This window comes from Microcebus murinus, chromosome 6 (genome assembly GCF_040939455.1).
Source record: "Microcebus murinus isolate Inina chromosome 6, M.murinus_Inina_mat1.0, whole genome shotgun sequence".
In the NCBI taxonomy this organism is placed as follows: Eukaryota; Metazoa; Chordata; class Mammalia; order Primates; family Cheirogaleidae; genus Microcebus; species Microcebus murinus.
This window is the reverse complement of record NC_134109.1, coordinates 10134209-10252098: the sequence shown is the minus strand read 5'-3', so window position 1 is coordinate 10252098 and position 117890 is coordinate 10134209. Positions and strand designations below refer to the sequence as shown.

The window sequence follows — 117890 nt, the reverse complement described above, 5'->3', positions numbered from 1 at the left end:
AGCTAAGGGGCTGTGTCCTGCCCGGTGTGGATGGGGGGCAGTGACCTCTGGGCATTCTCGGTACCATGGGCCCGAGTACCTGTAAGCAGGAAGAGGGAGGGAGATCCCTAAAGGGCAGCTCAGACTTAACCTGCTCAGACTCCACTCCTGATCTTCCTCCCAAGCTGCCTCCTCCCTTTCCTCCACCTCGGCCAGCAGTGTCGCTGTCCTTCCAGATGCTCAGGCCCCAACCTTGGAGCCTTTCTCTGCCCTTTCTCACACACCCCGCACCCACCCCATTTGCAAATCCAGAGGGTCTACTTTCAACATGCGTGTAGAATTTGAACACTGCTCCCCACCTCTGCTGCTCCCACCCGGGCCCTTCCCATTGTCATCTCTTTCCTGCGTCGTGGGAATGGACTTCCTGTGCCTGCCCTTGCTCCCCGGAGCCTATTCTCATCATGTCAGCCAGAGCTCGCCTGCTCAAGTGTAAGCTGACATGTGCTCAGGACCTTCCAGTGGATCCAGCTCACTCTCGTTAAAGGCCAAACTCTGTACACGTCCTGCAAGGCCCTACCTGACCTGCCCCCTTTTCCCCTGCAGACCCCCCTCCTCCCTGTCTCCCCTCCCTCACCTGGTTTGCCAAACCAGGCTCTTCGATGTCCCTTGACACCACCAGCCATGATCCGACCTCAGTGCCTTTGCACCGCCTGCTCCCTTTGCTCAGGAAAACTCTTGCCTCCCAACACTCAAAGGATTTGTCTCTGCAGCTCTTTCAGGTCGTTAGTCAAATGTCTCCCCCTCAAAGAGGCCTTTCCTGACTACTAACATTGTGGCACCTCCCTGTGCACCCCGAATCTGACCTTCCTTCCCTGCCCTTTCTTATAGCACTTACTAGGATGTACCTGACATACATATATTTCACCATCTTGTTTGTCTGCCTCTCCCCGCTAGAATGTGAGTTCTAGGAGGATAAGGGCTTTGTTTTGGTTCCTACTATATTCTGGGCAAGAACAGTGCCTGGCACCAAGGAGGTGTGCGGATAAGTATTTGTTGCCCACTTTTTATTTGCTCTCCCTCTGTCCCTACCTCACTCGTGCTGCCCCGGGTTGCACCCCCTGCACCCCCGAGTGATGCATCATTATGGAAGCTGTGACTCGGGCCCTGTTTTCTGGGGAGCTCGGGCTACTAGAGTAACTTACCGTGGGTCACACAGCTAGTAAAAGACAGATTTGGGATTCAGACCCGGGCAGTCTAACTCCAGAGCGTTTCAGCTACTGTTCTTGTCACTAGTGCTTCTTGGAGCTTTGCATGCAAAGGCTCAAGGCAAATTAATGCAGTGAAAAAAGGACACATTTCCTACAATCTCTACACCCGTACAGCCAACTGGCTTCATTTTGACCTGGCAAAAGCATTATTTGCTGGGACTATTTGTTGGAATGATAGTGTAATTTCTGGTTGGCAAAAGCATGAACACACATGGAAATAAATATTATCAATGAAACGGTCAGTTCAAGGAATTTATATTCAAAAATTTTCTCAAGAATACATATAATTTTACAAGATCATTCATCATAGCACCAAGCCCAATATTCCTTAATAGAAAACAGTCAAATAACAAATACTCCAGTTAATTTCCCACAGGTATAAATTATGCAAAGCCATTTATATCTTCATTTACAATAATCAATAAATAAGAGTGAACATTCATACAATTTTTTATAAAGATCCCTTTTGTACAAAGCTATAGCTGTGTAAATACTAAATAGACAAAATAATCCTTGTACTACAAAATAACATTTCACTCTGCTTCCTCAATAGTTCTCTTAGAGCTCTCAGTAAAAATTTTCAGAGTCAATTAAGTCCTGCCATGACATTAAGAAAACATTAAATCTGCTAAATATATCACAGACTCCCCCAAAAATAAAGCATCTATCACCATCCAATACAATATGCTCTGAACAAAATCCTTTCTCCAGGTTTCATAATCTGTCTCGGGGAGCACAACAGAGAACAACCATTTTCCATTGTTACTGTTGTCTTTGGCCCACAGCATCTGCACCAATGAAAGCGATGCAGGCAGCAATTTCAAGGGCAAAATGCAGTGTTCCTTTCACCACACTCTCCTTCCCTGGGTACCACTCCCACCCCAGGGACATTCTACACAAACATGCTAAGCCTTTGGCTTAAAGGATCCTTTTTGGAATGCAAACAGCTCTGATTACGAGAGGAATTCATTGCCTATTTATTCTGAGTCACTGCCAGGGGAAGGGGCAAGAGATGGGAGGGTGGGAAGGTCCAGCTGTTCACAGCTATTTGTTCCTGCAACTGAACTTCTGAGTTTGAAAAACTTCCTCGGGGAAACCGCCTCAGATGCTGACTTAATTTAAGGAGACCAGCTTAGTTCTGGGAGCCCCAGGCGGCAGATTTCCCAGGTTTTACTCCACACTTTCATCCCAAACCTTTAGCAGTCGAGACTACTTTCTGTTTTACCAAACTCTTCCCAGAGGCACCTTTCTTAGATGCCAAAGCCAGGATGTACTGCTGTAAGCTTTGGAATTTACTTATCTACAGAGGTACATTCATTTTAAAGCAAATAGGTCACTTACTGAGATAAACAAATAAAAACCTAACTTGGTAACTTTTGGGTTTTTAAACCTAGAAAGGACTTTTTGAAAGGGGTCTTCCGACTTCCAACCCAGAGATGTAAATGGATTATTCACAGTGTCTGCAGGTGAGCTGGGATGTGGCTTCCTGGTACCCAGACCAGCACAGGCACTACCAGAGTTTCCTTTAAACAAGTGTCTCAATCCTTGCATGACACGTAGGAATACAGGCATATTGTCTATGTCCTTTCTCACAGCTTGGTCTTGCAGAGAATGTGCCCCTGTTGACTTTTGGTGAGACTAAAAGAAGTGGTAGCTGTTGCAAACAGAATACACCTATCCGATGTATTTTGTTTTTTTGTAACAATGCAAAAATCACAACTTTTAAACTTAAAACAAAGGAAAACTAATAACCCCTATCTCAGAGACCAATCAATTATGACTTCATCCAAGTAATTCATGGTCTCCACCCTTGCTGTGTTCAGGCCTTCTCTACTCTGCTTTTTGAAAGACAAAGCCCAATTTCCTACTCTGGAAGTATGTGTTGGAAGTGAAGAGGGGAACAGCTGGAGGCAGGATGTATAGTTAATTGAAGTCACCAAAGAACTGTCTTTGATGTTTGACACTGAGATTTTACTGCTAAAGGCCCTTTAGTGGCAGTCATAGGCTACCACCTGAATTTGGGACTTCCTCAGTCATTTCCACGTGAGTAAGAAGGAGAGATTTAAGCAATTTTAATATGGGGTTGAGAGTCAAAGTGTGCAGAAACTCAGGGAGATAGGAGAAGCCTGCAAAGTAGGAGATTGCAAAGTGACTCATAAACTTCACTACTTTCCCAACTCTGATGGTTTCTACCCACAACTTACCAACTAGGCCAAAGTCACCAAGAATCAGAACCATACTAGTGCGTAACATTATTTTCCAAGCAGTGAGGTTCAGAGTGCAAATCAATCTTTGAAAATGTGTCCTGTGTCCCCAGGCCTGCTATTTACACAGCTCTCTGCTATGACCTTATTTTCTGTCTTGTGCTTTAGTTTCCTCTCTGAAATAAATACCTCCCACGACTTTTGTAAAGGTCACATGAGTTAATGAGTATATGATGGCTTAGGCTTCCTCTTGCAAAAGGCATGTGAGTTAGATTTGAGACAGGGCAGCTGGGAAGAGGGTGGTGGACTGGAGAGAGGTTAGAAGCAGCAACGGCAAACCAGATGTTAGGAAAGGAAGTACGGTCAGTGCTTGGAGAGGAGGGAAACTGAGATCAAGGGGCCACTGGGCATTCTGCGACTTCACAACAGATGTGCAAGGAAGGAAATGTTCATTCAACCAATAAGTGCTGAGTGTCTACCTGCTCAGAGAAGTTCACATGCCAAGATCACCCAGGTAATCTGGTGGCAGAGCTGGGACTACAACCTAGATCTGCCTGACTCTTTTCCTATCCCACCATACCTTCCAGAGAAGAAGGAAAGGAGTAATTAAGAAACAACAACAAGAATTCAGAATGAAAGAGCCCCCTGCCAGATGAAGCTGGACTTGACACCTGAGTGTCAGGAATTTAAAGAAGTTAGCAGTGGGCTCGACGCTGTAGATTGTTGTGCAGAGAGAGGCACGTGCATATTTAAAAAATAGCACAAAATACTGGTTGTCTTTTTCCCGTAGACAAGAATGTTTTCTGGCATGTTGCTGCTACAGCTCTGGCTGGGAGGAACTGCCTGCCTGATGTGTTTTCATCAAGGTTTTCAGAATAAGTTCTAAACACAAGTCAGTCAGTCTTCCCGGCATTGCGGGGTTTGGCTATTCCAGAACGGTCAGCTCAGGAACTTTGATCACTTCTGCACACTGTCGGAGAACCAGGAGCTTGGGGTTGCCAGGCCTTTAGCCCCTCTACCTGACTAAGCTCACCTCAAGCCCTGTCTTATGAATGACAGTGGAGAAACGACAAGGCTTGAAGGTCACTGTTGTACTCTTAACATCAGAGAAGGGCTGATGCTCACGTGGAGGCGGCAGACACAGGATGGAAGTGGAAGGTTCGGCGTGCAACCCGTGTACTGGGCTCACTTCCAGGAGCTGCGGACTGCTGCTCTTTAAGGAAACGCCTGGAGAGGCAGAGGCAAGAAGATCTGCCGAGCTCAATGCCCGGCAAAGGGCCTCTTGTGTCTCATTTCTGGCCTTGCCACATTGGCTCACCGTTAAGGGAAAATCTCTGCAGTAATTTTCAGCAAAGAAGGAGGGTAACACCCGTGCTAGCTCTCAGCCTTCTACCACCCAACCCAGGTCCTGGACCTTGTCATTGGAGCAGCCCCCTCACCAGCTGGATGGGCCAGAAGAACGACCTGCGTTGCGGTGGCAGCTCCAGATGGTCGCTGCAGGCCCGAGACATTACATCTCCCCCAAACACGGTGCCAGCAGAGATTATGCAACGTCGGGGAAGGAGCCTTGCAGAGCTTTGTGTGCGCTTGTTTCCCGGCAAGCCCATCCCCGAGAAGATCCTGAAATGCCACGTTGGCTGGAAAACCCAGTGCAGCCCCTGTCTGGGACTCCAGAGAGGGGTGCAGGCGGGTCACTCAGCGGACATCCCCGATGCATGCGTCTCCGAGTAGAAAGGAGGGAGGCCACGTCTCAAAACTCCAGGGGCCTCTGGAGCGCGTCCGGGGAGTTAAGAGAACTGAGCTCAGGCGAAGGAGCTCATGCCTGACGACTGCCCTCCAGCGACATGAGCACAGGAAAAGGACCTTACCAGAGCAGCCGCGATTAACTGCGGCCTTCAGTACGACGCATCTCTACTTGTTGGCTCTGATGGGGAGATTCGCTCCACGGCAGATAGGCTGAGTCCTTGGCGGGAGGAGGGCGGGAGGTGAACTTCAGGGGTGGAGGCCGTTGCATAGAAAACTTGATGGGGAATGGACATGGCCATCCCGAGGTCACTAACTAGCACTGTAACTAGTCGCTGCCCCTTTCGACTCTTCAGACCCTCACGCGGTCCCTGAGGCTAACAGTCTGTGACTCATGGAGACGGTCTAGGCAGGCAGCCCCCAGCGCCTCTGCCTTCTCCACGGCCCCCCACAAAGAGCGGGCGAGCGCGGCATGGGGAGGGGGCTGGGGGACTGTGCTGGACCCCAGAGACAGGGAGGCACGTGGCCTTGTGGTTGTCCATGAGACAGCAAGCGTGTGCTTCTGGGTAAGCAGCCCTGGGGGGCACACATCTCCCCCCAGAGACCAGGTCTAACCAGGAAGCCCCCAACAGCCCTGGAGTCGCCAGCCACGGTAAGACGGGAACTCCTATGGGGAAAGCTGGGCCACGTTCCGAACACCAACCAACAGGGCACCCACCCTGTTAGCTCACTGGCAATCGCCTCTGCTGACGACTTGTTTCCTAAATGAAGTGAGGTGGCAAAGAAAACCTAGAAACCACACAACCACACAGAAGGGATCTTGCGGGAGGCAGAACTGAGACCGTTTACTGAGGAGAGGGAGAAAAAGGGAGGATGAGGAACTACGTAATCATGGCACTCAAGCAGAGCGTACGCATGCTCTTTGACCTTCTCCTGCACTTGGCACTTCCTACGAAGGCACTAGGCGGCCCCCAGCCCAACAGGATGGACGTGGCTATGCCCCAGCTGGACGCAGGGCAGGTTCTCCAACAAGTCAACAGAGAGCAGGCCAGCTAGGCAGCCAGTGGGAAAACTCAAGTAGGACTTACGGATCAATATGGTATATTGAACACATGGGCTCATGTCTTCCCTCATGAAACCCTGTGAAAATCAGAGCTAAGGAATGAAAGTTGTACAACCATGAAGACAAAGGGATGGAGGGGAGGTAACAGTAGGCAAGAGCTGCCAGTCTGTCTATGGTAGGGGCAGAACTGATGGAGAAAGGAGCAGGCAGGGGAATCATGAAACCACCTGTCTGCGGGGGGTGTGGATGGCCGGTCAGCAGAGACAAGTAGGGCATCCAGGAAAGGCTTGAGGACTGGGGAAGGTGGGCGAGGCACCTGGCTGAAGACCAGGGCATCTTGTTGGCTCTCAGGTCCCCTGTTCCTCCCATGCAGCTGGCTGAACATTCTGCTCCTACTCCATGGAGAAATTAAAGAACCTCCAGCTAGGGGACAGCAGGTACAGCACAGGCAGGAGCAATTTAATGAGAGTGTAGACACCCACTGGTGATGAGACTGCCTGCTCAGTGGTCAGAACTCGGGCACTCAGGTGTATACCAGGGTCTCTGGGTATGGCAAAGAGGCACCTGGCGGTGGGGGCATTTGGCAGTTGAAACCCAGCCTTTGCTCTGTTCCTCAAGCCTTGGTCTAGCTCAGGGCTGCGTCTGCCCAGGGGAAGGGCAAAAGGTGTCCTCTGCCAGGCAAGCCACGTGCTCAGGGGTGGCTTCTGCCCAGAGGGGTCACCTTTTCCGAAATTGCACCAGGGTGGTGCGTAGGCTGGTAGCAGCCCTGTGTATGTCCCTTTCCCAAGTGGGAAAGTAGAGGAAGTAGCTCTCAAGAAACAAAATGAGCCCCAGAGAAAAGACCTGCAAATATCGATATGTAAGGTTCTCCAGTGATGATTGCAGAGGCCCACCTGGTGACCCAAGAGAAGAGCCCAGCAGTTGGCACGCATCCCTCTTAAACACAGACAGATCCACAGAATCCCCAGGTATTTGAGGAAAACGTGTAACATGAAAGACGGAGACTGAGATCAAGCAAGAAAAAGGGAACTTAGAGAGAGCGGACACAATGCAGGGAGCGGAAAAACACTTCCCCTCAAAACACTCTCATTAACATCCGCAGAGAGAGAGATCTTCACCCATGACTCAAGAACAGGACACTGTGAAACAAAAATAATAGAACAAAGACAAAAGGTTTTGTTAATTTGGAAATTAAAAATTCAATAAAATGTTCATAGTGGGAAGATAAAACTGAATAATTCTTCTTAAAAGCGGATCAATCACATACAGAGATGAGAAATAGAAAAGATAAAACTATTAGAGGATCCAGCATTGGAACAATGGGTGATCCAGAAAGAAAGAATGTGAATAATTACAAAAAAATTTAACAAATTTCCCACGAGGGCCCAGAGCACAAGTATAACATCAAAGATATGATACCATCGTGACAGTTTAGAACACTAAGAATAAAGAGACATTAAATGTTTCCAGGGAGGAGGGAAAAACCCAAGCCACACATACAGGTATGAGAGTCAGAGTGGCATCAGAAACATCAACCACCATGCTGGGGTTGGGAGCTAGGGCGGCAGAGGAAGGTATTATTTTCTTGCAATTCTATACTCAGCCACACTTGGGTAAGGGCAGAATAAAGACGGTTTAAGTTATATAAAAATCTCAAAACTTTCTCAGGAAGTTACTAAAAAAATGTGTCACATCAAAAAAAACCCCAAACAAACAAAAACTCTTAAAAGCAACAACAACAAAAAACAGAGATGGGAGAGAGAAAGAATAACAAGTCAAGGGGGAAATCTTGGTAAGAAAGAACATGTAACTATAGTACACTACTTGGCTCAGCCATAAACAGCCCTTACATGCCCCAGGTAATGGCAACACTAAATAAAGATGTACCAAATAATGTGATCTAACTATACTAGAAAACAAAGCAAGGTACAGGTAAGAGCAAAACCCTCATCTACTGTAACAACAAGCCAGTAGATGCTTCTAAATGAATTAAAAAATAAAGTATCAGCATGTTATATACAAATGCAAAGGTAAATATCAGGAAAAAAAAGCTAAAAGAGTTGAAAATGGCTACTTTTAGGGACCAAGACTTAGGGGACTGCTAGTTCTTTTTAAAAGTCTTATAGAATTTTTTAATTAAAATTTTTAACTTTAATTAAAGACAATTACTAGCAATAGGGTAGTTTGTTCTGCAGACTTCTATATCCACCTTCTTCCACATAAGCCCATACTCATGTAAGATTTTTCCTTTAAAAAAAATCCAGTTTACTGCCAACTTGAACCAAATGACTTTTAGGCATCTTGCCAGTAGATGCTTTAAACAATATTACAAGTTGTAATAGGTGAGAAAAGAAGCCTGCAGAGATTTTTCTGAACAAGGTCTAGACCCGTAAAATGAAATGATTCACATTTGGGTCAGCTCTTCCCTGGCCCTTTAAGCATCTAATTTAGCAGAGGACTGCATGGTGCCCAGGGTTATAAACTATCACACACATAGTCTTTATTATCTGTACCTTTGAGCTTTCAATGATGCCAGGGAGCTCATTAATTAGCTCATTTTCCATGGGGTTCTCGTTCTTCCAGATGGAATCTCTCCAAGCTCCCAACAGCTTTCAGCTTGGAAGGCTGAAATTCTCTCGGGAAGGAGAGACAGACTATAATCAGAATGGTTTAGGGGCCAGATCTTGGCTGTCATCGACTCCAATGTGCCATGCAAATTCTTTTGGCCATGCTGGAATTCTGTAAACTTGAAACCCACTGCTTGAAATGAGCAAGTCCTTGGCTTGCTACGGAAGAAACGTGATTCCTGGGGTAAGAATGATGCTGGTATGTCAAATGACGAGCTGTTACCGTGGTCAACGGTATTCCAGAAGGAATAGTGGATGAGCCTGAAGGTGAATAAAACTTCCTCATGGGGAAAATATGAGAACAAAACAAAGGTCGAGGCCGGGCGCGGTGGCTCACGCCTGTAATCCTAGCTCTCAGGGAGGCCGAGGCGGGCGGATTGCTCGAGGTCAGGAGTTCGAAACCAGCCTGAGCAAGAGCGAGACCCCGTCTCTACTATAAATAGAAAGAAATTAATTGGCCAACTAATATATATAGAAAAAATTAGCCGGGCATGGTGGCGCATGCCTGTAGTCCCAGACACTTGGGAGGCTGAGGCAGAAGGATTGCTTGAGCCCAGGAGTTTGAGGTTGCTGTGAGCTAGGCTGATGCCACGGCACTCACTCTAGCCTGGGCAACAAAGTGAGACTCTGTCTCAAAAAAAAAAAAAAAAAAAAAAAAACAAAGGTCGACAGTTGGCCTAAAAATTTTGGCTTTGTTTGAACGAGGACATTTTATCTTTTTTAAAAGACATTTGCGCGCATGCCCAGTGGAAGTTTCCTACAAGAGGTGACGGCTCTGGACTGGGCATCAGGTAGTCTCTGACTATTCCTGGTTGGCTGTGTGACCTCCGTCAATCCACTCTGCCTCTCTGGGCTCAGCTAGACAAGATGCTCTCTGAGGCCCCTTCCTGCTAACAGTTTACGATTTTATAAGGGTTGCCTGGTACATGCTTTCTGAGGGGGACAGGGGAGAAGGAACCGATACAGTCTCCACAGACCTGGTCTTGGCAGGAAGAAGGGAGCAGAGGGCTGAGGGAGGTGGAAGGGAGGAGAACTGCCCTTCTCTGTCTGCTCTCAAAAAAGCACCTGCTCTGCTCTATCCCGGGTGCCTTCCAGAAAGCCTTTTCTAGAAACCCATTTGGACTGACCACAGGAGATGCCTGTCGCAGGTGCCCACAAAGGCTTTCTCAGGCGGGAACTTGCTGCTTTTTGTCACCAGCTCCAACATCAGTGGGGTTTTATCCCAGCCCAGCCGCTCCTCCTCGAGGCTTTTTGGCCTTGACGATGTGCACAGATGCCTCACTGAAGTCAGAGGGCAAAGGGCAAAGTTGGTGGCGGAGGCAGGGCGGGGGGGGGGGGGGTGTCTCAGGGCTCGCCCTGAGTCTGCCTGAGCTCTGCTCTTGCTGTGTTCACTGGTCTGGCCCTTCCCAGTCCCTTTCCTGAACAGGAGGGAGGGCTGCATCAGTGGAAAAGGTTTGAAAACCACAGCTCTACCTCAATCCAATCGATGCACAAGTGAATTAAAAATGCACCCCCCCAAAAAAAAACAAAACAAAACAAAAAACAACTAGAGTGCAAAAGATTGTGCTGTGGCTGACAGCACAGCCTTCACCTTTTCCCCCGGATTCTGCCACTCCCCATAGGTGCCTGCCCAGAGCTGGCAGCTTCCCGGCGCTCGGATTTCTCCCGACAAATGCTGCCAATGGCCAGACTGCGACAGGTGCATGGCCCCAGCACCTTCACTCGCTCACTGGCTCCTGGGCGCTTTCCTTCCCAGCGGGGGCTCAGCCTGGGGCGCCCACCCTCTTTCTCATCAGGCAGACCTTCATCTGAGAGGTAAGTAACTCGGGTTCATCCAGGACCTTAAAAACCTGCACGCGGGATGGGCTAAGTAAGACCCAGGTTTTGGCTAGACATTAGAAACGATGCTTCCTATCTGACCAAGCAAGGCACGCAAGGACGAAACCCCACCTAAGGACCTGGCTGCACACCTGAGTTTCGAGTACACAGCCAAAGAGAAAAGCATGCTCAGGCCGTACAGAAGAGAAAGGAAACACGGACAAAACCACAGCCACAGCGGGGAGAGGGGTCTAAGTTTCCTCGGAGGTCCTCAACTGTCTGCAGAGGAGAGCACCCTGCCCGGAACCAAAAATAAAATGAAGTAAAAAGAACCCCGCCCCCGGTCAGGGTCCCGTCTTGTTTATTGTGCAGACACGCGCATCAGAGCCTGTTGACGTCGAGCTGTGGGAAGAGCAGCAGGCAGTACACCAGGAGCCACAGGAAGAGGATAAAGTACATCATGTCCGGCTGCTGCACTAACTGTGTCAGCGAGTCGCTCCGTGGGCTGTGGCTCTCCTGCAGTGTGGCTTCTCCGGAGTTGTTGGCCTTCCTACAGAAGGAAGACGGAGGAAAGGCAGTTACGAGCGGGTCCCCGGGAGAGCGGACCCCGCCCGGTGCTACCCGCGCCCCGATTCTCCACGCTCACTGCCCGCCTGGAGAACTGCCGGCTTCCCAGTGGGGCGTCCAGGGAGGCCCCGCACCGTGTGCGCTGGCCCGGGCAGAGGGTCGGGCCATCGGGTGGCCCACGGAGCCTTCACACGCACAGCTCATCCCCACGACACTAGGCCGGAGGCGCTGTCAGCCCCATTCCGCAGATGGGAATACTGAGACTCGTAGGGCGAGTGACCTGCCCAAGGCCACACGAGTACTCTGGGCTAGGGCCAGCACCTGAGCCAGGTCTCCCGGGACACCTTCCTTGACACTACAGTGCCCTCAGAGAGTTCACCGTGACACAGGGTTAGACACCGACAGCCCGCTGCCATTTGCTAGGGATGGAGGGGCTTCATCTAAAGGCCGGAGCACGCCCTGGTAACAGGGAAGTTCGAAACAGCCATCGGAAATGAATACACAAAGACCCTGCCCCCAGTTTTGGTTTGGGCTTTGGAATATTACCTTTAAAATAATTGCTAGATTCGATTTTTTGTCAGATTTATCCTTTCTGCTTTTATTTGATAGGAGGTCATGTTAAAATGACATTTCTCCTTTGCCTGGGGGACAACAGGAAGCCCAGAGGGAGGTGGGGGACCAGGGAGGGGCCTCCCTCCAGGCTGCACGTAGAGGGGACCGTAAGCCTCTTAGGGTGCTTTCAGGGCGTGGGACGAGATTACCAGGAGCTGAACTAGCCCCTGACACAAGGAGTGAGGGGTGGGGCGGATTACACCTGTGCCGCCACCTACAAACTGATTCATATCCTGTAACGGTGGAGGACAGAATCTCTTTTTAAGACTGTCTGCAGAAAAAATTTAAGCTACATTTTTTTATTACAAAGTGTAATAAACACTCAATGTAGAAAACATGGAAAACACGCCTGCATTTCTCAATTTGGCAGGTTCTATTTTCACCATCTCTATCTCATAAGAGCAAAAAGTATTATTTTCTTAGGAGAAATAATGCCTGGTTGAAAACTTGAATTACTATTTCCATTTTATGGCAGGGGAGGGAAGCTTGTCTTGCCTCTTTTCTAGGAGCCAGAGGGGTGGAGTTATAAGGACCACACTCCTGGGCAACATTCAGACTGAGGCTTCCAATTCCAGTAATCTAAACCTTTCTAAGCCAACTCAAATCCATGGCAAAAAAGTAAAAAATAAAACCAGAAAAACAAAAACTAAAAATTAAATGAAGTGATTCTCTCAGAACTATAAGAGTTTCAGAAATTTGTCTGGTGTCCTATGTTCTAAATGGGCAGTTTTATAGCAGTTCAGCTACATTAGATTAGGCCAGCTAATTTTCCAACGGTAAGAAATACTTTCATAGACATCCTGGCATGTTTGCATTCCCTCTTCATGTCTGCTCTGATGCCATAAAACTGTAAAATCAGCTCAGTGAGCTTCTGAGTATTGTACCTGCAGTGGCGACACAGAACGAACACAGTTGTCAGGTGCGACAGCACGATAGGACACACAGCATTGCAAGATCACCACCTCTTTTCCTGCCCGGCTCTAGCTTTGATAACCCATCTCATGCCACTGCGTCATTTAAATGCAGCTACAGGCTCTTTTTTTTTTTTTCTCTCACTGCATGCTTAGTATACTTAAAGTTGAATCAGCTGCAGACTCTTAACCCGGTCCCAGACCCATCTTTAAATGGACTCATTTTCTGAGCTGCGGCCCCTAACCCCTGTCAATATTAATTAATATCTACTTTTCCCTCCCACTCATGTTAAATTTACATTCATTTTCTCTGCAACAGGTATTTTCTTGCGTTATCCCAAGTTATTCTTATGGTTATCGACAAAGCACCACTGGACAGTCTCACCGCCCCCATAAGGTAGGCTGCCTGATCGTAAAAACAAATTTCTTTTTTCTCCTCCAAATCCCACCAAAACTTGAAGTAGAGTCAAGCAACCAACCTGGTTAATATTCGGTTTCTTCTGTCATCCAGATCTGCTGTGTTCCTCAATTGAACATAGCTACAATGATCCTACAGTGAAATTTATAAACAAAACCCCGCAACCCCAATTAGTAAAGATGAAATCTCTGAAACAGAAAATAAAATGATTTTAAATACACAAAGCCGAGCACGCCATGCTTTTCTCAGTATCGTCAACATCTAGCTCTAAAATCAAACCACTAAGCAATACACATTCCTCTGCTCCCTCCCCCCAGCGCTGTGAACGGGAGAGGCTGCCCCTACCTATAAGTGCCCTGAATCGGGCGTGCTGCACACCACGGGGCCGTCGGGTCCCCACACGTGGGGGGGCTGGGCACTGGGAGCGTGAAACGGACCCTCTACTCGTGTTGTGCCTCTGTCTCTGGGTGACAGCTCTGGGGCTGGGTGCAGGGGCCAAGGGGGGAGGGGTGTCTTGGATGCATTTTTACAACAAAGAGGCCTTTGGGCTTTAAAATCATCACTTTATTCACATCCCTTATTGCCCAAACCGGGCATCCGATTGGACTGTGCTTAACGACAAGGTTTCAATTTGTCTGTCTTCTATCCAAAAGTATAGTTGTTGCACGCCAGTGATTTCAAAGCTCTGGGCTGGGGAGGAGGAAGGACGGAAAGGAACTGATTAGCGGGGGGGCCGTACGGAAAAAGAAGAAATTCAAATACTAACCGATTCCAAAGACCTATTAGTATGTCGTCGAATGTAAATACTGGAGTCGCTGTGACTAGTCCTGAAAAACAAACACACGTTTTGAGTTGGTACCACCTAGAGCTCCCTGTGGCTCAGTTGTCAGGTCATCCCCCATCCCGAGCCTTCACATGTGGATTTAGGCAAGTGATGACTTCAGACTCGGGGACGGAAATGAGAAATTTTATCCCATATGCCCACTTTGGTCGGAGAGCGCTTATATTAAACTAGTAGGATGGCTATTAGGGACACACACTGGGCCCTCGTCTGTAAGAAAAAACAAAGTCAGGGTTTCAAATAGAAAGCAAGCCACATACTCTTATAAATCATATGGTTTGGGGCAGGAAAGGACCTCTTTTCCCAAGCATCCCAAGGGCTTGGGACTTGCCGGAAGTCCTCTGCAAGTTAGGCAGACCTGAGCCTGGGGCTGGTATCTGGACTCCCTTTCCAGTGCTCCTTCCTGTGTGCGTTGCTACACTATGTTTATCTAGGTCTCAGGTGTACCAACTCTTTTACTTTCATGCACGAGAAGGCCAATTTTCCACCTGTATCCTGAGGCTGCTGTGGAATGTGCCCCTGCCTTTGAGCAGAGCTGGCTTGCCCAGGGCTGAGGCAACAGAGGCCTGGGCTGTCATCCTGGCTCCCGGATGGTGAGCTGGCCATGCTGGCCTGGCACTTACATCTCTCATCAGTCTTCCTCATCTGCAAAACGGGTCATCATTACCACCCCACCTGCTTCATGGAGCGGGTGGGGATCATCGTGGACTGGAGGGGAAAGGGTTTGGCCCCGTTTTGCTGCTTGCTCAACAGGGGAACCAGGTGTTGGGGGTTGACACACCTGGCACAGAGACAGCCACCTCCGTTTCCTCAAGGCAGGAAAAAGGCACTTAACCCGAGAGTTTGTTCCCGGGGAATTCACCATTGGCAGCCTCAGCATTCCTGCCCACTGTTGTCCTGAAAAACCTCACCGAGCTCTTCCCTTGCACTGGGTGCATTTCCAGCTAATAGTTATACTGAGCACCTACTATGTGCTGGGGGCTGAGCCAGGCTTAGGGAGCCGTCAGTCCTTGTCCTCAGTCCAAAAACTGGGCTAATTTTCCCTGGATGGCATCACAGCACAGAAATAAAGCAAAATGCACCTACAAAGACAAGAGACCCTGCTGCCTGGAACCCAGAGTGGTGTCCCCTGAGAGTTGGCCCAGACACTGCAGTACCTGGAGATGCAGAGGCATTCTTTCCCCACATGTCTGTCATGTTTTCTAATACAAAAGCACATCCCCATTAGAAGGGAAGCCTCATCCTTCCCCTTCCCCCCCTTTTTTTGCAGCACGCTTTCCTTCAGGTGGCCGTTGTGTTGGACTACCATCAATATGACACTTGCAGTGGGTTTGAATCCCGAACTCATTCTTTCAGCAAACATTCATCCAGAGCCTACTGTGCGCCAGGAACTGGGCCAGGAGCACACTCACCCATTTATTCGTCTACCCAGAGAATTTTTACTGAATGCCAACTGCGAGCCCGGGGCTGTGCAAAGTGCTGGGCTGAGACGGGAACTCTACATACATGGTCTCTGCCTGGCTGGCCCGCTGGCCAGGGCTGGCGGAGAAGGCAGATATGGTAAGTGCATTCTTACACAAGTGATTATAGAAATTATAATTTTGATAAGTGAAGAAAAAGAGTGGGGGCTACAAGAACATATAAAGGAGGATCAAAAGTAGGAGGAATCCAAGAAGGCTGCCTGGAGGAAGTGGCAGTAGAGCTGAGACCCGAAGGCTGAGAAGGAACAAGCCAGGGGGACAGGCAGGGGACAGCATCCAGGCATAGGGCAAGTCTTCAGGTTTGAAGGAGCTTGGGGTGGGGGTGGGACGTGGGGCATTCAAGGAACCCAACTGTGGCCACAAGCCTGGTGCAGGGCAGGTGGAGGTGAGGCTGGGCAGATGGAGGCCGCAGGGGTCCTGCAGGCTCTGGGACAACAGGCCTTTCTGCAGGGACCCATGAGAAGCCACACAGGGCAGCCAGATTGAGGAGTGGCCAGAAAACACCCTGCTCTTGGAAGGACAAGTGCCCAGAGCTCAGTCCCATTCGGTAACCCTGGGCCAGGTGTTGACTTCTCTGCAGCTCAGTGTCCTGGGGGTACAAGGTGGGGGTGGCACCTCCTCCGCTGGAGCGAGCAGGGGAAAGGGCCTGGCACACGGAGGGGCTCAGGGTGCTCACTCCTGCACACACTGAGCACACCTCAACGCCACCTGCTAGGCGCCAGCTGTTTGCTCAGGCTGTTTCTTTCACCTGCATGCCTTCCTGCTCCCTCTCCCCAGACTAGACCCCAGCTCAACCTCAGTTCAAATGACATCTCAGCCCAGGCCACCCCGACTCTACCTGCCTCCGAGATCCAAATCGTGAGATCCGCCCTTGCCTGGCCCCTCTCATGTCCCGCCCCCCAGTGCTGGCAGAATGCGTGCTACCATCTCATGCGCCTGGCTCTGTCTGGTGGGCTTCTCCCCGTCGAGACTGAACCTCAATAACCTTCCGCTGCAGCCCGCACTGCTCGCCCCACTTTGGGTGACGAGGGACATGAAAAGAACGTGCACCTCGGCGTCATTTCCTCTGCCGGGAGGTCTTGTTTGGGAAAGCTAAGATGCGGCCCCAGCCTTCCGCGTCTGCCACAACCAGGCACAATCCCAACTAACTGTGTGTGGGGCGACCCTGAGAATGAACAAGGACATGTGTGCCATGTGCCCGAACACAGCAAGGCCTTGGTAGATGGTGACCATGGTGGTGATGACGGCAGTGCGGACAGACCAGGGTCTTCTGACATTCAGCAGTTACCCATTTTCCCCGGGACAAATCTGGCTCATCTGGTGGCCTTGGGCTGACACAGCAGATGTGTGGCATAAGCTTCCTGTGGGTCAGCGGAAGCTCCTCGTCCTCTCTGCTCCCTCCCTTGCCCAAGATAAACCAGCCATTCTTACTCCCTTGGAACCGAACTTGTGGGAGAAGCCACATCATTACTGTGAACGTCCAGCTTCCGTGTGCCAGAGACTAAAGGTCTCCGTGCATGTGCTCCGAGTCGGGAAGAAGCTTCTCGATGCTGCAGTCTGGTCTCCGTGCGGCCCAGCACGCAGCTGCCCGGCGCCATGGGGCAGCCGGCAGAGGCTCCACGTCTGCTCCTGTCACTCCCAAACCTACCTACGGCTCAGCCACCGGCTGCTCCCCGCTCGTTCCCTCCCAAAGGCACGCAGAATGAGGAGGGGCGTCACGTCGTTCCAGTTTTGCTCCTTATGAGCAGGTAACAGTGAGGGCGTGGTGGGGGAGCCCAGGTGCACAGAATGAGGATTTTGTAGGAGTCTGTATTTCCCCTGCCGTCGAATCCCGCCCCTGCACCCATCACATCAGAAATAGAAAACGGGACGAGTTCAGAGAGAAACTCTCTGGGGTGAAAAGATACCTGGAAGGGATTCTGTGGTCGCTAGTGTCTTCTTCTAGGTCATCTGAGGATCGAACAGTCCCCGGTGCTATAAATAATGAACTTTCTACGTGGTCCACATGTTTCCTTTTTTCCTTTTTTTTGCTGCTGATTGATTTTTCCGTCACCCTTTCTTCTACAGGGTTTGCTATGTTTTCCGAGTTTGGGGGTTCCTGGGCCTGGAAGACAGAACAACCCAAAACAAGTCAGCACTTCAGGCTGCGATGCAGAGCACGTGACACCACCGGGCAGTGCTCCGCGCGGGCCCAGCTGGGGTCTGTATCTTTCACGAATCCTCTTCATGGATCCCTCCCAGTGTGGACCCCCACCCCAACTCCTGCTCCCTGTGCAGAGTTCAAAAGCTGCTACAAACTGCTCGAGTAAAAACAATATAAGATTGGGTTTCAAATCCTGGCTGAGTCGGCTATCTGACCTTGAGCAACTGACATCATCTCTTTGAGCCTCAGCTTCCTTGTCTGTCAAATGGGTACAATAATTATCTAGCGTTTATTTGGTAAGAAAGCTTCTTTGACTACTGTCTGCACCAGGCACCCTGAAACCCATCAACAGAAGGTGGGAGTCCCAGAAGCCACCTCTCACTCACTCCTTTAGGGCTGGAAGAACCTGTTCAACAGGTGTCAGAACAAGAGGATCAGAGTGGCCAGGCCAGTGTGTCCCAGGAGACAAAGGTCTGTGCAGGAATGAAAACCACTCTGGGCAATCGGAAGCAGCAGTGCTCCTCCCCTCCCCAGTGTGCCAGTGCACCTCACATTCTCCACACGTCCCCAAACAGTCCTGCAGTAAACCCCTGTCCCCTGCACCGGCAGGCCCTGGCAGGCCTTGTGCTGGTCTCCAGGGTCCAGAGATTAATACACACATGCCTGCTCTCTCCTGGGACGGAACAAAACCCGTGGAAACCGGATAAACACTCCAAGAGAGAGTTGTCCAAAACATGGTCAGCTCTAGGTGAGGGAGCAACGGTTCTGCTGGGGGAAAGCTAGGAAGGCTCCTGGGAGGAGGTGCCGGCAGCACTGGGCTTTGAAGGGTGACTAGCTGCTTGCCAAGCGGCAGGAGGGGAAGGGGGTACCAGATGCTGGGACCAGCCCAACACACCCCGAGGCAGTGGAGAGCTGGGGGTCTGGGAGCCAGGGAGGGGCCTGGAGTGGCAGGAGGCGAGGAAAGGGAGGGAGACCGAGAGGGGTGGGCAGCCAGGCTGGAGGGGGACGTGCCTTGAAAGTTGTGCTGAGAAGTCTGGACTTTAGACTGGAGACAGGAGCTGGGAAGTGGTGGGATGAGCTTTGTGTTTTAGAGGCATCCCAGCTGTGGAGGGGCGGAGCTGGGGAGGGATGGGAGATAAGGGAAGGGGCAATGGGAAGGGCCGGGGGTCCAGCCAAGGCGATCTGTAAAGCCCGTCACTTTCCCGCCACAGCTTCTGCATGTAGGGACCGTCCTGCCCCGGTTCCAGACCCCCTGCCCAAGCACACGCAGCCTTCCTGGATCTGGGTGACAGTCTCCCTCTGCTGAACCCCCAAGTCCCTTGCTGGGCCCCTGTGATGCCTGATGCCACATTCGCTCACAGTGTACAGGTCCTGGGGGACTGGGTGTCTCCAGCAGCAAACACTGACGGCAGGACTTTGCTTCCTGCTGCGTCTTCTTGGCACTGCTAGACGCGCTGCTCACGCCAGACTGACTGCGCAGGTGCACCTGCTCTGAGGGGCCGGGCCCAGGCCCCTCCCCTCCTGGGTGCCCTGCCTGCACTGCGTCCCTCAGGGCACGGCCGGAGTGGTTTGGGATCCACCTCCTGGACTGCCAGTGCTGCGGTGGGGAGCTCTTATTAACACGGCCTGAGACCAAGGCCCCGGCACCCGCTCAGCTCCGGGCCAGATGAAGTGGGAACACAAGTGGCAGATAAGTGCGTGCCTCTCCTCATCCTGTTTACACAACCCATGTCAAACCACAGACACCAAAGATTAGCGCCCAGCAGGCAAAAGGCCTTTAAAACCGAGGCTGGTGTCCAACAGGAGCGCTCCCTCTGTCCCTGCCCGGCTGCTGCAGGAGACGGGGGCTGCAATTCACTAAGTGCATGCTAGACGTTAGCTACGGGTATGATTTTTTTTTTTGAGACAGAGTCTCACTTTGTTGTCCGGGCTAGAGTGAGTGCCGTGGCGTCAGCCTAGCTCACAGCAACCTCAAACTCCTGGGCTCAAGCAATCCTCCTGCCTCAGCCTCCCAAGTAGCTGGGACTAGAGGCATGCGCCACCATGCCCGGCTAATTTTTTCTATATATATTAGTTGGCCAATTAATTTCTTTCTATTTATAGTAGAGACGAGGTCTCACTCTTGCTCAGGCTGGTTTCGAACTCCTGACCTTGAGCAATCTGCCCGCCTCGGCCTCCCAGAGTGCTAGGATTACAGGCGTGAGCCACCGCGCCTGGCCGGGTATGATTTTTAAAATCATTACTGCTCCGACTCTGCCGGACCCTCTGACGACGTGATCCCACTGGATCCTCACGGCAGCCCCGTGAGCAGGGCCGGGACCGGCGCCAGTGAGGCGCCAGCCCTGCACTCCCCCGAGCCTCACTGCGGGTGCCTTCTTGAATTTGGGGCCCTGAGATGCCTCTGAGGGAAGCCTCCTCATCCCTATTTTCCAGAGCAGGGAGCTTCAGAGAAGTGCCAAGTCCCGCGGGCAGGGCCCGGCACTCCCAGCCCCCGCAGCGGAGTACCTGGTAGCTGTCCACGGGGTCACGCTCTTCGGCCTCCCTTTGCTGGTGGTCCTCGAGGGGGGGCGGGGCGGCGGGCTCCAAGGCCGGCGTGGCACCCTCGCCACCACTGTCGAGATGCAGCTCCTGATCGCTGGCACCGGGGGTGCCCTTGCCCAGCACTGGGGACCTATAGCCGCTGTGGGAGCCATCGCCCCCCTCCTCCCGGGAGTCCAGCTCACGCAAATAGCCCTCTGGCTCCTCCAGGTCCATTTCCTCGTTCTTCAAGTCCTCTGAGCCTTCCGCGTAAGCCTCCAGAACTGCAGCCAGGGGCACCTCGTAGTGCGGGTAGTAGAAGAGCTCGTGGGGAATGACAGAGACCTTCGAGAGGGGCGGGGAGGGATTGAAATCCAGGCCCTCCTCGCTGTGGCTCCCCAGGGTCTCCAGGCTGACGCTGCTGCTGGGGGGGTTGGAGGGCAGCTCCTCGCCTATGCTCTGGAGGCCCACGGCCTCCCCCTCCTCCTCCCCTCCACCCCGGCGCCCGGTGGACTTCCTCTTGGCCTTTTCACACGCCTTTGGCTTTATATCCGCCGGCATCTCTTCCAGGGCCAACGAGTGGCCTAGAACGTTCCGTTCAGGGCCCCGAGGAGGCTCCTGCTGCTCGGACTTGGCTTGGGGCTCAGGCGAATCTTTCCTTTTGTGGGCGGACTTGGTTCTCTTTTTCCCTAGTTTTTCAGCATTGGCCTCGAAAACCTCGCCCTCGGCAGGTTTTTTCTCATGGGGCGAAGGAACCTCCTTGAAAGCCTGGCTGGTGGAAGCAAAATCTATTAGGTCGCTGTTAAACTTTGAGGCTCTTAATGGAATGCACTCGAAATAGTCTTCTCGGTCCATGTCCTCGACGGTCTGCAGCTTCACTTTGATCTCCATGGAGTCGGCCATGACGGTGTTTTCCTCAAGGGCTGCGAGGGAATGACGTTCTTCGCCGGGGCTAGCTGCGCTCTCTGGGGCGCCGTTACAGGAAGAACTCGGGGAAGACTGAGAATCGTCGCTCTCGCCATCTGCCAAGGAGGTGTCGCCGCCGGGGAGCTGGCCAGAGGGGAATTCCAGGGTCTCTGCGGATTCCTGTTTCGGCTCCTTTTCTTCAAGAACTTCGACTGCCAAGCTGGGTCCCCCCTGCTTCAGCACCTCCTGTGCCGCCCTGGGGCTCCCCTCGAATCGGAAGTCTTGGCTGTAGAAGGGGTCCCTGCTGCAGGAAGCCTCCCTGCAGGTGTCAGCCTCAAAGTGGACAGTTTTCTTGATTGGCAAAGAGTTGAACCTCCGGCCTTCCTTTCTGGATGCTAAAATGGAAGATTCTGGAGATGGCTCATTGACGCTGCTGCTCTTATTCCCTATGCCCCCCTGGAGGACCTGGTTGATGATCTCGTGCATGAACTCGGCGGAGCTGTCTGACGGCGCGTGGCTGGAAACACCGTCCAGGCAGAATTCCTTCATGCTCTCGGGCTTGTCACAGACGAACACTTTGGAGGGTGGCGGGTGGCTGGTTTCGTGGTTAACGGTGTAGGCACGCTCCCCGTTTTCAGTCAGAACAAAGACTTTGCCCTCTTGTTCAGAGGGGGTTTCTTTGATACGGACAAAGGTGGATTCAATAGGAATTTCTTTATCTGAATCCAGAAAATCTTCCTGAGAAAAACAAAACAAAACAGGACAACATAAGAGTGTTTAAGTATAACCTATATCTACCTCTCAAAACACACACAAAAAAGATGGGAAAAAGCCCTTCAAAATTAATGCAAAGCGTTCTGATTAAGGTGTAAATGGTCACGAAAGACTGTCACTCCTGCTGAAATGTGAAAACAATAAATAAAAACGTAAAAATATCAAATACTCTGGTTTTTAAAAGCTGTGGATGCAAAGATGTGTCAGTGAATGAAAGTCTAGAGAAGGACGAGCCTTCATACACGAGCGGATTTCAGCTGCTTCATCCCTGAGGATCGCTGCCCAGCCGGGGCGTCCACTGGTACAAGGGCCAATCCCCTGATGTGAGGCAAGACCGGCCAATCTCTATCCATTGTGTGGGCTGGCGTGAGAGACTAAACGCGGAAGGGCTCCAAACATGAGACCAATTCTCCACGTGTACTAATCATCTCACGCAGGGACTTTTGCTGTGTAAGAGGCAGCTAGGGGTAGGGCTGAGAGAATGATCTTGGTGGCATTGCAGTGCTTGGTTCTCAATGCAGTGACAGAGTTGACCTCATCCTCAAAACGTTTGAAAGCAGAGAGCTGAAATGGAATAAAACTGCAACATAGTTCCTATCAACTCCTGATATGATCAAAGTGAGCAGCTCCTCATCTTAGGTGCCTGTCTGGGAAAGGGCTATATTCTCCGAGGGGGGAAAAATCTACTTTAATCCCTACTGTTCTTTCATACACCAGGTCTGGCAAAAAATAAAAAAAATTTCAAGACACGAAGAAGCAAGAGAAGAAAATCCATAATCGAGAGAAGCAATAGTCACTAGAAGTAGACCCACATACGACCCGGGGTTAGCACTAGCAAACACTCTATTTAATCTACACTACAGGAAATACAAAGGTAGTTCTTCAGGCTGAATGGAAATGATCACAGAGGGAAGCCTGGATCTGAAGGAGGGAATGAAAATGATAATTATATGATCAATATAAAAGGCTATTTAAAAGTTTTTATAAAAAGCCTATTGAATGTTTAAAGCAAAAATACTAACAGAGTATTGGGGATTAAAACATACGTAGAAGTAAATGACAATAACACCAAAAGGAATGGAGAGGAGGTGTGTAGAATTATACTGTTGCATATATAAAAATACATAAAATATGCATTGTACTTAAAAGTGGTAGTATTAATTCAAGGTAGGTTGAAGTATATTAAAGATGAGTATTACAATTCCTAGAACAGCTACTAAAAAGATAAAACAAGGAGATGTGGATACAAAGCCAATAAAGGAGATAAACAGACACACACACACACAAACCTTGAATAATCCAAACAAAGTTTTGAAAGAAAGGCAAAGGAACTTAGAACAGATTAGACTAATGGAAAACGATCAAGATGGTAGCTTAAACCCATAGAAATGGATGAGAAACACGCTAATTAAATATCAGAGATTGTCAGAATGAGTAAGAAACATGACTCAACTGTATACTGTTTACAAGAGACATACTTTAAATATAAGCACACACACACTGAAAGAAAAAAAGATCGGAAAAAAATGTGTCATGCAAACATTAATCATAACAAAGCTGCTATGGCCATATTCAGACAAAGTACACTTCAAGACAAAGGGAAATTTCATAAAAAATAATACAATAAAGTCATTAAGAAGATATAACAGTCCTAAATATCTATGCACCTAATAGCATAGCATCAACATATATAAAGCAAAAACTGACAGAACTAAGAGGAGGAGAAATAAATAAATCCATAATCATAGTTGGCGATTTTTTAACATCTCTCTCCCGCACTAATTGATAGAAAAGCAGAAAAAAAAATCAGTATGTGTACAGAATATTAGAACAGCATATTAACATACTAATAGCATATTAAAGGATGCCAATTCTTTAACTGCATAAGATACTTTCTTTTCAAGTGCACATAGCACATTTACCAAAAGAAGCCATATGTTGGGCTATGAAGCTGGGTGCAACGTCAGGGCACAGCAAATGTTTACTGAAATGAACTAATTCAGCTGAATTATTAACAACAGTTCACTGGAAGTCTGGATAAGCTGAGGAGTCTCATGAGTATTCCCCTGGGGTTGTACATGGATTGTTTTGCAGTGATGCACGGTGTTCTGCAAACCTAGATGAAGAATTCTTTCTCCAGATATTGTTTCTTACGCAACCTCTATTTTTCCAGCCCCAGTCTCTGACTCTAGCACTGGGGAGAGACCCAAGTGTCAGATGTGTGGAGTCCTGGCTGTGGCCTTGACTCACAAATATTTTAAGTTTGAGTTGATTTCAAACTTAATCTGTTTCAAACTCAAGCGGATTAAGAGCTCAGAGCTAATAAAAGCCCTGATGGCTACTACTTTGGAATTGAGTAAGGGGCCAGGAAAAATGAACTGCAAAATAATAACAATCGCCACTGGGTTTTTTGGCTTAAACCAGCACAAATTTATTATCTTACAGTTCTGGAGGCCAGAAGTCTGAAATAGGTCTCAATGGGCTAAAATTGAGGCCTGAGTTCCTTTCTATCTTATTTTACTTTTTAATTTGCTAATAAAAAGTGTATATATTTATGAGATACAATGTGATGTTTTGATACATGTACACATTATGCAATGATCAAATCAGAGTAATTAGCCTATGCATCACCTCAAATGTTTGCCATTTCTTTGTGGTGAGAACATTTAACATCTTTTCTTTTAGCTATTTTGAAATGCACAGCACAGTATTATTAAATGTAGCCACCTTGCTGAGCAACAAAAACACCAGAATGTACTCCTCCTATCTAACTGCAACTTTGTACCTATTGACCAAATTGCCACTATTTGCTGAGCATGGGTTGTTGTGCCAGGTGCAGTACTTTACATATCTGCTTATTCTTTGTACAACCCTGAAATGTGGGTCATATTTCCATTTTACAGATGAATCTGATACAGATGAGATTTAGAGAGGTCAAAGAGCCAGCCCAAGGTTACACAGCCCCAAGTGGCAAAACGGGCGTTCCTGCCCAGGAACTCCTCCTTACAAAGTGCCCTGGGGATTGTTCCAGGGTGCAGGGACAGATGGAAAACACCCACAGGTCAGGGCCAGAATAAAAGCCGCAGCATGGAGGGGCCCGTCTGGCTCTTCTGCACAAAATAAGGCCCCAGTTTCAGCTGTATGTCATAAGGGACCCAATCGTGTAAACTTTGGAACCACAGAGCCCTGGGGCCAAACCCCAGCTCTGTATTCGGTAGCTGTGTGGGCCTAGAGAGGTCTTTAGGCCTCTTTGCGCATCCTCGTCCTCACCTGTAAAAAGGGGATAATGAAACTGAGCCGTGTCAGGGACGGCAGGCAGCCCAGAGATACACAGGCATGGCTGTCCCCCTTCGTGCAAGCACTCTTCAACTCTTTGTGCTTATTTTTTGTCCTGTCTAGTACTTATAAGCCCCTGAAATTATGGTTTTGCTGACTTGTTTGCTGCTACCCCTTTTAGAAAAAAGCTACACAAAGTCAGAGACCTCATCCATCTGGTTTCGTGCTGAGTACCCTGAGCCAGCAGTAGGTGTTCAATACATTAATAATGGACCCAAGAAAAGGCTGCTGCTGTTGTCATTAATATTGTCATCTCAGAGCTGTGCGTGGGTTGGGTGGGAGTTCCATAGAGCTATGACAACTTCTAAAATGTCTGATTCTGCTCTCAAAAAATCTCTCGCCAAGTATAATCTGGGATGCTGAAAATAAAAAGGTGGTCTTTTGAATGATCATTTGTCTTTTGTAATTTTTAACACTGATAACATCTGGTAGACTGTTGACCTGTTCCATCTGACATCTAAAAAGATAGGTAGCCAATCCACATCATAAGTGGGCATCTTTTATAATCTGTATGGGAAGAGGTTTGTGAGAAGGGTAACTTCCTATCCTGCTTTTAAATTTAACATATATTATGTATACAGTTGTCCCCCATTATCCAGAGTTTCACTTTCCAGGGTTTTGGTTACCCTCAGTCAGCTGTGGACTGAAATATTAAATGAAAAATTCCAGAAATAAGCAATTCATTAAGTTTTAAAGTGCATGCCATTCTGAGTAGCGTGGTAAAATCTCTCACCGCCCTGCTCCCATTTTGCCTGGGATGTGACTCATCCCTTTGCCCTGCATATCTAAGCTGTCTTCACCACCCACCTGTTAGTCACCTAGTAGCTGTCTCGATCATCAGATCGACTGTTGGGGTATCACAGTGCTTGTGCTCAAGTCGCCCTTACTTTACTCAGTAATGGCCCGGAAGAGCAAAAGTAGTGATGTCGGCATCCCGTTATAATTGTTTTATTTTATTACTAGTTATTGCTGTTAATCTCGTACTGTGCCAAATTTCTAAATTAAACTTTATCATAAGTATGTATGTATAGGGAAAAAAATGGTATATATAGGGTTCAGCAGGAGGTTTCAGGTATCCACTGGGGGTCTTAGGACATATCCCCCATGGATAAGGGGGACGCCTACTGTAATTCCGAAACTAACACGTGCTCAAGGGATTTGAGATCAACTTTGAATATTATTGCTAATTACACAGAACAACACAGCCCAAGTTCCGTCCCAGCTTTCGATGATGGCCAATGAATGGAAATGTATGGTTTCTGAATTAAAGGTAAGAAAAACAAACATACGGTTTCCAACTCCGGAAAACGCTCTAGAAACTGTGCCACATAGGTCACGATAGACTGCTCATCCGGTGTGTCCACCATGATGTCTGTTAAGAGAGACGCAGGCATTAGCAGGAGACACGGACAGGAAATATTTCAGTAGGATTACGGAATGCTTGATGGTGAAGGACCCCAGTGATCATTGAGGGTTTTTCTCTTTATTTTCTACTTTAGGAAATTTAGGCTCAGAGAGGGTAAATCATTTGACTGAAATCTCCCGGCTGCCTGATGAACAAGGAGCTGGGATATAGAATCCAGGGCCCTTTTCCCCCCAAATTCTGTCCATTCTTCCCTGCTAGGTTAGTCCCTTCCACTGTGAGCCACCTGCTCACTGCGGGGTCCGTGGGCAAGTGTAGTGAACCAGGCAGCCTATACGTGGTACATGGAGCCCTAGGTCAGCCTAACCCACGTGGACAGCAGTTTGACAGAAACAGCCAAACACCTTTAAAAGGCGTGTTCTCCCTACTCTGTCATTCTGCTGCTCAAACCTGGTCCTTAAGGGAATAATCTGAGATGCATGTTGAGCTATATTCAGTAAGATGTTCACTGCAATGAGATATATAAAAGTGAGTATTTCTGGCCGGGCGCTGTGGCTCACGCCTGTAATCCTAGCTCTTGGGAGGCCGAGGCGGGCGGATTGCTCAAGGTCAGGAGTTCAAAACCAGCCTGAGCAAGAGCGAGACCCCGTCTCTACTATAAATAGAAAGAAATTAATTGGCCAACTGATATATATATATAAAATTAGCCGGGCATGGTGGCGCATGCCTGTAGTCCCAGCTACCCGGGAGGCTGAGGCAGAAGGATCACTTGAGCCCAGGAGTTTGAGGTTGCTGTGAGCTAGGACGCCACGGCACTCACTCTAGCCTGGGCAACAAAGCGAGACTCTGTCTCAAAAAAAAAAAAAAAAAAAAAAAAAAAAGTGAGTATTTCTGAAACAACCTCAATGTCCACCAGTAGTGGAAGAGCTAAGTAAATTTTAGCATGCCCACTACATTGACTATTTTGCACGCAATAAAAATACATAATGAAGACATTATAGCAAAATGCAAAATACATCATATTATAATGTTAAGTAAAAAAGATATAAAATTAAATATATACTGAATGATACCAATTATGTAAAAATATTATAATTAGATGCATAAACATTGGAAAAATATTATATGATCTAAATGGTACAAATATATAGGAGACATAAACATTTCTTCATTAGATTTTTCTGTATTTTCTAAATTTTCTATATGCAACGGCAGGTGGTACATTTGTAATCAAAATTATCAGAAAGAAAGAAAGAGAGCGAGAACCACTGCTACCTTCTGGCTCCAGGAGCCTGGGGATGTTCAGGGCATCGTGTGCAATGCTGAAAGCCTTCTCTAGATTTTCTCGCGTGGAATCTTCCAAGGCCTGTTTCATGTCCACCAGGCTGGGGTCGATGGCCTTGATCACAGCCAGGAAAGCCAGCCCACTCCTCCAGCTGCCCGCAAAGTCCTGCACCGCCACGCCATACCTGGAGGCAGACAGCGGGGCGGCAGCCACAACGCAGGTTAGCAAACATAAAGGACCAATCTTACACAGCACTCATTTTGTCAGTGATACTGAAAACACAGAAAACAAGGGTACCCTATGCAATGAAAACACAGCCAGAAAGACTCAAGTTTGCAGCTCAGAGGCCCGCTGTATGCTTCTAGTGCGGTGGCCGGGCAAGTCACAGCCGTCTCCGAGCCTCAGACTCCCAGGTGTAAAACAAGGATCATGGCACAGTGAGCTCGCCGGGGCGTTGTAGGGAAAAAGTAGGTTGGGCCCCGCGAGAATGGCCGTGTCCTGTGGCTAGCCTAACGTGCAATGCTGGTAGCCCCCTAAAGCCACTCACTAAGTGACAGCTACTACTATCATTACTAATATAAAAAAAATCATTTTAAAAGTGAGGGACAAAACAGGAGATAATGCTGCCAGGCACTAATTTCCTTTAGAATCCATCCCCTGAGACAACACTGATCTCTCAACTGTGGTCACTGAACTCTTTAAAAAAAAAACCCAAACGCCTTTTTATTTAGAAATCATTTAAGACTCACGAGAAGTTGCAAACACAGTACAGAGAATCGCTGTCTACCCTTCTCCCAGCTTCCCCCAATGATTGCATGTTACGTTACTAGAGTATATTATCCAAACCAGGACACTGACATTTGTCCAAGACAATTATCAATTAAGCTATACAGACTGTATTTGAATCTTACCAGTTTTCACATGCACTCATGTTCACAGCGGAGGTGTATAGATTCATGTAACCACTACTATAACTGAGATATAGAACTATCCCATCACCCTAAGACACCTCCTCTCCTTTATACAGTCACACACACCCCCAACCCTAACCCCTGGCAATGAACTCTCTTTCAACCGATTTATTTTTAAACAACAGTTAATGGTTGTTTGCATTTGTCAACTCTAATCCACCATGCTCAACCCCTCAATCAAAACTCCAAAATTCTTTTCCATCTTTTATTTCCAGACACCAGGGAGAGGGGAATCCAAACTTGTGGAGTGCTTATTATGGGCTGGCACTGCGCAAGGAGCTTTCACAGGTTTTATTTCATTTCGTCCTAACTATTCTGGGAGGCAGTGAATGAGTGATAAATTACCATTCTGCAGATGAGGCTTAGAGAAGCACGTGACTCAGCAGGGTCTCAACTGGTCTGCACGTCGCATAGCCAGGGCAGCCCGAGTTGGTGTCGTTTCCACCACACTGGCCTGGGCACCCTGCCCACCGCCCACCGCCCAGGGCTGTCGGCCCGTTGTAGGTAAAAAGGCTTGATACAAAACCGCTGACATCCCCTGCTGCTGGTGTGAGTCAAGCCGGGGCTGGAATTTGCTCCAGTTCACCTGTCTTGCTTTTGGAAGGTCAAACCTTGAGTATGTTACTGCCTTAATTATTATTATTGTTGTTGTTGTTGTTAAAGTAGGTACAGACTCTGGAAAATACCCTGAAGCTTAATAATAAATATGTGCACGTTGTTAGAATCCAAGAGACATGCCCTTTTGGGGAGTCAACATGAGAAAGCCCCTTTGATTTGTATTCAAATCTTCTCATCAGCTTTCTGCGAAGTATATTTTTGTGTGTATTGTCCAAAAACTGAAAAACGCAGTGTTCCCTGTTCTGACAGTCCATATGAAGTGACAGGCACATACATAACTGGCTTCTTAATACATATTAATTCCCTTTCTCTTCGCCCCCCGCCCCAGCCCGCCCTGGAAAGCTGCACTCTTCCGTCTGCCTGAAAACAGCGCATTAAACAAGGTGGCGGGCGGAGGGCCGCGGCTTACTTGCGCGTCTTCCTCTGCACCCACGCCAGCAGGGTCTTGATGGCCTTCCTCTGGTCTTTCACTGATATCGCCGCACTCCTCTCGGTGGTGGGTGTGGGTGGGAATGAGGAGTCTGAGTCTGTGCCCCCTGAGCCGGGGGACAGGCTGGAAGACGGAGAGTTTCTGCTGAGGTTGCCCGTGAGCTCTTTAATCTGGAAGGGAAAATGGCATTTCAGAGCCCAGTGATGAGTGGCCCTCCCAGCACGTGGACCTGGGCTGGAGGGATCAGCTAACACAGAATAGGTTCTCCAGGTGGAGAAACCCCATTCTGATGGCTGTGGCTGGCAGTCACACAATGACACCCTACGGGGAACATCGTCTCGGGGGGGTCTCTCTCGCCCTGGCCAGCCACTGCACACAGGGTCTGGCTGATCTAACTCTGCCTGCCCCTCTCCTCCCATGGCCAACCCCTTCCAGAATGCATCATGCTCTTTCCGGCCACATGGCCTCTGCTCAGCCCGGTCCTGCCGCCTGGCTGTCCTTTCCCTTCATCTTTGAACTCCTATCATAGGGATGTTGGTGGGAAATGCAGAACCCCAGGCCCTAGCCTAGGCATACCTATAGAATCAGAATCTGCATTTCAATACCATCCTCAGACAGCATGCATGCACAGTCAGTTTGAGAAGAACTGGTGTAGTGGGCTCCTACTCATCCTTCAAAACCCAGCTCTGGTGTCACTTCCTCCAGGAAGTTTTCCTCACTCCCCTGCCCCAGCTCATAGCTAGATTGTGGTCTGCACCACAGAGTTCTACCATATGGGGTTGACACATCTGTGATCCTTGAGGGTCATGAGGGCAGGGCCTTGTATGGCCAGCACCTGGCCCCTCAGAGAAACTCAACAGACATTTATTAATATGAAATGAATGAAGCACTAGGGTGGATTTGAGGTCTTGACTTTTAATACATTTTCAGGATGTTTCGAGAATCTTTCAAGGAGTTTAATAACAGACATCAGTAATGGAAGCCTGTGTATGACACTGTCCAGCTGACAAAGGGCTTTCACACGAGCCTTCTCCTGACGTTCACCACATACTATGATCACTGCTCCCACTTCGCAGATGTGCAAAGCGAGGCTCAGGGAGACAGCCTTCGTGTGTTTAAGTTCAAGGCTCACCCGGAAGGGGATCTGTTGTCTCCCCACCTTGTTTGTGCTTGTGCCTCTCCAAGATGCACACGTTCGGACAAAAGCAGGAGCAAATCTGCCCCACGTGGACCCTTTTTACTCTTGGGAGGGCAGGCAAATAACGAACCAGGGTTTTCTATTTCGTAGGAAGTTTCAGAACATATCAGCTCACCCCTCCTAGTCAGCGAAATCGTGCTTGAGCACAATTTAAAACGCCACCTTCTTATCCAAGCACAGACCCAGTCCTTCCTCCGTAAAATCTGCATTTGCAAACACAGGCGGCAAAGTTGCAACCTTTCCAAAATTGCAAACTTTGCAAAGTTGCAAAGGAGAGAACCATCAGGTCTCTCACCTGCCACATGCTCCTCTTCCTAGGGTATCTTTTTTTGAAATTTACATTTTTTTCCTCTGCTTATTTTCATTAGATTCCCATTGGTCAAGCCCACCTAGGGCAGCTTTAGTCAAGCCTCTTTCATCGTCTCTAACAAAGCACTCGAGTCATTTTAGGAAAGTAACTCCACCAAGGTCAACTTTCGGTCGGTCCGAAGTGTTTCCCCAGTTCTTGTGACACTTTAGAACAAAGTAAATATTTGACCCTGCAAATCCTAAGAGGATGGATATTATTTTCTAGAAAACCAAGCTCACACCACTTTTAAGAATCACAGGGACTGAAACATTTGAGCAACCAGCTTTCCTCTGGAGCTTTTCCAGTGACTAGAAAAGACGGAATCTGCCAGAAACTGTCTCCCTGCCCCCCTTGATCTGGCCCTGCTCTGCTCTGCCAGTGTCCAGCAGACTCGAGACGGTTACTGTGTGCTACAGAAAGGAAATCAGTTTACCTGGAAGAAGAGAATTATGTTCCATATCAGCCCAAGAACCAGAGAGGGGTTGCCGTCCGCTATTTCTGCTGCATCGATGCTAACCAGTTTTACCTGGAGGGAAGCAATTCAGGAGCTTAACGGGGGGCTGTCCAGGGAGGTTGACACATGGTATTTTTCTGGTGCTGTCATGAGCCTCTTTTTCTTGCTTATCCTGCTACGTTCAGGGACACTCAGCATGCAAAAGTACATTTAATGAACAGGTACGTAGTGCTTGTCCTGTGCACACACGATCCCAAACCCCTGCAAGTATTCATGCAGTTCACCCTCACAACCACCCCATAATGTAGGTACTTCTATCATCCCTATAGTTCAGGTAAGGTTATAGTTCAAGTTGTAGTTCAACTATAAGTTGAACTAACAGAACTTGAACTAAAAGAACTTGAACTAAAAGAATGAACTAAAAACTTGAACTAAAAAACTTGAACTAAAAGAATGTCTGAAAGCTTCTTAGCTGTGTGGCCCTGGGCATGTTATTTAACCTCTAAGTTCAAGTTTCAGAGAGGTTAAATAACATGCCCAGGGCCACACAGCTAAGAAGCTTTCAGACATTCTTTTCCAAGGAGAGACGGCGAAGGCCCAATCGGTCTGCCTGCTACACTACCACCACCAAAGCTGGCTTTAGCACGTCCTTGGGATAAACAGAGGACCAGAGGCGTCAGTCACAGACTGGGGGTGGTAAGTCTGCTGCTAATTAGCAGCAGTGTGCCAGGTAAGGCTTATACCCAGGGTTTCTGCACCATTACAAAATGTCCTGCTAATTGGTTAAAATGTGCCTCGTGTAGAAACCCTTAGGGAATTACCTATATATTGAACTATGTTCTGACTGCAGAATGACTCTCTTGGAAAATCCCTGAGGCCAAGTTGGCCCCTGGACCAGCAGCAGCAGCATCCCATGGGCGCTAGTTAGACTCGCACTTTCTCCCTAGACCTACGGAACCAGGACCTCTGGGGGTGGGGCCCGGCAATCTGCATTTTAACAAGCACCCAGGGTCATTCTGATGCACACTCCGGTTTGGGGATCACTGCTCTGGGTCATCATTTCATTCCGCAAACAAAATCTAAGTACCAGGGCTTAGACCAGGGCTCTGCAAACCCCTCCAGAGATGGCCAGAGAGTAAATATTTAAGCCTTTGCGGTCCACGTCAGAATAAAATCTCACATTTTCTTCTTCTTCCTTAAGAACCATTAAAAATTTAAAAATCGTTCTTCAGGGGAAGAGAGGAGGAACAAAGTAAGTCAAGATATACTTTCAAATCCACACTGCAACATTCTGCCTGGGAGACTTGGGAAAGAAAACCGGAGGACAGCATCTCACGCCAACGCTTTTCTTTCCCCTGCACTTCTTTCCTCCCTCCCTTGCCCTCATGGCTCTTCAAACTGTTTGACATCAGTCTCTGATCCCCTCAATTTGTCATGGGTTCCTGACAACACCCATGGGTCAGGCCTGGGCTCACCTAATCGAGGGAGACTTCTGGGTTTCCTGGCTCAAGTCTGCTTCGCCGGCTGATGCCAGGAATTTAATTCAAGCAGCACAAGCTCATCACCGGCAGGTTGGAGGCCAGGAAGGGAGCTGTCAATACTGGGAATGACACCGCTGACCAAGTTCAGGTCCAGTACCCCATCCACATTCATCACGAGCACACATCCCCAGTGCCGAGTCGCTTGCGAGCCTTGGCCTGCTTATCTGGCGGAGCGCTGCCTCTGACAGCCCCCGCATGCGTGTGGTTTGCCGAGCACATTCCAGGCCAGGGGAATCCAAGCCTTAGTCGGCTTGAGCGTCCTGGCCTTTGCTCCCACCTGGAGGAAGCCCGCATGGCAGGTGGCAGCTGAGGCCCTCTGAGCTGAGGTTCCAAAGTGAGAGGCAGACGGACTGCCTTGCAGGGGGCCACAGACATAAAGGGGCACCATCCCGGGACGGGGAAGGGGAGGGCTGGGCAGGGAGCAGGTGGCTCCTGGCAAGTCCACTTGGAGAATACAGCACTCTCCTAGCCGAGGGAAGGTGGAGACTGCGGGTGGTGGTCCAAGGCCTCAAGGAGCAGATATTCCCAAAGACCTTGCCTTGGGTGCCCAGCCTCTATTTTGTTTTTTTTTTTTTGGGGGGGGGTGAACAGACAAGTTAAGAGGCCAGTCAAGAGCGCTTCAGGAACAATGTCTTCCTCTTCTCCCTCCTAACTCAAATGACTGCTGGAAGTAAACTTACAACCCACCTGGATAATTCTGACTAATGCAGTAGCAGAGCGCTGCCTACATTTTACCAGACTCACCAGCGTGGGCAACCGAGGGAGGAAGGGAGGTCCGCAAGGTGCAAGGAAGAGCTAACGCATCCCGGGCAGCTGTCTGAAGGCCCCACATTATCACAGAAGCCACGCCCCTTTGCCAGTCGGGGCACACCGCTAAGAGCCACACGCGATGCTCTCTCCTGGGGGCAGGTGGGCGTCAGGCACAACTGCAGTCAATCGGGTGGGTAACGCAGCAAGAGCTCGGGCCACCGCTCTGTGCCAGTGTGTGGCCAACCTCTATCGGGACAGGCCATTCATTCCTCAACGGCTCTCCGAGATAGGTTTTGTTTTTATCCCCTCTATTTTACCAATGTGGAAACTGAGGCCAAAGAGTTTAGGTGGCCTCAGTTCCCGGAAGTGGGGGAGGAAGGCAGGATTGAGGCAGCTGTGCTCTGGGACCGGCGTGTTAGGGCAGGGCTGTCGGTTTAACTGACTACAGTCAGGGAGCCTTTTCATGGACAGGGGACGGGCTTCCCTTTTAAACAGCTTTTCTGAGACGTAGCTCGCATCCCACCCTATTCGCCCACTGAAAGTGTGCATTCCCAGGTACGTGCAAGCGTCACTTCCGTCAGTTTTAGAACATCTCCACCCTCTCTAAAAGAAACCCTGTACCTTTTAGCTGTCACCCCTCATTCCTCATCTCCCCCAGTCCTACACAGCCCCCACCCTACAGTCTGTCCCTAGAGACCTCCCTGTCCTGGACACCGCACATGAACGGAATCAGATGATTCACTGTCCTTTGTGTCTGCCTTCTTTCACTTACATGCTATGCTGTCAAGCTTCATCCGTGTTGTGGCATGCACCAGGGCTTCACTTTTTTTTTTTAAGCCTGGATAATATTGCATTGTATGGAGAGACCACATTTGATGATCCAATTGTCCATGGATGGCCACGTAGGTTGTTTCTGCCTTGTGGCTACTGTGAACAGTGCTGCTCTCAACCGCGATGCAACTGTTGGCCACCACCATCCCAGCCTCCCCGCCCCCACGCCTGGGATCCAGGCTCGTCAGCCACACGGTCCTGGTCCAGGTCCTTGAATCTTGATGTGTGCCACTGAGATGATGACAAAATAGCGAGAGCTCCTTCCCCAGGCAGTGGTGGGGCTGCAGCGGCAGTGGGGGCAGGGCAGTGGGGCTGTGCCCACGCCGTCACTCCATAGGGACTCTGCGTGGTCCTCCGCCCAGCATCCCTGCCCTCTGTCCCCAGTCTTTTAAGGCACCCTGTGAGCTCCTCAGTACCTTTTCAACAAACTGCTTTTCTGCTTAGATCAGCCAAGCCCGGCTTCTGCCACTTACCATGAAGAACCCCAGACGAATCACGCTTTATGATAAAGTTTTACTGTACGTGCCTACATGTCAGGCAAGCTGAGGGGTATTTTTTGTTTTTGTTTTTTTTTAAAGTTAGACTAATAGGTGAAACCTAACACAAGGGGAGCTTTGGGACGTCATCCGTCTTGGGCTACCTCTTCCCATTCATGAAGGGTGTGAAGCAAGCTCCAGACACACAAATAGATCACTTAGTTCTAGGAAGTTACATCAATGAAGGGAGAATTTTGTCACTTTTTTCCCCCCTGGCTCATTTAGCCCTCTTTCCCCTTAGCTTCTCCCATATTCTAAGCCCCAAGAGAAAGTTTTACACTCTGACATGCTCACCATCCTCTTAGTCAAGGGAATGAACAAAACAATGTCCATTAAATTCTAAAGATCTGACAGCCACGGCCCTGTCCGTGGCTGAACATCCGTCAGAGTTTTAATCCTGATGGATTCGAGGTGGGCAAGGAGTCAGGGACCATATTCCCAACTGATGGCTTATCTAAGCGATTTCTGCTAGACTTGAGTTCAATTTGACTATTTTAGCAGAGTCCCCTTCATGTTTCTCTTAGCCACCAGCCCTTAACTTCAAAATATGTCCTTTTCGTAACAGAACAAGTTCGTGTTAACAAGACGTGCTTCAAACACTTACGTTGCTATCTTCCAAAAACTTAAGTGCTTTCGCTATGTTGTTCAACCGAAAAATACGATGCGAGGAGGATTTGTATTCGTGCAGCTGTAAAATAAAACAGAACAGAGCAGCAAGTCAAGCCAGCGCAAGGGCGCCGGCGGGTGTGCTGTCCTTCTTCTTTACCTTTTCCATGTTAATTTCAAGAAAAAGTTAGGGGCTCAGGGCTAAAGCCCACCTGGCCCGCATCCAGACTCCTGCAGGTGCGTCTCAGGACCTGCGGTTGGGACGTCAGAGGGCCCTCAAAGTCAGCCTGATTGACAGAGCTTGGGGAACCGAAGTAGGTTAACAAGGGACAAATCTGTCAAATTTCTCTCTCTGACCCAGCTCCGGGCTTGTTGGACTCCTCCCTTCTCCAGAGACCTCAGTGACACGCTCCTCCTCGCTGACTGATGCTTGGTTAGGGCGGCGAGCCCTGGATGTCAGCATCACCGCTCAGATGCTAAATCACCCGGCAAAGTCCCTCCCCAGTGGCAGCAGATGTTTCTGCTTTCTGGCCAAGAGTTTTGAGGACAGTTATCCCAGGTCACAAGAGACAGAGAAAGAGAGACAGACAGAGGGGGGGTAGGTCTGCAGAAGCTAAAGCTCTCTGACAACGTGAGCTCTGCATACCAGGAGTGCCACCAGGGCAAACGTATCCCCAATGGAAGCTCATCAGTGCTCCGGGTGGGGGTGGGGGTGGGGGTTACAGGACAAAGCAAACCAGTGGGTTGCTTCCACCAGGTGTGAACTGCCAGTAGGAAAGTGGAGGCCTATTCCCCACCTGGCTCCAGAATCAAAGACGCCCAACAGAGACCCCCCCCCAAGGACATGGAAGCTGGTGACTGGTGTGCTGGCAACAAAATGGGGAGCCTGTGTTGCCGGGAGCACGGGACAAGGGACCAGAATATACTTTTTCGGGAAGCCTTTTGCTGGCTCATTGCAAGACTTGCTAAGAAACCAAATACTATTCTTGCTGCAATGAGTCCGTCCTTCATCAGAATTCATCACACAACTCTGCTCAGCCCCTCTGAGCGCAGCTAACAGGCCTCTCCCATCTTGCTGTCGGGAAAGCAAAGGTGGGGAGGGTTTAAGAGGTCTCATAAGAGTCCAGCTACAATCGCATCCGAGAACAGAAGCAGGGGCTCTTGACTTTGGACCTACAGTTAAAAACAGATCTGGAGAGCTCTGTGGGCTGAGTTATGATTTTATAGAGCTGTGACCCCATCACCACACCTTTGTGTTGGGCACGATAGTGGGTCACCAAGGCCACATCAAATGCTTGACTCTAGAAGAGGGATTCTCAACCTTGACCCTATGGCGCTGTGGACTGGATCGGCCTGTCCCTGCAGGGGACATCTGACAATGTATGGAACATTTTCAGTCGTCACATCGGGGGTGCTACTGGCATTTATTGGTTAGGTACTAAACATCCTGCAATGCACAGGACAGCTCTCCACGGTGAAGAACTATCTGACCCAAAATGTCACCAGTGCCAAGGCTGAGAAACCCTGCTCTATGTCGAGACGAGAAAAGGACCAATCTGCACATAGTAGACATACAACAAAGAGAGGTTCGCTAACATCCAAAGTGCCACGAATGTCTAGATAAGCTGGTTTAATTCAAGTTCAGTCACACTGAACGCATTGACTGCCACACTGGAAAAATTTTTTTTTCTTTGGGGCCACTGTGTTTTATTACCGAAATAGAATAAAAACTTCAAAAACAAAACGATCTTTTCTAATTTAATGAAAAATTTGTTATTTTTTATTGTTTTCTGTACGTACGTTACATGCAACTTGAAAAATAATTCAATAGTTCATGGGCTCCCAAAGTGAAGAGACGTGAGTTACATATGCTTCATGAGTCAGCAGGCTCAAAACTAGCGTGAGTTAAATACAACTCACAGGGCAGTTAATGTGTTAAAAGAATGTTCTAGAATCCTAGTTTTGAGCCTTGGGGTGTATAAAGGAATTTGGTTGGTAAGAGGCCTTTCTCTTTAATTTTTCCAATTCTTGGCCATCATTCTAGTTAATATAATGGCTGGTGGGCTAAATTTTAATCGTCTAGTTCTAAGCTTAAGTCTTAATGACTCACAGAAAACACTTGGCATTTATTTATTTACTAAAATATATTTGCTTTAAAAAAAAAATGATACCACTTAATTACACAAGACTATATGACTCTTAGTCACTAGTAAAGGAATGTTACCCTTCAAAGTTTCTTGTTATAGGATTTATGTGTGCCCAGGTGTGTGTACATACACATATCTGTATTGAAAAGAAACCTTCAGCAGTTGTTTTCCTTTGCGTTTTACTTCTTTCTGACCCTTCTGTGACATACGTACCAGATTCCGCCCAGACAGGACTTCTAACAAAGCCATTAGGATTTTGCCATCTTGTATATCAACAAATAAATCTTTAACTTCTAGAGGTGGGTTGCACTACAGGAGAGAAGGGAAGAAAGTAGCCAATTAGTGATTGGTATAATCCACAAAACCATTTCAGAGATGCAGGTTTCAGCACAGGAGGAAAATTCCAAACATCCAGCTCTGTCTACAGGTGGAAAAGCCCATTCCAGGTGGTAGCAGGCTCATCCCCCTGGAATGATGCAGTGCATGGCCACTTGGCAAGACAGCTGTGGAGAAGATTTAGCAACAAGCGGTTGATGGAATAAGTGACCACTGAGGACACTTTTAACCTAAGGTCTTAGATCCCAAGATGAGATCACATCCATATTTCTGCGTAAGGGTAGAAAGAAATGGCATGTCGTGACTATAGCCTTCTACAGAACAAAGAAATTCTATAATGGTTTGCATGAAATTACCTAGTGTAAGCCCTTCACTTCATATTTGGGGAAACTGAGGCTCAAAGAGGCCAGGTGATGGTCCCAGCATTTGGTCAAGTTATCTGGTTAGCTGGTGCCCTGTTTCTTGCACCAGACCACATTGGCTGAACACGAGCGTACCCCAGATCTGTTCCGTGCTGTCAAGACTCTGGGGCCAGTCACTGTCTAGGCTTCAGTCCGATGTCGGCAGGGTTCCCTCATCCCAGCACTGCTCCCGTCCCCAAATGTGCACCCTCCTTCCCTGATAGTTACTCCAAGTCTGGAGGAGGTGGGAGCCTCAGCAGAGGAAGCCAGAAAGGTGGCTGGTGTGTGCGACTTGGCTGGGAGGTCGGCGGGTGCATGGACACACAGCTGGCCTGCCAAATGGCTGGATGGTTGGGTGAAGGGGGGATCCTTCCTCACCCCTACATTTGTAGGGTTATTAGGAACTGAAAGGCTGGGAGGTCTATTTATACATACATGTATATGTTTACATGAATTTATATGCTTAGGTACAAAATTAACACAAGCTCATTATAACAAATCAAACTAATTAAAGTTGTGCTCCCCAAAAAGCTGCATGCTACCTCCTCTATTCCTCCGCAAAATTCAGGCTTCCTGGGATAAACCAACATTACCTCACTGTGCACCTTTCATAGGATCCAATAAAAGGCAAAGGGCTTAGACACACCTGAGTTCAAATCCAAGTTCAGCCCTCAACAGGAACGTGGCCTTGGCCCAGTTTCTTAACCTCCCTGGGCCTGAACGTCCTTGTCGGCAAGATCAGGTTAGGCAGGAGAGGGCTGGGCTAGAATGAAATGAGATCCCGCAGGTAAAGCGCCTGGAGCGGCACCAGCCTTCCTGGGTCAGTCCCTCCGGCTGACTGTTAAGTGGCTGCCTTCCTGAAGAGGCTTGGGACGTCCTCTTTAGTGAAGCATTCCATTGGGGTGGGGGGCGGGGTATACCCCAGGGCTCTAAGCGGAAGGGAGATGTCCTCAGCCGGTTGCCCCTCTGTAGTGAACGGCTCTTGAATCACCCTGCTTCTACTATTTCCTAAGTTCCCTGGGCCACTAAACAGCCCCAAGTCACCCAGTCCCTCTCTCAGGAGGAAAAGGCAAGTCTCCAAACAGGATCTGGAGTGTGGGAGGCGACCTGAGTTAGAAAGAGCCAGAAGCCACCTGGGTTTCTCTCTCTGCACCTAGACTGGGAGGGCTCTGCTGGCCAGGTGAGCCAACACTTGTGTGGTTCCATGTGGCATCCACCAAGAGCTTGGCCAGGCGTGGCCTGGAGTCTGGGGGGCGGCTGGGTGGGTGAGATGCGCCATTGCAGGGATTTGCAAACTATGTTTCCCGGAACCCTAGGCTTCAGGGCAGCCTATGGGGTGGACAGTGGGGTTGAGGAGGAGGCTGATCCCACTGCACCCCCTTTAATCAGAGGCTCAGCTCTCACTTGCCTGTACAGTCATCCCTTGGATTTCAAAATCTGTGGATGCTCAAGGCCCTGATATAAAATGGCACAGCATTTGTATTAATATATAACCGACATACAACCTTCCATATACTTCCAGTCATCTCTAGATTACTTATAACACTGAACTCAATGTAAATAGTTGTTATACTATATTATTTAGGGAATCCGGACAAGAAAAAAGTCTGCCCATGTTCAGCACAGGCACAATTTTGGTCCTGAATATTTTCAATCCACAGTTGGTTGAATCCACGGATGCAGAAGCCACCGGCGTGAAGGGATGAGTACATTTAGGGTTCCAGGTGATGCTTTGCCCAAAGAAAGGATTCTGCTGACTAAACAGGCTTCATGGTAACTCCTCTGAACACAGCGTGGTTAGGAGAAACTTACTGCACAAGAATCCCGGGGAGCAGGGTCCAGAAGCCTGCATTCTTTTTTGTTTTTGTTTTTGAGACAGAGACTCACTCTGTTGCCTGGGCTAGAGTGAGTGCCGTGGCATCAGCCTAGCTCACAGCAACCTCAAACTCCTGGGCTCAAGCCATCCTACTGCCTCAGCCTCCCGAGTAGCTGAGATTACAGGCATGCGCCACCATGCCCGGCTAATTTTTTCTATATATATTAGCTGGCCAATTAATTTCTTTCTATTTATAGTAGAGACGGGGTCTCACTCTGGCTCAGGCTGGTTTCGAACTCCTGACCTCAAGCAATCTACCCGCCTCGGCCTCCCAGAGTGCTAGGATTACAGGTGTGAGCCACCACACCCGGCCCAGAAACTTGCATTCTTAACCAGCTCCCATGCCAGCAAGAATCCCCAGTCTACCTTTTGGCACTGGGGGCGGTGGCAAGGTTAGAGCAGTTCGTCTGGGTGCTCCCTCTGCTCCTGGGTACGAGGGACGGCTGGGCATTCTTGGAGGACACGAGACTAACGGGGTGAGGCGCCCCTGGGGCCAGTGTGGCAGCGGCAGCTGCACCCAGCCAGGAAAACCTTGGAAACACAATGGATCTGCAGCCCAGCCACCCTTTCTTTTCCTTTGGGAAAGCCTCTTTCCCGTGGCAGCCTTGGAGGGTCTGTGTTTTATTTTTTATTAGAGAAGGTGGCATTTCCTTGCCCTTTATGTGAGTCCCCTTCTCCCCCGTTAGTCAAAATACAGGGCGGTTCCAGCCACAGGTGCATAGAAGAGGGCTTCGCTTCAAGGGCAACAGTGGCTTTGAAGCAACAGGCCAACTATTTTCTTTGCAAACTGCCGCAGCAGCTCCTCGGGAACATTCCACGCTGAGCATGACAGCATCGGGTTACCCAGGCTCTTAACGGAAATGTTATTCCTGTTAATGCGAGGCAGAAAACGCGAGACCCGAACAAAATACCCCCTGACAAACGGACTCACAGAATTTCCAGTTACCATTCCCGATCGTGGCCAAGCCTGCCTTCGGAGTTAAACCTGAAGAATAATTTCCATTGACAGTTCCTGCAAGGGCCGCGGCTGCAGCGGCGAGCAGGGGCCTGGCCCGGCTCCATCCTGCGAGATGGCAGGAGGAGAACCTGAACCCGCGCCAGCAAAAACACGCCTCGGGCCCCAAACACTCCGTGGGCTTCATGAGATCGGTATGGCCGAATAAACAGCACCCCCAGGGCTTTCTTCATGATCTAACTCCTTCGGTAAATTAAGGATTTTTTTTCCAGAAGCCAGAGACTCAGTAAATATTTCTGACAGCCTTCAAATTGCAGTTAAGCCCAATTCACCAAGGAGTTCCTGGGTTTCCTTTACATGAAAGGTTGTTCTTGAAAGTCTCAAGGTTGGAAACACGGCTGTTAATTTTGCCCTGTTTATTAGGCATCGGTTTCAGGTGCTACCTGATTTATCTTCGGAGTGGGCGCTGCCCACCTGCCCCGGGAAACGGGCAGGAGATCGTCGGCCAGGGAGAAAATCCCGGATACGATAAAAGCTAACAGAGGCTCATTTTGGTGGGGGTGAGTGAGTACGTGGGTATTTGTTACTTGACCCTCTGTACTCTTCTGTATTTTTTTTTTTAATTAAAAAAAGAAAGAAAGAAATACTCCATGGCTATACTCTGGCCCCCAGCAGGAATTTCCAGCTACCCTGACACACATCGGGCATTAATTTTAGAGTTCAGTGATCTCAGGTTTGGGTACCAGTTTTCCTTTTTTTTTTTTTCTTTTTGTTCCCCAAAATAACACTTCACTTTATAAGCATTGCCAAAAACGTACCAACAGTCAAAACAACTGGCAAATGATTTATAGCACTTCATCCACCATACACAGTCTTTCACCCGTAGAATTCAGGATGCTCCGGGGCCAAGTGGTGGCACCGTGTCGCCCGGGCCGTATGCAGGCAGCAGAGGTGTGGGTGGTCGGGGCCCGCTCAGGAAACAGTCTAGGCCTAAAGGTAAACTATGTGAATTAGGATGGCGGTCATGAGCTCCACTTCCTAAAAGTCGTATTTATTTTTCTCTGCTTTCTAATCATTTCAATGATTTCCTCCTATAACCTTCCTTTTTTGTGAGCCATAAGGGCAGTCAATAGTAACTTTTGTACCTTTTTAAGAGGACAGAAGAAAATGCACATACCTAACCCACAAAAGTGGGGTGCTACCAGCTTGGAAAGGAAATGAGTCTGCTTGCTGGGTATGGTTGGAGAACCAGACGGAGGTGCTTAGGGAGAACAAAGTGAAGTGAGTCAAATAAATCAACTTTCTGAAAAAGAGCAAAATCATCTCTCCTCTCCCGGACGTGGGCAATTTAGGGTGCTCACAGTCTTGGGGGCCAACCTAGTGTGTGAGGAGGACTGCGATTCTGCTCCCTCCTCTCCCCCAGAGCCGTCCGTCCTCCCAGATCACAGCTTCTCCTCTGCGGCTCTTCCATTTTTCTCTTTCACGGGGCTGGGGGAGCTGGTCCGGCTGCGGTCGAGGGACGGAGCGTGCGTGAGAAGCTCGCAGACAAAACAAAACGCAAACCCGCAACAGCCCGGCCAGAGAATGCAAGAGAAAAAGAAACGGGGAAGAGGAGGGCCGCTAAGTCAAACACACAGGAGAAGCCACGGACAGTTCAGGGAAGCCGGGTAAGGTCTCCACGCCCCTGTTTCCTCCTTCTGACCGGAGGCGGGTAATGGGTCGCCGTGGGGATCGAAGGAGACCCGGCGTGGGCGTGGCACCAGCCAGACGCCTGATGCAGAGTGAAGTTCGTCACAGGGGTGGGTACTGTGACTCATGCGCGGCAACACCAGGTGAGTAACAAGGGACTGTGGCTGTGTGAAAGGACATCCAGAGTTCCTGCGTGAATCAATCCAGAGACCTACACATGGCCCTTAACGGGGCCGCATACTGGAAGTCAACCTACCTGCGCGTGTTTGGGGCCCCAGGACCACCCCCCCTGCCTACGGAAGTGTTGGGCTATTCAGCACAGAACGTCTTCCAATATTTGCCCATGGATTCCTGCTTAAAGACAGAAGCTCCTTCCTTCCCCCACTAGACTGATAATCCCCCGAAGGCAGAATGGGTGTCTTCCTCACCTCCTTGTGCCCAACACCCAGCTGGGTACCTGGCAGCGAGTGGCCCTCATAAATGTTTGCATGATGAACGACATCCACAAGAACAGAGCCCGGTTTCCCTCACCACTCTACGGACCCGCAACTTGGCTATGGACGCATCCATCGCCTAACGACCGCCCAAGTGCCCACTCACCTTTCCTAGGTGTAGATTTATCCACCGAGTGAAGGTCCTCTTCTGCACATTTTCCCTCTCAACTGAAAACAAAGGGCAGCCGTTAGCCAGGAGGAAAGAAACCCGTGCAAAATGCCCTCTCCCCTTCCCGGGGGAGACTCTGTGTGGGTGGATTCTAGGTGGGTGGAAGACCAGAGCCCTTCCCCTCCCCGCACGGGGGCTGACAAGGCCTTACGCAGGCCCAGCGCCCACGCCCCCAGCCCGGCTCCTGAGCGACTGTGTAAACCCACCAGTTCAGACACACGGAACACAGACGCGCTGCTCTGCACAACCTAGGCGGACACTCAGACCCCTGTCTCTCCAGGTTGAGCAGCACTGGTGAGAACGTGCAAGGAACCCCCAAGGCGGTGATGGGCCTGCACAGCCGCCTAGTGCGGTGGGGGTCTGAGGAGCTGGGCTAGAGGAGAGACAGGGTCGGGTTGGTAATTAGGAATGGGGATGGGAGGTCCAGAACGTGCCAGCGTGTGCAGGAGAGAACTGGACAGCCCTGGGTCAGGCTCTGAGCACTGTCGTCTCCTGACTTTGGTGTCTGGTCCTGTCCCCCTCCCTGTCTCACCTGCACAGCAAGGACCCTCGGGCTGCTGTAAGGACACCTGGGATCCTGCATCTCAGATCAACACAGTCCCCGGCACGATGGTTGCTCTTCCCACCCAACCCCTTTGTAGCTGTTCTTTTCAGAGCCTGGGAGGACTTTCTGGCCTCCAGCAAGACAGAGTTCTGCAGGCACCCGCTGCCCAGCCTCAGTGAGCTGGAAGGACATAAACCGGGAACCAATCCCTTCTCCCAGGGCAGAGCACCCCCCCACAGGCCTCTTGGGGAAGATCTTTCACTGCCAAGGGTTGCTGCCATCCCCCAAGCACTAATGGCAGCCCGGATACTTTGCTTTCATTGATCTTGAAACCTTACAACATCCCCTGCAAAGCAGAAACTATTATTTGACAGATGAACCAAATGGGGCTCAGAGAGTTACAGCGACTTGCTCAGGCCATGGGCCGGAGAGAGGCAGAGAGGGGAGTCCCCCTTGGCCCCCCCCGCCCTGGGCCTGTCCACCCCACATCAGCCGGCACCCCGGAAGTTGAGGGGCTGGGTGTGATGCCAGCTCCTCCAGTCAGGGCAAAGGTGTCTGCAACAGTAATACCAGTGGGATTTTTAAAAGCCTACCGAGCACTGGCTGCGTGGCCGGGGCAGACCTAGGCCCTTTGCACACATTAACTAGTTTAATCCTTACAAAACCTGCCGAGCCACGTACGGTTCTAACCTTCGGGGTTAGAACTGAGGTTCAGGGAGATGTCACGACTCACCCAGGGTCACACAATAGGGGAGGCAAATGTTTCTTACAGCTGGAGGGGCAGACAGTTAACAAGCAGCCGAGTTGGGACTCTGTGCTTTTTCCACTCCCTCCCGAGCTCTGTGGCCTTAGCTGTCTTGGGGTCCTCGAGGACCCCAAAGGTGCTTCCAAGGTGGGTCCCAGGTGTCTGGCCCGGGGGCACAGGGACACGGCAGTCTCCCCAGCCTCCAGCTGCCCCGCCTCTCAGGAAGCTTCCCTGAAATGTCTGAGCCAGGCGACTCCTAAATTGCTAAGTTCTGGATTTCAGCATATGGGAAGAACATATCACATATGCCTAAAACCATTTCATATTTCTTTAGCAATAAGAAAATGAGAGCCAATTCATCTCCTGGGGGAGAAGAAAGGCTACGGTTTTCTGTTAATGACGACGGTACTTTCTTCCTCTCGGCCTCATTATTGGGTAGATAGTGGCACCCATAAATCACATTTTAATATTGCGCCTTTCAATCTTTTTAATTGAAGAGGCAGCAGACAGTGATTATGCACATAACCGCTTTCCTCTCGTCTTCCTCCTTTTCTGTAAGGGAAGGTCACTGGCAGGGAGGCATAAGAATGAAAGATTTAATTCCAGTAAACTGTGCTCCCTGGGCAGGGAGGGGACAGACAGAGGAAAAGAGGTTGATAGAAATGAGGTCCCAGGGAGAGGAGGCATTTCCCGAGACCGATGAGTCCCAGAGTCTCAGAGACGCCCGGAAGCCTGGAGGGTGTCCTGTTCCGAGCCCCACTTGAGATCTTTCCACCTCTGCACGCCCAGATCCGTCTCCCTCTCTCTGACGGCAGCAGTGTTTTCCACGGGCTGGGTGTCCCCCAGTTTAGTGGCTGTCCCCTGCCGACGGACACTAAGGTACACTCAGTTGCCCACTGTGAGAAGCAATGCGCAACCGGCGTCCTCGTACAAGCATCCCAGGGCATGGTTCTTTGTACACAAATGTACAAATGTATTTTTTACCCTTGACAACTAAGAGTGGAACTGCTGGGTCTTAGTGGTAGGCACATTTAAAATTTTAATAGCTACTTCCAAATTGCTCTCCCACAAGGCTGTCCCAGTTTATACTTTCACCCCCACCTGTCTTTAAACGAGTTTATGGGGACTGTAAAGTATTTACACACACATTCAAACACTCAGGCTGGTTTCTCCATATGGCTTCAGAGAGAGCAAGGTATACCCCCTGAAACAGAAGCGCATTTAGTAGAGGCCTGAGGGAACCTGAGTTAGGCTGCTAGTTTAACTGCACTCGAGGGTGCAAATGAGGAGATGGGTGTTTGTTGGTCTACACATCTATCCACTCACTCATCCATCCATCCATCCATCCATCCATCCATCCATCCATCCATCCATCCACCCACCCACCTGCCCATGCAGCCACACACCTGTCCATCCATTCATCTGTCCATCCAGCCAGCCACCCACTCGTCCGTCAGTCCATCCATCCATCAGTCCATCCATCCATCTCCCAGCAGATATTTATGAAGTGATTACTATACGCTAGGAACTATGACAGTCTCTATGGGCAAAATCAGAGATGAAGAATTACGTATTCAGGGAATCTGCATGCCAAGAATTCACGGCCAAGTAAGAGAGTGAAAACGTGGGTGTCACAAGGCACTTATGCAAGAAGAAATGGATTAGAAATGCCGAGGGCTGACGGGCATGGGAAGGAGGTGACTTCAGACCCCATGGGGTACTCCTCTAGGGCAGGAGTGGGACGGGAAAGGGCACCCAAAAGCAAAGACTGTGTGTTCTAACCCCGCCCTGATTCAGAGCCCGCCTCTTGGTGGCTTTACTTCCATTGCAGTCACAGCCACTGGTCGAACCTGAGTGCATCCATGGGAGGGACTAGGTGGTGAGGGAGGGACCCCAGAGGACCCCGAAACTAAACCGCAAATAGCAGACAAGCCCCAAACTGAAGTAGGCTACGGAGACCATATTTTCTGGACCTAAAACTGGGACACATTGCTCAGCACACAGGGGAGACACTGCGAGGACTCGAGCCTGCCCCAGAATATCCGCTTCGGTGCCGCACGCCACCAGCTCCGCGACCTTGGGCAGGCTCACAACTGTCAACGCACCTTTGCCTAGGTCTCTTCCCTACAGAATGAGGCTAGCCACGCCTCCCTCACAGAACTCTACAGGGACGAAATGAGATCACCCCAAAAAGCACCCCCTGTAGCCGCCCCCTCAAGACCAGTCCCCCCGGGGCCCCGCAGTCACACAACGCCGCCTTGGGCTTGGGTATTTTGTCTGGCGTCTCGAAACAAAGGTCTTCCACTCTTTCACGGCCTTCTCCGTCTTGAAGTACCCACCCCCGTCCTGCAGACCGTTGCGACTTCTGGCCTGCCAAGACTCCATAAACTTTATATAGTTTCCATAAATCCAACGGCCCCTTTTTTCCTATCACGTTGTAAAGGTGTAGGAAACCATTTCTCTGGAAGGGTCTGGCCTTCTCACAGAGTGTTTGTGGGGCCCGGTGTGGGTTTACTGGGCAACAATAGAGCAGTAACAGTGCTGTAAAATCGCCATCCCCCTCTGCCTGGCTGGCCAGGGTGCCAGTGTGGGGGCGGGGTGGACGCGGAGGAGCTGGCCAGGCTGGGCTCCAGGGGCCGAGACAGAGAAGAGGGACGCTCGGCACCGGCTGGGAGCCCAAGCTCCCAGGTGTGCCTTCAGCCCTGGCTTTGCCAACAACAGGCCACTTGAAAATGGGAGGTGGGACATTCCTCCCTTCTCCAGCCTGCCAGCGGCCAGCTCAGGAGTTGGGAGTCACACACAGAGAGAGAGGGACACTGGCACCAGGAGTTAAAACAGACTCATATGCACTTGTGGCCTTTTGTCCCTGTGTCCACATTTCCCTCAACCTACTTTCTAATAATATTTCCTTGACAATATTTCTGTTCTTCCCTGCCCAGGAGAAAGGCTTGATGGCTTTATCTGCTTACAGAAAATCGTATGCTCATTATAAAAAGTTAAAATTCAGGAAAGCATAGAAACAATATGCAAAATCATAGAGAAAAATATTTAAAATTGTGGGAAATTTCATTATTCCTATAGTACATGAACACACACACACAATTTCAATGTAATCAGTAAACGACTTGATTTCTCAAAGTATGCGCCCATGGATCACTAATGTCAAGAGCCTCGGGGGCGACAGTTATAATGCGAATTCCTGGACTCCATCCAAGACCTACTGACTCACGCTCGCTGGGGCTGGGGCCTGGGGATCTGCATTTAACCAGCTTGGCGGCTGATGTTGGTGCATAGTTTGAAAACTCGGATCTCGGCTGGAGGAAACAATTAGCACCATTTCTTGGTCATCTGGGGCAGAGTAGAGAATGCCAATGGGCAAGTCAGCCTCAACAGGGGAAAGACCGGGCAGTCTGGAGCCAGACGCACCAGAAGGACCATAAGATGGGGCTATGGCTCCAGGCTTCATCCTCACTTAAATGATGGAGATATGGCACAGGCAATGCATGCAGGCAGCGGGCTAGAAAACAGACACTTTGTTGTCCTCCTTTGTCTGAGGGCTCTTCCCGACAATGGGCACCTCGGGAATGGCTCTGGTCACTGAATTCGTGCAGTTGGGAGGAATCTGATTCTCCTGAGAGGTGTCTTGCCTTGGCGGACTGCAGATCCGAATTTCTAGGTAGAAGATTTATTCTCTGATGTCCACTCAAGACGGGTCAGTTGAGACCACTTGTTTTCAGCCTCAGAGATGCTGTCCGGGGAGGAGGAAAGAGACAATGGGGGTCACTCGAGCTGCCGCAGGGGAGGAAAGATGCGAGTGGGTGCACCTGCCTCGACAACCAGGGCTGTGAAGGCCCTCAAGGGGGAAGCTGGGGGCCTCCTAGCAGGGGCCACCACCTCCTACACAACCAGTTATCTCCTTCGTAAGCCTCGCAACATTCCTACAGAGCTGCTCCCCTGCTGGCCCCATTTTACAGACAGGCAGCCTGAGGCACAGGGAACTTAAGGAATGTGGCCACTCAGTGGATGTGAAGCCAGGCCAGCTTGGCTTCAAGTGGACGCTGCCCAGCACACCTCCCACAGGTTTGCAGTGTCCTCCTGGGGTCATCTGCTCCCCGGCCAGGCTGGGGGTCCCGGGGTCCCAAACCCACCTCCAGGATGTACTCTGGTTTCCCTGGTCCTTTCCCCACACCGGGAACTCCCTGCACAGTGTGGAATTCCTCAAGGCCTAGCTCTCACCAGTGGTCCTCAACCAGGGGAGACTGCCCCCAGGGGACACCTGGCAATGTCTGGAGAAAGTTTTGATCGTCTAGCAGGTGGAGAGGCCCAGGATTCTGCACAACAGCCTGCAGCGCCCAGGACAGCTCCCACATCACAGAACAGCTGGCCAGAGGGCGCTCTCCAGGGAGCCTGCGTGCCAGCCCTGCATCGCTCTTGTCTCAGACTGCTCTCCCATGGGATACACAGTGGGGTTTCAGCAAAAAAGAGGGGCTCTGCATGACCTTGGACAAGGTCAGTTCTGCTCTCAGGGCCTCAGTTTCCCTGTGTGTACAATGGGGATCACAGTACCTACTTGCCGGGGCTGTCAGGATCGAGTTCCCAGAGCTGTCCTTACCACACCATGTGGGGGCTTCGCCATGGTGTGGGGAACGGGTGCGGGACTGTGACCCCCGGGGCATTCGGCAGCAGGGGCCAGAGCACAGGCAGGGACAGAGCAGAGCGGTCATGAGGCCTCTGTGGGATGGAGCATCCCAGGCCTCAGCACAGGCAGGCGAGTCCTAAGTAGCACATGCAGCCGTTGCTGTCGCTGCTCATCGTGGACAAGTGCTTGGACTTCTCTGAGGTTGAGTTTCTTTTCTGTGGGGTAGAGACAGTGCCTGCCTCCTGAAGGCTGCACGTGCAAGGGTGCATAAACATTGCTCAGCGACAGACTCATCTGTCCTCACAATTTACAGCGCCTCACGGACCTGCCTGAGGGCCCCGCAGATGGCCGGAGTGCCTTTAGCAACCTTCACGGAGCCACACTCTGCTACATGTCCGCCTGGCAGCTGCAGAGGCTGGGAGAAGCTGGCCTGCGTCGGAGCTCGGGGCAGCAGGGCAGGTGGATCCCACCTGGACCCCCGTGTGTGTGTGTGTGTGTGTGTGTGTGTGTGTGTGTGTCGCACACCCAGGCCTGGGACAGCATGTTCACCTGGCAGAGGGGCAGTGGCTACCTGGCTGTGGCTGGTGGGTTCTCCCTGTCACCAGTGGGAGGATCGTTTGAGGGCGATGGCCCCCACCCACTGCCCGGGAGGGGAGGGACGTCAGGGGGAGGGAGGCCTTGTGCTTTTCTACCTTTACTCCTGTCTTGTGTAGGGGCAAAAGACCCCAGCACACAGCATCTCCTGCGGCCCACGCTTTGATTCCCGAGAAGCACATCGTGGCTCAAAGACACGTCTCAGCACCAGAGGACAGCCACAGCCCACACTGGTGACAGTCTCTGGGGGTTCCTCCAACTCTCTTCCCAACCTTCTGTATAAGCGACCTGCTGAGACGCTCACAGACGCTTTCCCATTCTTGGTCTGCGCTGACTTCCTCCACGGTCTGGGAAAGCCATTCTCCCCCTTGCTCAAGTGTTCTTTTCCTCCCTGGCTCAGACGCCCTCTGTCTGCAAGGGTCCTCCCTGGCTCACCGCAGCCACGCAACTCACACCATCGGTTCTGGCCCTCATGGATCTTTAAACCCGACAGAGAAACATCTTCCCTTTCGTGCGGCCCGGGGAGGTGGCCTGGCCATCTGACCACCAGCAGACCACATGGTGTCACCTACTGCCCCACAAACAGTGCGTGGAGCAACCAGCCCTCCAGCGGCCCCTGCCTGTCCCCCAGCCTCGGTGTGGCCGACTGCCCCCGGCCCACTGCCACCCGGGGGAGAGGCCGAGTCCCTGCTCCCAGCTCAGCCCGGCCCCCGCTTGGTGGTTTTGCTCCTTTCCCCATCTTTCAACACCTCCCAGAAACACAACCTCATTACATGGCCCCATGCTGGTTCACTCGAGAAATAAAACTCAGAAACAAATTAAACGGCAATTTCTTTTTAAACAGGAGAGGGGCCAGGCTTCAGGAATACCAGGCCAACGTCCTTTGGTTCCGACTCCTGGGGGCCACTTCCCCCATCCGCTCTGGCGGTATTAAAGTCAAGGCCTCCATGTGGTTTTTCACCAGCAGTGATTTTGCATTTAATTTCCTTTGTTTTTCCTCCCCGCATGTTTGCTCTGACCCAAGTCCTTTTTATCGAGACTTTGGTAATAAAATGCAAAACCCTCCTTGGGACCGTGGGCCGAGCAGCACAAACGACTGCAGACAAGTGGCACCGGCTCTGGCAAAGCCCTCCCACCTCTCGGCTCCTCTGCCCCGAGAGGGCCGAGGACGGGCGACAGGCGTCCAGGCGCAGGGGGAGCAAAATGCTCCGGCTGGCGCAAACCGGTGGTCTCCCCAATACGCGCCCGCAGGGACTCAAATGAAACTGCCAAGCTCGTTCTAACGGGGGACTTAAATCCAATTCTCTCACGGGTCCCAGAGGCCACCAATTAACATACCACGTCCTGCCCCGCCGTGCCCCGCTTCTCAGCTGCTCCAAAACACATAACCCAGGGCTCCAAAGAGCTAGTCCCAATTACACACCAAATTAAGTTTAAGCTATATGTGTGTGTGTGTATATATATATATATATATAGCTGGTGCCTGTAACTAAAATAAAGAAATAAACCCGTCCCAGTTTTTCTTCGGGCGACTCTGTCTAACCTCAGTGCTAAACCTCAGCCCACCTTGATTTATGACAGATGACGCCAGCCAGCCATAAAAACCCAAGCTTAGGAAAGGGATTTTAACAGTCACCCAGATGGGCAGGCCAGGGTGACAGCAGCAAGCCAGGCAGACTGCCCTGACCGTGCAGCTGGGACCGCAGCGGGCTCTGAGTGGCACTGAACAAACCAATCGCACGCCCGTCCAGCCAGCACGGATGACCACACTCAAGCACGAAGGGTAAGACGCGGACCTCATCCTCATAGGCTCCCACTGCCAGTTTTGAGAAGAAAGAATGGATGAGAGGAAGGAGGGAGATGAGTAAAAACATACAGAAGGAAGAGAGGAAGGAAGGAAAGGAGAGGAGGAAGGAAGGAGAGTTGGGAGATAAAGTATTTCCTTTCACTCTCATTCTGGGCCCCTGACACCATGATTCCTGGGGGCCTAACCTCTCTGTTGAGAACCACAGATGTTGGAGATTTTAAAAAATAGTAGTGCTCTTGTGATGGTATTCTGGCTTCTGAATACTAACTTGAGTAACTTCTAAAGCGGTGTTTGCCCAACCATATTGTGCAGAGTCCTAGTTCTAAAATGCCCCTCAAAAGGGTATCCCACTAACTTTGGAATATATTGTGTACTCTGTCCCCTCTCATGGGTATTTATGATCGGTAAGGGCTCCAAGAAGTCCTGCAATAAAAAAAAAAAAACAAAAACAAAAACAAAAAAAAACGCTGGTTTGACTTTGTTTAAACTAAGCTCATTTGAAGCCAGACCCCTTTTCTGTGTAAAACAAGTCACAACTCCCTTGTGTAATAGAATCTTGCTTCGGAAATACAGTCACACGCCACGTAACAGCATTCTGGTCAATGACTGACTACATACATGATGGTGGTCCCATAAGATTATGATACTGTATTTTTGCTGTACCTTTTCTAAGTTTAGATACACAGACACTTACCCTTGTGTTACAATTGCCTGCGGTATTCAGTGCAGTAACACTCTGGACAGGTTCGCAGCCTAGGCGCACTAGCCCAGGTGTGCAGTAGGCCATGCCATCCAGGTTCGTGTAAGTGCTCGGTGGTCTTCACACAATGACAAAATCAACTAACAGCATATTTCTCAGAATGTACCCCCTTTGTTAAGTAACACAGGACGGGACAGACAGACGTTCATTAATGGGAGGGAGATGACTCCACGGGTCCTCACGGCCAGTGAGTCGGGCAGCCACACTTACCATGGAGAGACCACCAAGCCTCCCTCCCTCTGCCCTTGGGCACACAGCCATCCTGTGCAGGGGAGTGGGGGGTCATGTGACAGTTCTGGTGACAGAATGGGGGTGAGGTATATCACTTCCAGACGTGGCCCCCACAACCCTCCCTGCCTTAGGTCCAGGGCATGGAAGGACTCCATGGACCCCAGGGAGGACAGGACCTCAAGAAAGAAGGAGTCTGGAGTCCCAGTAAAGCCACCCGAGGAGGAATACCACTGTTGAACTGCTGAGTGACAAATGCATTTTCACTGAGTTAAGGCACAGTCACACTGGGGTTGTCATGGCAGCTGCCCACCCTGGCTAAAACATGTCTTGAGTGAGAACCAAGCTCCAGTGCCAGGGGGTGATGGGGTAAGAACAGAAGTCAACATTTATAAAGCCTCTTACTTCTTCTCCCCAACAACATCAATAGGTGAGTGACAGTGTTTGCTACGTGAATGGGGAAACTGAGTCTTGGAGAAGGGAGGCGACTTGCCCCAGCAGTCGGCGGTACAGGTGGGAGAAGGGGCCAGCCTGGTTGTAGTGAGCCAAGCCCCTCCACGGCACCAAGCTGGGCTGGCTGAAGCCCTTCGAAGCAGCCATCTGAGCGAAGGCCCTTTATGAAGAATCGTTTTGGGCCCAGGTTGGCTCAACTGCAGAATAAAGGCTGACGTGGTGGGTTGTCTTTTGGGAACAGAGCTTGCCAGGCCTAATAAGGAGAATTAGTGCAACCTTTTGTGTTCAGCTATTTTTAAAAAGGAGATTAAAAACACAACCTCATACAAATGACCTTGATTTGCATTTTGAAGCACATCTGTCTTTAATAAAACCCCATGCTCACCCTCTAAACATCAGCGTTTTTATATAGAAGCAAAGACCAATCTGCTGTGAGATTCTCCAGCATTAGAGTGACCAACTGTCCCGCTTTGCCTGGGACTGAGGGTGTTCCTGGGGCTCGGGACACTGGTCACTCCAGCTAGCAGTCAGGTCAGGTACCGTGCCCGGGAGAGCAGGCCCTGAGGGGGCAGCCGCTGGGACAGGCAGAACAGACACACTCAGGAGACGAGGACAGAGAAAGGCAAAGTGGTTAATATTTGCTTTAAGTGCAAGAGGCAAAACCAACCCTGAAATTCCCATTTGCAACTTCTACCTGCCAACAAAAAGTGACACCAGCATGAATTTAAATTCCTAGCCTGAGCAGGAGAGGTAAAGACTGGAAACTATGATGGGGAAAGGCAAGAGGTGTCAGGTTCTCCTGGAGCTGGAAGTGTCACCAACATTTCATGTTAATTAGCATGAGAGACGAGAAGCTGCCTAAGCCAGGCGACTGAGCTGCGCCAGCGTGACAAATACCAATGCTTTACACACCACTGGGTCCTTTGGGAAATGCCTTCGTTTGAAAACAAACAAAAGTCATCTACATATGCAAACCGTCTAAATGTACACATGCAAGTATGCCTACGCATGTGCACATGCGTGTGTACATACATACACATATCTCACCGTGGTATGAACCACCTTCAACCTTCTCCAGGATTTTGGTCACCAGGGTAACTGAAAGGATTTTACCATTACAAGGTCTCCTGTAAAATAGTTCAGACCTCAAGAACTGCACTCTGACATTGCGGTCAAGGTCAGATCGTTGTCACTGGGAAGAAAGCCTGTAGATTACAAATTCCAGTTCTGCAATCTTAAAAAAAAAAAAAAAGCACTTAGACTAGACCTGTGGTTCTCGACCCTGGCTGCACATGACGGTCCCCTGGAGAGACTGAAAAATAGAGATGCCTCCAGACTAACTGAATCTGAATCACAGGGGGGGAACCCAAGGCATCTATATTTTTAAAGCTCCCCAGGTGATTGACACTGAGCCAGGGCTGAGAACTTCTCTAGGCCAGAGTTAGCGAATTTTCTCTGTCAAGGGCCAGACAGCGAATGTTTCAGACTTTGCAGGCCATATGGTCTCTGTCAAGACTAGTCAGTGGGCATGGCTGTGTTCTAATAAAACTTTATTGATAAGATCAGGTGGTGGGCCACAGCTTGCCAAGCCCTGCTGTGGACTCCAGGAGATGCACTGTCTGATTTAAGTGGGCATTATAAATCTCACTGGTGGCCATACTGCTCAAGGCCCAGCTTTTAAGATTCAGTTTTGGACTTGTGGAAGGAGAGATTTGTGTGCATTCTGTTTACAGTTAAAAGAAAAACCAAAATAGCAGTGGGATGGATGAGCTGGCAGCTGAACACGCTGGGTAAGTTCATTGGAACTTAAAAGAAGCAGAAAAATTGAGTGTTTGTTACCTGTAAGTCAGAGAAATACACTTGGATTTTCTCCTCCCATCACCAAAAGAGTACTAAAAATCACATTTGGGCAACCAGACTTTTACACAATCCTTGTCTTTTGTTTTTCTTCCTTAACAACTTCTTTTCAAATCAAGTTGAGTCCTATGGCCCATCCCTGTCCCCCTTAATATCCTACTAAAACTCCCCCTTTGTTTGAAGAATCCAAGGGAGCATGGAGATGAAAAAGGATCCCAAATACCTGTCTGTGATCTTTTTTTCTTATTCTTTTGTACAGTTTAAATGGAAACAGGTAAGAAAAAAAATCCAACGAGGCTATTTGTAGGTAAAGTTTTTCAGTAGATTGTATTTTGTTCAAAGGGAGTGATCTTCTCCATTTTCTTACTATCACAAGGAACCCAGAATTATTCTATTCATCAGAGCACTCAGAAATCCAGTTTTCTGATTGGAGAGACCCTTAAATAAGGTTACAGAGGATAGTTACTCATCCGACACTGTCATCAAGGCAGTCAGCCAGAGTCTACTTGAATGCCTCCCAGGACCAGGTGCTCACTACCTCTCCAGGTAGTCTTTCTGTTCCACCCTTGGGCAGCTCTGATGGCCTGGCTTCCAGTATCGCACTGAGCTTCTCATCCTCAAGCTCCTAATTGTTGGTCCCAATGATTGTTTCTCCTTGTCCACAAGACAAGCTTTGAGATGTCGGAAGCCTGGTTTTCGGTGTCCCGAGAGTCTTCTCTTTTCTGGTCAAAACTCTCCAGTGTCTTCAAATTTTAACAATTCAGAGAAAAACTAAAAACACACAGAAATACTCTCCGTCATAAGATTCTGACTGGGAAGCCTTGATAAATGTTTTTCAGGCTGTTGAAAAATCTGGTAAGATGAAAGAAGGTTCTGTTACTTCTCTTGAAAACCGATTAATATAAGCCTTCCCTCTGCATATGCAATGAAAAACTATGCTTTGTAGCAGGTTTGTTAGTGGTGAGCTTTTATGTAAAAATGAATCTGTACATTTCTGTAGGAGATGAAAACACACCAGCACACTAAAAGAAGCGACCTATCATATCACCAACAGATTCTTGCATAGATTCTTATACAAGGGGGCAAGGACTACTGCAAATATTCAGGCTTTCCCCGCTGGGGCAAGAGGGATCTCATAACCAGTCACATTTCCGTTTTCACTTTGCTGTCAGGAAATCTGTCATTGAATCTGAAGTTCAACTTTAGCAAATGGGTGAGACCGTGGCCGATATATTTAGTTATAAATGTTCCCTGAACTTCGGCTTTCATAAAAATATTCTTTGATATAGATTCTTTTGTTTATATATTTTCTTGCTTTATTTTATGGGTCAGGTAAGGCACCACATATATTTTTGTCTAAGAAGGTAGGGTATAAAAATGGACAAATGAACACGAGTGGACTGTAAATAAACAGAGTGTCATACATCTTTGTTTCTCGCCCCTTCCCAGTAGTGCCTGGTGTGTAGGCAGATACCTGCTGAATGAATGAATAGATGGACGGACAGAAAACCCATCCACTAGTCTATTCTTTGCATGCGGCCCCCAAAACCACCACGCCTGTGATAATAGGCCCTTGTATTAATCATGACTTTTTATTTTCTGTATTTTCTAATGTTCTGATATCTGGGGCTTTGCTGATCCTGAAGAAACCGCCCCTTCCAGGGATAGCTAATTCCTAAAGAGAGCAAACCACTCCCCTGGGAGCATGCCTTTCACATGCAAACCAAGCAATCGGGAGCCTGCACCCTCCCTTTTTTATACTGAGGGATAATGCTTCCCTGCTCTAATCACCCCAGGGCCAGGTACCAGGCAACTAGGGACAGCCCCTATGCCCCAGAGCCTGCAAAAATCATTCAATCATTTAGCCCATCCTAAACCTGATTATCCTGCTTTGCCCATTCCTTCCTGTGAAAACCATAATAAAGCCTCTTGCTGGTGTTTTCCCTTCTCTCTTTCTGCCTCTTACCCAGTCCTGGTGCTCCCCTGCCTGGCCCTGCCTGGCAGAGCATGCCCCTCCTCTTGGTAACTGTGAAGCACAAACCATCTTTGCAATGCCCTGTCTCCTGACCTGTTGGTCTCACTACACCTGAATGATAATAAAGCCTACATTAAAAAATATCCCTCCCTCCAAAGGCTGGTAGAGCTTGGATCACTCACTTTCCAGCTGCAACCTCAAATATTAATTTGTCACTGCAAGCTCAGCAACTCTAGGAACAAATCTAGGTTTTCTCCCTCTCTGTACCTGCCCACTGGACTTACAGAGCTGCTGCTCACAGTACTGCCCAGGCTGTCACTGTGAGTGACAACCCAGGCGGGACGTACGGGACTTACGGGACTTGAGCCATGAGGCCTGGGTGCAGATACCTGGGAATCGGTATGGTGCCCCAGCTCTGCAGGGTGCTGGCCCGGCCGTCCCAATGGGTGTATCGTTGGGAGTGTGAGCTGGAATCAAAGTCCCTCCATGGTGCTGTTCGGGGCACTGAACCGCTGTGAAGGGATTTCTCCCAGGCCAGCATTCTCAGCACCCAGGTGCAGGTAGGAAGAGGACAAGCCTGACTGCATAATGAGCACCTGATGGCCAAGGCTCAGCTATCTTGGCACCTGGCTCAAATGCACAGTCCATTAAGGTGCTGTGTCTGTCCCTCGGGGAGAAAGGAGGCGCCAAGCCACGTGGCACCACTGTGCATGATGTAACCTCCAGACTCCAAAGAGCTTTTGGCCATCCGTGTTCTGCTGTGCAAAACATCAATGAGGAAATAGAGAGAGAGACTGAGAATGTACCTGTTCTGGCCAGTCCCTGAGGCCCTGCTCTATACCCTTGACGTTGGGTTCACTGAGACTATGGTACTCTTAAAGTAAACCCGACTTTTTAGTTCATTGTGTTCTCATGGGTTCCTGTTGGGTACAATTAAAAGCATCCTAACTAATTTCTTCAACAAGCAAAGTGCAAGTGGAAAAAAAAGGGGGGACACTTACAGACAGAGAGATGCTCAAGAGACTCACCAATCCACTGGTTACATATGGCCCTCAATGCAAACAAACTTTAAAAAAAAAATCACTGTATTCTAAAAGTTTGAAAATGTAACTACAATAAATTCTTAGAAAAATGTAAAATGTCAAAATTATGGCAAGAAGCATTTGCGAGTTCAAATAAACCAATGAATGTTAAAAATGACAACAAAGAGTGCTTGAGAGGAACATTTCTGATCCCCATTTCACAGCTGTGCTCACTGAGGCAGGGAGAAGTTAGGTGACCCGCCCAGTAAGTGACAGAGCCTGACCCAGAAGATCACAGCCTTAACCATCACACGGCATTGCCCGCTGGCCTTGTCCCGGACCAGGACACCAGATGCCACTCACAGCTCGACCCACAGACTTCCCAGTAAACTAAGATAGAAATCATTAGCAGGATAATTCTTAGTCCTTCCAAATTAGGTCACCACCCCCTGCAAAGCTGCCTGCCACCCTGGAAGGTCCCTCTGCAGATGGATGCCTGCTTTTGGTGGTGCAGTTATTTGCAATTTCCAACATTTTAGCCAGTTCTTCCCTTCTAGACCACAACTTCTGCAAGGGAAGAATCCTGTCTTCAAAGTCTAGATGCCACAAAAGGGCTTCCCTGTGTGAGCAGGCCTGAAGGTGAGGAGAACTAAGCAGGGAACAACTGCTTTGTATTATAAAGTTGCCGGTGTATTTTATTTTTCAGTCATGTGCATATACTTCAAAGGAATTTTAAGTTTTAGTTACATAAAATTACTATATATTCTGTACATGGCATAATATTTTTGATTTTTTGTCTTCAGTATTGTCAAGGGAAATATTTACAAATGTAATATCTGACAAAGAAATTTTCTTTTTATAAATTATTAATAACAGATATCTATAGTAGAAAAACTTGAAAAATTACAACATATTTTTTAAAAAACCACATGGATTAGATTATTGTAAGACAACATATTTCCTTCCATTCTTCTTTCTATGTGTATGTATTTTTGCTTGCTTTTTTTTTTTTTTAACATAATTCAGACCATACTGTACGTGCAACATGGTACTCTGCATGGTGGGTGCTGCCTGTTGCCTATCTAATCCTTTTCCGCACCTTTCCAACAACAGTAGTTGTTGCTGCTGTTCCCATTTATCTTGCTCCTTCCTCATCACTTACTGGCTGCGTTGGGTGGGCAGACAGCCTGTCTGACAGTTTCCAAGCACAAGGAACAGGCACATTCAAACCTGGTGGGGAAACGGGAACAGTCCTTCATGATCCCGGACTTTGTGCCCTGGCTGCAGTAACGGAGGGAAACTTTGCAGCCTTGGGAAGAAGCCAGTCTGTGTGGGGCACAGGTGGATGTACTAATGCTGGGTAGCTAATGGGGTGGACTGTGCAGACACAGCTGGTTGCCTCCCCAATACCCATTTCTCCCTTCTTCCTAACAGAACCCCAATGTCGAGCTGGCGATCTCCCTAGTTTAACAAGGAGCATTGCCAGCCTTCCCTGCAGTTAGGGGTAGCCAATCGACAAAGTGTGGCCAATGAAGTAGAAGTGTGATCAGGGAGGGGGGTTACAGGAATGCTCTGTAAAGCAGGGGCAGACCACACTGGTGTGCGACCCTTTTCCTTTAACCCTCTGCCTTCCTGCAATGGAGCTGCCAAGTTGGGAAACACAACAGCCACCGCTAACTATGGGCGGTAGGCAGGAGTAGCTGCCTCCTCCGCAGCCCTGCTGGGCCCCAGAACTGGCCCAGGCTGCCCACCTCTGCACTTTCCATCCTAAATAATCGATAAAGCCTGTTTGATGAAGCTACTGTAAGTCGGGTTTTTGTTAATTGCAGCCGGACGCAGTCCTAACTGATAAAATAAACATCCTCTTATCACTGTAAACCCACCGTGTGTTGTGGGGAACAGAATGCTTACTCAACGACAGCTCTAATTTTGGATCTGTAGGCTAGCTCCAATTTCTTCCTGCTGCTTGCTACACACACTTCAGGAATAGGCATTTTTATGCATAAACACCTGTTTGCATTTCCACAGCACTTTACAATCTGCAAACCCCTTTCCCCTCCGTTCTTTCATGAGGCCAGAGGAAAGTCGGTCGAGACAGGGTGGTTCGGCAGCCCAATGACAGGCAACCGGCTCTCAGTGAGGGCCTCTCCCTCCTGTGTTCCCCCACGAGTCTGAGTGCTGCTCAAAAAGCCATGCAACCTCAGTCAACATGGGCTACTGAGTGCGAGCAAGAAATGTGACACAATGACACATCCTGAACAGCTAGGAAGCGGCGCTAAAACCCCAATTCTAGCGGAGGGGACCCGGTGGAAGTCAGGAAGCCTGTCCCTAACTTCAGGCACAATGAATGAATGAATGCAGGTGATTCAGGCATAAGCAAAGGCTCGTAAATGCTGCGCCCTGCCCGGGACCTCCGAAAACCCGTGGGGATTGGACGAAAGCCTCAAGATGATGAGCCATATGTTCGTGGTGGGGGAAGGATGGAGGGGACATGCACTAGAAAAGGCGGCGAACACTAGGAGATCTTGAAAAGGTATTAGGAGAAAACTGGTTCTTAACGACATTCCAGGAAATCTGCTCCAGGGACCACCTGGAACCAAACATCACCCCCTCTAACCTCTAGATTTCCTGAGTGCGCTTTTTATTTCCCCCGTGGTATGGTATATGCATTTGGCGTCTGCACTCGATGATCTCATGTGTGTGTGCTGGGGCGGGGTGGGGGTGTTGAAGGGCCAAGGGCAATGTCCATCCTCTTAGTCCTCAGATGATGATGATGATGATGATGATGATGATAAAACCACCGCCCGCCGCCTCTCGCTGGGAGCCAGCTCTGCGCGTGTCTGCATGTGACACTCGTCGCGTGGACGGGGTCCAATCGCTCCGGCTGCGGAGCGAATCCCAGGTTCTCACTGGCCAACCCCATAAAATCAGAGGTGCAGTAAAAGGGACTCGTCTCCTAGTCAAGGGGGCTTTGCACTCTTTAAAACACATTTGTTCCCTGCGTGTCCGACTCTGAACGTCTCCAGGTTTTATAAACAGAGCTCTTTCATCACAGGACGAGGAGCCCCGGCATCCAAATCACAAAGGTCAGCGAATAACCCGGAGCGTGAAAACTATTAAGTTCTGCGCATGGTGCTGGGCGCTCTTGAGACAGGTATTATCATCACTGTTTTATAGTTGAGGAAACTGGGGCTCTGAGAGGTAAGGGGATGTGGTGGTGCTCAGGATCACAGACACAGGGCAAAAGGGCATCCCAGATGCCTAGACGGGTCTGCTGCCGTTCTCGGGGTGAGCAGCGTGGCGGAGACAACTGCTGTCCTTCGGTGGTGAGCAGCCCCTCCTCCCACCGCTCAGTCGCCTCTTCCCGAGGAGCACTGAGCTCTTCTTCGGGCCTGGTGTTTTCTGAGACACGTTCCTTTACTTTTGCTTATTCTCACAACTGCAGGCCCAGGTTCTACACCCGGGCCCAAGGACCGGAGCCAGGCCTGGGGTCCCTTTACCCGGAGAAGAGTTTTCTGCCCTTGGCCCCTGCAGAGGAGAAGGATTAGCGAGGCAAAGCCGAACTTGATTGAAAAATAACTTCCCTGCAGGCCGCTTTATGGCTTTGCGTCTCTTCCTTCCAGCTCGCTGAGTCTGGGCCCAAGACCGGGGGACTCAGGGTGGTCCCCCCTTTTCCTTTTCCGAGGGGCCGGAAATTACCAAAGGAACACCAGGGGGTGCTGAGCAGGCCCGCTGAAGTAGGGCAGCAACTAATTAAAGTTTTTAAAAAGTTCAAAAACCAAAGCAGCAACCCTCAGGGGTCAAGAGCAGGTGCTCCGGAGCCAGGCCACCTGGCCCTGCCACGTACTAGCTCTGCGAGGGTGGGCAAGTTGCTTCCCCCCACGGTCCTCACCTGGAAAGTGGGGACAGCCACTCTCCACAGTGCTCTGGGGTTGCCACGAGGGTGAAATGGGAGCTGCTAGAACCTGACACATGGCAGCGAACCTGACACATGGCATGGAACCTCACACAGCCCCAGCCAGCCTTGCCCCGGGATGATCACCTCGACGTTCATCACATCAGTCAAAGCAGGTTCCTGCCACCACTTCCGAGCAGGACACAATTTGGCCCAGCCCAAAGAGAGGTGTGGCTGATGCCCTTGGCTTCTGGGAAGTCATCTGTCACATCCGGGAAGAGTTCTGAGCGCACGGGGTCTTGGTGTGTGGCTGGCCAGAGCCTGGCTGTCTTAGCGCGGGGGCTGGCCATGTAGAAAGACCAACCAGGCGATTGACAGGGGAGGTTTGGGGTCACAGAGTACCGGGTGACCGGGTGACCCGAGTTCACCCACATGGGCAGCCAGTCAATCATACCTCTGTAATGAAGTCCCAGTTAGAACTCTCGTGAGCTTCCCTAATTGGCAATAGTCTGCGAGTATTGTCACACACAGATGCCAGCAGGGCAACACACGCTGAGTCCACGGCTGGGGACAAGGGAGCTTCGTGTCTGGAACCCTCCCAGTCCCTGCCCTACCTGTCTCTTGCTCTGGCTGCTACTAATCTGTGGCCTTTCCTGTAACAAAGTGTAACTGTGAATATTACAGCTTTCAGTGAGTTCTCTGAGACCTTCTAATGGAATTATTGAACCTAGGGGGTGGTTTTAGGAACCCCCCAAACTTGCAGTTGGTACCAGAAATAAGGGTGGTCTCGTGTGGAAACTGTTCTGTCAACCGTCATTTGGCCAACTCCGAACACAGGCCCTGCCGAGCTTCACGCCCACTGTGACCCCCACCCACCCAACTCGGAGAGGACGGGACAGAGGAAGGGAGCTTCTGCCTGCAAGCGGAGTGCTTTCCAGATACAAGCTCATGGATGCCTTGGTTTGCACATCTGTAAAATGGGACGCACAGTGCTCACCTCTGCAGGGTGTGACCTGCTCGAGGTATCACAGTTGGGGAGCAGGAGCACAGGATTCAACTCGCAGCCTAAACACTGCGCACGGTCCGCATTACCTCCCGGGGGCTGAGGTCACCGTGGGGTGAGACAGTCCCCCTTTAGGAAGGAGGTTTCATTCACACAGGAAATGCCATCTTATATATGTTAATCATCACAATGACACATATGGATCAAGTCTCACCTACACGCAGGGAGATGTAGGGCCATGTCACCTGAATCGCCTGGTCGTGTCATAAGAATGGCCTGGCATGCTCACCGGCAAAGCTGCCCAGGCCCTGGCCTTCACCGATGGGTCCCCGATGCCCATGGGGGAGCCTGGGAACCTGCATGATGAGCATCCCACTGCGGCTGACTCTCAGCCGGGCGGACTCGAGAACTGCCGCACCTGGGGGCACCACCACTGGGCGGGGCCCAGGTCTGGGCCTTCCTCCCCCATCTATGCGAAGGGGGTAATGGTTCCAGCTCTCCTTTCTTGCTCATGGTGCGGTTGTGAGGATGACGTGCTTGGGACAGGGCCAGCCCCGGGACTCGGGCCCAGGCACCCCCGGAGCGCACAGCACCCACTCGGCAGCAGGTGCAGCCAGCTCTGCCACAGTGCCTGCCAGAAAACACAAGTCGGTTCCAACGCAGTTGACAGATTAGGGAAAAAATTAAGCATGATGCAAATCTGGCATTTGCTGATACACGGTTTCATCCCTGAGAAACACTACATGGGCACGGAAAGCCGCACCGGCTGATGAGCTGCATGGAGCCGTGCAGACACACGCCATATGCACACACACATGCACACGCCCCGCATGTTTGTGCACACACACCTCAAACTCCTACCAGCTGCTGTGTTCACTGTGTGCATTAGGAGCCACACCCATCCACACCTAATGCTACAACCTGTTGTGTTTCCCCCAGCCCCCTGCCATCTAGACATTGAAGTCCTACCCTGAGGTACCACAGAACGCCACTGTATTTGGAGACAGGGCCTTTAAAGATGTGGTTCAGTAAAATCGAGGCCTTTAGGCTGTGCTTTAATCCAGTCTGACTGGTGTTCTTGTAAGGAGAGGACACTTGGACACACAGAGAGACACCAGGGCTGTGTGCACTCAGAGACACAGCCACGGGCAGCAGGAGAGAGGCCTTCATGACGCAAACCCTGCTGGCACCTGGATCTTGGGCTTCAGCCTGCAGCACTGGGAAGAAAACATATTCCTGTGGTTTAAGCCTCCCCAGTCTGGTGCAGCAGCCCCCCTTATCTGCAGCTATGCTTTCTGTGGTTTGGGTTCCTAGCAGGCGACCATGGTCCAAAACCAAATGAGTATGCACAAGAAGATTTTGAGAGAGAGAGATACTACATTTACATAACTTTTATTACTGTGTACTATCATAACTGTTTTATTATCAGTTACTGTTGTTAATCTCTGTGCCTAATTTATAAATTAAACTTTATCAGACGTATGTAAGCCATAGCGTATATAGGGTTCGGTACTATCTGAGGTTTCAGGCATTTCCTGGGGGTCTTGGAAGGCATCCCCCGTGGACCGGGGCTACCCTACGTCATTACAGCACCCTGAGCAAACGAAGACGCAACTTTCCATCTGCTGTCAGGTCACCGCCTGCCACCACCCCACAACCCTCAAGCGTCCCCTTTCCCGTGCCCACTTCCCCGGGCACGCTGCAGGCTCCCCTCAAGGTCAGTGCCGCGTCTACTGCGGTGTGCACCCATTTCTTAACCACGTAACAGCTGTGCCGCTGTGCCGCTGTCTTTGTCGGGCTCCCATCTTTCCTGCTAAGTGTGTCCCTGACGAAGCCCTATTCTCCCTTATCCCCACGTCTTGCACGAGTGTGGCGATGTCTAGGAGCACATGTGTCAAATTACAGCAGAACTGACAGTCTGAGCATGTCACCTAAGTTAACGCCTTTAATCCCAATTCTTCTAACCCTACGAGGCAGACACTATTCTTATCCCCATTTTACAAATGAGCAAACTGAGGCACAGAGAGGTTAAGTAAGGTGGCTACAGTCACACAGCTGGAAGTGGGCAGAGCTGGAACCTGAGCCCAGGTTCTCACTCGCTGGGACACAGGGTGGTTACATGGGTGGATACGTGGGAAATCACGGCCCCACAGGCTCCCTGTTAGGAAGGACTTCGCAGCGCCCCCACATCATTTTAAACTCCATTCTATTCACGCAAGAGCACGCACTGATCAGGCTTCATGAATGTTTAATGGCATGGAATTCTCCTTGTTTTGTCAGTGACAATGAATCTTGGCTGAGGAAATTGCAACCGGCGGCTTTGTGACTCAACAGATAATTGCAGTGCTTGACACGGAGCAGCACTCTCACACCTTCTTTATGAACACGTTTTGACACTTTCTGCTCCCTGGGAAAGAGCCAGCCTCCTGGAGTACATCCCACCTGCTGCGGGGCCCGAGGCGGGCGCTTGCCCCGTGCGCCCCGGGTGCCGGCTCTGCACGGCCCCTCGCCACTGGACATGGACCCATGCCAGGCGCTTGCATAAATGACCAGAAAGACGACCCGGCGGCTCCCGGCTAGAGGTCCTGTAATTTATTCATTTAAAAACGAAGCTGAGCGATGTGTCCCGGACATATAGCGCGTGTGTGTATGTGCCGGTGTCGGGAGAAACTGCCACCTACGGGGTCGCGGTCCACAGCTCGCTGGGGAAACGGACGTGGGGAGCCCAGGATGGCAGGAGAAGGGCTCTGCTGGCGGACTGGGTCTCGCGCTCCCTGGTGGGGGTGGAATGGGAGCAGGAGCTGAAGGCCCTGTGGGATGTCACCAGACAGGGAGGGGCAGAGGGGGGCATTCCACGCAGAGTGCACAGCGACGGCACTGGGTGGGGGGTGTCTGATAATGAGCGTGTTCTGACACTTGTGAGGCCTAAGCTCCTTGGCACGGAAAAGTGGGACACAGGCGGGGGGGGGCACTTCGGTGTGAGAGAATGCCACCCGAGGGGTTCCTTTGGACCAAATATACAATGAGGCCATTATTTATATATATTTATTAAATTGGGATGTGTGGCCTTTCATCCTGGGTTGATGTTTACACTAGTTAAGAGTTTGATGGAAACAACCCAAGTGCCCATCAATACATGAGTGGATTAACAAAATGTGGTCTATGTATACCATGGAGTACTACTTGGCCATCAAAAAATGATGAATTATACCCCTTGTACTACCCTGGATGGGGCTGGAGTCCATTCTACTAAGAGAAGTATCACAAGAATGAAAAAACAAGCACCACGTGTACTCACCAGTAAATTGATCAACACTTATGTGCACATATGGAAATAACATTCATCGGAAATCAAGCAGGTGGGGGAGGGGGGAGCAGGGGATGGGTAAATTCACACCTAAGGGTGCAGAGCGTGACGTCTGGGGGGTTGGCATGCTTGTAGCTCCGACTCGGGGGGTGCAAAGGCAACATATGTAACCAAAGTGTTTTTACGCCCATAATATTCTGAAATTTTTTAAAAAAATAATTTGAAAAGTTAACCACAGGCAAAGGCAAGAGCAGAATTAATGATTTATACTTCGTTCACCCAACTAAACAACTGTAGAGTGCCTACTATCTGCCCATTGCGTCTAGATGAGGAACTCTCTGTTACTGTTTTTATTCATTTTCCCTCTTTATCCTCTGCAAATAATAGATTTTAAGTCATTCTCTTGGAAGTGAAGGATGCCAACTGTAAATGAAAGCATCTATTCATTGGCATAAACCCAGCAGGAGCCATTTGAACTGTTTTGTTCACAGAATAATTATCTGCTTAAGTGTTAAAAATATTTTAACTGCACCTCGTTAATTCAAATTAATTTTCTCTTTCAATTAATTCGCTAAGGGGTGGGAAGGAGGGGAGCGGGAGGTGGCATTTCTGGAGCCAGGCAGTTGGCTAGGTGCTCAAGAACATCATCTTGTTTAATTCTTACAACAGTGGCATGTCCAAACTCCCTGTTTTGCAGACTGCCTCCTTGCTCCCACGCTCCAGCCACATGGATACAAGGGATGCTGAGCTACCACATCCCAATAAGACTCCCAAGTTCCAGGCCATGCACCGCCATATCTTAGCACCCTGCCCTCCCAGTCCGGCTGGCTTAGAGGACATGGGACCCAGGCTGAGCCATTGGGCTTCTTCCCTGGAAGATTTGGGCTCAGGAGTCTCTCCCAGGACTGAGCCATGAGATTTGAACTTGGGGGCTAATGGCAGCCACACTACCCACTTGGTGGAGAAAGCTGGTCTAGAGAACAAGAGAATGGGACAAAATGCAGAGAGCAGCAGAGACGAGAGGGCAGTGTGCAAGGCCCCACCGTCCCTCTCTGCTGGGGCTCAGCCCCAGGGCCCAAGGTGGCAGGAAGGGACCTCACGCCAGTGCGCCACGTGGCTGATGACAGCGAGTGCCAGCCAGGGCCTCCAGGGCCAGCCGTCCGCCTCAGGCCCGAATCCTTAGGCCCAGGGGCCCGTAGTGAAGAGGGCAAAGCCGGAAAAACCCTGAGCAAACAGCTCAGGGAACAGGGGGCGTGAGCCCCAGGGAGCAGAGTGCACCTCCTGTGCGTGTGCAGTGTACGTGCTATGTGCGTGTGCGGGGGGGGGGTGCTTGTGTGGTACGTGCGGACATGCGGGGTCTGTGTGTGAGTGTGCAATGTATGTGGTATGTGTGTGTGGTGTATATGCAGTATTGTGTGTGTAGTATACATATGTGTGTTTGTGTGTAGTGTGTATTATGCATGTGGTATGTATATATGTGTGATATGTACATGTGTGATGTGTGGTATGTATGTAAGTATGTATAGCGCATGGCATATACATATGTGTTTGTGAGTCATATGTATATATGTGGCATGTATATATATGTGATGTATGTGTGGTATATGTGTGGTGTATATACGCATATGTGTAGTATGTGCAGTATATACATGTGTGGGTGTGGTATGCATGTATGTGTGGCATCATATGTATGTGTGGTATATGTATGTGTGTAGTATTATATACATGTGATGTGTATGTGTGGTATGTGTGATGTATAGTATGTATGTGTATACTGTGTGTGGTATGTACATGTGTGTTTGTGAGCAATGTGTATGTATGTGATATGTATATACATGTGATGTTTATATAGGTGTGGTATGTGGTATGTGTGTGGTGTGTGTGATATGTGGTATATATGTATGTGTAATGTGCATGGTGTATACATGTGTGTATGTGTTGTGTATGTATGTGTGTAGTATGTGTATAGGCGATGTGTATGCATGTGTGGTATGTGGTTGTGTGTATGTGATGTGTGGTATTTACATGTGTGTTTGTGTGTGGTATGTATTACATGTGATATGTGTGTGATGTGTGTGGTATGCAGTGTGTGTAGTATGTATGGTGTCCATATGTATGTGTGGTATGTGTGTGGTATGCAGTGTGTGTAGTATGTATGGTGTCCATATGTATGTGTGGTATGTGCAGGGTGTGTGATGTGTGTGTGTATGGTGTGCGTGGTGTGTATGTATGCATGGTGTGTATATATGTATGGTGTGCCTGGTGTGTATGTATACATGGTGTGTATGGTGTGCATGGTGTGTACGTATGCATTGTGTGTATGTGTGTATGTGTGCATGGTGTGTATGTGTGCATGGTGTGTGTGTGTGCGTGGTGTGTATGTATGCATGGTGTGTGTGTATGTAGTGTGTATGGTGTGTGTGTGTGCATGGTGTGCATGGCGTGCGTGTGTGTGTGCATGGCGTGTGTGTGTGTGCGTGTGTGTGGTGTGTACTCAGGGTCAGCGCTGCACTCAGAGGCCGGAGCAATGCACTAAGCCAGACAACAGGGCTAGGAGGGAGCAGGGTGGCCTCCCAGTGCCAATGGCACAATGACTCCTTTTCAGGCGGTGGGAAGGGAGTGGGGCGAACACGCATGTTTGGTTGTGACACAGGACAAGGCTGGAGAGCCGTCACACAGGCTGGACCCCGGCCGTCCCCCGGATCCCCCCGACACCAGGCTTAACCTCAGGCGCTAGAGCAGAAAGAGAAATTCGGTGCACAGACCTCCCAGGTGCTGGGACATGTACCTCACAGGGACACAGAGGACGCCCCACCTCTGCCTGGCCCTCCTGGGGTTTCAAGAACGCTCGGGAGGAACGAGGCTGCAGCTCCCAGAGTGCTGGGAGCAGGCCAGAGAAAGGCGATTGTGATCTGTTCGGGAATCCTGTCTCGATGCCTGGCAGGGGCGGGCAAGGAGATTATACACAGCCCCCGCCCCACGCGGCTGCGAGCTCCCGGAGCACTGGGCTGGACGGGGCGGTGCCTCACTCCTCTGAGACCTCCCACTGGCCAGTGCAGGGGAGATACAGGTTCCAAACTATGTGCATCTGCTGTTAATTAAACACAAACATACAGCCTCCAAACTCGAAAGAACCAAGGGCTTAAGCCCTGCAAACGCGTGGCCCTGCGGCACGGCCCCACCCACGTGGCCAGCAGCAACCGCTTTCCCTCCCCACGCCCACCCTGGACCGCGAGCCCCTTCTCTGCTGCACTCCGGGCAGCTTGCCCAGGCCCCCAGGCCCTCGCACACTCTGTTCGCGCTGCCTGGCACGCCCGCCCTGCACTTCTCCACCTACCCATCAAATTCCCCTGGCTGCATGCCCGGCCCTGCCTAGGAGAGGGGAGGCACCTCCGCCCCACTCCCCATGATTGCAGCACCCACGACTCTGCGTCCCCCCGCGGGCAGCTGGCACGTGGCAGGTGTTCAGTAAGCACATCATTAATTCGGTCCGTCCGTCCTGCATTTATCTGTTCGTTAAAAGAATGGATCCAACCAACAAATACAAATCAACGAACGAATGAAATGTTTGTGGAAAGAAGTGAGCACTTAAGCCAGGCGCGGTGGCTCACGCCTGTAATCCTAGCACTCTGGGAGGCCGAGCCGGGTGGATTGCTCGAGGTCAGGAGTTCGAAACCAGCCTGAGCAAGAGCGAGACCCCCATCTCTACTGTAGATAGAAAAAAATTAATTGGCCAACTAATATATATATAGAAAAAATTAGCTGGGCATGGTGGCACATGCCTGTAGTCCCAGCTACTCGGGAGGCTGAGGCAGGAGGATCTTTAAGCCCAGGAGTTTGAGGTTGCTGTGAGCTAGGCTGATGCCACGGCACTCACTCTAGCCTGGGCAACAAAACGAGATTCTTTCTCAAAATAAAAAAAAAAAAGTGAACACTTAGGATACCGCTTACTATGAGTTGCCTTCCATTCCCAGTCTTTAAGGAGCTCGTGCTATTGTCACTCAATGAGAGAAACGTATGGGAAAAATGACTAATAAATATCCTGCACTCTTGAGTCATGTGTCAAATCTATGGTAAACAAAATACATATTGTTGGGCGAGAGGCGGTGGGTGAGGAAAAGATCCTTTGGAGCTGGTGTGGTCATGGGAGGCTTCCTGGAGGAAGCGGCTTTGAGTCAGGTCTTGAGTGACTACACAGCCCAGTTTATCTTCATTGCCCAAATGAAATGCAGTTGATTCTCATCATTCACAGAGCCGTGTTCTATGAAGTCCCTGGGAGTGCCCAATTAGCGAATCCCGAACCACCGCTCGTGGGGAAATACAGTTGTTAGGTTCCTGCCAACCTCTGCTCACATTTTTGTCAAGTGACCAAGACATAAGCCTGTTTTCTGTGTGTTTCTATTTAAAGACACTTTATTTAACATATATTGTTGGTTCATGAACATTGAACTCACGGACAACAACACCGCAGCTCATCCCTGAACACAGCGCACCGGACACACGCATTTCCCCCGCAAGGCACATCCCAGCCTTATCGCGTGCCTGGGGGCCGTTTTAAACAGCAAAATCACCAAGAAAAAGCACACAAAGGCAAAAAATGTGCCATTAACTAGGCCACGGAAAGGACACTTATTTATAGCGTAAGAGCCGGGATGACAAGGCAGAGCGTCACTGCCTAGTTTGACCTCAGCTGGGAACGGGCGAGTCAGGCTGCCCAAATCTTTGCTGCTTTGTATGTCTCCACGAGTATTGGCTTTAGACTCACAAATGCATTTTAGAGGGTAGGCGAATTCACACATGTGGAATACAGGAATAATGAGACCGCCTGTCATTAACTCAAAAGTTGGAGAGTCAACAGTCTTGGGGGACCTGTGGCTTTGCAGAGGGACCCGGAGGGCACACAGTCCCTGTTGGGCAGGGTGGCTCTTCCATCCCCGGCCACCCTAAGCCACCTGCAGGGACCCTGGCTCCTCCTGCCTGCCCACGGGGCATCCGAGCCCCAGACGACAGGGGGATCCCACGGCCCACCCCCACCCGCAGCAAGAACCTGGGAGTCATCAGGGCTTCTGGCGTCTCCTGTTTTTGTGAGCATCCATCCACCCCGCTCTGAGAGGGAATGAGTCCTGACAACCCGCGAGCAGCGCCCTCTCCCAGACGCCTCTCCTGGGAACTGCCCCTCGCGTCGTTCCGGGCTCAGGAGGGCCGGCGTCAAAGGCCTGGCCGTGCCTGGCTGACAGGCACTGGGGCCGGCCAGCGTCGGTGCCTGTGTTCCCAAATGCTCCCCAACGCCCCAGCACATCCATCTGGGCTCTCCACGTGTCTCCCCACATTGTGCGGGCAGCCCGCAGCCAAATGCCATCGCCTGTTCAAAAGCATTGGAGCCGTTTGCAGAGCTGGGCTCCGGGGGACTCACTTTAAGTCTACGTTCTCTCAAAGCCCTGTTATCTGCCCTGTGGTTAACCCAGTTCTGGGGCCCGGCTACTGAAAACTCAGCTTTCCACCAGCTGTTGCGTTCACCAGGAGACCAAGCCCACCGCCCTCCACAAAAGACCAGCAACATAAAATTTCCAGTGACCAGGGGACAGCTCAGCATGCGACGACCTGAAAGATAATTCTAGAACAAGCAGAGAGTCAGCCAAGAGATACCCACCTGGCACCTGTGAAATGCATAATAACAGCAGAGACCATTTCTTGAGCACTTGCTATGTGCCGGGCAGCCACTTATATAAGGGCTTTAGAGACAGGATCTTACCCAGTCTTGATAAGCCCGAGGTAGGGACCCCCTCCCCCACTTTCTGGATGGGGACATCGGGCTTAGGGAGTTAGGTAATGTGTCCAAGGTCACACAGTTTGTTCTTCTGGGAGGTGGACGCAAACCAAGGGTTGGTCTCAGAGTACAGCTCTCAGCCCTGTGCAGGTGCTACTCCAAGGCTCAGCCAGCATTGAACCAGCTGCCCCGTGGACATGTGGCTCACCGTGGCCCGGCACCTGGCAGGCCTGAATGATCCAGATACCAATGAGAGAATGGGAGCAGCCACATCCACCTAGAAAAAGGGTTCTTGTGCGGCCCAGGTAAAGGAGAGAGAAGGATTTTCTTTCTATTTCAGCTCAATGTAGAATTTCAGTGACGAAGCCTTGAAATTGACTTGAAATAGGAATATACATTTAGAGTAACTAGATATTCACATTGGAAGGGAGTGAGACGGCTTTGCAGGGCCTAAGGTGGCCACAGGAGATGAGGTGGGGTGGCCGGGAGAAGAAAGGAGACCTCGGGCACGTCATAGACGCTGTGCCTAAAATTCCAGGAAAATGGAGACAAAAGCAGAGCCCACCTCATGGGGTCGTTGTGAGGATTAGACAAATTAATGCCTGGGAAGAACCTGGGCGATTGGCTGGCATGGCAAACACCTGAGAAGGGGGTGCTGTCAGCCTGTCCCTACCACCATCATCACGACATTGGCCCCTCTGAGTCTAGATTAAATGCCACCAATCCCAATTCAGTATCCAATGCACCTGCACCTCGTTTTAATGAATCTGCACCCAGCCTTGTGACCTCGGGAGCCAGAACTGAACTCAGCAGCTGTACAACCCTGGGGCAGCCCCTTAAAATGACCTGTTGTTGAGCTTGGGAGGAAATCAACCCTGCGTGGTCCAGACAGGAGGCTCCGTGAATGGCTTTCGCAAAGCCGCAGAGGCCAGAGGGGTGAAGTTACACCCCTAGAACACGCGGGAGCAGAGGTTCGCACCCAGCCTTCCCAGTGCCCTGCAGCCCCACACCCGTGAGCATGTTTAGAATGAACACAGTGCGATGGTTAATTTCAGGCGCCAACGTGACCAGGCCATGACACCCAGAGATTTAGTCAATCATTGTTCTAGATGTTTCTGTGAAGGTATTTTTTTTTAGACGAGATTACCATTTGTATCAGTAGACTCTGAGTAAAGCAGACTGGCCCCTGTGATGCGGGTGGGCACCCTCTCATCAGTTAAGTCCTTAATAGAACAAAGACATTGACCTCCTCCAAGCAAGAAGGAATTCTGCAAGCAGGTGGCCTTCAGGCTTGAGCTGCAGCTCCTCCTGGGGTCTTCAGCCTGCTCACCTACAGTACAGATCTTGAACTTGGAAAACCTCCGCAATTGCAAAAGCCAATCCCTTAAAATAATCTCTCTCTGTATGTGCACACAGACTATTTATTGGCTGTTTCTCTGGAGACGCCCGGCTGATACACACAGGTATGTTGGTGGGGTGTACATGTGCAGCCAAGGGAAGGAGGAAGCTCCACCTGCGCAGGAGATCCTGTGTCTGCAAGCACTTGCAGTGGCCCCGGCCATATCAGCTTTGCATTTGCACTTCCTGGTGAATCATATTCTGAGCAGCTGGCTGGGATCAGAAAGAACAAGGCATTCTTTTCATCCTCAGACAGAGCCCTGTTGAACATTTACCTTCCTGAAGCAGGCAGAAAGAGCAAGGGCCTCCCTGTGACATTCTCTAGCCTTGACGAAAAAGAAAATTCTGATTTAATGAGCTTGAGTTTGAATGTAATCAGATTTTCTCTATAGCAACAGTGCACAACACAATCCTCTTGGTAGCTGCAAGGAACGACCAGACATCTGGTGAAACCGGACAACTCACATGCAGGCCACCGGAGAAGCCACTATCCACGCAGGGGCCTCCAGAGCCCCGCACGGGACAACCACAGGGCCTCCCTGTGTGCAGAGCCTCCTACGTGTGAAACGACTTGACCCTCGCTCAGAGGCCATCATACCCTCGCCCAGCCAGACCCGCATGCACCTAAAATCTCGCGACCGCTGCTCACTTGCAACTCAGGGGCCCCATTTTTGAACCCCGCACCCCATTTGGTCCCTAAACAGAGAAGAGAGCCTTTACCCACCTGGTTCTTGGCTTTGTTATTCATATTTGGGCTCTGGCTTTCCCACCACCCTTCAGTGAAATGTTTTGTATTTTCCAGCTAGTATCATTTTTCTTCCCTGAACTTGCCGTCCAACTCCCTTGTTACTGTCTCTGCTCCCACTTGCTTTCTCGAGAAAATGTCTCTCGCCAGGAGATCTGGGCACGCCCGTGTCCCTCTGTCCCTCCTCTGCTTTTTTCTTTCCAATGCCCCGCTGTCCCCAGACTGCACTGACCACACCTTGGGAACCTCCCCGGGCTACGTGGCACCCAGCACCGCGGAGCCAGGTGGCATTTTTATTGCCCCTGTCCAGGCTCAGCAGCTGTAGGCCCGTGGTCAGCGGCCACCACGCCACTGTGGCCGAGCAGCACACACGGCCCTTGGGCAGCTGCCAGCCCCTCTGCCCTGTGCCACTTTCTTCAGGTTCCTGGGCACCTGGCCCTGGCCACCGGGCAGGAGGAAGGCATCTCTGGAGCCACAAGGAGCTGGTCACACCCAGTGTACTGCCACCCTCGTAGGACGTCTCTGAACCCCATGTGGCTCCTTGAGGGCGACCCAGAGGGGCCTCCTCATTCCCGAGTGCGTCCTGCAGCATCATTGTAAAGCCAGTCACTGTGCTCCTTCGACACTCACTCACTCCCCCTGCTGCGGGCAGACGGCCGTCCAGCCCTGGGACACACACACCAAAGACGGCTATCTCACTATGAAGAAAGGTTCCAGGCATCTGGAACCTGTAGTCTGGCATGAGGAGGCCAGGAATCAACTGAATAAAGATTTAAAATGTGCAGTCTGGGCCGGGCGAGGTGGCTCACACCTGTAATCCTAGCTCTCTGGGAGGCTGAGGCGGGCAGATTGCTCAAGGTCAGGAGTTCGAAACTAACCTGAGCAAGAGCGAGACCCCGTCTCTACTATAAATAGCAAGAAATTAATTGGCCAACTAATATATCTAGAAAAAAAATTAGCCGGGCATGGTGGCGCATGCCTGTAGTCCCAGCTACTCGGGAGGCTGAGGCAGAAGGATCGCTTGAGCCCAGGAGTCTGAGGTTGCTGTGAGCCAGGCTGACGCCACGGCACTCACTCTAGCCTGGGCAACAAAGTGAGACTCTGTCAATCAATCAATCAATCAATCAATAAAATGTGCAGTCTGTCACCCTGTGGTCAGAGCTAAGACAGAAACGAATCAGGCTGCTCTGAACTATCAGGGAGAAAGACATAAAAATAATAAAAAAATAAAAATAAATAAAAAAGAAACGAATCGGGGAAGCCACGGGGAGTGTATGCAGGGGTGGGGGGAGCAGCGCCTATCACTGAAATGGGTAGTCCTCAACCAGGAAGGACTTTGCCCCCGGGGGTCATTTGATAATTCCAAGAGACAATTTTGGTTGTCACAAGTGGGAGGGGAGGTGCCACTGGCATCTGGTGAGTAGTGGCCAGGGACGCAGCCCAGCACCCTACACTGCACAGAGAATTACCCTGAAGTCAAGAAATTCCGATTGAAATCTAATGGCTAGGGAGGACCTCACTGGAAAGGTGACGTTTGAGGCAAGATCCCATGGAAACAAGGGGTGGCAGATCTATGTGATCACACACACACACGCACGCACACACACGCACGCACACACGCACGCACACACTCACACAGGTCAACGCCAACTCTGACAGACCCTGGCACTTCATACACATCAGTGAGACACGTGCTGTGTCCCTGAGTCAGCTCGGAACCGCCAACCCCTGCGGAAGCCAGGTCATCCTGAGATGAAGGCAGGAATGGGGGGCGCTCCTGTGTGAGGTGGGAGCACAGACTGCAGCAGACGGAAGCGTTGCAGGAGACATCCACGAGCTCGGGCTGGGCAGTGGCCGGCGGGGCAGGGACAGGCAGCCAATCCCTCCAAACTCCTCAAGAATTTCCAAACCTGCCCTTTAAAGCACCTCTAATTCAAAGGGACTCGAGAGGTGCACGAAAGCAACCAAAAGAGATGTGCAGCCTCTTCTGGATCCTGACATGGAACAAACAGCAGCAAAAAGCAAAAACAATGAGCCATTCATGGGACAATGGGGGACATGTGAACACTGGTGGCATTTGATGATATTAAAGGATCTGTGTTCGGTTGTCCAAGCATGATAATGTTGGTGTAGTTATGTTTAAAAGGTGTTTCTCCTTCAGAATTCCATGCTAAAATACTTGTGGGTTAAATGACATATTGCCTGGAATGTGCTTCAGAATAGTTGGGGCGGGTGGGATTGATGACATAGAGTGGCCGTAGTTCCATTCATTCTTGCTGTAGCTGGGAAGGGCACATGGTGGGGGGGGGGGGTCGCTGTCCTATTATCTCTACCTTGGTGGATGCTTGAAATATTCCATAATAATATTCTTTTTAATTAATAGGGATTTAAAAATATAGTAGCTCCAAGAAAATGTGATGGGGGATCAATTTAGTCACCTTGTCCTGGCAGGTGGCAGTGGGTGGGGGGATCCATCCAGGGATCCTGAAGGTACCTTCTGGTGCTATGAATGTGGAGATACAAGGAGGGAGGGCCCTGTCACACTGCCCAGGCCCCCACCTAGCAAGGCCCTCACCAGAGGCTGGGCTTCCGGACAGGCCACCTCAAGGTGCTTTCCGAATACAATGGAGCCAAGTGCTCAGAAGCCAAACCCCAGTCCCTCCCATGCCACCAGGGGTGCCTTAAAGATGGCCCTAGGCCAGGCCAAAGAAGAATCAAGCTGGGATGTTAGGTTTCTGATTAACTTACGATTTGAACATCCTCAGGAGCCAAAGACTGAGGCGCAAGTCACAAATTCCTGTCCCACCTGTGGCCCCTTGGAATCATTCCAAGGAACAGCGGGGCATGGCCGGGTCACCAGGACCTCGCCATCACAGTCACACAGGTTCCAGGTAACCACACCTTATCTCTCAATGATCTAAACTTCTTTTGGGTGGAAATCTTTGCAAACTCGCTTATTTCCTTCTGGCCTTCCAAACAGAAAGTTGCAGACACTCTGGAATAGCAGTTCAGGTGGGTGCTTAGAGGAGATTGGGTTAACCAAGAGAAGAGAAACAGGAACTGCAAAAGCCAATGGAGACGAGGGCAAGGCATGGGGAGTCAGGTCAGGGACAGAGTCGGGTGGATCCCCTGCAATGCCAAAATTATCAGTCAGTCCATGACTACTTGTTTATTCAACAAACCCCTGAGCATTCACTCTGTGCCCAGCACTGTGTCCGACACAGGGAAGAGTAAGATGAAAGCGCATCCTTCCCTGCCCTCTGGGAGCTCCCAGTCTCCAGGCGGGTACCCCCGAGCCACAGTCTGCAGTGCAGGGAAGCTCCCCACCCAGTCCTGGGGGGAATCAAGGAAGGCTCCCGGAGGAGGTGAGGATGGCCTGAGCTAACCTTTAAAGAGTATGTAGGCGCTTCCCCAGGGAGTGCCCAGCGTGCTCTGGGTCAGCGTGAAACTGGTGTCAGTAGGAAACCTGATTGCAGGAATGTCTCGGCCTTGCAAAAGAAGCCAAGACACAAAAGAATCCAAACTGCAGGATTCCATTTATACAAAGTTCCAGAACAGGCTCCGCTCCGCACAGGGACAGGAATCGGAACAGGGGTTGCTGCTAGAAGAGAGTATTTACTGAGAAGGGCGGGGAGAGCTGCCGCAGTTTCAGAGGTGCCCCCCGCTCTTCAGCACCCAGGGTGGGGGTTCCATGGGTGAGCACACATGTCAAAATCCCCAAGCCCAGCGCCTGAGGCCAGGGCACTTTGCACATCTCGCTGAAGGTCAATCATACTCAATAAAAACCCTGTAGAGCTGTGTCCTTATGATTAGTACACTTACTGTATGTATATGACACCTTAATTTTTAAAAATGCTAAAATAGGAAAAGTTGGGGCTCATGATGAAGACAAGGGGAGCCACTGAAGGCTCCAAACCAGGGCAAAGCAGCAGTCAGGCAAGTCTGGAAGAATCCGCTGCTCCTCCTGCACCCAGCCCCCACCCCATCCCAATGTCCCGTTTCCTCCCCCAGCCGAGGCCTCTGTGCTGCTGTTCCCTCCATCCCTTTTATGCCCAATCCCGTCCTCTGGGCCAGCCAGCCCTGTCAAGACCCCATCAGGCCAAAAGCCCCACCGGCCGCCCTGGCCCCATCTTCCATGGTTCTTTTGCTCGGGGGCCCAGCTTGTCAAGCCACCAGGCCGGGGTTACCATCCTGGCAGGCACCCTGACTTAAGAAAGGCTTGCAGGCCTGGGAGAAGGAAACACAACAGCTGAAGCGTGTAAAACTGCAAGGCAAAGCTTCCATTTTTTGGGGGGGGATGTCTTACAGAGATTATACCTTCAAAATAATGTAACTTCAAAAAAAGAAAAGCTCCTTAATCCTCACATTAAAGACAAATCGCCTCCAATCCAAGCTGTTTCTCCTTAACATCTGTAGAGTCCCTTACAGCTGGCAAAGCCTCCTAGGCGTAAGGGATTAGAGGCTTAGCCCTGGCGGAAAAGCCACGTGTCAGCCCAGCCCAGATATCTCTCAGTTAACGGTGCCTGAGGACCCTGCCACACTTCACGGCTCCCCGAAAGATGTCCAGGTCCTAATCCCCGGAATCCGTGAATGCCACCTTTGTGTGGCATAAGGGGTTTTGCAGATGTGATTAAGGATATTGAGATGGGGGGATTTTCCTGGATTCTCGGGGTGAGCCTTAAATGGAATCACAAGGGTCTTTACGAGAACTGGGCAGAGGGTGACCTGACCCGGGAGACGGAAGAGGCTGCTGATGGGAACAGAGTCAGAGACAGGGGATGGCTTTGAAGGAGGAGGCAGAGGCCACAAGCCAAGGAACACAAGGGCCCTCTAGAAACCAAAAAAGGCAAGGAAACTCAATCTCTCCTGGAGCCTCCGGAAGGAATGCAGCCCTGCCGGCACCTTGATTTTAGCCCAGTGAGATCACATCAGATTTCTGACCACCAGAGTGGTAAGATAATATATCTGTGTTGTTGGAAAGCACTAACTTCGTGGTATTAATTTGTTACAGCAGCCGTAGGAAACCCATCCCCCTCCCCATGCCGCTGTGCACTACTGAATGTCAGATCAGCCTTGTCCCACCCCTAGCCTAGTGCTCCTGTATGCAGCAAGTGCTCAGTTGTTGCTCGTGCTATGAGGGGCAGCAACACAGGTATACACCAACGCACAGAAACGAGGGAGCCTAAGGGCACGGAACTCCTGTGGTTGTGGTGGAGATTACATGCTTGGAAGGAGCCCAGCACTCTGAAATGTGAGCTGTCGATACTGCCGTTATCATTAGAACATCCTCCTGGGCACCTGCAAGGCTCAGGCTTGACTAAGCTCTTCCGTTGGACTCTTTTTTTTTTTTTTTTTCCCATTGAATTCTTAATTTCTTCCTCCCCCGAAGAACAAGAACAATTAAAAATGAAACCACCTTGGAAAAAGCTTTCAGCTGGCCAGAGCAGAACTGGGGCTGTGACAATGCCCCTGGTTACCGATGACAACATTCACCCCCGAGCTGAGCACAAGCATGACGCTTCCTGTCTGTCTGGGGCTTGGCTCCTCCACCCAGGAAACCACCTGCTGCAGCTTGTGTTAAACGGGAGCTAAGCAGCCCGGCCGCCCACTCGGAGCCACCGCTTCTGTTCTTCTCAGAGCTGACTGCTAACTGGGACTGCCTGTGCCAAAAAAACCCAGACCGCCTTGCCTTGTCCTCCCTGGAAATGTCATTGGCTGGGAGGGCTGCCTCTCACCCCCAGAGGCTCCTGGCTGCAGGCTTGGCTGGGGATTATCACTTCTGCAAATAAACATCGACCCAAGGAGCACGCTGGGGCGGGGCGGGGCCGGGCTGGCCCAGCAAGCCTTCCTGGGAAGCAAGCCGGACACACGTGACCCAGAGCCCCAGCAATGAACTCCCACAGCCTGTGACCCCACAGTTCTACCCCACAGCCTGTGACCCCACAGTTCTACAATTGGGCATTTGTCCTAAAAGATCACAGGGATGAGGATGAATGTGCAAGGAGGGTCATCACAGCAGGATGCACCAAAAGAGGTGAAACACTGGACAAGTCCTGAATGCCCAACAGCAGTTAAATCAACCACAGAAAAAAAGGCTCGTGTGGCCCCCAAAATGATGTGTTCCCAACATTTCAAACGTGGGAAAATTCAGAGGTCATAATACAAAGCAAAAAAAAAAAAAAGGTAGGATATAAAATATATGATCAACTGAAAATGATAATGGCAATGGCAAGCATTTATTGAGCACTTACTGTGTTCCCAGCACTGTGCTGGGCCTTGGCATGCATTTACATGAACTCGTTTACCTTCGCTGCAAGCCTGAGATGAAGGTCAAACCTTACACCCATTTCACAGATGGGGGGACTGAGGCATGGAGGGAATTAAGCATCTCGCTCAAGATCACCCGGCTGGGCAGCTCCACATAACTACATGCCCTTACCACCCTCTGCACCATTTATGTTAAAGCTCTAGACAGATTACCAGGAAAAAGCCTAAAAAGAAAATGCATCAAAACGTTAATGGTAATCATTTCTGGGTGGTGCCATGTGGGATGATTTTTATTTTCTTAAGTTTTTGGTATTTTTCCATATTTTATGCAGTGGACATGTACTACTTTTAAAACCAGAAACGGTGCTATTTTTAAAAGTCTCCAGAGATTTCATAACCTGTCCTAGAATGGTTTAAAATAACAACAATACAAACAAACACCAGTAATGAGAGATCTGCCCTCCCAGGACCCCTCCCACCTCCACCGCCTGTTCCTCGGGTCACAGGCTCCTCGGCCCTCCAGGAGGTGTGCGCAAAGCCTTACTCTCTTACATATTGATTTTTTTCCTTCCTCTAAGACAATGCCCTTGACTTTGAATAGCTTCAGGTTGAAAGCGTGAGAACAGCACTCGCCTTGCACACTCCCGGGGGCAGAGGGTGCTCTCTGACGTGCCCTGCTCTCCGGGTTCCCAGGCTGGTGGCAGCGAGGGGCGGGGATCGCTGTGCTAGTGCCCCCACTAACAACGCCGGCTTTCCCAGGAGCCAGGATTTGCCGGGAGCTGGAGAGAACTCAGCGAGGATTAACGCAGACCGGCTCCGGGAGGGTGAGACAAAGCTCCGAAGGCAGGCCTGGGAGAGCACGGGGTGCCCGGTGTGGGCGGGCAGCAGGCCCTGGGTCTGCCTGCAAGCACGCAGCTAACTCAGCCCCAGCACACCCAGCGGCCACCAGCACGATCATCCGGGGCAACCGAGAAGCTGGAAACAGAAGTGGCCAAGTGTCACAGAGCAGAACGCAGTCACGCACGGAGCCTCCCAAGGCCAGGAGCACAAATGTGAATGTATGTGGGAAATGGCTGGAAACAAAAGCATAAAAATGACACTAATCATGTCAGGGTAAATGGGATTGAAGATTTCCTTCCTCCTCCCCTCCCTCTCTTCCTATTTTTTCCCTATTTTTCAAGTGTTTTCTGATTTATTCTGAAATCAAATAAGTGTATATATATTTTGAAGTCCCCCTGGGCAGTCTTCAGGGCTCCAGTCTTCACTGCCATTCTCTCTGGACCCAAAGACCAGAGAGCTCTCTAGACCAGCAAGCAGGCGGGAGGAAGCCGCACCAACCCCAGCGCTGGTTCGGGACAGAGCCACAGGGGTGCCCCGCCCCCCGCGTGGCCCTCTCTGGTTTGTGAAATGAAAAAATAAATCCGAGGCAACAACTGAACCCCTGATCCCCCAGCTGAGCTGCCCCCCTGCAGGGCTGAGAACGGGGTCCAGGTTCCTTCCCCCACAGAGAGAACCATCCTATAAACCTGCAGCCTCGGAAACCAGGCCTGGAGCCGTTCCCGTGGAAAGGAAGAAGGCGATGAAGGAAAAAGGAGGAGAAGCTCCCTCCCACTCCCTGCTCAGTCTGTCACTTAGCATTCTGGGGAAAACTTGCCAAAGCCAGCAGGGAGGGTGCCAGCCCCACTGCCTGGCTGGGGGTGGTGCCCAGGAGGAGGCAGCCCAGCTGGGGGGCTGCCCCGCCCCCACCCCAAACAGCCAGGGGAGTAGCTTGGGCTCCAAAGAATGGGCGGGAATTGCTAGATTCATCCATGTTTCTAGCAGTATTTGCTGAGCACCTATTAAGCGCCAGGCACTGGACTAGGCTACAGTGACGAGCCACGTGCGTGGCCCTGCTCACGTGGGGAGACAGGCCTTAACCAAGAGATCACAGTGGTGGAATTACACATGGAGACAGCTGCAGTGGAGGACAGGAAACTGAGGCTCCAGGAGACAAAACCCGAGGGCGCCGCTACAAGGAGCAGGGTGGGCTGGTGGCGGGGCCCGTGCTTGTCGCATAGGCTCCTGGCAGGCCTCGCACTCAGTCGGTGCTCAGCGTTGACCCAAGGCCTGCGGCAACAGGTGGTGACTCCTATCAAGCAGAAAGGCCCTGGAGATAAGCCTGTGTCCACATTCCAGCTCCCCATCCCTCGCCTGTCCCTTCCTAGTGTGTGATCTTGGGCAAGTTACTTCCTGGTCTCTAACTTGTAGAAAAAGACACTTATCTGCAAGTGCAGAGTGTTGAGGACTAGGAAAAGTCTCCTTTGCAGACCCTTCCCCCTCCGTCATCCCCCATCTTTCTCCGCCTGCCCCGCCTCTGGGAGGCGGATCCTCTACGGGCTGCGTCCCTGGGCCCCCTTGTCCTCTGGCTGACGGGAGGGGTCGGCAGGACAGTGTGGGGTGGACGGGGTCCGATCATGTATTCTGCCCATTGCCTCCTACCCTCCCCTCCCACTCCCAGCTGAGGTTTGGGTTGGGGCTGCATGCCTCCACCCGGGTTCACACGTCCTGCCGGAGGACCCCTCACCAGGCTATGGGTTTGTGGGGCTCCTCTAACTCCACTCCCTCTTCTTGCCCATCAGCCTGGAGGTGGTAACAGCTCCCCGCTGCTGGCAGCCCCTGGGTGCTGCACCATCCTTGCGTACGCCCTTCTCCAGCCCCTGCCTCTGCAAACAGCCCCTTCATCAACCCCCCTGGACTCACCCCTCTGAGTCTCCTGCTGGGCTTCCGACTGATAAATCCCCATGATAAGCTCAATGCATTTCTGGTCATGATTACAAGGGGCAGGACACCAGTCCTGGGGAAAAACGTGTGTTCAGGCTGCAATGTTCACAAGCTGGTTAGTGCAGTCGAATCTGAGTAGTTTGAAGCTGGGCCAGGTGAACAGGAGACTTCGGAGCAGTTGGTTATGAGGTCAGAGCTATCATTCACTCAACCAACTCATCACCTCTGCGTGGCCGGCACTGTGCCAAGTGGTAAAGACAGAGGAGTGACTAAGACACAGCCTCTACCCTGAGGACAGCCCAGCAGACAGGAGGTGTAGACGTAGGATGCGAACAAGTGGCTGTTTGCACACGAGACAAGCATGAAACGAGCTGGGAACGGCACGGGGAAAACCTGTCAGTCTGCACAGGGACGGTGTCAGGAGAGGACTCTCAGAAGAAGTGACACTGGGCTAGGCCTCTGTGGACGCGTAGGAGTTTTCTGGGCTGAAGGAGCACCCAGGGCAAAAGGAAAAACAGCAGTAGAGACAAGCAGGCAGGAGAGGCCTGCTGGGACAAAGGTCAGTGTCCTCGTGTTGACTAAAGGACCAGGTCACTTAAAGTGACAGCTGGCCAAGGACAGAGGACCGACCCACAAACAAGTCAAGTTCGGTCCTACTTGAGGGCCTTTGCACTTGCTGTTTCCTCTGCCCAAAGTACTTTTCACTCAAATCTTTGCACAGCTCCTGCTTTTCATTGTTCATCTCCTCAGAGAGGCCTCCCCTAATCCCAAATGGCTTCCCACATCGGTTTCCACTTGTTTCTGTAACAACTTACCACAAACACGACGGTGTCAAACAACACAAATTTATCTCCTAGCTCTGGAAGCCAGAAGTTGGAAAGAGTTTCACTGGGCTAAGGTTCCACTCCTTCAGGAGATTCCAGGGGAAAAATCCGTTGTCTTAGTCTGTTTTATGCTGTTATAGCAGAATATCACAGACTGGTGTTCAGCGGTCCCCAGCCTTTTTGGCACTAGGGAACATTTTCATGGAGACAATTTTTCCACGGACTAGGGAGTGGGGGGATGATTTCGGGATGATCCAAGCACGTTACAATTATTGTGCACTTTATTTCTATTATTATTACATTGTAATATATAATGAAATAACTATACAACTCACCATAGGTTGGGGACCCCTGAATAATGGATAGAAATTTATTTGGCTCATGGTTCTAGAGGCTGGGAAGTCCAAGAGCATGGCACAGCATCTGGCGAGGACCTTTTTGCTGTGTCATCCCATGGTGGAAGGGAGAGAGTGCAGGCACATGAGGCCCACGTGACAGTCAAGCCCTGGCAGGCCTGCCACCCTGTCCCCCACCACTGGGAGGTAGCAGTTTTGAAAAGCCTGGAGCTGGGCTCTTGTCCAGCTCTTGTGCAGTTGGGTCACAGTCACTGAATCCAACCTCCCCATGGAGCTGCCAAAGTTCAAGTCTTGGCACATGGGTTCACGGTCGGTGATCATGGGGCACAGGGCCAGTGGATGAGCAGCTGGTTAAACAAGGACAGCTGGGCCCAGGGGCATGCAGGGGGCCCAACAGTGCGGGGAGGATGGGGTGGAGGAGTAGGGCATCACAGAGTCTGAGGCCAGGAGGCTGGTGGCTCAGGCACCTAAGGGCACAAAAGGGCCTGGCCCTCAGCAGGCAGGAAGCACGGCCCCCGGGAACTCCTATCTGAGGGGCGGGGGTGGTCAGATCCTGGGAAGGAGAGACTGACTTCCACATTGTCAGCCAGGGCTCCACATTTTCACCGGGCACCAGATTCTACTAATGATACAGCAGGCCCTGGGTACAGTTCACAGGGCTGCGGACTGTCCAAGAGACCTTCCAGACACTCTAGTTGTTGGGCGGCAGATGCTTTACTCATGTGAAACGCTCCCAGTCCAGCCACTGCTGAGGAGCTGACGCACCTTCCCTCGGAGCCCCGCGTGGCCTCGGGTGCTCACCTTGGCAGCTGCAACGACCGAACAGGACAGGCAGCAAAGTCCACCCCATTCATTTTAGGGATTGAAAAACAGGCCCAGGGAGGCAGGTGCCCTGCTGACGATGGCACAGGGGGTGCAGCTCCAGCCGCTGGCTAGTGGCAGGCAGCCTCTGCCAAAGGAGAACTCTGACACAGGCAGATTAAGGTAAAGCCAATGCTCCTTTGTAATGTAAATTATTCAAGAGTTTTACCAAATCCCATTGCCATCTAGGAGGTTCAAATGGGAACTAGAAACTCTAGTTGGATGACTGTGTAGATGGGGAATGCATGAACAGGCAGAAGGCTGGAAGTCCATTTTTGAAAAGCCTTCGATTTTCTTATTAGTAAAAAAACTCAACATATCATTTGTAGAAAAATTAGGAAACACACATACGTGAGAAGAGGCAAATGCCAGAGGCCCACCAGTCTACCATGCGTGATGAGAGCTGCCGTCAGCAGCCTGGAGGCCGCCCAGGGGCTTCTGAGTGTGGCAAACCGTCCCCTCCCCTTCACACGAGGGGGATGGCAGAGAAAAGGCACTGACAGTGATCACATGTGACAGCAAGGAGCCTGGGGACCTGGGTGAGGGACTCTCACACCATCACCTGGGCACGGAGGCCTGGTCAGCAGCAGGATGAGGCTCTTGCTCTGCACCCAGGGGACAGGGCACTGTGGGTGCACAGCGGACCCCCAGCCTGTGTGCCCAGGAGGCCACAGCCCGGAGTCGGCGGCCGCCCGTCCCTTCCAGGCACCTTATGAGTAGGTGTGTCCGGTCCTTGCAACCAGGCCTGGCATCAGGCCCACGACTAAAACAAAACGTCGGCTCGGAGAGGCCACACAGCCGGCAAGTGGCAGAGCTGGGACGCACATCACCCTCTAAACGCGTTGCTGACAACACTTCCCCAAACGCAGTGATTATTCTGAAGGCCGGCAGTTCTGGTGGAGGATGGAATGAATCGGCGTGGCCTCGCCTAGACCACTCCCTAGGTAGGAGTGCGCCCGCCCGCCCGTCTGCCCGCCCGCCCGCGTCCTGCCCCGACGCACACACAGCTCTGTCCCTGCACGAAGCCGAGGGCGCCTGGGGCACGCCGAGGTGGGGGCACAGGCCTGACCCCCACCGCCTGGGCATCCTCCTCTCACTGGCCCCGTGACCTTGGGCGAGCCCCTTGTCCTCTCAGTGCTTCAGGCAACACCTTGTGCCAAACAGGGATAACGACGCCATCATCAGAGAGCGCAGAAAGGCTCTGAGCTCAGTGCCCGCCGCAGGGCACAGCGAGTGGCCACGGCAGCACAGCGGCGGCTCTGCCGCACGGGCCTAGGGCGGAGTTAGCAGCTGAGTAAGTCGGGCTGGAGGCTGGCTCTTGAGTATCCCCTGGGTGTGCCCTCTCTTTGTCATGTTCTCTGTGGTGCCCACCCAGCCGGGACATTAAAAGCCAGAGACCGTCATAGAAAACACGGCGGAAGCAGTAAAAACAGTCACCCTGCTTCGAGTGTCCCCAGGATTATGTATAACATTGTCTCATTGAATTTCCACCCAGAGAGGATGGAGTTCTTGTGCTCACTTGTGCTCACTTCCTAAATGGAAAACTAAGATTAAGGAGATCAGAGACCAGTCTAAGGTCCCACTGTAAAAACATGGCAAAACCGGAAGTTGTAGTAGAGATTATCAGTTCCCTCCTCCACCCCAGAGAGCCACTGTCTCTTTCCTGCAGAGAAACAGAACCTCTTATCCTCAGGTGGGCACCGTAGACTCTATTTCTTAGCCTCCCATTAGATAATCACAACTAAGTGACTAAGTGCTGGCTAGTAAGACATAAACAGCGATGCTATGAGGCAGTTTCTTGAAACATCCATTAACAGGGAGCTAGTCATTCACCCTTGACCCTTCTTTATTGTCCCATGATCCATCATGCTGCCTGAAACACTAATGTAATGGCTGGCGCTCCAGCAGCCATCTGGACTACGAGGTCAAGAACCACACCAGGGGATGGCAATGTAGCAAGCTAGAGGGAGCCTGGGTCCCTGCAGACACTGTGGTGCACAGCTGCCACCCCAGATTTGGACTGCTTCTACGGAAATGCATTTCTGTTCGTGACACCGTTATTTTGAGTTTTCTGTAACTCGCAGCCAAATCTAATTGAAACTGATCGAGAGTCACCCCCAGGTCTGTCTGATGCTGGGGCCCATGCTCTCGAATCTCATTTTCCCATCATCAGCGATGAGAGACAACATTCTCCTGGAGGCAGAGGCAGAAAGAAATACCAGCTAGTGTTTTCCCAGGGAGGGCTCTGGGCTCGGTGCCTGCCCGGGGCCGGAGTGAAAGGGTGGCCGTCAGACTGCTACCTGCGGCTCTCACGGCAGGTGTCACTTTACTAGGCTTGAAAGAAGTCTGTAAAGTCTCGCTTACACAGTAAGTCTATGCCCAGGGCACGGTGGGGTTCCTGTGCTTTTTATGAGGAAGGGATTTCAAATATCAGTTTAGAAAGTGCTACCTACATCATTGGTCACAGAACCAAAAACGGCCACTTTTGTGCAGTCCTGTTTAAATGGACATAGCAGCACCATGGAAAAAAAACTGTGGCAGGGAGATTCCCAGCTTGTTAATGGCCTCTCTCTTTGAAGTCAGACTTATTGAGGTATGACTGGCATACAGTAACTGTCACCCTTTCTTGCGGACAGCTCGGTGCATTTTGACAAAATCATGTGGCCACTACCCCATTGTGGACAGTCCCCTCAGGGCCTCACTGGCAGCCTCTGACAACCACGGATCCGTTTTTTGTCCGGACAACTCTGCCTTCTCTAGAATGTCATATAAATGAGCCCATGCAGTCTGCAGGGCCTTTAGAATGCAGCTTCATTCACGTAGCATGTTTCCGAGATCCATCCGCGTCGCGTGGACCAGCCGTTCCTCCCTCCCACCGCTGAGCGGTGTTCCGTCGCACGGAGGCGCCACATGCGTTTAGCCACTCCCCAGCGAGGGACATGGGGACTGTGTCCGGTTTTGGGCTGTTGTGAATAAAGCTGCCCAACACACACACACACACACACACACACACACACACACACACACACCTTTGTGCGTGAACATGTTTCCATTTCCCTCAGTAAATACCTCAGAGAGGCATTTCTGGGCTTTACAGCAGCACGTTCCACTTTATAAGAAAGCTCCAGCCAAGCTTTTCGGAAGCAGCGCGACCATCTGCACGCCCACCGGCAGCACGGGGGTGGCCCAGTGCTCCCGGCCTTGCCGGCACCAGCAGCCGAGGAATCGCCACGCCCCTCGCTCCCACGACGTCACCACCCACGCCCGCCCCCTGGCCACCACCACCAGGGCCCCCGGTGCCAGCCGGGTTCATGCCCGCAGGCCTCTCTCGTCTCTCCCACTTCCCCCCAACAGATTTGATACCTCAATTCACCGCAAAACACAAAGAAGAGCCTGTCTTCTCTCGTGTCATCATTCAGATGGAAGGATGTGCTGGAGTGGGGGCAACGCCATGGGCCTCTCCCGGCGTGACCCGCACTGCGTCAGGAGCCCCCAACCCCCATTTAGCCACAGCGAGCTTCTCTCTGGTCTCACCTGCACCCCCGGAACCAACCTGGCACGAGGAACCGGAGAGACCGTTCAAGAAGCCACACAGCGGCTGGCCCAGGGACCACAAGGAGGACGGGGTCAGCGTGCAAAGAGATGGTAACCTCAGTGACAGGAATGTGACCCCCCACTTGCCAGCACCCCCCCTCCCTGGAACACACAATCGTTATAAAGGAGAAAGAAGCTTTCCACCCAGGTTAAGTCAATCTTGGCTTGGACACCGGCCCGGGTGTAGACCAGGAGGGCCACGACAGGCGAGCAGTCACTGTTTTGCGAAGGCGGGTGGCAGAGCAGGCCGAGCAAACAGCAGGCCTCGCCCTGCAGGCCCGGCCTCGGCAAGCTGACCTATGGGGCTGCACCTACTTGGGCCACCCTGGGGACTCCCTTTGCATCCGCGTCTGGCTCTCCTCAGGCAGCCATAAAGCCATCTCCTGCGACCTGTGCCAGCTGGGGGAGGGGCTTCGAGAGGCCCAAGCCTGGGTCACTGTTCTCTTTCATTTCCACTCTTGCCTTCTACCCCCTGCCAGGAGAAATGGCTCAATGGCTCTATTTTTTTTTCCCTGCATTAGTGACAACTGAAGGGAGTTTGGAAGACCCAGAAACCCACTCCCCAAAAGAAAGGGAATGGCAGCCACATGTTTGAGTTCACCCCAAGAGCTATAAAACGTCTGGCCTAGTCATTGTTCTTCTGGGAACCTGTCTCGAGAAAATGTCACCCTATGTTAGACGGCTGTACAGAGGGAGACGCTCTATCGGGCCCGTTTCCCGCTGGGGGCGGCTCGGAGAGCTGGGCCTGCACACTCGGGGGGCAGTTGTGGCCACTCCACGGCACTGCTGGGCCAGCTCCGGCCAGGCCCGCAGAGGCGGCTGAGACCAGATCCTGCCCGCAAAGGGCTCACGCCTGGTGAGGGAGCTGGACAAGTCACGGCAGTGTGACAATGAAGTGACAAGAGCTGGGATGCCATGCCAAGGGTGCAGGGGGCCTCACTCTGCCTGGGGCTGGGGGGAAGGGTCCCCCAACAACACAGAAGATGGCACCGGGGGAGGCATGACCTGGCAAAGCAAATCGCAGCACTCAAATGGGAAAGGAATACGAGTGTGAAAAACATGGCTCGAATGAGCAAAGGCCAGAAGAGACACTACAAGAGGACAGTGGCAGTGGCCTTGGGGTGGTGGCCCAAAGGCGCAGCTGTGTGACTTTCACAACCATATAAAGACAGAAGCAGCAATGGCCACAGATTATTAACCAGCTGGAGAACCCTGGAGATTACGCCGCCGTGGTCGCGTGCGTGAGGAACAGGGCAGGCATCGTTTTCCGGCAAGTGCAGATGAGGAAGCAGGCCCAGCAGGCCGGGGACCCGCCCTCAGATCCACGGTTGGCTTCTCCGTGCAATCTGGCACTCGCGATGGCTCTGTTTTAAGACAGAACCCTCTTTGGGCCCGTGGCCTCCCTGCCCTCCCCCGACCTTTGCCCTCTGCTCTGCACTGCTCCCACCGGCATGTAAATCACCATTTCAACTCTTTCACCTGGAGTTTCCAGCTGAGCCCACTTGAGACCAGGGGGTGGCCACGGCCAGCAGAGAGTAGATTCTAGGCAAATGCTTGACCCGTTTGCTCGGAGACATCTGATTTCCCTGCACCAGGTGTTCAAAGTCAAATCTCAGCCTCTAACCTACGTCCTCCTGCAATCCACACCCCTGCCTCCCGGGGCGCAGGGCAGAACGGCACCCCGATCTGATGTGGCTGGCGCCAGCTGGATCAACAGGGGTGGCTGATCTGACTCTGCGGCATGTCATCACCAATGAACTCTGCTAAAGAAATGAGTGCCACCAAAAACAATTGCCATCTGTCACGAGGGTGACAGATGTCAGCTACGGAATGCTGGAAAGAACGTGTGTAGACTCCTACTGGGTGTGGGGGCTTTATGCGTATCCTGTTATCTTAAGACTCCGTGAGGAGGGTGACATCCCCAACCCCCATTTTATAGATGGATGGCACACGTGAGACTCAGGACGGTGAACTACTCCGTCCGAGACGGCAGGAGATGCTGGAACAGGTGCGTTTCTTCCCTCCGATGGAGTCGGGACCACGAAGGAGTGAATGGCGGGAGTCCCACTGGAGAGCCTCGGGGATGGAGCAGGGCTAGTAATTCAGAAGGGGCTTCTGGGCTCAAAAACACCACGTGGTTAAGGAAGAAGAGAAACCAGAGCACTGCAGTCTGAGACCATCAGCATTAAAAGATCCTCAGAAATTACAGGCTAACCGAGTCTTGCTGAATCAAAATCCAATGTGAGCCACACATTTTCTAGTAGCCACATTATAGGAAGTCAAAAAGGACAGGTGAAATTAATTGTAATAATATATTTTATTTAAACTACTCTATCCAAAGAAATATCATTTCATCATTCAAGTACTATTTTAACATGATTAATGAGATGCTTAATATTCTCTTTTCATATGAAGTCTCCAAATTTTGTGTGTGTTTTATACTCACAGCACATCTCAGTCTGGACTGGACACGGGTCCCCTATGGTCACATGCCTGGTACCTGCCACAATGGACAGATAGCAGGGGTCTAACCCTGCAGTTTACACAGGAGAAACTGAGGCTAAAAGTGGGGGCTGAATAAGGAGCCACATGCACGTCATTCACAGAGCCAAGCCACACTTACATGGGGGATTGATGTGGCCTAGAGGAAACAGCACAGGTTTCAGGGTGAGAAAGGTCCGAGGCCAAATTCCGACCCTGCCACCAACTAGCTATGTACCGGTGGGCTTTGTACTTGACCTCTCTGAGCCTCAATTCCTCATCTGAAAAATGAAGATAACTCCCCTATTCAAATGATTGCTGTGAGAATTAGATATTAAATATCTAACAGGGTCCTTGGCATATAGTAGATGTTCAATAAATGGGGCCACGGTGGTGATGCAGATGGTGAATATACTGTCATCATTATCAGCTTCATAACCTTTTTCATCATTTTAATCGTCCTCAACTCAGAAAAATGATGCTTGAGGAAAGTGGCCCTCCTGTCTGGTGGGCATATCTGTCTGGACTGGGACAGGAAGAGGGGCTGGAAAAAGAAATGGGGGAGATGGGCCTGGGAGAGGAGCGGACACAACCACAGGGCGCTAGTACCACAGTGCCCTGTTATACCCCAAAGCACACAGATGAGCAAAACAAAAGTCACCCCAACTCCACAGGCTGGCATCAGAGCCAACCAGGGTACTACTGATGACCAGCAGCCGCTCTTTGGAGTGAATCACAGACATTTGGACCTTCTGATAACAGACCAAGCCCCAGGCTATTGCTTTGCAGAACAGAAGACATCCAGACCTCTGCCTCCAACCCCAAGGCCATGACCATCTTCACCCAGATCTAACACAACCTCTTATGCAACCTTCATCAGCTCCAGGTGATGGAGCCGAGTCCTGTACACTGAACATTCCTTCTCCTTCCATCTAGCTAACTCCAGTTTATTCTTCTTATGTCAATTTAAAACATGGCCTCGCATGGCACCTGATGCAGGGTCCCATGTTAGACACTCCCCCAGCAGCCTGCTGTCACAGCCATCATTCTACCCCAATGGGACCGCAGGGACTGACTCCCTGCCGTGGAGCAGCGTCTAGGTCTCTTCTCCTCGAGTCTGTATCTCTGGTGCCTGGGAAGGAGCCTGGAACCAAGCAGACACTCGGTATTTGCAGGAAGTTGCTGTTACATGAAGTTAAACTCAAGAGCCAGAAGGGCTCTGGTTGGTTGGACTTGAAAACAGGCAATATTTTGGAAAATAAAAGTTGCAGCATCAGCACCTGAGGCATGAAGTAATTTTCCATGGAGTAATCCAAAAGGGTCATGCATTACCACGTCACTGTTGGATTCTTCCCACAACTGGAGAGTATTCGGTTATAATGGGCACAATTCACAGGACAGCTGTTACATCAACTATTGATTTTCCAATAGCCTCAAAGCTGGAGCTTCATATCAAAGAGCCTTTTGAGTGAGGGGCACAAGTCATTCCCACAACTCTCTGTTGTGTCCGAGAGTGGATTTAGCTCTTGGGAGACGCACAGCCTCCCCCTTCAATTGCATATTATCCTACTAGACCTCAAATGGGCAGCACCACTCCCAGGTGGAAATGCTGGTGGAAATTTTCAAGGATGTTAAAACCTCATGCCACATGCAGAACATTCCACTCACAGAAGACCATCCTACTCCAAAAAACAAGAGTCCCACCTACCCCGACTCACACACTGAGGAATGCCGGCCGTAAGCCAGCCCAGGCCACTTCCCAAGGGTGAAATGGCTGCAGGGGAAAAATGAGTCCCAGAGGTCATGACATTAATAATGAGAACCCCCTACTCCCCATCCCCAGGCCCTCTGCCCACCCCAGCTGGACCAGCCAGCTTCCTGAATGCCCCAGCATACTCCTGCCTCTGCATCCTCCTCACACCGACCTCCTTGCTCACCTGGAGGCCCTCCCTGCCGATCCAGCCTACTCGGGTCCCCACCCAGCACAAGGACTTGCTACTAACCCTTCCCGGATCACTCAACCCCAGTAATCTCTCCCATCTCCAAAGCATTCCAGGCCACCAACCAGATGACTCATAAAGGGCTTGTCAACTACTGATGTGTTCTCTCCACGACATGGTCCCTGAGTGTAGACACCAAATCTGATGTGACACAGCCCAACCCCAAAATATTGACTAAGTGACCGATTCACTCACCTCTTCAGTTGAGCTGCTACCAAGATATCGACCACCAAACCAAAGAAATTCCTCTTTTACTTTAAATTTTTACATGCCCTTGCTAGTATTGGGCATTTTTAACATTCCTGACTGAATCCTCCTCCAAAAAAACCCTGGAAGGGCATTACTATTATTCAAGTCACATTACACGAATAGATAGAAGAGACCAACACACCACAAGGGCCCATAACGTGGCTACAGTCCCGCAGCTACAAAGCAAAGGGGCTGAAACTCAGATCTGGGCCTGGCTTCAAACACCTTCCCTGTCCACCGCAGGCCAGGCAGACTGTCCCCTCCGGGTTTGTGCGTATTGATCAGCTGTGTTTACGAGATAAGAACTGCAGGATAAAAAGGCATCGTGCTGGCGATGCTGGAGGGTCAGGTTGTGATTCCTTCTTTACTGAAATCCCCAAAGGGTGTTTCCACGGTGCTCCTAGTTCTGGGTAATCCGACCCACTCAAGTCAGTATCTGATGGGGGATCCCACAGGATAACCTGTAATCTGGCCACGAAGAACAGCCTGACTTTAAAAGCCTGGCACCAGCCAGTTCTACCCCAGATAGCCTGTGGCTCTGGGCCTGGGAAGGTTTTATAAAAGCAGGCAGGGCTCCAACCCCAAACAAAGCAGAAACCAAACAACCCGTTCCTTCAGCGGTTTGGTGTTTCTCCCCCAAGGTGCCTCCCCAGCCCCGCGTGTAGCACAGGCTGCAGCTTTAGAACAGCCGCAGTGACAAAAGCGCATGGTGGTTAGCGCTGGGTGTCAGATTAAACTCCCCCGCCCGCCAAGCTGAGAGACGTTTCAGTCCTGATGGGCAGCTTGACGCCTGGGGAGGACCTCGGTGGCGAGTTCACTGTAGGGGTCCCTCAGCCTCTGCAGCCACACCCCATCTGGGCCCCTGACCCCCAGGCCTTGGGGCCCCAGCCACAGAGGAACCAAAGTGTATGGCTGAGAAAACGGCCTTGAGGCGTGACCGACACCCCGGCTGCAATCCCCCGGCTGCTCCTGGTGACCGGCACCCAGCGGCAGCCTGAGAGCAGTCAGAATGGAACGGAACAGCTGCAGGCTTCGCACACCGCGAGTCCCCAAAGCTAGGGGACTGTGACGCCCACTTGCAAGCTTCCCACCCGGCTGCTCGAGACACTTGGAAAGGAAGGGAGAGACTTCTGGAGGGGGGGGGGGACAGACTCAACACGGGCGTCCAATTTCAGGGCACCTCCCAACTCTCCTGCAGAGATGGAAACCTAGGAAAGGGATTTTGTCTGTTGTGTGGATTACGTGTGTGGAAAATAAACCCTGTGCGGTGGGAAGAGCAGAAGAAGGGAAGACAGCAACAAAATTCTTGAAGGTGGCATGAAGAAGGACCTGCGGTAGCTGATTTAACAAACTCAAGAAATGGCGGCAAGGAAAATGGCAGCTAGGAAAGACACCAACCAAGCCAGGGTACACCTGGAAGTCCCAAAGGCTCCGGAATTAGCAGTGGCAGATAACTGAGGGGACGGGGTTGGGGTGCACGAATGCAGCAAGAGGATCACATGAAAGAACCAGTGGGATCGCAATCCCCTCCCCCACAACTCCCACCCGGGGACTGTCCCTCCCCCACCAGGCACAGGAATGGAAGTTTATTCTCTAAAGAGGGTTAAAAAAAAAAACAAAAAACACTGAGAAGATCTCGATGCAAATCATACTGAAAGCAGGCAGATCAAGTGATTCGGTGCAGACTGGATGCTTCGTAATCTGCCAGCGCCGTGACACAGCCCAACCTGCATGAGAAGGAGGACGGTCCCCATGGCTGTCTCGTTCCCTTCTGCTATGAGGCGAGGCTGTGAGACTCTCATCCCTTCCACCTCTTCAGGTGAGATCCTTATCCACACTCCTCTTGGATCTGCCGCTGGGCAGTCACCAGCCAGGAATGCAGGCTTCATTGTGTTACAGTTCCAGGAACCTGGTCTGTAAGTGACCATGGAGGAAACCAGCTGAGTCACTGAATCTACTCTGATAAGGCTCACAGCCAAGGCTGACTTCTCAACCCACAAAACTGGACCGGCCAGGGTCCCGTCTTGCCTCCGGGATCCAAGTCAATGGCCTCTGCAGGGCCAGCTAGTCCTTGACCTAGTGCTGGCCAAGCGTCTCCTCCTCCCCCCAAATCCAAGTCCCCAAAGCCTCCCTCTTACTACCCTGCCCTTGACTAACTGCGTCTTGCCAGACTTAGTTCTGATGCCTGGTTCTACCCATATGAGCCCAGTGGCCTGGAACTCGAGACAATTTCGCTTAGCCTTAGTTTTCAGAGGCAGAAATTATACCCACCATTGGGTTATCTGGAAAACTTAGCACAGTGTCCTGCACTGTGGTCACCCCCGGGCCCACACACACTCCCCCAAATCACGATATCAATGCCCTATAACCAATAAAGACAATCCCTGACTTCACTGGCTTTTACACCACCTGTGCCGTATATTACAGGTATCACGACGAGGATACCCCAAATCGTCTTCCTCAATTCAGGCCGGAACGGCTACGTCAGCCCGGCCGGGGAGAAGCCGTGCTCACACACAGGGCAGCTCTGTGAGCTACGTGGCCCCCTTCACTGTGTATCCGGAATATCACTGGAACATCTGATTGCATCTCATCCTTGTTTTATAAAAATAAGTAGAAATAGAAAAAAAGTGACGGTGTGGTACCACCAGTAGTGGTAACTACTGGTCTCATAGGCCTGGCATGGAGACAAGAATGGAACCGGAGCAATGAAGACTGGGGCGCTGACCATGTGCTCCACCAAGAAGCGAGAGGGAGGTTGGGGGGCTCACATGCAGCATGACATCATTTGACAATGCTGAAACGGTGAGGCAGGATTAGGATTTTTTTTTCCCATTCTCTGGGAATTAAAATCCCTTGTCATTTGTAAGTCTAGCCTCGGACTTTCAGCATTTGATGTTATGTAAACAAAAGTTGGCAGCTGTCTATAAACCAATTTCTTAATGACATCCTTCTGTTTTCTAAACAAACTTTGATAGTCCACATAAAGTAGAAGATTATTTATCCAAAACAACTGGGACTTGACTTGCTCTGGGTTAATAGTGCTTCTTGGGTTCGTATGTCTCAACTCCAAAAAAAGACAAGGATTAGACGGAGATGTTATTGCCGCCAGAGCATGCAACATCCTTGAGTCTGCACAACAGGACACGTACCTAGAGGACGCTATGACATCACCCTCTTCGTGCCAGGGCCACAGAACATAGATGGGACCACAGTGACAGGATGCCACCACCTTGCCTGAGTAAAGAGTCAGTGGGCCTCTCTCCATCCCCTCAAGTCTTACTCTCCTGTCCTGTGTCACACAGCCTTGCCAGGTTCCTCAGCCAGGTGGTGGCCGCACTGTGACCAGAGCCCAGGTCTGTCTCTGCACTCTCAGCTCCGGCTTGCTGCCACCACCCTGATCTCCGCCAAACTCACACAGAAACCTAAAGGGTTGTCCAGGTATGTCTCCCAGGTGTGCCCCTTCTAGGGAGGCGAAGGCGGCGTGACGGCCAATCGGCATGCATTCTTGTATGAGTTTCCCACAGCTGCTGTAACAAACTGCCACATACTTAGTGGCTGAAAACAGCACAAACGCATTACCTTGCAGTTCTGGAGGTCAGGGGTCTGAAATGGGTTTTACAGACGACAATCAAAGCTATGGGCAAGGCTGTGCTCCTCCTGGAGACTCCGGAGGAGAATCTCTCTCCTTCCCGTTTCTGGCTAGTGGCCACTGCCCGTTCCTGGGCTCCCAGCCCCTTCCCGCAGCGTAATCACTCTGAACGCTGCTTCCATGATCACATCTCTTCTCTCTCCGACCCTCCTACCCTCTTGTAAGGAAGCTTGTGACTAGTTGGGCCAGTTGGATAATCCAGGATAATCTCAACTCAAGAGGTCCTTCGCTTAATCGCATCTGCCAAGCCCCTCGTACCAAGTAAGGAAACACGTTCCCCAGTTGTGGGGATTAGGACGTGGACATCTTGGCGGGGGGCCTTGTTCAGCCTGCAACGACTGGGCCAGCAGTTCTGAAGACCTACTCTGAGTTGGGGGCGGCAGGACAAAGATGCATGGCCTCCACTCAGGGGTCTAACCGGGGGTGGGCTCAGAGGGCATCTGTGAGGCCCAGGGGGGCCAGCGGCAGGGGCTGTGAACTCTGCCCAGGAGGGCACAGACCGGGTTCAAGGAGGCTGTTCTGGGCCGGTCATGGTCACTCTCTGCTGCAGGGACCACGTGGACAAAGGTAAGTGACAGGAAAGATGTGGCCTGTGGGGGAATGGGAAGGCACCTGGGTGCAGCTGGGGTCTGGTTCATTCGAGGAGGGGGCAGGAGAGGTGAGGGCCAGGCTTCCTTCTGAGGGCAAGGGACGCAGAGGACGGGCGTGGCAAGAGCAAGACCTTCAGGCTGCAGGGCTGACACGGAACTGGGGACAGTGGAGGCAGGAAAACAGCGGATCCAGCAACTAACAGGGAGGATGTGCGCAAAGAGGTGAGCGTGGGAAGGCCCACCTAGACGGGAGACACACTCAGGGCCAGGACCGAGGACACAGAGGGAAAGGAAGGGCCAGAGGGCGATGCCATCTGAGGCTTCGAGTTCTTTCACCACCAAATCTGGCAGGTCACCGCCAAGCCCCCTTCCCACCCGCCGCCCCAGTTCCCAGCCAGAAGGGCTCAGAACGCTGCCTTTTAAGTATGTCATACCATGGAGGATTAAAAATAGTTTTAAAAAAAGAGAGGGATATAAATATCGCAAAGGCTCCTGGCTGCATGGAGAACCCCCCCAGGAGACGGAAGCAGGGGTGGGGTGCGACTCGTCACCGGAGCCCTGAGGCTCCCTCAGTTAGACCAAGCTCTGCAGTCCTGCAGGAGCCCAGGGTCTCGCTGGTCAACACCGAATGACCACAGGGCTTCTGTGAACTCCCCGAATGCTCCCTGGCTTCTCCTTGCCTTGGGGGATTATGATCTCCAAGCAACAGTGGATCACACTGTTCAAGAAGAGCAAAAATGAAAGGTGAATGTCAACTGCACGCGCTCCCTCTGGGCCCCACCTCCCTGCCCTCCCCAGCCAACACTGGCTCCCACCCTACTGAGGGGCTTGCTGGTCTCCCGGCCCCACCCCCGCCCCAGGGTCACACCTCCTGCCTTTGCCATTACGGACTTTCCCCTGCCTCCCCTCCCCCCCACTCCTGCAGCACCCACCCAGCATCCTCAGTCCCAACATGCTGCTCTCCAGCTCATGACATCCACGTCGCCTCTGTACGGAGAACTCCTGGAGTGTCCCATCCGCCCCTCACTCCACCCCCAGGCTCCCAGCATTTTGGGAGGACTCAATAACTGTCACCGGACCAACAGGCCAGGCTTCAAGCGGGTCAGCCCATTTCTACAGGAGGTGCAGAGTGAAGCCCGCATACAGTCACCCTTTTGAAAAGGCTGGGCCATTACACATACAACAAGTGTCCCCTGCTGTCATCCCCATGAGCCTCTCTGTCATGTGCCCTGGGTCTGGGTTTAGAAGATACAGCCTGCGCCCTCCTGCAGGAAGTCTTCCGGATTCGGCATTCTGAACGGGAGACCCCCAGTACTTGCTGGCGAGGAAACACAAGCGCACAGATTCCCTACTCCGCGGGGAGGCCGGCCTGACTCCAGCCTCCACCAGGCGGACTCCAGCCTCCCCAGACCCCCGGGACACATCCTGCCAGGGGTAACAAGGGTGACCCCTTGTCCCACAGGTGTTGGGTGACACCAGGGCCTCGCCCAGGCTTTCTTCTGGATACAGCCAGACACGGGACAGCAGTGGGAAGGCACAGGCGGGAAGCCCGTGGCAGCCGGTCAAAGCCAGCGCCGCGGCTCTGGGACCTGCGGGCATCTCAGGAGCCTCCAGCCCGGGCCACTGTTCCAAGTCAGAGCGACTGCCTTGGCGAAAACACTGCTGGACAAATGGACAGGGCTGGCTCCCAAATCTCTCACACACACACACACACACACACACACACACACACACACACACACAGCCCCTTTCCCTGGGAGCATTTATTCAGTCCTCTGTCTTCCTTCTTTCTGTACTGGGCCAAAGAGTAAATATTTTTGGTCTTATGGGTCCCTCTCTGCCTCAACCACGCAACTGTGCCCTTCTAGTGTGAAGGCGGCCATAGGGACATGCAAAGGAATGGGTGTGGCTAGTCCAAGAAAACTTTATTTGCAAAAAGAGGCAGCAGCCTGCAGACCATAGTTTGCAAATCCCTACTCTGATAGAAAAAACTATCAGAAGGAGACAGACCAGTAAAGAAGAAAAATGGCCGAAGATTTCTTTTAATGCCACACTTACGATTTTTGATGTTTCCTCTAATTCCTTCTGTGACAGACACAATCTACCACTGTTTAAAAAAAAAAAGAGAGAGAAAGGCACAGGGAAGGAGAAATTAAAAAAAAAAAAAGGTTTCTATGGGAACAGGGAGTTCACTTTTAATGGCTCAAGCACTAAAAGACAATTACTTTATTTTTCTCTCTTCCCTCAGACGCAGGGCAGGCGTGACCTGTGGCTCGTTGGGCAGGAGCAGCCTCAGCTGTTCCAGTAAAAAATTAAATGCTGGAGAGCGCCACAGGTCAGGGAGGGCAGCTTGTGAAATGTGGGCTCCTGGGCAAAGGGCTGCTTCCCCCGCGCAGCAGAGCCGGTCAGAGGCTCCCCTCCCCTCCCCCCCAGACTGCTGGCTGTCCTGACAGAGTCAAGGCCGACCACGAGCCGTGGCCACTGACACGTGACTCTGCGGTCAAACCTCTTCCTAGGTCTGCTGCCAACGGGACGAGGGCTTCTCTCGCTGCTGACAAACCGTCTGCCGGTGGGCTTCCATTTCACCTGCCCCTGAACATTCTCCTGCATGGGTGGAGTCAGGACCCCCTGCCTGCCCTGTCTGTGGGCCGGTCACTAAACCTCCCTGGACACCTCCAACTCTAGCCAGGACAAACCAAGAATGCACACGGTGTACCGTTGTGCACTCTCACAGCAACCTCTTCTGCACGGGTCCTCGGTGGAAGTGAGTCTACAGCACCTGACAGGCAGAAGAATCCAAGACCCAGCCAGCTGTGCCTGGTGGAGCCCAGAGTCACACACTGCCGTCCCCCAACATGTCCCGGGGACTGGAACACACATGGCCGTAGGTGGGCACATTCTGCCCAGGCTCCAACACTCCTTGCACCACCTTCCCAGGGATGCATTTGAGCCCCTGATGATCCAACTCTCTCATTTTGCAAATCAGGAAACTGAGGAATATTGAGGAAAGGGGATTTCTCAGGATCCCACAGCAAGTTAGCAACAAAACCAGGACACAGGCTCAGGCCTTCAGCCTCCTGGTCTTGGCTGTGGCTTCCCCAGCTGCGCGAACTTCCACCTGGAAAAGACCTTGGAGAAAAATCCACACTTCGAGTTAGGGATAGAGCTGGCACCAGAACATGGCCTTTGCCTGCAATCAGGGCTTAGCTTAAAGCCCGTGACCTGACCCCACCTGGAGCCAGAAAGAAACTCTACATGATGATTCATGCCTTAGAATCAAGCACACAGCCCCAGGGGCAGTGCCCTGGCAGGCAGCTGCTTGAGGACATGAAACCTCTGCATTTGGTTTCCTTTTGGTTTTTGTACAGAAACCTTAGTGCACTTGCTGTGTCCTCCAAGAGCTGGGGAGGTGGGAGCAGGAAAGGTGCATCCTGGGCTCCTTCCCTTCTCTGGCTGCCAGATAACAGTGGCCATGGCAGCAGCCTGGTCCCACTGCTGTGTACCCCATGGCTCTATGCACGGAAGGTCTGGAGATCGGGAGATAAAGACAGGGAGATAGGAGCGCAGGGCTGTGGGAAAGAAGGCTGTCGTGGCTGACTTCATCCTATGAGCCAGGGCAACCCTGCCTTTTTCTCCCAGTGGCATTCGTGGACCAATGATACTATTGGTCCTGGCAGGGGACCAAGGAGCTGCCCAGGCCCCAGCTCTGCTGCAGGCCACAAAACCCACTGGAGGCATTAGCAGCAACATGTTTAGGTGGCTGGGTGGTGGGTGGACTAGCAAAGGGGAGGCCAGGCCCCAGCCATAAAGGAGTCATTGCCAGGTCCAAGCATGCATGAGGAACACCTGGGTCTGAGCCAGGGGATCGAAAGGAGAAAGCAGGCCACATGGGCAAGGGCTGGTCCATCTGAAACACACAGGCACCGTCCTGCCCCAGGCTAGTCCAGCGACTTCCCTCCTGTTCTACGCTGTGCAATGCAGAACCTGTGCAGTCAAGTTTCTGGTCGGCCTTCAAAGTCCAGACCCAAACCTACCCCGCTCTGAGAGGGCTCTGCAGCACCCAGCCATGGGCTAGTATAGTAGCCTCTTTACCTGTATGCCCACGGCACATGACTCACAGAGCAAGCACGACAGGGTTAGTTTGACCTGGGTTCAAATCCCCGCCCCACTTACAAGTCCCGTGGCCTTGGGCAGGTTCTGACTGAGGGTGGGAACGCCCCTTAGGGAGCAGGATCCAGCCAGGAAAGACGGACAGTCCCCCTGCAGCTCCCCCAGAGCAGCATCAGCCTGGCGCCCCCCCCCAACTCGCCCACCTCCACTTCTGGGTGCCAGGGCCAAGCCAAGCCCCTCTGGAACAGTGGGGCCACGAATCCCAGCCTCAAACCCCAAAAGCCCCAGAACAACAGCTGACGGCCCCAAACTGACCTCTGCGCTGCTAGAATCAGAAAATTCAAGCTCCAGTCTGGCTGGGTGCCTGTGACAGTTTCACACTCCTTAAAGGCAGAACCAGCTTTTCGTTCCCCAGCGTCTGCCAGATGCTACGTGCTCAGCACACGTTCGCCGTACTGCACAGAGAAGGAATATAGATTCTCTGGGTAGCGGCGGCTTCCCACACAAACAGGAGCCTCTTCTAAATCCTGGCCCGATGTCCCTTTCTGCCCAGCAGGAAAGTGTCCCCCAGAACTAGTGGAGCCCTCAGCTGGAACCTAAGGCCAAGGCAAAGAAGGAGAGGGGACAGCCAAAGCAGCCTTGTCATCCAGGACACTGGATCCCTGGAGCCCACCTCCAGGCAGAGAACTGTTAAGGCACAGACCCTTAACAAACTGCCTTCAACCTCCATTCTAGAAGATATAGTCCCTGCTTTCCCGTGTGGCTCCAAGGAAGTGGGGGCCACCGGGCAGAGGCTGCCGATATCCTGCAATTCCATCTTCTCCTCTCCGAAAAGGTCAACAGCTTGGACCACCCCCGCTTCCTTCCAAGCGACCCTGCGAGGGTGGCACAGGCAGTCTTTGCCCAGAGGGACATCCGCGCTCTGCCAGGGAGCCCGGAGTTTACAAACATCCCTGTGAGCCATCCATAGCGACCATATCCAGAGAACCTCGTCGGCCTGTCAGACACAGGAAGCTGGGCAGCAGGCCTCCTGGGCGAGGCCATCTCCCTGGCCAGCTCACCCTGACATCCGAAGGCAGGAAGTCTGGGGAGGAAGTCTTCACTCCAACAGTCCCCTGGGGGATGATCTCCTACATCACAATCACACTGCGTGGATTCCAGAATCCCACAGGGCAGGCCGACAGATGAGGGCTTCAGATGAGCAAGAGAGCACCGGCCAACGTCCCTCCAAGTCAACTTAAACATTAGACACACGGACAGATACAAAGACAGAGATTTATTACTAAACCATTCTTCCTTGCAAGGTAATATCCCCGAGGCTGTAAACTTGGGGCTACCCCTCATTACTGACCCTGTAACCCTCCCCTCCCAGGACCCCAAGAGGGTCAAAGCTTTCTGAAAAGAACTAGGATACCTAACCGTGACAGCAGCTGCTGCCTGCAGATGGAGACCAGAAGCCCCCTCAATCCCCATGATTACAGAGTCATGACATCCCGCTGCAGCCAGCCTCCCGTCACTGCCACTGCCTGTGCTGTAAGTGCCCACGGCTGCAAAAGCAGCCCTCCAGCCTGAACTCCTGCCCCTCGTGACTGGCACCCATGCTGGGCTCAGGTGAACAAGTCCTCCGCGGATGATGGTCCGGGTACATCTGGGGCCAGTTGACATCCAACAGCCAGTGTTGGCAGATGCTCTAAGCTTGGCGTGGCTGGGGGGTGCCTTCTGAACTTGGCCCTTTGGTTGGGGTTTTCTGAGTGCCACGGAAGCAAGGAGAGACTATGTCTTTTAAGCATTCAGTCAAGAGACTGCGAAACCAAGGGGAAAATCAAGAGAAGGCAGATTTCTGCCCCCAGCCCCACTCCCAACCTCTTTTCAGCAATGCTGAGCGAAGCAGCAAAGCCCAACTCAGCAACTCTGGGGTGCTGACAACCCCCAAAAGACACAGACAGCTTCATCCATAAATAGCTCCAAACCGCAAACAACCCAAAGGTCCCTGGACAGATGGAGAGACACCCAAACAGCGGTACATCCGCACCATGGACTAGTGCTCGGAAATACAAAGGAACCACTGATGCAGTCAAGAACAAGGATGAATCACAGAAACATAATGTTGAGCAAAAAGGGCCGGATCAAAAGAGTACACATTGTATGATTCAATTTTACATCAAGTTCTACAGGCAAAACTAATCTTCGGTAATAAAGATCAGAATAGTTAGCTTGATTGGGGGGAGGTGTTACTGACTGGGAAGAAAGGAATTGCAACCAATCTAGGGAACTGGGAATCTTCTCCACCTTGATCTGGGTGGTGGTTACATGGGTGTATCCACACATAAAATTTCGTGGAGCTTACCTTTAAGATTAGTGTACATGATATATATAATACATATATATACACATTAATTTAAAAGTGTATTTTTCTAATGGCAAAGCCCACCGATGCTCAAATTGTAACTGCCATTTGCCTCAAAGTGAGAACAGTTCACTGGGAGCTGAGGGAGAGTACCCTACCCAGTGAACTCTTACCCAACCTTCAGGACCCATCTCAAATTGCCCCCATTCTGTGAAGCCTTATCCTATCTTCTCACTGTAACGTGATGCTGATATTGCTGAACATTTCTTCACAACAGTCAATTTCCTCTAAACTGGGAGCTCATCCCAGAGGAATTCAGGAACTTGTTGCACCAAGCATTGATTATTAAGTGCCTATAAAACACCCAGTGATTACCTAAGACATACAGACACACACACACACACACACACACACACATCCTGACAGCCCAAACAAGATGGCAACTCAGCAAAATACACTAATGCCCACCCCCAAATAGGATGCCAGCTCTTCGCAGGCAACAGGATCCAGGCACTTGGCTCACCATCCAAAGGGATCATTTTCTACACCACCAGCCCAATCCTCCTCCTCTGACACAAATCACAGCGAGAAGAGCTCAGAAAACGCCCACCCCGGTAGGCTCCCTTCTCCTTTTCAGGTCACCTCTGCCTACAGTGTCCTTGCCCAACCCATGGGCAGGGCAGGTCCACCTGGGCTCCCAGGAAGCATTCGGTTGGGTGTAATGTTTAAACTCTACTGCTCCGCCATCCCCCAGCCTGCACCCAGCCTGCTGGGGCCGCCTGCCTGCTCACGGCAAAGTCACTGCACCTGCTTGGGGGGGAGGGGCGGCCACCTCCCCCCACCCCCATCACACCTGCCCAGGTCTCCCAGTCCTCTCCCAACCACCCCCAACCTTGAAATCTCTAGAAACCCAAACCTGCAGGGGAAGTGGCTACAGAAACTCCACCTGCGCAGGTTCATGTGGGTGAAGAGAGGCCGGAAGTGGAACTCTGTCCAGTCTGCAAACCCGCATATAAATAGAAAGAGGCTGGAAATACGCTTCCGCGAAGAGCAGGTCTGTCTTGAGTGGGTGGGTTCAGGCAGGCAATTATGGGTGATTTTATTTTTTTCCCTGCAAATATTTTTGTGCTTTCTAAGTTTCCACACTGAAAAAATTCTTTTGAAAGATACACACACCACGTGTGTGGCACAGCCACTCCTAGCCCTTGTCAGAAACGGCTGGTCACAGGGGCTTCTTTTTCGCCTCGTCGCAGTGTCCCGCGCTCCTCAGTTGGAGGCCCGGCCTGCGGGGAGGGCAGCCCACTGAGGACAGCGGGGGTCTGCGCCGCGTGCCCGCCTGACCCCACCGATCCGCACCCCTGGCTCCCTGCAACCAGGCTCACCGCGGCGCCGCCCCCATTCAGTCCCCGTGGCCTGGAAGGTTCTTAGGAAGTGCACGAACTCACGCACTCACACTCTCTCTCTCATACACGCGCACACACACACACGCTCACACACACACGTACACACGCACGCACACACACACATGCACACACACACGCACGCACGCAGTCACACTTTCTCCTCCCCTCCCTGACCCGGGCCACCGCCCCCAAGAGCCCACATACAAACTTCTCCAAACTCGCGACGGCGGCTGGAGACGGATGGTGACGTCGCCCTCCTGGAAACGACCCCCCAACACACACACACACACACACACACACACACACACGCACGCACACACACACACGCACACACACACGCACACACACGTGCCGCCCCACCCCCTGGGCAACTGCGAATCCGGCCGGGGCGGCCGCGCTGGGGGCCGGGGCCGGGGCCGGGGCGGGGGCTGGCGTCTCCACCGGGCGCCCAGCCCCGAGTCGAGTGACAGCGGCGGGTCCGGCGCGCGGCGCGGCCCGAGCGGCCAAGTGCAGCTGCGCCCCGGGCTCCGCGGGCGCCGGGCGGGCGTCCCTCGGGGCGCCGCCGGGCTGCGTTACCTTGCAGGTTCTGGACTCGGATGTCGCTGATCTGCCCGATGAGCTCCTCGCGTTGGAACCAGTCCCACTCGTGCGCAGCCATGAAGCGCGGGCGGCGGGCCGGGGCGCCGGGCGGGCGCGGGCGGCGGGCGCGGGGAGCGGGCGGGCGGGCGCGCGAGCGGCACGCACCCGGCGAGGTCGCCGCCGAGCTGGAGCGGCGGCGGGCGCGGGCGGGGCGCGGGCGGGGCGGGCGGCGCGGTCGGGGCCGCCCCCGCCGCGGGCGGGCAGCGGGCGGGCGCGGGGCGGCGGGTGCGGGGCGCCCGGCTCGCGCTCACTCCCCCATCCGGGGGCGGGGGCCCCGGGGGGCGAGGGGCGGGGCGGGGCGGGGCGGGGAGGCTGGCTCGGGCCGGTTTCTTTTTTTCCCTGGGGTGTGTGTTGGTTGGATTGTTTGGTTGCAAACGCGCGCGGTGATGCGGGCGGGGTCGGGCCCCCAGATTGTGATGTCTCAGGGGGCGGCGGGCGGGGTGACGCAGCCACTCCGGGGCTGAGGCTGGCGGTCCGGCTACCTGGTCAGGAGGCTGTCCTCGACGCCTCCCTCTCCTCCGGGATAAGTCCCCTACCCCCCTAGATTCTCCCCACCACTGCCCACTGGGGAGACGGCCCCCGCGGAGGGCCCGGGCCCAAGCCCTGCCCATCCCCGACCCCTGGGGGCCCCTCTGGAGGGGAGGAGCATCCACGGCCTGAGTAGGGGGTGAAGTGATGTGGAGATAAAGTTGGAGGAGCGTCCAAAGTGGGGGGCCATGGGGACAAGGGTCTCTTTCCTCAGTTTAGATCTAGGGAGCCATTTTCTGCCCAGGAAAGTGACCCCAAGTGCTGGGAGGAGAGAGAAGCAACCCACTTCCAGGAGCTGGGGTGGCCAGTGGGGTCCTGGGCTTCTGAGTCTCCACATGACCCTCTCCAGGGCCTTACTGAAAATGCCAGGACAAGCCTTTCTGGCCCGAATCCCTTCCCCCACTGTTTAACTCAGGAGAATTCCTGGATCTTATCTTGTTTGGGGCCCACAACTTATATGTACCTCAGGCAAAGAGTTCTTTATTGGTTTACATTCTGAAAAAGTGAGGTCCTCCCTCTGCCCCCCTCTCCCAGTCATGAAATTTGCCCAAGGCTGAGGAATGACTTAGGGGCATGAAGTCCCAGCTCCCTGCTCTCAGCTGGGTGCTCCATCCCTTTCTGGGACACCTAAGGCCACAAAGAAAATGGCTTTAAGTATGGAATATTCCAAGGGAAAAAAATTGGGCATGGCTGATGGGGCATTTAGACACATGGGCCTGTGGTCACCATTGCCCTGTTCAGGGTACTGAATACTGGAAACCTGGCTACTCGTTGATTAACAAGTAACTGTGGAGGCCCGACTGGTGAGCAGGTCTGTGCCCCTGAAGCAGGGCCCTGGAGGAGAGTGGGTTTACCCTGAAGTCATCCACGGGGCAGGGGAGAGAGAGGAGCCCCCACTGGGACAGCAGCAGCCAGGGATCGGTGGGGACAGAAGTAGAGGCCCCTTCAGGGGCTCCTGGGTGCAGGGGCTTGAGGCAGGAGCTGCCTTCTCCCTGCCTGGATTCATAATTGCGTGGTCATTTCACACTCCAGTGAGCAGGGTCTGTCTCTGCATCCTGCACAGCCAGGTGCCAGTAGCCAGGCTAATTTTGCCCCATCTGCTAGCCGTCTCCTGTTTTTATACCTCAATTTATTTTCTGTAATTGCTGCGGGGTGAAGTTGGGCTGAAAACCATTCTCTTTACAAAGCAAAGAGCCAAGATAGTCTGCTTGTCTCTCCATGACGAGGCGGGTTGCAGGGAATCTGGCTTTAAACAGTGTGCGTGGACTGGATGCCAGCTGCAGGGATGGGCCATTTTTCATGCTACTAGAGATGACCGTTCCTGGGAATGAAAGGCCGCATCATGTGGTGATCATTGCCCAGGCACTAACAACTCCCTGGCAGGGAGGAGCCATGATCAGCATTTATTAAGCACCAACTGTGTACAGATGTTGGACCTTCTGTTGGAAAGCCTAAAGAACTTTCTTTGCATCAAGGTGGAAAGAATTTTCGGTGGTTTTCAGAATGGAATAGGAGCCAGCACTGAGCAAGAGGCTGGCCTCTAAAAGGTACTTGCATATTCATTGAACTAATGTGTCAATATCACCCCTCTCCCCTTCGGTTCTCTAGCTCCTCAGTGGGACACACAAGGTCATCTGTGATTAGTCCCTGTGCCATGTCCTCGTGCCTGAATCCTGGTTTTACACATTTTGATCCAGTAATTCTGAGATGCTGCAGGTCCTAGTCACACCCGGTCACCTCCAGGCCTTTGTTCAACTATTCCCTTTGAAAGGCCCCTTACCTGCTCACTGCACTCACCTTTACCTAGCTTATTCCCACTTAATCATGTGCCATCAAGAGAACCTTCTTCAACAACCCCAAGCCCAGCTGAGTGCCTGGCTAGTACAATCTCAATATCCCAGGAACTCTGCCAATCTGTTTCTACATTGCATTGTACTACAATATTAGCTTGCTTAATGGTTTTCCCCAACAAATTGGGAAATACTTGAAAACAGGGGTTGTGTCTTACTCGTTTCTCTATCTGAGCACTTAGCATAGTACCTGGCAGAGAGAGAGTCTCAATATTGAATGGATGGATGAATGAATGACTCTCACTGTAGGCCTGAACTCAGAAAGCAAGAGAACAAAATGAGGCCCTGAAGGGGCCTCTACTTCTGTCCCCACCGATCCCTGGCTGCTGCTGTCCCAGTGGGGGCTCCTCTGTCTCCCCTGCCCCGTGGATGACTTCAGGGTAAACCCACTCTCCTCCAGAGCCCTGCTTTAGGGGCACAGACCTGCTCACCATTCGGGCCTCCACAGTTACTTGTTAATTAACGAGTAGCCAGGTTTCCAGTATTCAGTACCCTGAACAGGGCAATGGTGACCACAGGCCCATGTGTCTAAATGCCCCATCAGCCATGCCCAACAGTTGACCCCCATGTTCTGGGCCCAAGTAAACTCTTGGGGAGGTGATCAAAAAATGCTCATTTGCAATGGGCAAAGCACATGCTTTTGGGAACCAGGCAAATACCAAGATATAATATGTCCCTTTCTCCAGCTATGTACAGCCTCCTGGGTACAGAGTTCTGGCCAGGAGAGAAGGGTGTGTGATTTCCAGAGGGAATTAGGTATTTGGCATCTTGCATGAATTAACAATACTCTTTTTCTTTTGCACTTTTTTTGAGGAAGGAGAAGTACTCTGCCTGAAGGCTTGGCTTCCTGGGAGTTTCCAGACACTGAGTTTATAGAAGTTGCCCAATTCTGCTAGAATCCTTGTCATTGTTTAAAATTGATTTCTGCTGAGGGAAAGGACTTGGCGTCAGAGAATTGCAGAAAATCCCCGTACTGAACCTCAGAGAACACTGAATCCAACATCCTTCCCCGAGTAAGGACTTCTGAAACATCTGGCCCAATGATCTTCATGCTTCTGCTTATGGGGACTGATGAGTTCAGGCAGGAAACCCAGACAGAGGTTTGAATCACTGCATGTCAGACCCACTTTGGGAAAAAATAAGAACAATGAAGATAACCCTAGGATACCTTCCCAGCCACTTCCAGGACAGGAGTGTGATGGGGGCAAGTGGTATGCTGCCTTCTCTGGCCACAGCCATAATCTCTTACACGTGCACAGCCCTTTAGGGTCTGGACAGTCCTTCCTCAGCTGGGGTTCATCTGGTCTTCATAGTGACACTGTGAGGCAGAGGAGGCAGGGATCAGTTTTAGATGGGTCTTAAAGTTATAAGAAAGCTGCCCAGGGTCACAGAAAAAGGCAAAACCAGTCTTTGCCCTGTAGCCTGCACTGACTACCCACATCTCTCCCAAATATGCCTGGACAAGGGCTTATGCTGTGGACCAGACTGACACTTAGCAATTTGGTATTAGTCATATGGTTATGTAATATTTTCAAAAAGTCTTAGCTCTATTGAAATCATAGCGCTTATAAGCATATAAAAACCTTTAGGAATTTCAAAGTAAGTCCAATTAAGAGGTTATAGTGCACACCTAGACTGACCAATGATTATTCTTCAAATAGACCAAGAACATCTCTTCGGTGGGGCAGTCTGCATTATGATGTCATGAGGCTGCTCTGTAGCATAAAGACCCTTGGCCTCATTCATTCACTCAACGAACATTGGTTGAATGCCCACCTATGGCCTACCCTAGGACCCAACTGTGAACAAGACCCAAGCAAGGAGCCCAGCTCTCTGCAGTGTGGCCTGGCTCCAGAGTTTGGACCTTGTCGTAAGGGCAACGAGGAGCCTTTGGAGGGTGATTTAAACCAGTCAGATTGTCCCTTTAGTTGTGGGGTGGAGAAGCCATCAGAAGTGTTAGGCGGGGTGTCAGGAGGCCCTGCCGGTCTCAGCGAGGCGGCGAAGGCCTACACCAGAGCAACAGCCGTGGGGATGGAGCCTCCAGCTGTTCGGGTGGCAGAATCAACAAGACCTCGTCGCCGGCTAAGAAATTTTGCAGCACCCTGTCCATATGCTTTGCTTCCAGTACGTCTGTCACACCCACTCCGCTGCAAACTCCTCCAGAATGTCGTGCAAGCAGGGCTATCTGATTCATCCGTGCATTACCAGATCCCAGTACCATGCTCACTAAACTCATAGTAGGTGCTCAATAAATGTTAGTTGCATGCCTGTAAACAAATTACATTTAAACTTCACCCGAGCAGTCACTCCTAATATTCACCAAGCCCCAGGCTCCTCACGAGAGTTAAGTTCAGCTCTGTGCCTTAGGAATGCCAGGTGTCATCCTGTCTGCTGGTTTTCTTCCTGCTGAACTTTCCCTACAAGTTGTCACTTCCTCCAGCAATCCTGTGGGGCATGACGCAGAGGCTGGTAGCAGAGAGAGCTGCTGAGACACAGAAAGAATCCAGGCCCAGGTAAAAGGAGGGCAGACGTGTGGGGCAGTGGACAGTGGACAGAGAAGGTTTCAGTCTTGTTTTGGCTACTCACAAACTTGTGACCTCGGGCAATTATTAACCTCGCTGGGCCTCTGTGCTCTCATCTGTAAAAGGAAGCTCATAGTCCCTACCTGGTAGGAGTGTGTGAGATCAAAGATATGCACATGCAAAATGAGCCACATTCAGAAGGAAAAAAACCACTGCTCCTGAACTTGGGAGATTACCTATAATATAAATGATTAATGTATTCTCTGAGATTTTATTAATTTTTTGGTGTGTGGAGGTGTTGGTGGGTGGTTAAAAAAATCCTGCTTCCCTAAGTAGACAGCACCGGATGCCCCAATTTCCACAAATAAAACCCTTCATTTCTCCTAGGTTTGAATAGTCAAAGGCTGCTTCCCTGGAGACAGCTCTGCTAATTTTTTTTTTTTTTTTTTTTTTTTGCAGACATTAGAACACTATTTAAAGAGTGTACATTTTCCAGTGAAACAAATGATAAACTTTCCCCCCCACAAAAGGAGAGCTGGGCCACTGTGGAAGGACAGAAGGCACTGTGTAGCAGGAGTTTAGAACAACATTGCAGAAATGCATTCAATTCTTTTTTAACATTTAGAAATCAAAAGCAAACCTTGTTGCTGATAATCCCAGGAAGAATGGTTTAAAAACTAAAGCTTGGTACAAACAAAATCCCTGGGCCAGCCCCTGGAGCTCACATTCCAAATCTACACCGCAACTCAATTTCAACATACTGTGTACCTATTATCTTACCTCGCAGCTGACATTTACCGAGAACTCACTATTTCCCAACGACTGTGTCACGTGCTTTGTATTTATTATCCCATTTAGTCCTCCCAACAGCCCTCCCAAGGAATACTATTATCGTCCTGATTTTATTAACGAGGACACTAAAGACAAAAAGTTCAGTAATGTCCCCAAGGTCACATGAGTCGTAGGTTAGACAGGGCAAGACTTGGGCCCAGCTATTGTTCAGAAACCAGGTCTAGTCTGTCTGCTCCACAGCAGCAGCCTTTGACCTTTTTGAGCTGGTCCAGGTTACTAAGCAGAACTGTTCAAGTTAGAGATTCACTGGGAAATATTTCCAGCCAGCAGTTGGCCTTGTCAGCCAACGAGAACACCAGGGGCAAGTTTTCCCTTATTAGGTCAGGAGCGAAAGGACTCCATTGCCTTCTGCAGGGAAGTTTCCTCTGTGTGTGTGAAATGCTGGGGCCATTTCTACCTCGGACCCCTGACCCCTGACCCATGACCCCCACCAATGGCAACATATCTTTGTGAAGAAACCTCAGTGTGGCTGTGCTAGGAAAGTTTGTATGTTTTGTGCTGTTCAAATAGATTTTAACACATGGATTCCAAAGGACGAAAGTCTTTATCCAAGCCAGTAACAAGACTTGTCAATTTTGTCTGACGAAGGTCTCCCAGGTCCATGCTTGGTAGCTAGTGTCCACAGACGGCCTCCATCAACCCTTCCCTCCCTGTGCTGGCATGCCACTCCTCCATGATGCAGCAGAATCTAATTTTCTCTCCCTTGAAACTGGGCTGGACTTAGTGACTTGCTTGACTAAGATGGTGTGGCAGATGTGATGTTCTGGAACCTCTGAGACTGGGTCACAAGAAGCCTTATGCCTTCCATCCTGGCCTCTTAGAACACTTGCTTGGGGAGAAGACTTCTGCCGCTTAATCGATCTGAGGCTGCCATGCTGTGAGGAAGCCCAGCTAGCTGCATAGCGGGTGGAGTGGGCAGAGAGAGAGAGGTGCCCCAGCAGCCCACAGCTGCTCCCTTGGACAAGAACTCGTCTGCAGCCCAGCTAAGCTTCTGGACGGCTCCAGCCCCAGCATGAGAGACCCTGTGTGAGAACTTCCTGGCGGAACCCAGCCGATGCTCCAAAGCATGGGAGAAAATACATTGCTTAGTTTTAAGCCACTCAGCAGTACCAGCTGACCAGAACACCATCCTCTCCTCTCCATTTCCACAGCGTCCTGGTCCAGGCCAGTGTCCTCCCTCCCTTCAATTACCTCCACCACTGCCTGCCTGTTTCCCTCCCCAACGGTGGTGGTTCACCAATCGTATATTTTCTGCGTGGATGTTCAGTAAAATGTTAAAGAATAAAAGTGCTCTTCCAGCTCCTGCCAAAAGGCTGTTGCACACACTTTCCTTCACATGGAATTCTCCGCCTTTCCTTAGTCTGTCTCTGATTAACTCCCACTGGTCATTCAGATCCAGCTCAGACCTCCCTTCATCAGCAAACCCGTTCCCTGTTGTATCAGTTAGCCTTGGCCGTGGAGTGAACATACCTACAAACAAAGCAAAGTGACTTAAAGCAACAATCATTAATTAGCTCGTGAGTCGGTCTATGGTTGGCAATTTGGGCAGTTCTTATGCTGCTGGAAAGGGAGACGTGGACGAGTTTTGAGCGAGCAAGGACTGGAGAAAGAGTATCGTGGTCCAGTGTCCGTCGGCAAGGCCCCATAAATGTGGATCCGACTCAGTGTGCAGTTGTGTTGTTGTATATCATAAATGCAAGAATAAAGGATTGATACTATTTGCTCTACAATCCCAGCTAATAGAGTTTAGATATTTGGCCCCTCCAAATCTCATGTTGAATTTTGATCTTCACCGTTGGAGGTGGGGCCTACTGGGAGGGGTTTGGGTCATGGGGACGGATCCTTCATCAGTAGTTTTGTGCTCTCCTCATGATAATGAGTGAGTTCTTGCTCTATTCGTTTACGGGAGAGCTGGTTGTTTAAAAGAGGCTGGGACCCCCTCCTCTCTCTTGCTCCTTCTCCCACCATTTGACACACCTGTTTCCCCTTCGCCTCCCACCTTGATTGGAAGCTCCCCTCAAGCAGATGCTGGTGCCGTGCTTCTTGTACGGCCTGCAGGACTGTTAGCCAAATACCCGGCCTTAAGCGCTCCTTCGTAGCAATGCAAATACACACCAGCCGAACACTGACGTCAGTTACTGTGCCAGGAGCGAGGGACAGATTGAGGAACAAGACTAAGGCAAGAGATGAACATGGATTCATTTGTTCATTCATGCATTCATTTCCTCAACCAACTTTAATTGAGGGCCTGCCAGGCAGCATTCTAAGCACTGGAATCCAGTGAGGGACAGGACAAACAAGATCCCTTCCCCAAGGAGCTGCAACTTAGGAATGACAGCATTGAAGGAGAGAGAATGAACAGAAGGAAGTAGGACAGTGCCAGCTTGTGAGAAGTGCAAGCAAAGAAAGATGCGCAGTGATGAGAGGATAACTTTGGTTTCTTATCACAGGCGCACAGATGTCAGAGGGCCCAGTGTGTGTACCTGTATTTAGAGTCCAATTCTACTGGGGAAGAAGAAGGGTAGGAAAACTTTCTAAAAATAAGCACCCTTTTTTGATCAGAAGCTATATCAGGGGCTTACTATGTTTCCTTTTTCTAATCTAAACAATGAACCATGAGGTAAGCATCATTGTCCTACTTAGCAGATGAGAAAACTGAGGTTCAGAGAAGTTGAGTCACTTGTCCAAGGTCACACAGCAAAGTTAGGGTGGCCCCCAGGCTGGTGTACCCCAAAGGGCATGTGCTGCCCAGTCTTGCTCTCTTTGCAGAGGTGACGGTGAAGTCTGATGAAGCCATGAAACACAAGTAGGTGTTTACCCAGTGGGCGATGGCCAGGGGGAGGGAAGGGCAGGCAGGGGTGAGCCAGGTGAGCACAGGTGCTGGGCGTGAACCTGCCTGGCGTAGCCTAGGAGCTCAGTGTGGCAGGGCCAAGCATGTGAGCTGGGAGGTGAGGCTGCAGGGCTGGGTCCAGAGGGGAGTGGGTCCTTAGCGATGGGGTCACCGGGAGTGTGAGACCAGGAGGGACATTCGTAGGTTCCCATCCAAATTCAGCTGTTCAGAGCCTGTTCAGAGCCATAGGCCTCCAGCTCCCTGGCTGCAGGGAGGAGCCTGTATGATGCCTGGAGCACAGGCTCTGAGATCAGCCGGCACAGCCCGGGTTCAAATCCCAGCTCCACCACTTCCTCCCTGTGAGACGTTGGGGAGTAGCTCATCCACGTGGCGCCTCCACTTCTGCCCTTGCGAAATGGGGTAGCAGAGAATTGTAATTGAAGCAATACACACACTGCATGGAGAACCGTTCTTGGCACATAGTAGGCATGCAACAAGGACCGCTTGCTGTCCTTTGGGGCATCTGAACAAGCACCTTGCAGGCCAGTGTCATTCCGAGGCCAGGGCAACCCTCTCCTGAAGGCAGCGCCCCTAGTGAAGGCACGACCCCAAGTGAAAGCAGTTCCGAGGTTCCTAGGAAGCCAGCATCTTCAGTTCGGCCGGAGGACGCTGGCCCCGATGCAGCTGTGGCCTGGGAGCTCCTCTCAAGGCCCGAGGCCGCTGGGCCCGTGGGATTCTTGAGCTTGGTTCATGCAGAGGGGACCAAGACCTGCACAGTCTTGGTGGCCAACCTCATTCTTTTCCTACTGCTCATTTCACCAGCGAAAAGGTATCTGTGACATCTCCTGTGCTAGTCAGCCGAACCCTCCGGTGCCGACCTAGCAAAGCCATATTTGACGCTTGCTGTCGCGTGGAGCTGATCCCTGATTACGTCGCTTCAAACACTCTCCCCTAGGGTGTGGGTTCAAGTTAACCGGCATGCTCACGCACATCAAGCGGTTTGCACTGAAGCACGGTTCTAAAGACAGTCACAGACGTGCACCCGAGGCTTCGTGTGGGACTGCGCCCTGCCGTGTCTGCCTGCTCCCCTGCCTCTGCCTCCCTCCTGGTCGGGGACTCGCCTCTCCATCACCAGTCTGCTCCGCTGGGCTGGTCGCAAGCCCTGCTGGAAGCCCGGAGCGGAGGTGGGGCTGGGACCGCAGTAAGGAAGGCAGGACGTGACAGGAGGGACACCGGCCTCAATCTGGAGCCCCGGCTGCCCTGATTTGCTGTGTGACCTCGGAAGTCCCTTCCCCTCTTGAGAACGGGGTTCGTCTCCTTTGTAAACATGACATTCCGTGAGAGAAGCAGCCGCCCGCTGCCCAGGGGAAGCTGCAGGCCTGCCCCTGGGCCGGGTCATTCCGGGGCGGCCCCTTGCTAGCTGGGACACGCTGGCTCCTCCTCCGGCCTGTTAGCTGCCCTCCACCTGCCATCGCCCAGAGGCCAGGGTTCCCGGGTCCTCAACACCGGCATCTACCGCCACCAAGACAGAGAGGATGGAGCCCCTTCCTTCAGCACCACGAGGTCTCAGCGCAGTCACTGCAGTTTGGGGATGATGGAATCAGATTGACTTTCTTCCTGGCGGGTGACCGTGGACACAGAGCTTCCCTGAGCCTATTTTCTCGTCTGTTTGATGGAAATATGGATATGCTTGTCCTAGATTTCTCATGGGGGCTGGTGGGGTGCCCAACTGAGATTACAGGGGGACACGTGTTCATGACCATGTGGGCAGCAAGTGCAGGGGCGGGTGCTGCTTGAGCCGCACATACTCAGGAGGAAGGGGCAGGGGGCAGAGGGGCAGATACTAGGGCAGGGGGGAGTTGAGCTGCACACTGGAGGCACTGAAGGCAGAGCAAGCAGAAGAAGAGGGTGGGAGGGCAGTGGGGTAGGGGCAAGATGCAGAGACTAAAAGGCGAGCAGTGGGTGGGGGCTGGGGGTGGGGTGGGGAGGGTCCCCAGCTGCCCAGAGATGTTCCAGGTTGTCCTCTGCCAAAGCAGAGCCTCCATTGTTCCAAGACTTATTCCCACCCTCCTCCCTGCCCTCCTTCTCTCTCTCTCTCCCATCTTCCCTCCCTCCTCTCTCCTCCCCTCTCTTGGTTCCTTTTTTCCTTCTCTTTTTCCTATTTCTGTCGCCAATATTAGTGCCTGCCATGTACCAGCCGCCGTGCTGGGCACACCAGCCCTTGCCTGC

At 51.5% G+C, this 117890-nt stretch overlaps 1 protein-coding gene across 4 annotated transcripts; it reads right to left on the bottom strand.

The window, feature by feature from the left end:
- Positions 1–11046: 11046 nt before the first annotated feature.
- Positions 11047–107143, bottom strand: CLMN (calmin). 4 transcript variants are annotated; one of them, XM_012755377.3, is made up of 14 exons: positions 107017–107142; positions 44145–44206; positions 38501–38596; positions 36139–36222; positions 31856–31948; positions 29855–30045; positions 27847–28040; positions 26498–26580; positions 20181–21836; positions 17440–17636; positions 13977–14037; positions 13272–13342; positions 12669–12765; positions 11047–11248 (listed from the first exon to the last, which is right to left on the bottom strand). In XM_012755377.3, exons 1-14 carry the CDS (start codon positions 107096–107098, stop codon positions 11084–11086), a joined length of 3132 nt encoding a protein of 1043 aa, XP_012610831.1. In that variant the 5' UTR covers positions 107099–107142; the 3' UTR covers positions 11047–11083. The 4 variants fall into 4 exon arrangements, with proteins under 4 accessions (XP_012610831.1, XP_012610832.1, XP_020141211.1 ...); XM_012755378.3 differs by lacking the exon at positions 12669–12765 and having other exon boundaries at positions 11047–11252; XM_020285622.2 differs by lacking the exons at positions 11047–11248; positions 12669–12765 and having other exon boundaries at positions 13308–13398; positions 107017–107143.
- Positions 107144–117890: the final 10747 nt, after the last annotated feature.

Bases quoted from the DNA above. Each gene is read 5' to 3' on its own strand.
- CLMN (XM_012755377.3), bottom strand. From the start codon at position 107,098: ATGGCTGCGCACGAGTGGGACTGGTTCCAACGCGAGGAGCTCATCGGG. The intron at 44,207-107,016 runs GTAACGCAGCCC...CTTTGTTTTCAG, and splicing joins CCGAGTCCAGAACCTGCAAG to TTGAGAGGGAAAATGTGCAG. The intron at 12,766-13,271 runs GTTGGTTGCTTG...TCGCCACTGCAG, and splicing joins AGAAACCGAATATTAACCAG to GTACAATACTCAGAAGCTCA.